Below are 144,179 nucleotides of genomic sequence, written 5' to 3'. Positions count from 1 at the left end.
TTAAGCCCTGCTTGTCCAGTGGTGAGTCAGGGCAAGAGCAATCCTCCTATGCTCCTGCCCCAATCCTAAAGTTACCAAATTTTGCCTTATAAAACCAGCACCCGTGGCCTAGCCCTCTTCCACCCAAAACCCTGTCTCGTTCCATCCATCCAATCAGCCCCACATAAACTGCATCTCTGGAGGGCATCTGCACATGCGTGGAATGTAATGCGGTGACATCACACACATGTGCACATGCATGTGACATTGCCACATTGCATCCATGTATGCGCAGATGCCCTCCAGATGCAGCCCTGATCTCAATGCTTTTCAAAACTTGGACAACGTGCCGGGTTTTGAAAAGATATCAAGACGCCTGGACAGTCCAGACATCTGGTAACCCTATCCAATCCCATGCAGTCTCACTAGTCAAAATGGCTGACACGAGTTCCCACAGTAATCTTCTGAGACTGCTGTGTGTTCAGTTTATATTTGAGTCAACCTTTCTCCCCCCCCCTTTTTTTTTCTGGGGGGGGGAAAGGTTGTCTCTGTGTATATTTGGATATATTTGAGTATATACAATAATACATTTGTATCAGCTTTGTAAGACAGGATGCTATTTTTTAAGAGTCTCTTCTGACAGGGTTGGACTACTTTAAATATAGGGCTCCTTTTACTAAGGTGCGATAGCGTTTTTAGCGCATGTAGAATTTTAGCGCGTGCTCAACCCGCGCTACGCAGCTAGAACTACCGCCAGATCAATGTTTGCATTTGGGTCTAGCGAACATGGCAATTCAGCGCGCGCTAAGCATGTGCTATAACCGCCATCGCAGTTTAGCAAAAAGGAGCCCTTAGTTTACTTCAACATTCAGGATATTATACAGGCTAAAACAAAGTTGGAAAGGATGATTGTACATTCATGGACACCGCTGAGGCTGAGCAGTCCATATCACTCTGATACTATAGAGGTATGCTTTTTTTTTCATTTTGTATTATTTTATTGTTTCTTTTTCATGTCATTTATATCTTGTTTTGGTTCATTAAAAATGAAATAAGCAGAGTAAATAAAGCAGGCTAAAAAGTGAGTTCTCTAAACACGCATGGGTAGGGTTGCCAGATTTTCCAAACAGAAAATCCAGACCCCCCTAGACCCGCCCCCAGGCTCGCCCATCCCTGCCCTGTAACACCATAATCCCGCCCCCAGTCCTGCCCTAGCCCCACCCACCTTTGCCTGTCTCATGCACGGACTTCCTCCCTGCCCGATGCGATTTGAGGAGGTTTTTTCAAACCCAGTTAAAATGCCAGGTTTTGAAAAGCCATCCGGACCCCTGGACATGTCTTCAAAAGGAAGGAAATCCGGATATCTGATAACCCTACGCATGGGGAACAATGAGAAAAAGCTCATGGCAGAGCCATGTGTAGATGTCTGAGTTTGTGGATTCGACTCTGAGTGTAAAACCGGGGAATGCAAAGTTAATTAAATGAAAATTTTATGCACAGACATCCTGCTGTAAATGTGGAGAGTATACCAGATGTACGTACACGAGGTTTCACAGTAAACGTAAGTTTCAGCCTACATATGAGCCCTGCAAAAATAGTTTGCACTTGAAATTTTGGAGGAGCTTATATTAAGCTGCAGAAGAAAAAGTGCTGACGTGCGCTTTCATGTTGGGATTTGTTTGAACATGCGGACATATTTGTTACATACAATCTCTCTTTAAAACTTGCACGGGCTTCCTTCTGCAAGTACCTGTATGAAATATGTAAACTGCTTTGATTTGGAACCACACACAGAAAAAGCGGTTCACAAGTCCCATCCAATTTACCCTTTACCCCTTTTAAATTTACTACTTAGTAGCTTCAATGCATGACCCTAATCCTAGTATTTTTGGAAAGGGTAAACAAGTGATTCACGTGTATCCATTCCATTTTATAAACCTCTATCAAATCTCCGTTCAGCCCAGAGGCATAGCTAAGAGGTGTAAGTGGAGTGGCTGCTTCCCCTAACAGACTTTAAATGAAACAGTGCCGATGCAGATCAGCCCTTCTGCCTTGCACTGGTGCCTGTTTTACAAAAGGTTTGCTTCCGCCAGTGTCAAAACCTGACTACGCTCCTGCCTCAGCTGTCTCTTCTCCAAGCTGGAGAGCCCTAGCCGCTTTTGCCTTTCCTCATAGGGAAGTTGTCCCTTCCCCTTTGTCATTTTCACCCTTATTAAATTCTGCTCTATCTTTTTTGAGATGTTGTGACCAGAATTGCGCACAGTATTGAGGTACATTCGCACCATGGAGCAATACAAAGGCATTATAACATTCTCATTTTTGTTTTCCATTCCTTTTCTAATAACAGAAGTAAAAACCTGGATGTCTCAATCTGTTTTTCTTTTTCTGGAGTCCTATGGTAACTCTACACGGGACCCATAAGCCTACAAATAAAAAAGGTTGAAGGAGGCTGTCGTACACTCTTCCAGGTTCAATCACAAATAAATGCTCTTAGTGAAAAATGGAAATAATGTAAAATATTACTTGAAATCTATTAACTTTCCAATGGTGCCCCATGCATTTTTAAAGATAGTGAATAACGTATATACTGTAACTGACACATTGAAATTTGTCCTGGACTTTGCAGGCCAATTATGTTCCTGTTATAAAGACAAAAGCTGGGAGTAGGGAAGTGGCTAGAGTTTCATTGATTTTTGTCTAATAGTTTGGAAGTACCCTTATTGGGTCAACGTGCTCTTATTAGTACAGAATCTTTTTCTGATACCATGATGATTACATTTGCCTGTGAATCTGAACACGACTTAGTTCTGAACTTGTGCATGTTCTATTTTGTAATATCAAATTGATGACTTTTGCTGATATGGTTATAAAAGGAGGAGGTAATTCCGTGTTTTGATGCCAAAAATTCAACTAGCTGGTGCATTTCTTTTAAAGTTCATTTCTAAGTGCATTGTGAAGTATAGAAAAATGGTTTTATCCATCATACCTGTTATGTTTTATTATGTATACCCTGTTAAAAGTTTTATGTATGTAAACTTGTAACCCGTTCTGAGCTCTTCTGGGAGGACGGGATATAAATCCCAATAAATACATAACGATATATCACTGTATAACAAAAGGGTGCTGGCCACGGGTCCTGCCAGCATCATTTTCAAATACTGACCATTTGCACTCATGGACTCCACAGATTGGGCAAGATAGGAGTAGTAAGGTCTGGGGTAGAGTGGGGGAAAGGCCAAGACCCTTCAATTTTAAAGCTATTCTTATTTAAGAGGGAGATGGCTGGGGCTTGGGCAAACTTGGATCAGAAGCTGGTGGCTGCTTTATTGGAAAAAAGCAACAAAAATCAACAACAAAAATTTTTTGCTTCATTATCAGCATGAACAAAAGAGGACATTATGTTGAAAGTCACATTTCACTTCAATCAAAAGTGTATCCCTAATGATTCCTTGACGTGTCCTAATAAATGGAGTAGTACAAAGGTACCCAAGCTTTTTGGTTGCATGGCCTCCTTATTAACCTCCAAACAATTCAGAGACCCCCAGTTCTTCCTCACTATTCATCCTCGAATCCCTCCCATCAACACAAAGAATATTCCCACCCAGAGGCGTACCTAGCATATGTGACACCAGGGGCCCATCATTTTTTGACACCCCCCTATCTATATCACAAAATGATATAGATTTTTAGTAACAATCCACATATCGCACAAGAGTGTACCTAGGAAAAGGCAGCATCTTAAACACCAACATATACATTGTAAAACTAAACAAGCTAGACCCCGCACAATCAATTGATCCTGTAGTCAAGGCCAACTGAAAACTATGTCCTTTTCATACACACAGAACAGAGATACACCCTCACCCAATATGGAATAATCACAAACTAAAAATAGAAATATGTAGACAAAAGTTAAACTGAATCGCCAAGAAACCAGACTCTGCATACAATTCAACACTACAACACCACAAAAACAGTGACACATGTCCCCTAATACTGTGCAAAATATAAAGACAGTAGATGTAAATTTGAAAAAACTGATACATAACAATCACCACTTTACAAATTAACAAATAAAAATAAAACAAACAATGAGAAATAAGAAAATACCATTTTATTGGACTAATCCATTTTTCAATTAGCTTTCAGAGGCCAAATCTTTCTTCAGAACAGTACAGTATACTGCTTTTATGGTATCCTGTCCAAAGGTAAGGGGTTTAGTCCAAAAAATTGCCTTATTTCCATTTCCTATTTATAAACTTTTATCAATACAGCTACAATATTACTTGATTCTAAGTAAAGCAAAAAAATATTTCTATCTTTTGTCGTTTCTGCTTTAATCATCTTCTCTTTGCTCTCTTCTTTCTATACAGCGTTTGTCCTCTCTCCCTTCCATACAACATCTGCCCTCTCTTTGCCCCTTCCACCCAGCTTCTGCCCTCTCTCTCTACCCCTTCAATTTACTGTCCACCCTCTCTCTCTTCCATATGGCATTTTCCCTCTTTCTATATCCCTTCAATAAACTGTATATCTGGGGTCCCTTCTCTCCTTTCCACATGATTCATTTCAGCTTCACCCCCTCTCCATTTTTCTGTCTCCACCCTCTCCCCTATGCTTTGGCATCTCTCTCTTTCTCTTCTCCTTTCCTTCCTTCCTTCCTTCTCACTCCACACCATGGTGTGGTATCTCTATCTCCTTCCCTTCCCTCATGCCATGGCATCTCTTCCTCCCCCTCCATGGTCTGGTATCTCTGTTCCTTTCCCTCCCTCCCATGGACGTGGCATCTCTGGTTCCTCTCCCTTGTCTTTCTTCTCCCTCCTTCCCTCTCCCTCCCCAATTGGGTGCTGCAGCAGCATTTCACTCCTCCCTTCTCTGTGCAGCAGCAGCAGCATTTCTCCCCCCCTTCCCTGTGCAGCAGTAGCATTTCTCTCCCCCTTGCCTGTGCAGCATTTGTCCTCTTCCCTGTGCAGCAGCAGTAGCGTGTCTCCCCCTTGCCTTTGCAGCATTTCTACCCTCCCCTTCCCTGTGCAGTATTTCTACCCTCCCCCTTGCCTATGCAACAGCAGCAGCATGTCCCCCCCCCCTTCCCTTTGCAGCTTTTCTCCCCCCTTGCCTTTGCAGCATTTCTTCCACCCCCCTTTCCTGTGCAGTATTTATACCCTCCCCCTTCCCTGTGCAGCATTTCTACCCTCCCCCTTCCCTGCCCAGCATTTCTACCCTCCCCCCTTCCCTGCCCAGCATGTCTGGCTGGTTCCCCTGCTGAAAGCCACGGGCGTCTACATCTCAACGATCCGAGGCTGCGTCAGAAGTCTTCTCTCTGACGTCGTGATATCAGAGAGAAGGCTTCCGACGCAGCCGCGGATCGCGTGAGGAGCGGATGCCTGTGGCTTTCAGCAGGGGAGCCGGCCAGAAGCTGAGCAACTCTGTTTACTGTCGCTGCTGCTGGTTAAGGAAAGGCAGTAGCGGCAGAATAGGGAGGGTGGCTGGCTGTGCACTCCCTTGGGGCATGCACCCGGGGCGGATCGCCCACCCCCCTCTGCCCCCCCCCTTGGTACACCACTGTTCCCACCTGACCGTCCCTTACAGTTACTAACGCTGCTAACCAGATCCAGATTTACAAAACAGGATTGATGCCATCTGGGGTTTACCCCAGTGCTTGCTGGGACTTGTAGTCTAGCCTTTTTTAGGGAATGCAATGTGGTAGAGCCAGAACTGGATCAACCCTGTTATGCAAATCTGGATCCAGTTGGCAGCCTTATGCTACCACTAGGGTTACCATATGGCTTCAGAAAAAGGAGGACGGATCGAGACATCTGGGTTTTACTTCCATTGAAAGCAATGGAAGTGAGGAGGACAGATTGAGACATCTAGATTTCATTTTCATTGAAAGCAATGGAAGTAAAACCCAGATGTCTCAATCCATCCTCCTTTTTCTGGAGCCATCTGGTAACCCTACCACCACCTCTGCAGCCACTGCCGATTCCACGTCCACAACAGCCTTTATATTCTGCAAGCATAGATTATAGCAACATGAAAGGACGCTTTCCTTCTGTGTCCTACAGACCCTCTGTAATGGTCTCTTGACTCTCATGTAGGGTTACCATATGGCTCAAGAAAAAGGAGAACGGATTGAGATGTCCAGGTTTTGCTTTCACTAAACACTATTGAAGTAAAACTTGGATGTCTCAATCCATCCTCCTTTTTCTAGATCCATGTGGTAACCCTAGACTCTCATATCTGTGGACCACAGTTTGGGAATATTGGAGTAATGAGTATGGTGTGCTGGAGAGAGACATTTGTATCTGGACAGTGGTGAGATGGCTCAGTGGTGGCCCAGTGGTGAGATGGCTTAATTGTGATTCAGGGCATGATATTGTACCACAGTGATCTTTAAAAGGAAGTCACTGTTCTTCAAATGCCCCTGAAACAAACATGTATGTAATTATTCTAAAGGAAAGTTAACCTGCAGGTTGTTATACAGCTGCACTCAGACAACCCAAATGTCTCAGATTTGCAAATTAACATTTCTCTCCAGAGACTCACCATAAGCTCTGAATCAGCCAATCTGAAGCTTCCGAAATACATTTCTTTTTTGCTTTCTATTTCTGCAAGACATTATGTTATTAGCATGTAATCCTCACAGATGTAGCTTACATGGAGCTTCATCAAGCTTGCATAGCACTAATTAAAATAGATCCAAGGTGAAAACAAGGTACTTAAAAGACTTCCATTTTAAAGATAATGCCTCAGACTTGATTTGATTATTGAGAAGCATAATTGCTTCCTGCCCTCTTGGAAAGGGAGAACCTTGCCTAAAGGAAAAGAACTTAAGGATGAATTGTGTTCACTTTATACCTCTTTTTATCATCTATATGCACAGAATAAATATCGGGGGGGGGAGGGGGAGGAATATTAGCCTTTATTTGAGTTTTGTTCACCTCTTTTCAGTAGTAGCTCAGGGCTTAGTACAGTGTCCCGCAAACTTTCTCGAACCGTGGCACACTAAAGGTAGTGGCCGTGGCTTGAGGCACCTGAAAGTATGCGGATATTGCAGTGATGACATCACGTGCATGTGTGACAACATCATGTCGATGTCCGCATGTGTGTGAAGGCCCTCCAGGCAGGCCCTGAGACGCCAGTGGAGGGTGCCAAAAGGGAAGAGTGCCAGAGAGAAGGATAGATGCTGGCACCCACTGATTGCCTACAAAAGAACATAAGAATTGCCATCTCCGGATCAGACCCTGGGTCCATCAAGTCCGGTGATCTGCACACGCGGAGGCCTTGCCAGGTGTACCCTGGCATAGTTTCAGTCCCCATATCACTGTATGTTTCTCAAGGGAGATGTGCATCTAATTTACCCTTACCTGTATCACTCTATGCCACTCTTAAGGAGATGTGCATCTAGTTTACCCTTAAATCCTAGAATGGTGGATTCTGCAATTACTTCCTCTGGGAGAGCATTCCAGATGTCCACCACTCGCTGCGTGAAAAAGAACTTCCTGATATTCGTCCTGGACCTGTCCCACCTCAGCTTCAGTCTATGTCCTCTTGTCCGTGTCACATTGGACATTGTAAATAACTGCTTTCCATGCTCCATTTTGTCGAATCCTTTCAGTATTTTGAAAGTCTCGATCAGATCCCCTCGCAGTCTCCTCTTCTCAAGGGAGAACAACACCAGTCTCCTAAGTCGTTCCTCGTAGTCCAGGTTCTCCATGCCTTTCACCATGAGAGGCACGTCCTGTAGGCAGTCAGCTAACGCTAGTGCCTTTCCTCCTCCCCAATGTACCGCGGAACAACTGAAATCTCAGGAGGCACACTAGTGTGCCTTGGCACACAGTTTGAGAAACACTGGCTTAGTAGGTAATTTTCTGTCCCTGGAGCGCTTACCCTCTAAGGGGGGAAGTTATCAACGTGGGCTACCATTAAGATGGGCTAGTTTACCACGTCATGCTATATTAGTACAAGGTCCTATTTTATGCAATGAGATCCTGTGCCAGCATGGTAAAATAACCCATTTTAACGGTAGCCCACATTGATAACTTCCCTCCTTACAGGTCCTTTCTACCAAAGTGTACTAATGGATTTAGACCACACTAAATGCTATGAAGCCCGAGGGTATAAAATGGGCTTCTTAGAATTTAGCGTGAGTTAATCTGTTAGCGCACCTTGGTAAAAGAACCTCTCAGTGACTTGCACAAAATACATCAGTGGCAGTGGCGTAGTAATGAGGGGCGGGGGGTGGGGGATGTGGTCCACCCCAGGCGTGGTTTTGGTAAGAGCGCTGACACCCATCCACCTCTCCGCCCCCTACTCCTTCCTGACCCCCCCCCCCGGCGTGCATGTTCACCCGTTCCTTTCCCTCCCCTTGTACATTTTAAATTTTTCCTGCACGAGCAGCATTATAAACTTGCTGCCCGCATCAGTGTCACCTCCCTCTGACGTCACTTCCGGGCCCTGTATCTAGGAAGTGACATCAGAAGGATAGCAGACATGATGCAGGCAGCAAGTTTGTGATGTTGCTCACGCCTGGAAAATGAAAAAGGTACATGGAAAGGGGGGCGTGCGCTTGGCGGTGGGGGGGGGGTTCGGAAAGGATCATGAGGTAGAGAAGAGAGCAGGGGAGGGGTGCCATGCACCCTCGCTACGTCATTGATCATCAATCCTAGCTTTTCTGATTCTCAGCCCGCTGCTCTAACCACCAGATTACTCCCCCAATACAAAATCAATGTAAGCATGGGCATCGGAACGGGGGAGGCCACAGGGTCAGAGAAGTAGGTTATGGGCGGCTCTACTCCCCCACCCACCTCCTCTTGGTCGCTGAAATGTTATGTCTTTGGGCAGCCACTGCGCAGCATCAACGAGCGTCACTGCAGAATGAAGACTTCTGAGGAAGGCCTGCTCGTTGATACTTCCTGGAGACTTACAATTACAGTGACCAAGAGGAGATGGATGGGGGAGTTAGGAGTTGGAGAGAGACATGCTGCAGGATCCTGATGGGTGGAGCTTTTGCCCCCTCTCCACAAAAAAACCCCAAAGTGTTCTGCTGCTTTTGAATGTAATAATACTAAATAATCTGTTTTATTTCCTGAAGGGTTAGAAAGCAAATTTAAGGATAAATGCTAAGGGGTTCAGTACTCAGCTGGCAGCAGTCAGTATTTCCTTAAATACTGGTTGCTGTCAGCTAAATTAGAGCTGGTTATTCAGGGCTCGAAATTATCCAGGCACCACATTGAATATCCAAGTCTGTGATATGGCTGCCATTCAGTGCCATGTTGTCCAAAATGCCCAGTTAGCTATATGGGCATTGGCACACAATATTGCTGGTGTATGCATAACTGTTGGCTTCACCTGATTTCACCCTAGAACTTCCCTGGTATTAATCAGTGAGTGCCATGATGGTCAGAGTAGATATTCATCTGTCCTAATGTTAGCCAGACTGTTTTCTGGTTAGTGGACCAGATAACTGCTGCTTAACAGATGTCATTTTTGTTACCCTTCTCTGTGCCTTTTCTAATTCCGCTATATATTTTTTTAGATGCATTGACCAGATTTGTACACAGTATTCGAGGTACGCATGGAGTGATACAAAGGCTTTATAATGATAAAAGGGATGGGATGACGTCCTTATGAGGAAAGGCTAAAGCCTAGATCCTTTTCCTGGGTGGTGAGTCCTAATGTGGAACCCTGCATCACGTGGCTATAGTTTGGGTTCCTTTTTCCCACCTGCATCCCTTTGCTCTTAAAGAACATAAGAGTCGCCATACTGGGACAGACTGAAGGTCCATCAAGCCCAGCATCCTGTTTCCTGAAGAGCCCTAGTCGCTTTAGTGCTTCCTCTCAGTCATTCCTCATAGTTTTTCCCTTTTACTATTTTTGTCACCCTTTTCTGTACCTTTTCTAATTCTGCTATATCTTTTTTGAGATGCAGCAACCAGAAGTGCGCACAGTATTTGAAGTGCTGTTGCATCATTGAGCAATGCAAAGCCATTATAACATTTTCTTGTTTGTAATCCATTAAACCTCATCTGCCTTTTTGATGCCCAGTCTCCCAGTCTTGGAAGGTCCTCTTGCAATTTTTCACAGTCCTCTTGTGATTTAACAACTTTGAACAGCTTTGTGTCATCGGCAAATTTAATGATCTCACTAATTATTTTCATCTCTAGATAGCTGATAAATAGGTTAAAAAGCAGTGGTCCCGGTACAGATCCCTGTGGAACCCCACTATTTATCCTTCTCCATTGAGAATATTGACCATTTAACCCTACTCTCTGTTTTCTTTCTTTTAATCATTTTCTTCGGCAGTCCCATATTATCATCATGATTTCCAGACTGAAGGGGGTGTTGTGGTATCAGAAAAAGCTTGGAAGTGTGTGCTGTACTTCTCTTCCATAACCCTGTAGTGTAACAGTTACGTAAACTTTCCTCTGAGCAGAGAAAGATCTCCGGTTTATTCATTTTAAAGCCTCGGTTGACAATCTAATTCTGATAGTTAAATTTCTGGATGCTGAAAATGATTCAAACCATATCCTAAAATGATTTAAAGACAGGGCATCCAATAATGGAGCTTCATGGGATCTATCAAAATACACAGGATGACAGGGCCAGCTTTCAGTGAAGCAGCTCTAAGTATGAAAAACTGTCCACAAATACTCCAGGGAATAAAGAACAGAAACTTCTGGGAATTTCAGCTCATATAAACAACTGGAAATGTCTTTGCCTTTTGACATTTCTGATCCCTTCTTCTGGTCCCAGTAGAATACTGGAAGAACTGCTTTTATTATGTCTTGACTACCTGCCACCATTTCACTCCTGTTACATTTCTTATGTTGTAATGCCTTATCCCCTACTCTTCTCCCTCTCTTGCTGTGTTTCTCTCTTGTGCTCTCGAGTGCAGAGATCTCTATGACAGTGGTTCTTAATCTAGTCCTTGGGACCCACCCTGCCAGTCAAGTTTTCAGGATATCTAAGCTGAATGTGCATGAAATTTATTTGCATGCACTGCTTCCTTGGTATGCAAACCCATGGCCGTCAGAACGGGGGAAGTCACAGGGGCCACAGTCTGCCCCCAAATCCATGATCACCAGTTGGTTATGGCTCTACTCCTCCATCTCCTCCCGGCACTGTAATTTTAAATCTTCAGGCAGCCACCGTGCAGCATCAACGAGCAGTCCTGCCCCAGAACCCTTAATTCTAGTTCTGGGGGCAGGCCTGCTCATTGATGCTGCATGGCGGCTGCTCAAATATTTAGTACAGTGCTGGGAGGAGATGGGTGAGGGAGTCGGAAGCTGGTGAGAGGTCATGCTGCAGGACTCTGCTGGGGCCTAGAGTAGAGCCCTTTGGCCCTCCCAAACAAAACAGCATTCTGCTGCGTTTGTACAAACCTATCTCATGCATATTGAATGTAGAAATTCTGAAAATCTGACTGGCTGGAGTGAGAACCACTGCCATCGAGGTATCTGCATACATTTGAGAGCAAATTTAATGGTGGGAAGAGAATTGTTGGTCTAATGTTCTGACCTTAGCAATTGGAAAAACCGACTGGTCTATTCCTGTCAGTAACTGATACCATTAAAATACTACAGAATGGAGCCTTTAAAACATCAGGCCTATATCTCAAAACTTTTATAGCAAAAAAATAGGCTACCAAGGTGTTTAATTTAGCTTATTGTGATGACTATCTAATCAAATAGCAATTGTCATGACAACTAATAAACTGTTGACAACATTTCCTAATATCAGCTTCTACTGTTCTTCGCTATCAACATTCTTCCTATTCCCCTCTGAATAATTAAACTTATGGCAGGAATATCATAATTATTCAAATGTCAGTCTTTGGACCTTCTTATGATGTATATATCATTTCAAATCCCCATCTTGTATATCTTTATATACATTTATGCCCGCCACCACCTACCATTCCCTATTTTTAGTAGGGTGAAGAAAGAGGTTGGGTACGAGTATACAATGAAGCCCGCATATAAATCCATATGCAAAGTCCTGGTTCTTACGTCATTAACATGGTATGCATGCTGTTTGGATTCAAATTTCCATGTGGTAATGTCGCCACGTTTGCACGCAGGAGAGTGGGGGGTGCGCGCCATTAGGAGTAAGGCTTTCATGTGACGTTGTTGCCACACCCACGCACAGACTTGGCGGTCCCATGATTTGCAAAGTGCAGAAATAAGCAGTTTGTTGGCGATAGCAGCGTGAAAAGGATATGCTTTTTCTTCACAAAAACTTGGAGTTATTTCACAAGAGTCAATTGTTGGGTAAGTGTTAGGAGTTTCCTGAGTGGTTTGGGGAATTTGAGCAGGGATATAAGTTGGCTTAATGAGCGGTTTATATTCATTTTTTGTGCAGAGGTTATGCCGCTTGGTTGGCTGTTATAACACACAGCAGGATAAACATATACACGTTGAAAAGACTGGAGTAATTCTATATAAGTTTGGGTAAGCAGTAGGATATATATTCACATTGTGAAGAGCGGTATTGATAGATATAAGTCACAGAATGTATGGAAGAAGTTTGCGTAGTGAAAGCGGGGGACAGGTTCTGGTATAGGCCAGTCCCACAGGATGGGTTTTTTTTTTTTTTTTGCTGGGAAATGTTCATGTGAGTTTTGCAGGGTTTGAGATTTTTAATACTAGTAGAGTATGAATTATTGAGTCAGTTTTTGTGTGAGAGGGACTCTAAGAGAGATGTGGGCTTGTGGGTGCTGAAAGGATACAGCGATAAAGTTATTTTTATGGGTTGGGAGGTTGTAACAGTATAATATTATAAATTGATGGATAGGAGTTTGTTGTAAACTGATAATGTTGTATTAATTTGCAGGAAGGCAGCTTATAGTTAACATCCCCCAAGGAAGACCTGTTTGGGGTTGAAAAGCCCACATAAAAAGAGGGTGTCAGGAGTTTCCACTCAATGTCAACATTGATGGTGGCTGGATCCACTAAGATAAGTGTTGCCTTTCATTTAGAGGGAGAAGGTTTTTTGTCACATGATTCATCTGAAAGTCTTTTAGAGATGGTATATATAGGTATAAAACAAAACAAAAAATATTAGTTAAAAAATTCAAAATAAGATAGGTGGTGGTGGGCGTAAATGATCATAAAAATATTCAAGATGGGGACTTGAAATGATATATACATCATAAGAGGTTCAAAAGACTGACGTCTGTATAATTATGATATGCCCGCCATAGGTTTAATTACTTAGAGGGGAATAGGAAGAATGTTGATAGAGAAGAACAGTAGAAGCTGATATTAGGAAAGGTGGTCAACAGTTTATTAGTTGTGATGACAATTACTATTTGATTAGATATTTATCACAAAAAGCTAAATTAAACATCTTGGTAGCCCATTTTTTTTGCTATAAAAGTAATTGTGTTACCGGCAGGTCTGCCTGGGTTTGTTGTTTTTTGTTGGAGTTTTTTTTTTGGGGGGGTGGGGTCATTTTTTTCAATGGCCCTGATTGGTTTGATCATATACTGTCTGCAAACCAGAAAGCTATTAGTAGGTAACTGTCTCCCTCTCAGGCTTTGTGCTATGAATGGATAGAAAAAAAGTTTTTGTTATGAGTTTTCTGATTCTATTCATTCTGATTCTTCTTTTTAACATTTTTTGAAAGACATTCTTTGATTATAAGAGCCTCCTTTATTCTAATACTTGAAATATATCTGGTCTTTATCCTCTCTATCCTTCGCAACAGCCACTAGATGTTTTAAAGCCTGGAAGAAAAGTTTATATGTCAAAGAAGGATGCCAAATGTTCCATGTGAAACATCCCACCCACTGCTCAGTAAAAAAAGGCAATGAAATGCTGACATAGTTCAGTATCTATGCTGAGTTGTTTATGTCTCATATGCAATCTAAGAATGCTGTTCTGTGGCTAATGAGATATTTGATTTAAATTCATGATTAATTTAGACAAAACAATCTTGAACTGTTAGAGCTATGATTTGTACAGGAACCTTGGTAAATTAGCAGAGACCATAAAGCTAATTTTAAAAGCACTCAGGGGCTGGGAGGAGCCTAGATTGTGCCTGCCAGTGCCTAATTTAATTGTTTTAATCGGCTTTAAGCGGTGAGACCAGCATTTGGGATGTTGTATCGCTATGCCACCCTAATGGGACTTGGCTCTCCTTTAGTGAATTGAAAGATAAATATGCCTTATCAGATTCCCAATTTTATCAGTGGTTGCAGTTAAGATCGGTTCTTAAGAAATCTGGACTTAATCCAATTAACATTAATCATCTCTCCACATTGCATTTTCTCTCCCACCAATACCTTGCATTAGGTCACTCAGCATCCAGCATTACTTAAAGATATACCATTTTGTTTGCCACTCTCTGTTAAAAGATCTTGGGAAGAAGATTTTGGTTGCCTTATCCCTTATAATGGTTGGAATACGATTTTGAAATTCAAATTTCACACTTCTAGATCAGCCTCACTTACGCAAAGCTTGTTTTTCCTCCTCCATAGGGCACATTGGACCCCAGTCAAATCTCATAAAATCAATCCTGCCTTTTTACCAAAGAATGTTGGACTTGCAATAAAAAAATTGGGTCATTAAAACATTTGCTTTTCTTTGCCCTTCCATACAACCTTTTTGGAATAATATATGGAACACTATTTGCTCTCTATTTCATATAAATATAGCTCTCTCCTATCAAATGCTATTGTTAAAATCCTCTGCTATCCCATGCAATCTGTCATGCAAGCTTGATAGTGAATCAATCGCTGTTTTAAAAATCAGCCAGAGAATTGGCCAACAGCGATTGAGTCGCTATCTTTAGTGAATCTGGACCAATGTTTGGAAGAGGAACAGAGAGTAGGAGTATAAGGCAAGATTAGGAAAGATAATTATGGGGAATCCCTGAGCGAAGAAACTGGTAAGTTTAAATCAAAATTAAAAGCATTCTTATTCAAAGATGTTTATAATGTCTAAACGTCCTTGTTAGAGTGAAATCAGCAACTTTGTGTTATTCCTTTTTTTTTCTGGAGATCTCTTTTCAAGAGAAAGCTTTTTTTTGTATTCAACCTATCTTTTGTTCTTGCCTTAATTATTTTCTATTCAACATTGCAGTTCTCCCTTCTCACCCTATTGTGCAAGTAAGTTTATTGTCATGTCTATTGTCCTTAAATGTATTGGTTACTGTAAAGTTACCCTAATTTTTAGCTGTAAACCGCCTAGAAACCATGTACGGGCGATTTATCAAATTTTAAGTAAACTTGTAATGGGTAATCAGTGATGCTGAGTCATGAGCAGACCTTAGTGTCGTGTATGAAAAAGGAGTTTAATGGCAATATTCTGAATAGGTTGAAGCCTGGACAGGAATTTCATTTTCTAATCTCACATCTATTTCCTCCTATTTTCTTTTTTTTTTTTTCATTTAAAAATCTGCTTGCAGCCATGTGGGTACCAAGTCCTACAAGCCTACAGTGTAAGTAAGAGGGATGAAAAAACATAACTCTATCGGCCTATTTTACAAAACTGTGCTAGCGGCTGCCCTGTGCTAACGGCCCCGAAGCCCATAGAGATTTAAAGGGCTTCAGGGCTGTTGCCGCGCGGCTTTATGAAAGAGGCAGTATATGAGGATGTGTCCCAAAGTGTGCCAATTAAGGCAGGAAACAAATTGGGAAGCTACAAAACTGTGTAACTCTAATTAAGTGCCTTGCCATGAACCTGCTGAAACTTGGATACTCAAAACTGAAATATCAGATTGGCAGATATATAGGGACATCTGTGGCCTGTGCTGGAGTGCCTGACTGCCCAGGAATTACTGGCTTATATACCATAAACACAGGGGCTCATTGTCCTTATTCAGAGCGACGACCATGTGCATTACTGGTGGCCTGTGTGATTGGTACATTTTAGTCATATTTATTGTTCGTGTTTGTTTGTTTCATTTTGTTCCAGCCACTTTGCCGTTCAATTCATTTATTTCAGGTCCTATTTCATTTGGCCTATTTCAGAAATAACATGCTCTATTTGGAAACAAAACAAATGTCTTTTTTTTTTTCTTGGCATTTCATTATAAAACAAAAGAAGACTGTGTTTGTCTTACACATTTCATTTCAATAAAAAAAAAAATAAATGCATGTCCCTACTCTTTGAGGAGTACCAAGCAGTCTGGTTTCTGGGATATCTGTCACAAATACTCATGATGCATATTCATGTACATTTGGTCTAATAAATTAATTTGTCTATTAAAGTTACCTTTATAGGGACCCTTGGACAGAACCAAGGGTCCCTATAAAGCTTAGCATGTGCTAGCAGAATTAACGTGTGCTATATGCTAAGAAGCCCATTTTATACCTATGGGCTTCTAAGCATTTAGAATACATTAAGGGGGTCCTTTATTAAGGCGCGCCAGCTGATTTAGCGTGTGCTAAATGCTAACACGTTCATAGAATATAATGGGCGCGTTAGCTTTTAGTGCTCGCTAAATCGGCTAGCGCGCCTTAGTAAAAGACCTCCTAAGCTTTAGTAAAAGAGCTCCCAAATTTGCAGATCCTTTTCTAGCAGATTTCCAAAGGACTGCTGCCATCAAACTAGATTATCATAAAGAGACCAGGTCTGCCATTCTTATCCTTTCCTCCATTTTCCTTTAGAAAAATAAAATGCTAACCTCCAAATTCTGTATATTGCGCCTTAAGTTGCGCTTATAAATCAGTACACATAGCCAATTTGTGTGCGCAACTTAATTGTTTAACAAGCCAATTGGAGTTGATAATTGGCAATTACCTTATATATTTGATTCTAAACCGAGATTTTGGGGCCAAAACAATGGCAGCGTACTGAAATCCTCACTGTTCGGATTCAACACCAGGATGGCAATAGGGCTTTCAAGGTCATTAATGTCAAAGCATCCACAACTGTAAGTCTGGCTTCAGCTCATTTCATTGCCTCCTTATGTGGTGTAGCTTGTCTATTTACTTCTGTGTTATTGGTCCAGAAAAAAAAACCAACTAGTAGACAGCATAAATTCTTTTTAACTTATCGTTTTAATGCAGTGTCTCGAGCATGCCCCGACAGGACCCGTTTCGCCCAAAAGGCTTTCTCAAGGGTTCGTGGAGGAGCTCTAAATAATACAAGAATATTGTTTATATAACTAATTAAAACATACACCACAAACATCCAACAGACTGTGTTAAAAACTTCCAATAGTATAATATATAACAATTTGAATACTGTAAATGTATTTCATACATAATATGAAAAAATTAATTAGAAATTTATATTATTAAACTTCAAATAATTAACTTATTAGCTATATGGTCACTATCAATTCACAGATACATAAACCATTAAATGATTTCAATGAAATGTTCAATTTAACAGGCTTTACTAAATTATTTCAATCTTATAAGATATAAATTAATCCTTAACTACCAATCAATTAAAACCTGTTATCTAATAATAATCTATTCTTTAACTTAATACACACCCTAATTACCATAAACTCATACTTCAAATGCAAAAATTAATAAACCATTAAATAAAGCCCAACTTTTTTAAAACATTAAGTAAAGACCACTTTAAAAAAAACAACTTTGAAATGATGGGACTCATAGTGATAAATTATTCATGGATCTAACATTCAACAACTAATGTAACACCCAATCATTGATACCTGTTTAGGCAGGAAGTTCAAAAATATCTGGCCCATGATGCAACAATTGTTTTCGTGATCAAGAGTGCAGGATTGCTTATACACGCAATAGGAATCTGAATGACATTTTGTGCAAGGCTGATGTCTGGACTGTCCAGGAGGAGAGGGGGTGGGCCATTTCCGCTGTGGAAAATGTGCAGCTTGTGATGTCATGCAAGAGGGTAACGCTGCACAGATCCTAGGCAGAAGAGCTGTGAAATTACGCTCCTTGACAACATGTGAAACAAGAGGAGTGGTGTATGGGATGATGTGCCCTTGTGGGTTATCCTATATTGGCCACACTGCCAGATGTTTTAAGACTCAGTTATTTGAACACCGGTCTAACATTGTTCATAGAAAAGAAGTTGACATCCTGACCCGCCATTGTGCCAAAGAACGGCACAATTTTGAAGATTTTGTATGTTTTGTTTTAGAACATATTCCTGTTACCCTACGGAGGGGCAATGTGAAAAGACTTTTGTACCAGCATGAACAATGCTGGATTTTCTTTTTAGATACTTTATGGCCCAATGGGCGCCATCAGCGGGTGGAGTGGGTGACATTTTTTGGATGATTGGCAGTTTTGTGGATGAGTGGCAATTTTTTGGACGAATGGCAGCCCTGTTTTTTCAGCTGTGATGACGTTGCAACCCGGAAGTGTCACTGGAGGTCGGATCCTGTGGTTCTTTTTAGCAACGGGCGATTCTTGAGCCTGTGTGCACGGAAGAGGAGTGGAGTTTTCAGCTGATACATATTCCCTGAGGAAGCCTTTGAGAGGCGAAACAAGGGACTTGGAGGAATTGGGCTTGGTTTCTGGACATTTCATCTGATAGTTGCCGTGTTGTTTCCATCTAAAGTCTGGCCAGACATATTCAATCAATCATGGCATTTCAGACCATGGTTCCCAAGCTAAGTAAAACTATTTGTTTTTGCTTTTCCTGTGCACAGTAATGGGAATATTATTCTTTTGATAATTACATTTCGGTGGAGGTTGAGTTTTTTGTCAATGATATTACATGAAGTAGATTTGAACTTTAAATCATTATTGATAGTTGACTACTGACATTTATGAAAATTGTGAGGCTTTTTCTCCACTTTGTATATGAAATGTTTATCGGGGGTGTATAACCCATCTCTGGTGAGTAATATTTTTGTAGATTGATTTTTGAGTTTGTTCTATTACTCTGTAATTTTTCTTGAGAGTTGTTTAAATATCTACATGGATTAATACTCATGAGGTGAGTCTCTTTCAGTTGAAAGGAAACTCTAGATTGAGAGGGCATGGAATGAAGTTAAGAGGTGATTGGCTCAGGAGTAATCTAAGGGAATACATCTTTACAGAAAGGGTGGTAGATACGTGGAACAGTATCCTGGAAGAGGTGGTGGAGACAGACACTGTTTCTGAATTCAAGAAAGCATGGGATAGGCATGTGGGTTCTCTTAGAGAGAGGAAGAGATAATGGTTACTACAGATGGGGAGACTGGATGGGCCATTTGGCCTTTATCTGCCATCATATTTCTATGTTTCTATGACCTGAGTCAGTTTAAAGTTGATACTGGGAGAGCCTAAGCAGGAGATGTGAGCTTGGCTAGGGTCATGCATGTCTCCTGCTTATGCTAAGTCACATAAGCTAAGTCACTTTGGGGCCTTTTACCAAACTGCGGTAAAAGGTGGCCTCGGTGCATGTTTACATGCGTCATTAGTACACACTAAGGCCATTTTTCCTCATGGACAAAATGGCTGAATTTCCAATTTTTTCATTTAATAACCACATGCTAATTTTCCTATTATTGAGTTGCCATTAACATGTGAGACCCTACCACCACCTATTTTGTAAGTGGTAAGGGTTTACAAGCTAACCACAGCAATACCCAGGAGCTAACTGATTAGCACAGAACACACCTATTCTACACCCCTAGATCTGACCTCAGCAGTAAAAAACAAATTTTAATTTTTAGCATATGAGTAGGAGGTGCACATGGAAATATTACCATGGGACACCTGAGCATGCCCTAGGGCAGTGGTCCCCAACCCTGTCCTAGAGGACCACAAGTCCAATTGGGTTTTCAGACTAGCCCTAATGAATATGAATAAGAGAGATTTGCATTTAATGGAAGTGACAGGCATGCAAATCTGCTCCATGAATATTCATTAGGGCTAGCCTGAAAACCTGATTGGCCTGGTGGTCCTCCAGGACAGGATTGGAGACCACTGCCCTAGGGTACACCTCTTCTGTGAGCAAGCATTAGCGCTTACCACAGCTTAGTAATAGAACCCTTTTATTGTCCATTTCCTCAAGTAGCTCATTAGGATAAATTCTTAAAAGATCACCAAAATGTAGGTGCTGGACTGATGTGCACTAAGCATGAATTCTACATCAACAGTTGTAGAATGCTAACATAAGTCTGTATTTATGTACGAAGTTTAGGTGTGAGCACTTACACCAGCTTAATGGCTGGAGCATAAATGCTAGCCATACTGAGACATCTTGGTTTTACTTCCATTGCTTTCAACGGATGTCTCAATCCATTCTTCTTTTTCTGGAGCAATATGGTAACCGTATGCTAGCTGGCTGGGTCCGTCTATTTGGAATAGACTGCCATGAGATATCTGAAGTGAAATGAATCATAAGAAATCTAAGATGTTTTTAAAGAGTTATTATTTTAAAGAAACCTTTGATATCTAGTTAGTGATGAGCTAAAGATATGTAGTTTGCATCAATTAGTGCTTGCATTTTCTTGAGAACTTGTTGGGAGATAGTAAGAATGATTTTATCTTGACTGAGTGGATAGGCCTTTTCTGTTTAAATCTGGAGTTATTTTCCTTCTTTTAATTATGTTTTATAATAAACCACTTAGATCTGATAAAGTAAGGTGGTATATCAAGTTTTTAATAAACATAAAATAAATATTCTATAGCCCATGCACGTAACTGCCTGATGTGTACACCCCCTGATCTATCCATGCACCTGCCAGGTCCATGACCCCCTTGAGGTTGCACATTCGACTTGAAGAATGTGAGTGCACAACTTATAGAATAGAAACTTAGGCCCAGATTCTCTAAAGATAGCGACTCAATCGCTGTTGGCCGATTCTCTGGCGGATTTTCAAACAACGATTGATTCACTATCAAGTTTGCATGCAAATGATTTGCACAGAGGTGCAAATCATTTGCATATAAACTCACCGACTCAATCGCTCAGTGAGTGATTGAGATATGCGCACAGCCCTGACAGTAGTGACAAGAGAAGCAGCTTTCTGTCACTGCTGTCAGGGCTTCTGCTGGGTTTTTTTTTAAATGGCACAGATATTTTGCATGTATTACACACGCAAAATATCTGCCCAATAAAAAAAAAAGAAAAAATCCCCTCTGTCAAAGCGTCTCCTCCCTCCCTGAACAAAAAAAAAATATGGCAGGAGGGTTGCCTACTCCCTTCTGCCACCAGATGCTCCCCTTGATGCTTCCCCCCCCCCCCCCCGTATAAATATGTCAGGAGGGATGCCCACTCCCGCCTGCCATCAGCCCTCGCACCAAACCGATATGGCATGAGGGATGCCTACTGCTTCCTGCCATTGCCCCCCCCCCCGTGCTAAACTGATATGGTAGGAGGGAGTGGGCAACCCTTCTGCCATATTCGCATGGGAGGAGCGTCTGGTGGCAGGAGGGAGTGTGCATCCCTCCTGCCATTGGTAGGTTTCTGCGTGTCGGGTTGGGGTGGGATCATTGAGGGAGGGCCTGAGGTGGGGGATTTTTAAAATTTTTTATGAGACAGATATTTTGCGTGTGTAATACACACAAAATATCAGTGCCATTAAAGAAAAAAAAAAAAATACAGCAGGCTGTTGGTAATACAGTTGCTGACAGGTCTACAGTGTCAGGTTTTTAGGATCGTAAAACCTGATGGAAAATAGCCAGGCAATGTAAGTGAATCAATCGCATGGCTATTTTGCATGGGGTTTTACTAATTTGCATAGCTGGATCGGAAAAAGGGCCATCGAGGGGAAAAACACGCAAATCCTGTGAGACTTCAATTTCCCGGGGATAGACTGGAACCTGAGAACCTCCAACTGCGGCAAGGAGGCCAAGTTCCTGGAGGCGCTAGGGGATTGCTTCCTGGAACAAATGGTAAGAGAGCCGACAAGAGGCAACACCACCTTGGACTTGGTCCTAAATGGCCTCGTGGGACCGACAAAAGAAGTAGAAGTCACGGTCCTGCTGGTGACGAGCGATCTCAACATGATCAACTTTAAACTTGACATCAGGACAGGAAAACATACCAAAACCTTAACCACGACCTTAAACTTTAAAAAGGGTAAATACGAACGCATGAGAGCTATGGTAAAACAACAGCTCAAGAAAAAGATGGACAAAAATTGAAACGGCAGATCAGGCATGGTCCCTACTGAAAAATACTATCACGGGAGCACAAAATCTCTACATTCCATGGATTTCCAAAGAAAGGAGAACTAAAGGCAAAGGAGAACCGGCATGGCTTACCAGACAGGTGAAAGAAGCCATAAAAGAAAAGAAGGACTCTTTTAAAAAATGGAAACGCACGAAAACAACCGAAGCTTCGAACAAACATAAAGATGATCAGAAGAAATGTCACAAGGCGGTGAGGGATGCCAAAAAAGACTATGAGGAGAAAATAGTGCAAGAGGCCAAAAACTTCAAGCCCTTCTTTGAATACATAAAAGGAAAAAAACCCACAAAAGAGGTTTTCTTCCCTGGACGACCAGGGAAGAAAAGGGTACATCAAGGAAGACAAACAGATTGCAGACAGGCTAAATTCCTTCTTTGCGTCCGTCTTTACAAAGAAGGACACCACAACGATACCAGAAGCAGTGGAAGTGTTTAAAGGAGTAATAGAAGACAGCCTCACCACAGTAGAAGTGGACTTAGATCAGATATACTACCAGATCGACAAACCTAAAAGTGACAAATCCCCTGGATCAGATGGAATTCACCCGAGAGTCCTAAAAGAATTGAAGGTTGAAATCGGAGAGCTATTGCAAAAACTTGCCAACCTAACAATTAAAACTGGGCAGATACCGGACGACTGGAAGATAGCAAATGTCATGCCAATTTTCAAAAAAGGATCGAGAGGAGAACCAGGCAACTACAGACCTGTGAGCCTTACGTCTGTCCCTGGAAAGATGGTTGAAGCACTGATTAAAGATAGTATAGTCTGGCACTTAGATACACACGATCTGATGAAAGCCAGTCAACATGACTTCAGGAAAGGGAAATCATGTTTAACGAATTTACTTCAATTTTTTGAGACCGTGAATGAACAAATTGATAGTGGAGAACCGGTGGACATAATATACTTAGACTTCCAGAAAGGTTTCGACAAAGTTCCACACGTAAGACTTCTCAGGAAACTACAAAGCCATGGAATAGAGGGGGATATATAAAAGATGGATAGGCAAATGGCTGGAGAACAGAAAACAGAGAGTGGGCATAAATGGGAAGTTCTTCGATTGGGAGAAAGTGACTAGTGGTGTACCACAGGGCTCGGTACTTGGGCTGATCTTATTTAATATTTATATCAATGACCTAGAAGAAGGAACATCCAGTGACATCATCAAATTTGCAGACGACGCCAAGCTATGCCGGGCGATCAGATCACAGAAGGATAGCGAGGAACTCCAGAGCGGCTTGTGTCATTTAGAGAAATGGGCAGAGAAATGGCAGATGAAGTTTAATGTGGAGAAATGCAAAGTAATGCATTTAGGCAGAAAAAATAAGGAATACGAGTACAGAATGTCGGGTGCAACTCTGGGTAAGAGCGAACAAGAAAAGTACCTGGGTGTACTGTTAGATAGGACCCTGAAACCGTCGGCACAATGTGCGGCGGCGGCACAGAAAGCAAATAGGATGTTTGGCATGATAAAGAATGGAATCACGAGTAGATCGGAGAGGGTCAGACCCCACTTGGAATACTGCATCCAACATTGGTCTCCCAACCTAAAGAAAGATATAAAACTGCTGGACAGGGTGCAGAGACGAGCAACGAAACTAGTAAATGGTATGGAGAAACTGGAATATGAGGATCGACTTGAGAGACTGGGATTGTTCTCCCTTGAGAAAAGGAAACTGCGAGGTGATATGATCGAGACCTTCAAAATACTGAAAGGAATCGACAAAATAGAGCACAATAAATTATTTACATTGTTCAATTTGACATGGATAAGAAGACATGGAATGAAGCTAAGGGGGGACAAGTTCAGGACAAATATCAGGAAGTTCTGCTTCATGCAGAGAGTGGTTGACACCTGGAATGCTCTCCCAGAGGAGGTTATTGCGGAATCGACCGTCCTAGGATTCAAAAGCAAACTCCTTACGAGAGGCATAGAAGGATATGGGTGACTAAAAACTACCAATATTTATACTCCAAACATTCCCATATATATAAGAAAGGTGTAAACCACCGATATTTAAACTCTATTTAGGGGGGAGACCTCAGTAACGGAGCCCACGTACAGTCGTTTTTCACAGACCGAGAATTCAACGTGGCTCTATGCTCCTTAGCTCCAATCATCGGTCTCCTTCCCACCTATATTTTATCCTATGTTCTAAATATCTTATAAATATTATTTAAAAAGTATTTCTTTATTTGTTTTTTTATTTTTACTATTTAGTATTTTCTATTTCTGATTAATGCACATCTTAATACTTTTTTTATTTTTAAAATTCTAATTATTCTAATATAATGATAAGTGGAAAATAGCCCTGAAGCAGTAGACAAACATTCAAGTCTACGAAACGCTGGCCACGTTGCATGATATACGAGCGCTGTCTAAAAATGAAAGCTAAAAAATGAAAGCTAAGTACTTTTAAAACATACGATTGACAAGTACTAAATGTTTAACAACCAGTTGAAATTAGAAAAGTATAAGTGATGTCAGCTTGATCTTTAATGAAAGAGTGTAGACACCTGACTTATCATTATATTAGAATAATTAGAATTTTAAAAATAAAAAAAGTATTAAGATGTGCATTAATCAGAAATAGAAAATACTAAATAGTAAAAATAAAAAAACAAATAAAGAAATACTTTTTAAATAATATTTATAAGATATTTAGAACATAGGATAAAATATAGGTGGGAAGGAGACCGATGATTGGAGCTAAGGAGCATAGAGCCACGTTGAATTCTCGGTCTGTGAAAAACGACTGTACGTGGGCTCCGTTACTGAGGTCTCCCCCCTAAATAGAGTTTAAATATCGGTGGTTTACACCTTTCTTATATATATGGGAATGTTTGGAGTATAAATATTGGTGATTTTCTTCTCATTAGGGGACTTTACTATAGTGACTAAAAACTACGCCAGTTATACACCTGGCAGGGCCTCCGCATGTGCGGATCGCCGGACTTGATGGACCGAAGGTCTGATCCGGAGATGGCGCTTCTTATGTTCTTATGTTGTGAATCGGGTCAGTTAGCAGCGATCATCGCTAAACCTGTAAAAACAGGTTTAGCGACAATTGCTGACTTTAGTGAATCGGGGTAGTTTATTGAATCTGAATTCCAAAACTGCTGTAAGCTGCCTTGAGCATTATTTGGAAAAGCAAGCCTAAAAATGCAAAATTTTCAGTTATGCATTGGGTTAACAGACGTCCGGATTTCCCCAGACATGTCCTCCTTTTCAATGGCTTGTCCGGGGGTCCGGACAGCGTTTCAAAATCCAACATTGTGTCCGGGTTTTGAAAAGCTTCCAGCTAGCAATGACGTCGGGACGGCATCTGCGCATGCCTTTGACATCATCACATCACACCAGCGCATGCCCTCCCAAGTGACCAGTTGAGGGGGTGAGGCTGGGGCAGGGGCAGAATGGGGCATAACTCATGTGGAATGTGGCGGACCTGGGGGCGGTGCCATGTGTCTGGAATTTCGTTCCCGAAAATCTGGTAACCCTAGTTAGGCAGTGAAGAGTAAATCAATGCTATAGGTCTCTCTCCTTACTGCCACATGAGCTCTCTAATCAGGAAGCATCGTGTGGCCTTTACTGTGTCCAGGTGGTAAACTTGTAAAATGTAATCCACATACAGGGCTCTCATTTAGCTAGAGAACTCTGATCTATGTTTTACAACCTCCTCACCTCCAGTCTCCAATCATTAAATAGTGACCAATAAGCACATTAGCGTGCAACCAGCATTTAATCTGCTGACCTTTGTCATCCCTTCTATCAGCGCTATCTCTACAGCAGCTACTGCAGAGCCTGCTTAGCAAGGAATGAATAATTTTTACAAAGATCAGAAGTGGCAAAAGGGGAAGGTCACAAATAATTAGTCTTATAGAAGGCATGCGCGAGATGCTTTTTGTATATCTCTATTACAGAACTGTATTGGAAAGCTAGGGAATGGGAGATGGAAGAGGGAGGTGCAGGGTGCTGTCAACTTTCTGCTTCTCCTTTTCTTTTCTCCCAATCTGTCACATGCCAGTGAACAGGTTAATAGCCTGAAGAGAAAGCTATCTTATCAGGGTAAACTAAACTTCCATCCCACCATCAGCAAGCTGTGAAAGAAGGAAATAGGTTTTATCTTTTCATTTTATGACCAGAAGCAACTGCACCAAAAAGAGTGATGCCTGGAGGACTGAGGGCAAGCCCTTTCTGTGAGAGAAACCACTCTTCATCACACTGCCTCCTCTCCCTCTGTCTTGTCCTCTCCCTTCCTTTCTAGTCCTCTGTCATTGTCTCTAATCTGTCTCCCTTCCTTCCCCACTATCTCCCTCGTCTTTTGCATGTATCTGTCTTTCTTTCTCCTTGTATGTGTATGTCTCTCTTACTCTCTTTGTAGTCCTAATTTAGGAAAGACTTTAAAATATATATAGTTTGTGCCTATAGAAGAGATCTTTCTCTGTGTGTGTGGTTCTCTGTTGATATGTGCATTTCATCCCTTGGTCCTTTGGTGAAAAAATATAATATATTCTTTCACCTTGCTTTAAGTAGGCTGTTTTTGTTCAGATAATGATCAGAGAAAATCCATAACTTTCTCCTGAGACTTTATATACCTTATGATGGCAGGGCCACAAAGAGACAAAGCCAGGCTCTGGGCAAACATTGTTAAGGGGTCCACCACTGCCCCTGCCTCCATCGCTCCCAGTCCTCTATTTGCCTGGAATCATTGAATGGCAGGCAGCAACAATTGAGAGAGTCTGTTCTGTCAGCCATGGTTCCTTCTTCCTGTCACTCCCACCTATTCAATGACTCCATGCAAGTACAGGATGAAAGGGAGGAGTGGGGGGTGGAAGGCATGGAAGGGAGGGAAAGACTGATCTCATCTGGGCTGCTGGCACTGGCTGCCCCCCCCCACCTTGAGGCCGGGCCCAGAGAATCTTGTTGCCCCTGCCACCCTGTATGTTGGTCTCTCTATATGATGGGCCTTATCACTGCCATAAACATTTGAAATTGGACAGATTTTCTTTCTGGGCTTCCTTAACCATTCATTAAAAAGGAAAAGAACAAGGAAGGTTTAGGGTTTATTTAGTTATATTCCCCCTTAATAAGGTGGGTTACAATACCACATTCACAATAAACATTACTAACAGCCATAAGACACACATGTATAAATTTCATCATTAAACTAAATCTCTAAACTAAAGGTACATTAAACTAAATCCCACCAGTACCTACTATTCTTCTAAAATGTATTTACTCTCTTGCCTGCCTTTCATGCTTGCATTTTGTTCAGTGATTGTTGAATGCACTACCAAAGTAGATTCAGTGTTTCTAAGAAGGTATTTCTACCCTAATATGCAGCCATCTTCCCACTGTCTCTGATTTTGACAGCTTTTGAATGTCTAAAAATGCATTCCCCTTCCTGGAGCTTGGCTATCGGCACAAAAAAAAATAAAATTTGGAATTGAAATTGATTTTTCATGCATTCTGTGTCAAAGCACTGCTCCCTGTCCACTCATCAGGGAAAGGCAGGCAGTAGAGAAGCAATTGGAGACTCTTCTATTGAAGTTCTTTCCATTACCATAAACAAAATTACAGAGTAGGCATCCATCCGTCCATCTACTCTTTCTGTTGGAGATGCCCTGACTGCCCTGCTCTTTCTCACTATGCAACTACAGCAAAGGATTATAGGGTAGGTTTTCTGACTGCATTTCAACTTTATAACAGACCATTCTATAAATGGGTGCCCCCATTTAGGCATCCTGAGGCTACATGATAGATACCTATTCTATAACGAAATCTAGGTGCCTATGATCTGTTATAGATACTAGCGTAACTTGTTATTGGTGTGCCTGTAATTACACCAGCTCTAGATGGGATTTGATATACCACCTTTCTGTGGTTACAATCAAAACAATTTTCATATAATATTGTTGTTGTTAGGTGCTATCGACTCGTGCTTGAGTCCTGGCGACTTCGATGAATTGCGGATCTAAAAAGAAAATCGGTTTTGTGCTAGTCCGGAAAGGTCCTCCAGTGTCATCTCCATGGTTGTTTTCAACGTGTCCAGCCATCTGATTGCAGGTCACCCTCTTCGCCTGGTTCCTTCGATCTTCCCAAACATGATATCCTTCTCCAGTGATCTCTCTCTTCTGATGGTGTGACCTAAATAAGGCAGTGGTAACTTCATCATTTGGGCTTTGAGGTGACCTAGCTGGTTTGATCTCTTCCAGAATCGATTTTTTTAGTTCTTCTGGCAAGTACTGGTTTGTTTGTTTTTTATCTTGGGCAATGGAGGGTTAAGTGATTTGCTCAGAGTCACAAGGAGCTGCAGTAGGAATCAAACCCAGTTCCCCTGTTTTCATGCCACTGCACAAAACATTAGATTACTCTTCCACATTCTGCACCCACAGGAGCCTGAAGGCACAGAAAGGGAGATTTTCGTAGTCATTCATCCCACACCGATGAGGGACAGTGTATTACACAGTAACATAGTAATGACAGCAGATAAAGACCTGAATGGTCCAAATAGTCTGCCCAACAGTTACATTCATTATAAAAACTTATGCTTAAATTTAATCTTTTTTCTTTGATATTACTGGGTGCTAGGCTGTAGAATTACTGTTAAAGCTTGATACCTTGGGTTCCAACTACTGGAGCTGCCGTCGAAGCTCACTCTTGCCTATCCAAACCATCACATCATTTGCAGGATACAGACCGTAAAAGTCCGCTCAGCACCTTCCTCATGTTCTAAGGATGGAGTTTCCATCGAAGCCCTCCCCAGTTCATCATAAACCAAATTGCTATATACAGGACACAGACCTTGCAAGCCTGCCTAGTACAGGCTCTTGTTCTTCAATTAATGCCATTCATTTTCTAATTAGAGATCTCCTGTGCTCATCCCACACTTTTTTAATTCTGTCACCATTTTCTCTTCACTACCTCCCTTGGGAGGGCATTCCAGGTATCAACCACCCTCTCCATGATAAAGAATTTCCTATCATTATTCCTAAATCTACCACCTCACAACCCCAATTTTTGCCCTCTAGTTTTACCATATTCCCTTTTCTGAAAAAGATTTGGTTTTATATTAATTCATGATATAAATTAAATTGTCTTTTTTTCTTAGATATTTCTGAGCCAGAGACCTAGAGGTCTGCCCAGTTCTGGGCTTAGGTTCCAACTACTGAAGTCTCCGTTGAAGCTAAACCATCCCAGCTGTTGAAGCCCTCCACAGCCCATCCTCAACTGAACGGCCATATATGGGACATAGACCGTGCAATTCCACCCAATATCAGCCTTACTTCAATATACCCATTATTTTTTCATTAGAGATCCTCTGTGTTCATCACATGCGTTTTTGAACTCACCATTTTCCTCTCCACTATCTCCTTCGGGAGGGCATTCCAGGCATCAGCTACCCTTTCCGTAAAGAAGAACTTCCTAACATTACTCTTAAGTCTACAGCACCCACTCATTGCCATTGATGCCATCATGATTCCATCCTAGATTATTCAGGGCTCAGAAGAGAACAACTACAGTCCAGTGCTTTGGACCACATCCTCCTCCTTTCCTACCTGAGGGCCAAGTGTTCTGCTTTACAAAATAGGACACTCAGGCCCCAGAAAGGAGAGTAAGAGAATACAACTGCTGCTGTCTTCCTCTAAATCCCTATGGTATAGCAGGGAGAGGATCACAGCTGGGAGGGAAAGAATTGGTCTAACAGCTACTGTCACCACTATAGTTTTGGCTTAGCCTCTGAACATAAGAATAGCCTTACTGGGTCAGACCAATGGTCCATCAAGCCCAATAGCCTGTTCTCACAATGGCCTATCTAGGTCCCTAGTACCTGGCCAAAACCCAAGGAGTAGCAACATTCTATGCTACCAATCCACAGCAAGCAGTGGCTTCCCCCATGTCTGTATCAATAACAGACTATGGACTTTTCCTCCAGGAAATTGTCCAAACCCTTCTTAAAACCAGCTATGCTATCTGCTCTTACCACAACCTCTGGCAACGCGTTCCAGAGCTTAACTATTCTCTGAGTGAAAATATATTTCCTCCTTTTGGTTTTAAAAGTGTTTCCTCAGGTATCTCACATTGATTCTGCAGGAACCAGCCAACTCTAGGGAGAGTGCTGAAGTTTGTGGTCCATATTGTGGCTGCAGAATTGTAGGAGACCAGATGCACTGGCCATAGCGTTCTAGTTCACACACACCTGATGGAAGAGAAGCGATGCACACTCTTGGCTGCAGTAAGTGATTTATTATTGCTCTGCCGCTAACACATTCAATCAATGCTTGAACTTAATGTTTGGGATCAGCTGTGGAAATGCATCACTGGGAAAGTAAATGCAGGTTTCTATGCTGAGTAGACATTTAAAAATCAACAGGAGAAAGGTGGTGCACTTCACGGGAAAGGGACCTGTGAAACAAGTGCTGATACAGCTGATTTTAAAATCTGCCTTTTAAAGGTGAGACGTGCGTAGTGATTAATCCATGACAAACATTTCAGTTTCTAAGGATCCAGAGAATATACCATACTTTGCTTCTCTTGCACTCATTACTAGTAGCTCTGGTGTAGGAACAGTAGTGAGAGCAGTGGATGAGAACAGGTGATTTTGACGGACACATTTAAAAAATAAAAAAAGGACATGCCGGGCTCCTTTTACGAAGCCGCGTTAGGCTTTTTTATCAGCGGTTCCTCCCAAAGCCTTAGCTTGTTCCGTCCCCAATCCTGGCCCCACACAAGCCTTGTCTCTTCGGAGCCATGTCTGGAGGGCATCTGCAAATGAATGGGTGCGATGTGATGACATCACACTCATGCAAGTGACATCATCGCTTTGCATCTGCACATGCACAGATGCTCTCTAGATGCGACCCCAATTTCAACTCTTTTCAAAACCCGGACAAAGTGTCAGGTTTTGAAAAGCGGTATGGATGCCTGGATAGTCCTCTAAAAAAGGACATGTCTGGTAAATCTGGATGTGTGGTAACTCTATGCCTTTTTTCAGTTTATGAAGCTTTTCCTCCTGTTATCTGCACCTCTCATGACATCACTTTTTTAGGAAGTGGTGAACAAGTTTTGTAGTGACGTATTTGTTTTTGATTGATGTATTTAAACTTCACTTCTCTACATGTTGAAGGATGTGTTAGCTATATTCATTTGTGGCACAGTGAGTCCTTTTAGGGTATCCTATATAATAAAACGCTAGCCGCGCATGCGCACTCCTATCTGCGTGTTCCGTGATCAGTAGGTCTGTGGCCGCAGGAGTGCGCATGCGCGCCTAGCTGTGACAGTACCTGGCAGAGAATCTGGACGCAGGCCTCCCTGTTCTTCAACTCCTCCAGGCAGTGGCAGACCAAACAGGACCGTTCCCCTTTCGCAAATGGCGACCGCCGAGGGAGTCCGCACCACCCATCGTGGCCTTCCCCGAGGTGAGGCCGAGCTGGCTACTGACCTCTCCGAACTGCAGCGCGGACACGATGAACAGCAGCATGCCTCCGAAGCACAGGTACAGGCCGTGCCGGTGTGACAGGCACGTGTAGGTCTGTCTCTGAAGCAGCTTCAGCGCCGAGGTCAGCACCATGGCACGCCAGGCATGACCCTGCCTCTCCCGCCGCCGGGCTTGGGCTCCTGGGGGCCGGCGGCGCGAGCCGATCACGGGACCCCGGACGGTGCTGAGGCCCCGCCACCCCGCTTCCATCCGCCATGGCACTGCCAGACCCGGACAGCTTCCCACGAGGAAATAACAAAACGGCCCTACACTCACAGACTCGCGAGCAGGGTTGCCATGGAAACCCAGCTGGCATAACAAAAATGATGCAGTCGCAAGGGTCAGTGAGAGGGGATCAGGAGCGACATGCACAGCAGGGGCTTAGAGGGCAAGAGAGCTGCAGTTGGAGAGACTGAGGAAGGGAATGTTCAGATAAAGAACTGAGACTGAAGAAGAAATAAAAAAAAAAAAAAAGGAAGAGACACCTACAGGGAAACACAGGATCAGGAGCATACAGAGAAACAGAAGTTTGCAGGAATCAGGAACATATAGAGAAAGGAGAGCAGAGACCCCTGCAAGAAGAGAAAAAGAGCAAAGAGACTGGGGATGAGAAAGAGAGCAGAGATGCTTGTAGGGAGAAAAAGCGAGGCAGTAATGTTACATCTTGAGAGTGCAGAGTGAGGAAGAAAGCAGAGACAGCGCTACACAGGGAAATGGAGGGAGGAAAGAGACAGAAAGAAAAAGACAGACAGACATATATTCTAGCACCCGTTAATGTAACGGGCTTAACAACTAGTAATAAATATGGGTCCAATATACAGCTTGTAGCAGTCTGTGATTTTAAAGGTGCTGATCGATGCGGGCAGACTTGGACTCTGATATTGAATGCCAGGCTTACCTGGGTACTGGTACTAGCTGACAGGGGTGAGAGACAGTAGTGGTCAATGGAGATTACTATGAGGAAAAGAATGTTACCAGTGGTGTGCCTCAAGGTTCAGTTCTTGGGCCTGTTCTTTTTAACATTTTTGTAAGCGATATTGCTGAAGGGCTGTCAGGTAAGATTTGCCTTTTTGCGAATGATACCAAAATCTGCTATACAGTAGATTAGACACCCCTGATGGTGTGAATAACACGAGAAAGGATCTAGCAAAGATTGAGGAATGGTCTGAAATTTGGCAGCGAAGAAAATCAATGTTATGCATTTGGGCTGCAGGAACCCAAGAGAACGGTACAGTTTAGGGGATGAAGAACTTTTGTGTACAAATGAGGAGTGGGACTTGGGTGTTATAATATGTGATGATCTTAAGGTGACCAAACAGATTGCAAAGGTGATGGCGAAAGCTAAAAGGATGCTAGGGTGCATAGGGAGAGGTATGGCCAGTAGGAACAAGGAGGTATTGATGCCCCTGTATAAGACTCTGGTGAGACCTCATTTAGAATATTGTGCACAATTCTTTAGACTGCACCTTTAAAAAGATATAATCAGGATGGAGTCGGTTTAGAGGATGGGTACTAAAATGGTCAATGGTCTTCGTCATAAGGCATATTAGAGACAGACTTAAAGATCTCAATATGTATACTTTGGAGGAAAGGCGGGAGAGGAGAGATATGATAGAGACTTTTAAATAACTACGTGGCATAAATACGAATGAGACAAGTCTCATTTGAAAGGAAGCTACAGAATGAGAAGGCATGGGATGAAATTAAGAGGTGATAGGCTCAGGAGTAATCTAAGAAAATACATTTTTACAGAAAGGGCGGTAAAAGTGTGGAATAGTCTCCTGGTAGAGGTGGTGGAGACAAACACTTTGTCTGAATTCAAGAAAGCGTGGAACAGGTATGTAGGATCTCTTAGGGAGAGGAGGAGATAGTGGATGATGCGAATGGGCAGACTGGATAGGTCATTTGGCCTTTATCTGTCATCATGTTTTTATGAAAGTCAGCCTTGTAACTGGATAACATTCTATTGTCCTAACTTTATTCAGGCACTTATCTGATTAGCAGACTGAAAATAACTGCTAAACGGGTAACTTCTGTCTCCATTTCAACTCCCTAGACTGCCATGGCACTAACCAGATAGTACAGTGGCAGCCTCCCCATATTTTCAGTGGCATTACAGAAACTGGTTACAATGATACAACTGAAAATTTGGGGATCATCTGGACAAGAAGAGATAACCAGGTATGAGCCTCAAATACCTGGTTTTCTCCCACTTAATATCTGCCCCATAAGGGTCAACTTATGCTGACATCAGTTTTCCCCAGGACCAAATGATTGCTAAAGAGCCAGCTCTGGAGCATGTTGCCAGAAGATATGGTAACAGCAGTTAACGTAACTGGGTTCAAAAAAGGTTTGGACAAGTTCCTGCATTACTTGCCCTGGGATCAGTAGCATGGAATGTTGCTACTATTTGGGTTTCTGCTAGGTACTTGTGACCTATATTAGCCACTGTTGAAAACAGGATACTGGGCAAGATGGATCTTTGGTCTGACCCAGTATGGCTATTCTTATGTTCTTATGAATATTAATGCTGTTCTTTGTGAGGGAGAATGACAGTGCATAAATAAAATCCAAATGACCCCCTGGGAATGTCATTATTTCTGTTGACATCTGTGACTATATTTTGCAAGATTGCATCAAGACAGATGAGGGCCTTTTGTGCATTTCTGACATTGGTGGCAATCAGTAATGATTTACCAGGGATCATTAAAGTGAGAAACTGCTGTGATTTAGGATAGAACGTCATCCTCCTAAAGAAACGTCTTCATTGCCAAATTAGGTAGGAATAAAGTTGCTGCATTATTCTAATCTTCTAGAAATCTAATGCAAATTCACTAGATTAAAATGTACCATAGCCTTAAACTGATTTTAATGCAGGGGGCCTCTCTCCAGGGTGTTGTCTGAATATTAAGTGCCATTAAATTTCACCTGGATGATGCCAAATACAGTAAAACCATGACAGATGGAAAGAAAAGCACATTTTGCAGGTGGTGCACAGAAGCAATGCAACATTTTGGGATCAAATCATAATAGAACTTTCACATGATAAATGATCTTATTGTTTTCCAGCATCAGTTTTCACACCTCAGATGAGATCTTCTTAAACAAAGAATGGTTGAAGTTTATCAACGTGATTATTATTATTATTGTTGGCAAGGGTTTGGTGAGGGTTTTATTCTTTTTTTATTTTTGACTATGTATATCAAAATCGATATACAACCACAAAAAAAAGTGAGGAATGGAGGGAAGTATAGTACAAAAATATCACTTCAAAACAAAAGCACCACACAAGCCAAGAAAGCTAGCTTATTACTTAAGTGAACGAAAAGCCTCAGACAAATGGAGAGATGCACCCACACTCTTCCACCAAAGCATCATAGGCAAAAGCTTTCACACAAATTTAAAGTTAGCAAGTGGGAGCAAAAAAATAGCCGAGAATGATTAATGGTAAAAACCACTGAACACAAACAGGCCGAGCCGATGATCATTTCGTGGCCGGTAACCACCGCTTCAGGGCCTTAGCACCAAATTCAGGCTATCCTATAACACAAAACACAAACCCAAAAAGGAAATGAAATTGCTCACCTGCTAAAAGTTGTCTGAAGATTTTCTTTCGCTTAAGTAATAAGTTAGCTTTCTTGGCTTGTGTGGTGCTTTTGTTTTGGAGTGATATTTTTGAATTTTTGTATCAAAATCGATAGACACGAAGATCGAAATTGAGACATCCAGGTCCAAATGTACTTAATTCCAGTTGCATTTTAGAAAAATAAATAAATCTGCAGGACCATAGCCTTTGATAAAACACCTGCAGAAGTACATGAGTATATTTGTATGTTAGTATATGCAATTAGAGCAGCCATTTTGCAAACATACACACTGGTAAATTGAACAGCACGGTGAGGCAACTGGACTGCACAATTTCCACTTGTAAATGGCACCACTTTCACATGCAGCAGCCCTAGTTTACAAACCTACAAGTGAAAGCGCTGTCAGTTAACTAGTAAGGATGTAATTTTAACTTGGTTTAATTTTGGAGGAGGAAACTACTTGGGGTTAGGGAGAAGGACCCCTTTAATCTCTCATGTGAAGAGTTGGCCAAAACAAGTACTTTTTAAAAACCTAATTCTGCCTTTGAGCCGGTGGAAAACCCAGTGTGAAAACTTTGTCCCATACATGTTCCCTTTCTAATATTGGAAAGACACACCTAGATTTTTTGGGCTGATATTCAGTCAGTGACAATCAGTGCTTTTTAAAATGCTAATCGTTGCTGGCTAGATTACCCATGATATTCAGTACCAAGTGATGTGTGGGCCCTGGCACTGACTGGGGCTAAATGGTGCAGTACTGGTTGCCAGAGCTTAAGTAATTCCCAGCTGATATTTAGCTGCATAACACCCCAGATTAATTTTAGCCAGGAACCGCATAACTCTTTTTAAAAAATTCCCATAGCCCCCTCCCACCCTGAAGTAGTGCCCTCTTTTCTGTCCCTTCCCCCTGCTCAGGAGTCACAATCCTCCTCCCACCAGAACAGTCTCCCAATCCCCAGGTAAATCTCCTCCCCCCCGACCTTTTACAAACCTGCCCAAGATTTTATGGTTGGTCGGCGTGCTGATCGCTCTGCACTGTTCTGATGGTCATAGAGTTCCTAAGAGCATCGGAGCTGCGCAGAGCATTCAACACGCCGACCGGTACTAAAAACCTCTTGCGTGTTTTTGTAAAAAAGGGAGGGGGTTAAATACTCTGGTAACGTTGGGCCTGATATTTAGCTCAAAGCAAGCATCATTTTGCCAACCACTGCCGACATTAACCCTGGAAACTCAGTGCTGGGTCATGTCCAGGCTCTGGCATTGAATTTCTGGGTATACAGAACCGGCAAAATCATAGCACAGGCCCATGACAGATGATTCTTGAGATCACCAGACTCATTTAGCCTGAGACCTAAAGCACTTTAAGTGAAGGTCACCCAGAGGTAAAAGGCTTATCTAAATTGTTGCAAGAAATGTCTGCTACTTCTGCTCCAGGAGCAATGGCATGCGCTCTTCACTTATTTATTCCACACTGCACTGAAGTGTATCTGCTATAGATAGTATATTGGGAAACCTATTAGCCTTCTGGTGAGACTCAAGGACTTCTTGAGACACTTGGAAGTTAAACAGTTGCTGGGTTTGGTCAGATTGGAAATGGATTAATAAAGTCAAGAAGGTAAAAATATAAATAACTGAAATGTTCAGAGCTCTTGGAAGGGCTTATAACAAACTACAATGCTAATCTGTTTACATTTATAACTCCAGCTCATGTTCTCCCTGCAGCTTCGCTGTTAGTCAGTCTAAAAATTAAAGACGTATGATAAAAGATTTTACCATCCGTGAACCCTATTTTGTAACCCTATTTTGTTTATTAAATTGTGTAACTGCATATTTGTGCAAAAAGTGCACACACCTTAAGTGTGCACCTGATTTTATGTGTGTAGAGGTTCCTAGGGACATAGTTTGGGCCAGACGCAAAGTTGCAATGTGTGCAATGTATGCAAATATTTTAGAAAGTATACATCAGTGGTTCCCAAACCTGTCCTGGGGGACCCCCAGCCAGTCAGGTTTTCAAGATATCCCTAATGAATATGCATGAGAGAGATTTGCATACCTGTCACTTCCATTATATGCAAATCTCTCTCATGCATATTCATTAGGGATATCTTGAAAACCTGACTGGCTGGGGGTCCCCCAGGACAGGTTTGGGAACCTCTGGTATACATGTACTCATGAACCCCCCTCATTCTATAATATGAGTGTCATTAGAATATTGTCATTTGTGCATGTGAATGTTACAGGTTATGGTACAGATTTGCACATAAGTGCTAGTTGGGCTCTAAGGGACAAATTCTGTAATTGGGTGCCTAAAAAGATAGGTCTCTAATATTAGGCACCTATTTCATAACAATCACACTTAGGTACCCATTACAGAATCATGCCTAACTAAAACTTAGACATCCATTAGGTGCCTACAATGTAGGCCAAGGTTTAAAAAGCATACATTGTGCTGACTAAATCTCACTATACAGCTAGAGCTTTACTGTACGGTCTTTACCATGGATTTTATCAGATTTTGTACTGAAAGCAAGGACTCCTCTAAGTTATATTGGCAATTGTAAGAGGCTCCTATTCAGTTAACCTTACTGCTGTAATCTCAGTTTTATCAGCCAGACTCTATAATTCTTGAACAACTTTCTTTAATAACATGAAGTAAAGAATAAACATTCACAATTGATGACTTCAAGGCAGTTCAACTCTGTCACAGAATCTTCTCACTCTACCAGTTTTCCCTATCCAAAAAGGGAGCTGGAAGTATGTCCACACCTTGTAGAAATACCACTGTACTCCAGACTTAGATATAAAACTAAGCTGTGTTAGATTGTTAGAAATAAAGGGTGAAAACCTGGTGGGTGAACAATGCTAAACTCAGGTACTCATACAGCCATACGGTCTACAAATAAGGCAACTGTTCTTTCTCAGATTGAACGAGAAGGGGGGTGGGCATAAGATCTGTGGTTGTAGCTTAGCTGTCATGGAGAAGCAAAGTCCTCTGGGGATTTAAGTCTGCAGAGCACATTTTACTCATACATCTTAACACAGTGTGTCACAAACTTTATAAGGTGCGGCATACTAATTTTGCAGCCGAGGCTGGAGGACACCTGGAAATGCGCAGACCTAGATGCAATGATGTCACACACAAGCATGACATCATCATTTTGACATCTGCAGCTCTGAGCTTCCTATTACCATCGGGGGAAGGGGGGAAGATACTGCAGAAGGAGAGGTGAGGAGAAAGAGCAGAGGCACTGGCGAGGAGGAGAGGTGCAGGTTCTGGCTGACTGACTACAGGTTCTGGCTGACATGCCTCTTGCCCAGTGGTCATGACCTCCCCCTACTACCCAAAGAGCGAAAAAAACAAACAAACCCAAACCCAGAGACTTCCCATCAGCTGATTGTGGCAGAGGCATCCCTATCAGCTGAGCTAGTTTCGGGGATTCCCCCTATCAGCTCAGTTTTTGGGGATTCCCCCTGCCAGGATCAGCTGAGCCATGGAGCTCTACACCCCTCCCCCTGACATCCCCGACATCCCCCTGGCATCCCAGACCTCCCCTGACATCCCCTGACATCTCCACTCCCCCACATCCCCCCAATTTCAATATGGTCCCCTGATAGCTCCATACACATCATCCACTTTTCCTGCAATGACTTTAACCCCTTTCAAAAAAAATTATTCTGTTTGACCTTCAAACCAGGATGCCACAGCTTCCTTGATGTCTTCATCACTTGAAAACCATTGCCCACGGAGAGATTTCTTTAAAACTTGGAACAGGAAATAATCCAAGGGAGCCAGTTTAGAACTGTTGGGTGGATGGTTCAGCTGCTGAAACCCACATTCTCAGATGACAGCCAGTGCATTGTCATGAAGAAGCAGCACACCTGCTGTGATTTTTCCTTGTCTTTTTTCCTTGATTGACTCCCGTAAAGTTATCATCAACTTTCCACGCTTATTGTTGTCTTCTGTAGCATGAACTCCAGAAGCAAAAGTCCTTCATCATCCCAGAAGACAATTTCCATGACTTAGCCTGCAGATTTTTCTGTCTTGAACTTTTTGGGGTTGGGGATAACTTGTGCTTCCACTGCATTGACTCAATTTTGGACTCAGGATCTCTGTGATAGACCAAAGTCTCATCTCCAGTCACCAAACAATGAAAAAAAATGCACTTGGTTTTTATGGAGCATCTCCAAGTTCTCCCAACAGCACTGGAGCCTCGTGGCCTTCTGACATGGGGTCAGCATTCTTGGAACCCTTCTTGCACTAACCTTGGACATGCTCAACCTTTCATGAATTATTTTCCAAACTGTACCTGCCAAGATGCCCATTTCTTCAGCTATTCGAGAAACCTTAATTCATCTGTCTGCCAAAATTAAATCTTCGACTTTCCTGGATATTTTTGTAGAAGTTGCTTCCGTGGTCCGTCCAGTGTGAGGGTCATCTTCAGTGGATGCTCTACTCCACTTAAACTGCTTGCTCCAAAATTTCACTTTGTAGGATGTAGACTAACATAAGCTGCAGTCATGCATTCATGGATCTCCTTTGGCTTTTTCCCTTCTTTTGTGAGAAATTTTATCACTGAATGGTGCTACAAATCTAGCAGTTTATTCCTTGATTCGCACAAGGACTCTCCTGCCATCCTGTCTCTTGGAATATTAGATTCACACTGAACCACAACTTGCCACTTGTTACTTTCTTTCATACTCAGGTAGATAAATTATCGAACACCTCTCGCACATGCAATCACAGTACACTCCTCATCCCATGTCCTTGGCAGAGATTTCTTCTTTTCCCATTGCTGAAAGCTTGCTTGGTAGGTAAATAAATGTTTGACAATTCCTACCCCAAACAGGTTCAGGATGTCATTTTCACAGAAATACTGACTCATGTCTGGCTGTACATATTTCTGTAAAGTTATTGCCCACTTTAATTAGAGTAGAGATATTTATTTTGCAGTGCCCATGAATTATTAGCAGAACCTGTGAATAGTTGTCATGCTCAGTTCAATATCACTTTGTGCTTAGCATCTCTGATTTCTACATGTATTTGCACTTCTGCTTCAGATTTTTTTTTTTAAAGTAATTAATTTATGTTCTGCTGCAGAAGATGGAAGGAATACAGGAAACCTATCTAGTTATGCTCAGTTCTATCTACAAAACCTTTTGCAGCAGGAAAAAGCTGCAAAAAAAGTCTAGTTCTTTAATGTAATAGGGTGAATGGAAAATGAACAGTCCAAAATATTATAGATAAAATATATTTTATTAATCCTATGGTAAGGCTTGTATTTTTGCTTTAGTATTTACTGTAGCAGTTTTGTGATTTCTGTTTTCATACAAGTATTTCACAATTACCAGAACTTATAAAGTCACAAGACAGAACTCCAGAGATTTTATGGAAATGTGCATGCACAAAAAGCCAACAAATCCCACTGATCTCACTAATCCCAGCATAAAACTATTTATCCTGCACAACCCAATGAGCTGGCATGGTGCAACTTCCAAAAGTCCCTTTCTTTCAAGGGGATATGTGCTATTACCAGCACAAAATTCATTACATAAAAACACGAATTAAGCATGAAAATGTTTGGGAGAACTTCTATAAAAAGATGCCTATATTACTTTCTATCATTTTTCAAAAATAAAGACTAAACAACATATATTTCTTTCTTTTATTTATTTATTTATTTATTTATAAGTTTTCACATTATTTAACAAGCATATCATCTTGTACAGAAAGTGTAATTAAGATAACAAAATATTAAAATTACTTTCCATCCAGAAAATAAATCAAATTATAATAGGAAATTATTTATCTACTTAATCACACACTAGTCCTCAAAGTTAGGATCCATGATTAAAGAATAGTTCATATATTTCTTTTTTACTTATCCTTTTAATGCAGTGTCTCTAGCATGCTACGACGAGACCCGTTTCGCCCAAAAGGGCTTTTTTCAAGGGTTGATAAAGGAGCTCTTTCTCAGTGTCCTTTCTCATTTGGGGCTAGAATAACTCACAATGCCCAAGTTGGACATGAATCCACACTATTCTATAACACTGTGCACATTTTAAAGGAATGCCCTTGATCTACCCATGGCCATGCCTCCTTTGCAGAGCCATGCGGAAGCACTTGAGTGCTATTCTATAAATGGGCACATAAGTATGTTTTCACATGGACCTGTTTCTGCCCTACTATAACACTTTTCTGCACCAATAATTCAACATGGAAGCAGTGCCAAACATTCAGCGCCATATGTAGAATTCCCCCATGTGTGTGTAAGTACAAGCCTAACTGTGAAAGTGCCAGCAGGTGCCTAAGCGCTATTCTGTAATGGTGCCCCTGTAATGGTGCCCCTTACATAGTGGGTAAATGCCTGTAATGGTGCCCCTTGCATAGTGGGTAAATGCATGAAGGCATATATGTAGTCAGCGCATGGGTGGGGCTCTCAAGTATGTATGTAATTTAACAGAATACAATAAATTATATGCATCCCTTTGCCATTTAATCTCCTACGTACCTGTAGTTGTGTAAATGTTAGGCATACCAATACCAGGTTGAGCAGGTATTCTATATTGGAATCTGGGCACCATTTCAGATTATTTATTCACTAGAATTTTAGCCCGTTACATTAACGGGTGCTAGAATATATGTTTGTCTGTCTTTCTTTCTGTGTCTCTCTCCCTCCTGCTGTCTTTCTTTCTGTCTGTCTCTCTCCCTGGCCCCCTTTGCTGTCTGTCTTTCTGTGTCTCTCTCTGCCCCTGCGCCTTTCTTCTTTTCTTTCTGTCTGCCTTCCTCTCGCTGTCTGGCTTTCTTTCTATCCATCTGTCTCTCCCCCCCCCACACACTTCCCTGTGCAGCAGCCACAGCAGCATTCCCTCCCCCTCCATGTCTCTGTGCAGTAGCATTCCCTCCCCCGCCACTACTTCCCTGTACAGCAGCATTTAGATCCCCCTTTCCCTGTGCAGCAGCCACAGCAGCACCAGCATTCCCTCCCACCCCACACCACTTCCCTGTACAGCAGCAGCGTTTCCCTTACCCCCCCCCTTTCCCTTCCCTCGGTCTTGACTGCTCCCTTACTCCCTTGCCGCCTCCACCCTTCCGTTCCCGCGGTCCGACCATCCTGCCGATTCCAGCAGCATGTGCAGCACTCTACACACGCTGCTTCGGGGCCTTATACTGCCTTGATTTACTCTGGCACGTCCCTGATGACATCATCAGAGATGCGGCAGAGCAAATCAGGGCAGTAAAAGGCCCCGAAGCAGCGTGTTTAGAGTGCTGCACACGCTGCTGGAATCAGCTAGTTTGGAGTCGGGACCGCGGCATCCCTTCGCGGCTGGAGTGTTTTGGGCTTCCCTTCCCGCCCCCAGAGGTGTCATTGCGGCTCCTCTCGATCCCGCCAGCGTCGGAAGCCTTCTCCGACGCTGGTGCGGCTGGTGAGAGGAGCCGACACGGAGAGCAGGAAGTCCAGCGCTGGCAGCGAGTGGTAGGTGCTGGAAAGTAAGGCTGGGGACTCGCGCATGCGCACTCCTGTGGCCACGGACCTACTAATCATGGAAGCATGCAGATAGGAGTGTGCATGCGCGAGGTAGGGTTTTATTATATATGATTAACTACTATCTATTCCAGGTGGATTCACAATCTGACTATGGTAGCTGGGACAATGGAGGGTTAGGTGACTTTCCTAGAGTCATGGGGTGGGGGGGGGGACGACGACAATGCTGAACTGAACCCACAATCTAGGATGTGAAGGAAATAGCTATGACCACTATGCCACTCCTCCACTCCCTCTAGGACACTCCTCCACGGTGGGGTTAGAATCCGACTATGTATTCTTGGGGGCATTTAATTGGAGACACCCAGTTGTACACTCACCCTCTTAATGGCCTGATTTAAAAATAATTTTTCATCTATGACTTGATATGTTTTCTGTGCATTTGACTTCCTATCAACTCAAGAAGGAGGCTCTTTGGACATAAGAACATAATAGCCTTACTGGGTCAGACCAATGGTCCATCAAGCCCAGTAACCCGTTCTCATAGTGGCCAATCCAGGTCACTAGTACCTGGCCAAAGCCCAAAGAGTAGCAACAATCCAGGACAAGCAGAGGCTTCCCCCATGTCTTAATAACAGACTATGGACTTTTCTTCCAGGAATTTGTCCAAACCTCTCTTAAAACCAGCTACGCTATCCACAAACATTGTTGTGAACATATGAATCTGAGAGACTGAGAATCTTCACTATACACTGGAATAAGAGTGAAATTCATTTCTGTGTGGTATGAACATTTATGTAATAAAAAAAAAATCTCAGTAAAAATAAATCACAGTGATTTATTTATGCACAAAATCCCAACATATTTTCCACATATTAAGCAATATATTAAGTTTTAGCTTAGTGCTTTTTTATGGCTGTAATGCATAAAATGTACCCATTTGGAGATATTATCCCAGGGAAAGCTGTTAGAGCCATGAGGCAGTACCAGGACAGCATTTTGTCAGCAGTTTGACTGCAGCATATTTTGTTACTCTACTAGTCCAGGCTCTGACCTACAGAAAAGCTTTGCTTAGAAATCTAGTATCCATAAGTGAATTATTATTATTATTATTAGTAGTAGTAGTAGTTATTTATGCACTACCTATCAATGGAGGTTGTCTAAGCAGTTGGCATTCAAGTACTCAAGCATTTTTTCCCAACTATCTTTGCAGGCTCACAATCTATGTAATGTACCTGGGCATTGGAGGATTGAGTGACTTGCTCAGGGTCACAAGGAGCAGTGTGGGGCTTGAGCCCAGGGTGCTGAGGTTGTAGCTCTAACCATTATCTTCTTACCACGGCCTCATGTGTTCCTTATTGAACTTATAAAAAAAATGCCACATTTAGGGAAAAATCCTATAGCCCGAGAACAATGACATTGGCAATAAGCCAAATACACAACATAGTCAAACAATTTCTTTTGTCCAATCAGGGCACTCGATTTCTCAGTGCCATGTTATAAAGGGAATGATGGATCAGTGCAGCCCTATTTGTTGACTGCCTTTTTTTTTTTTTTTTTCATTTTTCTTAGACCTGTTGTGATATTGCATGAACATCCATCAAGAATATTGTCCTATGGTGTGCTGTTTCCAGTGGCTGAATTATGTCCTGCTGTTAAAATTTGTTGTTTAGGTACCTGTGAAAAATGCTATCTACATGGTTGGGAGGATGGATGGATAGATGGGCTCAGAAGTCAGTCGTTATCTGTGACAAACGAGCACAGCAAAACCCTAAATACATTATTCATATGGTATTTTTTTTCCCTTTGGACATTGTTAATGCAATTCTTGCGTTTTCTACTGAAAAAAAAGGTTGACGTATAAATGCTGGTAATGAGAGATAGCTAATCATAATCTCTGTTAATAGGGGAGAAAGACCCTGTCTGACTACGCTAACAGTTAAGAGCTCAAGAATTATACATCTTGTATAATGACAGACTTCTACCAGCCCCTTTTCCATATCATTTATCTGCTCACCAGACTGTACCATTCCACAGCAAGATATGCGCAGCTACAGTAGATTTGGAGTTGGCTTTGACTGTTTTATCCATCTGGCTGATTTAGAAGCAACAAATCTTACAGCATATCTGTTTCTTTGACCTATCAAGTTGCATTTTTTTTTTTTTTATTAGCCAAACAAAAAAAATAGAGTTTACAGGCTGGTTCAGATTAGCTTGGGCCAAATGTGTGGTTGACAGACATGCCGGCACTAAGCCAAACTAGTCAAAAATAATTAAAAGAGATGACAGAATATTCCATTTGTGAATTGTCAAATAGAAGTTATTATGTGAGAACAATATCATAAACTATTACTTTAATGTACAGAAGCAATATTGTTCAAAATTGCTACTACAGTTAGAATAATGTACAATACAAATGACCGAATTTATATTCTGGCTTTATGAAGAAGCATAAAAAAATACAGACAAGCATTAGAGTATCACAATAAAAAGCTGGTACTATCCACGGAGCACTCTATATGTACAGGAGGTCCTGATGAGAGCCGAATAGCCCAGTAAACCGGCAGTATGACCGGAGAAATGACTCAAGGTAAGTGTTTCCCCAATCCTAACCTCTCCTGGCTGGTTTCTAGAATATTCATTATGAATATATGAGGTAGATTTGAGTGCAATGGAGACCCAATATATGCAAATCTATCTCATGCATATTTATTGTGGCAGACCTAAAACCCCTACTGACTACCTGGTGTGTTTCTAGGAGAGGATTCACGGGTTAATTATTTTACAAAGCTTTTGGGCGCTATAAGATGTGTGAGGTAAATTAAGTTTATTCCTTAGTGGATGAGTGTCCTGTCCACATTAGAGATGGGCTATCATCTGAAATGAATATCTTTGACATCAGGATGGAAACATTCTACAACGGATTCCCATAAAAAATTAAAAACGCTCTTCTTTCAAAATGGCAGATGACGTTTAATGTGAGCAAGTGCAAAGTGATGCATGTGGGAAAGAGGAACTCCAAATTATAGCTATGTGATGCTGGGTTCTGTGTTAGGAGTCACTCCCCAGGAAAAGGATCTAGCTGTCATTGCTGAGGAAACATTGAAACCCTCAGATCAATGTGCAGAGGTGGCTAAGGCAAATAGAATGTTAGGAATTATCAGAAAGGGAATGGAATACAAAGATGAAAATGTTATAATATCCTTATAGGGCTCTATAGTGGGGCCGCATCTTGAATACAGTGCAGTTCTGGTCGCTGTATCTCAAAAAAGATATAGCGAAATTAGAAAAAGTACAGAGAAGGGCAACAAAAATTATAAAAGGGATGGGTCGACTTCCCTAAGAGGATAAGCTAAAGTGGCTAGGGCTCTTCAGCTTGGAGAAGAGATGGCTCAGGTGTGATATAATAGAGGTCTATTAAATAATGAGTGGATTGGAAAGGTAGATGTGAATCACTTGTTCAATCTTTCCAAAAATACTAGGACTAGGGGACATGTGATGAAGCTACTAGGTAGTAGATTTAAACAAACTGGAGAAAATGCTGGAGAATGTGGTGAAATCAGTTAGCTTATCAGGGTTTAAAAAAAGCTTGGATAATTTCCTAAAAGAGAAGTCCATAGGCATTATTTAGATGGCTTGGGGAAATCCACTGCTTATTCCTAGGATATCACAGTCCACTTAGGCACTCTGATTAATTTGAAAATGCAAAAACGTGTATTTTAATAGCAATGTTCCACTATATCATGAAGAGTATAGATTGTTAGCTTCACACAATTGGGTGAGCCAGTGACGAGTGCTGCCACACTGTATTGTACCACATTTCATTATACAGGTGGCATTCTGAGATTCCCCACGTGTGTTAAGATAAATCACAAAGAAGCATGATATAGTGGAACATTGCTATTGAAATACACATTTTTGCATATTCCTAGGATAAGCAACATGGAATCTGTTGTGCTATTTGAGATCTAGCTAGGTACTTGGAACCTGAGTTGGAAACAGGATACTGGGCTTGATAGACCATTGGTCTGTCCCAGTAAGCAATTCTTATGTTCTTATGTTAGAATTCCTATTAGTGTCAGAGCTAATACCACCGAGGCGGACGATAAAAAAGACTAATGCGGCTTCATAAAAGGGGGCCTATGTGTGCAGTGTTTTAGAATAGTACAAAGACAGATCTGCATGTAAATCCTAACAAGCCAATTAATGTCAATAATAGATTGTTAACAGCTTATTAATTAACTAGTTTTTTAGCCCGTTACATTAACGGGTGCTAGAATAGATGTGTAGACGTAGGCATTTCTTTCTCTCTTTCTGTATGTGTCTTTCTTTCTTTCTCCCTGCCCTCCTTTCTTTCTGTCTCTTCCCCCTGTCCAGCAATAGCCCTTCTCCCTTCCTTTTACCTCACCTCTGTCCAGCAGCACCCCTTTCCTGCTCCCCCTGTCCAGCAGTAGCCCTTTTCTCTTCCGTTTACCTCCCCCTGTCCAGCAGTACCTTAACAGGTGCTAGAATATGTGTGTGTGTCTGTCTTTATTTCTTTCTCTCTCTCTCCTTAGCCGCTTTCTTTCTTTCTTTTTCCTTGGCTGTCCATCATTACCCCTTGCCTGCTCCCCCGTCCATTCTCCCTTCCTTTTACCTCCCCTGTGTCCACCACCACCCCTTCACTGCTCTCCTAATGCTGCAGCAGCCCTTCTCCCTTTGTTTTACTTCCCCCCTGTCCAGCAGCACCTCTTTCCTTCTCCACCTGTCCAACATTAGGCCTCCGTTCCTTTTTCTTCAGCCCCCCTGTCCATCAGCACCTCTTTCCTTCTCCCCCTGTCCAGCAGTAGGCGACCCTTCCTTTTTCTCCCCCCTCCTTCTTATCCCTATGATACACTTACCTTGCTCTGCCCCTGATCAGAGGTTCCCGACAGCCGCCCAGTTTCACCCATTGGAAAAGTTCCCTCTGTCGCATCCCGCACCCCTCCTGACATGACTCCCGCTGTCTTTCTTTCTGTCTGTCTCTGTCCCTGGTCCCCTTTGTCTTTCTGTGTATCTCCCTGCCCCTGTGTCTTTCTTCTTTTCTTTCTAACTCCCTTCCTCCCTCTGTCTGTCCGAAGCAGCATGCCCTCCCCCTCCATTTCCCTCCCCCCACACCAGTTCCCTGTGCACCTGCCCCTGTGTCTTTCTTCTTTTCTTTCTAACTCCCTTCCTCCCTCTGTCTGTCTGTCCAAAGCAGCATTCCCTCCCCCTCTATTTCCCACTCCCCATACCAGTTCCCTGTGCAGCAGCATTAGCGTTTCCTCTACCCCCCCATTTCCCTTCCCGTGGTCCCGACTACAAAGCTGGTGATTCCAGCAGCGTGTGCAGCAGTCTTCATACGCTGCTTCGGGTCTTTCTACTGCCCTGATTTACTCTGGCACGTCCCTGATGATATCATCAGAGACACGGCAGAGCAAATCAGGGCAGTAGAAGGCCCCGAAGCAGCGTGTGAAGAGTGCTGCACACGCTGCTTGAATCGCCGGGTAGGTAGTCGGACCCGCGGGAAGGGAAGGGGGGGGTGGGCGGCAAAGGACTCGGGTGAGTTTAAGAGCTGGTGCGGAAAGTTGCTGGGCTCCTCGGTGGGGGGCTGAGCGGCGGCAGCGATCCCTCTCCTCCGAGACAACCGCCCCCCGCCCGCCTGCCTGCCTGCTCGCTCGCTCGCCCGCCCGCCCGCCCACCCGCTAGAGGAACAGAGATCGGCGGCTGGCTATGGTCCCGGCTTGTTGGAGAGCAGGGAAGGGTGCGCGTGAGGCCAGACCGTAAGCCGCGCATGCGCACTTCCTAGCTGCAGCTCACGGAAAATGGACGCACGCATAGGAAGTGCGCATGCGCGGCTTACCGTTTTATTATATTAGATTAGTTTGTGCATGAATTTGGGATCTGCTCCCAAACTGAGTGGCCTTGATAGAATATGGGGTTATGTGCACCTAGGTGTAAATTCTACGTAGGTCGCTAAAAGGTACTGTAGGTGCTAAGCTAGTATTCTATAATGTCAGAGTTACATGCCAAATCTGTTATGGATACTAGTGTATGTCTGCAGTTAAATGTCAAACTGTAGTTGTGAACATGTAGGCCATTGGCTGACGTAAATGGTAGCCCCTAAATCATGGTTGTCCAACATTGGTCCTCGAGGGCCACAATCCTGTCGGGCTTTCAGGATTTCCCCAGTGAATTTTTATGAGATCTATTTGCATGCACTGCTTCCAATGTAAGCAAATAGATTTCCTGCACATTCATTTGGGAAATCCTGAAAACCCGATCTGGCGAGGGCTGAGGATAGACGCCACTGCCCTAAATGCAACAATTAGGCACATACGACTGTAACTTTTCTTTAAAGTACTCATATGAATAGTCAGAACATCCATGCTGTTGTCATATGACTGGGCCTTCTAGCCACTCAAGCAGCAAAACTAGACTACAAACTCTCCAATTTACTGATAACGACTACAGACTACAAATCGTTTAGAAAAGAAATAAAAACCATCCTATTCAAGACATCCTTAAAGATAAACTCATACCGCAAGATTCATCCCAATTCTCTGTAGCAAATCGCTCTATTATTCAATTCCTCTGGAAATGGCCAGATAACTTCTTTTGTAATTTGCCTTGAACTGCAAGGTATTGGTGGAATAGAAATCACTAATGTAATGTAATGTAATTTAATCCACCCCCAGGCACCTTTGTTCTCTGTCTAAACATAATAACACAGGGTAACACACATACGCCATGCATTCCATTAAAATCCCTGACCAGGTCTTCCCAGCTCCTCCTGGTCATTCTATGGGTCCTCCTTGGACTCTCCCCAGGTCCACACTGAGACCCCTCCAACCCTCCACCGGCCCCAGTGTCACCCACTGGCTGCCACCTCCCTAGCCGGTCCCTCTGCTGGATACTCCCCAGAACCCCAGCCAATTCTTCCATAGTCCACCAGGCTGCATCCTAGGGATCCACTGACTGCCACCGGTGTCAATACTGATCTATCTGCTGGTCACCACCATCCCAGCCGATCCCTCCACTGGTCTACTGTTAGTCCTTCCCCCTCAGCCTTGGACTTTTCCTGCTTCTCCGCCACTCAGTCATCTTATCGCAAACGCACAAACTGAGGACTCTCTTCATGGGGCCACCACCAGTCCCCCCACCACCTGGTCCCCTGGACACCCACCACTCAGATCCCCCTCCACTGGTCCCACCACTGGACGTCAAGCCCAAGCCACTTCCCCGACTCCAGACTCCACTGTGCCCCCGGCCATTCCTCCAGCTCTCCCCTGACAGTGTACAAGTCTCCATGGACCCTCCCACCACCGGGCTTCACTACAGGGCCAGATCCCTCTCCCATATCTCTCTGCCTTGATAAGACACATTGGCTGTCACATCAGAGCAATATTTATATTCAGTATTTCATGTAGTTTCCTGAAAAGTATCAGCAGGTGGCAGCATAACAAACTACTAGAAGTTGAACAAATTACTAGAAGTTGAAGCCTACAGAATAGCCTTGTATGGCAAAATGATCATTAGAACGCAAAAGCCTGGTCTTCTTATCAAGCTCTTCCACTAACCCATGCACTTCACAGGTGAGCAGCTTTACAAGGGGTCGCTGAAGAGCCCAACCAAAAAGAGAATGATGTGGAGCCACGAAACTTACAAGTTATTCCACATTTTTCATTTCAATGATATGAAATGAAACAAAAAGTGTCAAGAAAAGTGTGGAATAATTTGTAAGTTTTGTGGCTCCACATCATTCTCTTCTTGGTTGGGCTGATAATTTTTAAGCACCCCCCTCGTACCTCTGCAATATCAGCTATTTATTCCCCCACCCCCACCCCCACCCCATGTCAGCATTGCAACTATAAGATACCTATATGTCAATTGCTTTCTTCTTTACTTGGAACCCATATTTTCTTTTATTGCGATATTATCTCCCTCAGCAAGAACTCCATTGGAGCCTCATCGCTGAGACATTTCATTTGACTTTTGTATGGGAAGAAGAAATGAACGTACTCTAGAAACAGAACAAATAATGGTTCGAGGTTTTATGACGAGCCAGACAGAGATAACTTTATTGTGCTCCATATAATACTTTACTTTTTTATTTATTTGGATTAAAAAGTTTGATATAGAAAACAGTTTATTTTTTTATTTCAATTTATATCCCGTCCTCCCAGAAAGTTCAGGGTGGGTTACAAAGAAAATACACAGTTGCAATGACCATAGGGAGTTAAGGTACAAAATTGTAGGCTACATGGTAACATATACAGAGGGGAATTTTTGTAAAACACAAGGGACAAAAATAGTTAGGAAGGTGGTACTTGGCCAGCAAAGGGGCATATAGGCTCACACTATAAGGGGCTTATCAGTAGCATATAGAAGAGTACAGGATAGAGCAGGGGTCTCAAAGTCCCTCCTTGAGGGCCGCAATCCAGTCGGGTTTTCAGGATTTCCCCAATCAATATGCATGAGATCTATGTGCATGCACTGCTTTCAATGCATATTCATTGAGGAAATCCTGAAAACCTGACTGGATTGCGGTCCTCAAGGAGGGACTTTGAGATCCCTGGGATAGAGAGACAACATTCTGAGGGTTTAAGGAAATTTCTGGATGTTTGGGAGCCATTGGCTAAATTTTGTAAGGAATAACTAACTTTATTTTACTGACCTTTAAACATACACATCAAGGGTGGGAGGGAAGGGGGAGGGTTTTGTATTGGAATTGATTCAGGGATTTTTTTAGGTAGTTTCTTGTGGGTATTTATTTTCTTGATTACTAGGTGAGATATTAATAATTGCTTATTAATATCTGTAAGTTTACTGTATTTTTCTTGTAATATTATATGTACATGAATTATTTGCATGCATAATTATAGTTTGAAAATTTAATAAATATATTAAAAAAAGAATAATACTTAGGCTAAATAGTCTCATTTATAGGGGGAGCCTACCTGCAACACATGTGAGATACATAGGACATGAAATGCATATAGATTTCCAAACTGAGGGAGCAAATTAAGAGGAACTTGGGACTGCTAGTGTTCTGGCGTTTACTACATCTAATAGGTTAGGTTGTTCCTTATGTTCATTTATAGCTCTTTTCTAGTGCAGGAGCTGAATCTGTAGGCTTCACTGCTCTCCGAAGACCATTGGGGAGTCCAGTGATCGGATTTGCAGAGGCAGCTGGTTCCATAGCTTGGGTTGGAAATGGCTGTAGAAGCTCTTGCTTGTCCTCTCCCTATCCAGCTTTGCTTCCTCTGTCTCCCTATTGCCTCCTTTTCCCCAGTTTCCTCTCTTCCAAATGACACAGCATATTTTCTCTCCTACCTTTCCTCTAGAAAAGCTGCTGGAAATGTCGCAACAGAGTGCCTCCCTGTCTCCCTTTCACCTTCCCTTACCTTTCATCCACTGTTGGGTCCTGTTCCTTTTGATGCATGCTTCCTTTTTGCTGTGTGGGCAAAAACTGGCAGTGCCTTACAGCACGCTGGAGGAGAAGAAGGCTCCATGACACATCGCTTTGGTTTGTGGGCATGGCATGGCCACAGCAGGAAGGCTGGAGAGGAGGGAAGAATTAGAAAGGGGAGATGCTGTACTATGTGTGACAGAGAGGTGGTGGTGGTGGACTACATTAATGTCTGCAAGAAAGATAAAGGAAGAGAAGAGATGCTCTAATTTCCAAATGATTTATATATAAGGATATGTAAAGAAGATGCCCAAGATCAATGACTCTTTTTGATGTGCTACCATCATAGAGTAGAACTTGGAGGAAACACCCAGGTATCTTAATAATTCCATAAGACTATTTCAGGAGTAGGTTAGTAAAAAAAATTGATGAATCCAAACTATAAGGAGTTCAAACTACAAAGTATGTCCCCGTGCATTCCAGTGGTTGACTTTGTCTGATTTTAATTTGCATGTGATATAATTGAATGATTCTAGTATCATACTTAACCCTGAACCTTGGAAAAAAGCATCCTATCTCTTTCATTACGATTCACGTGTAATACCAAATATAACAATATATAAAAAGAAAAAACCCCAACACAAAATTATAGGATGTTGTCGACAGTCCTCTAAGACCCCCAGTAGAAATGAATATTGTTTTATTGAAGCAAACTGTAGCCCCGGTGGAGCGAGAGGCTTTGCTGACAGGATTCTAAGCTTATCGCATTGTCCACCCTTAGGCTTTGGTGTTCCATTTGAATTATTTCAGGGTTCCTCTTAGACAGCTGTGTTCGAAACAGGAATCCAATTACCCACTGCAGTCAGGCAATTGAAAAGCTGCAGGACAAATACGCTAATAAATAGGGAGTTGGGGGGAAAAGGCCTATGATTTGTGTGGTAATCAACAAGAGAAGGTCAATTGTAATAGAACAGACTGGTTTTCAAGACAAAGCTAATACAGAATGCCTTCCCCTTACTGCAGGGATGCTATCAATAGATCTGCTGTTTTTCATTACAAAAAATGCCACTTGCTGACAAGTTGAGTATAGGTAGTGAAAAAAAAGGGACTTGGAGAGGCCTCTGATGGATCAGGTGATTAACATCAAGATTGTAGATGGGCAATTAAGAAATGTCAAACTGATGACCTGCGTGAGGTCTCAACTGCATGGCAGAGGAGGGGAAAAGAAATGGTAACCTCCCCCTCTCCCCCTTCCACTGCTAAGGTACACAGATAGAGACATGCATAAAGGCAACGAGCACCTTTGATTGATGATTTAATATAGGCTTTTGCACTAAATTTTGGTCTGAACTACTGTCCCTGGCTCCAAAGAAATGATAGAAATATGTTCAGCACATCTGAATGAATACATTCTATGTAATTGTTTTCCGCCTAGACTGGGAAGGAAAGTATTCCGTGCTCGGAGGAAGAAAGAGAAGCTTCTCCTGTCATCAGTTACTAGTGGTAAATCATTCTATGGGTACGTTTGACTTGCTAAAACAAAAAACATCTACATATTGCATTCAAATACTTTCATACATCATACTCTGTTCATTCCATCTGTATGAAATATTACCTTGCACACATCGGCCATAATTTTAAGCATGTAAATAGTGGGTTCCCCCATACAATAGTGAATAGGGTAATAGTATACCAAAAATCATCACAATAATAATATCACTACACCATAAATTGCATATATATCTGAAAAAGGAAGAAAAACCTCAAAGCACCCAGATATATAACCTGCTATGGTGCTTAGCAATCATAGGCATAAAAATCTCCAAACAATCTACATTTATTTCCATCACAATAATGCTCAACTAATGGCAATCTAATAGAATAATGCCCATCTAATAGAAGGGTCATAGTCCAGTTCTCTACATAGTAAAAGAGAAAACAATGCCTATTGTTTAGCACATAGTAAGCCATTATTTGAAAGGTGCTGGGTACCTAGTGTACAACAGGTACCGTATTTTCACGCATATAACGCGCGCGTTATACGCGTTTTTACCTACCGCGCATACCCCTCGCGCGTTATATGCGTGAGCGCGGTATACAAAAGTTTTAAAACATAGTTCCCACCCCGCCCGACGCCCGATTCACCCTCCCAGCAGGACCACTCGCACCCCCACCCCGAACGACCACTCGCACGCGCTCCCACCCGCACCCGCATCCACGATCGGAGCAAGAGGGAGCCCAAGCCCTCTTGCCCGGCCGACTCCCCGACGTCCGATACATCCCCCCCCCCGGCAGGACCACTCGCACCCCCACCCCGAACGACCGCTCGCACGCGCTCCCACCCGCACCCGCATCCACGATCGGAGCAAGAGGGAGCCCAAGCCCTCTTGCCCGGCCGACTCCCCGACGTCCGATACATCCCCCCCCCCCGGCAGGACCACTCGCACCCCCACCCCGAAGGACCGCCGACTTCCCGACAATATCGGGCCAGAAGGGAGCCCAAACCCTCCTGGCCACGGCGACCCCCTAACCCCACCCCGCACTACATTACGGGCAGGAGGGATCCCAGGCCCTCCTGCCCTCGACGCAAACCCCCCTCCCCCCAAACGACCGTCCCCCCCCAAGAACCTCCGACCGCCCCCCAGCCGACCCGCGATCCCCCTGGCGACCCCCACGACCCCCCCACCCCCCTTCCCCGTACCTTTGGTAGTTGGCCGGACAGACGGGAGCCAAACCCGCCTGTCCGGCAGGCAGCCAACGAAGGAATGAGGCCGGATTGGCCCATCCATCCTAAAGCTCCGCCTACTGGTGGGGCCTAAGGCGCGTGGGCCAATCAGAATAGGCCCTGGAGCCTTAGGTCCCACCTGGGGGCGCGGCCTGAGGCACATGGGCCCAACCCGACCATGTGCCTCAGGCCGCGCCCCCAGGTGGGACCTAAGGCTCCAGGGCCTATTCTGATTGGCCCACGCGCCTTAGGCCCCACCAGTAGGCGGAGCTTTAGGATGGATGGGCCAATCCGGCCTCATTCCTTTGTTGGCTGCCTGCCGGACAGGCGGGTTTGGCTCCCGTCTGTCCGGCCAACTACCAAAGGTACGGGGAAGGGGGGTGGGGGGGTCGTGGGGGTCGCCAGGGGGGTCGCGGGTCGGCTGGGGGGGCGGTCGGAGGTTCTTGGGGGGGGGCGGTCGTTGGGGGGGAGGGGGGTTTGCGTCGAGGGCAGGAGGGCCTGGGATCCCTCCTGCCCGTAATGTAGTGCGGGGTGGGGTTAGGGGGTCGCCGTGGCCAGGAGGATTTGGGCTCCCTCCTGGCCCGATATTGTTGGGGAATCGGCGGTCCTTCGGGGGGAGGGATGTATCGGACGTCGGGGGGGGGCATCAGGCTTTCAGGATGGGGACAGACCTTCAAGGGGGGGACAGTGCACGGAAGTCAGGGGGGGTGAACGGAGAGTCGGGACAGCGCACGGAAAGTCAGGGCGGGCGAAAGGAGCGTCGGGCAGCATGCGCGGTATACCCATGAGCGCGGTATACCAAAGTTTTTGTACATATCAGCGTGATTTCTGCGCGCTATACCCGTGTGCGCGTTTTATACGGGTGCGCGTTATTTGCGTGAAAATACGGTACTTCTGTTTTAGAAGCATAAAGCTCAAACTGTTTACTGAAATGAGGTATCTATATTTGTATAATTTACATACTTGTATATTGCACAAATTTATAGTTTGACACAAAAACATTTTTTAATCCATAAATATACTCAAAATGCAACAGGAAATAACTGTTTCCTAAAATGTTTTAAGTTTTTTTTTAAATTTTGGAAGTCTTGGCTATGTTGCTTCAGGGCAACAATGTGCAACTATGCCCCAAATATACATTTCTATGCAGCTACATAAGCTAGTTCAGTATTATTGATGGAAGTTCTGGAAACAGACTTTGAACTAAAGCACAAGTAGACATCACATTTCTCACACTTGACTTTTGAGATGCCCTTACAGCCTAGGTACTTGCATCTTCCCTTCTTGTCGACAGAGTCAGGCCAGTGTGCAAAGCTGTCAGTGTGAACTACAGTTGTTGGAATTGCAGTGGTGGCTCCTCTTGCTTTCTTTGCTTGATTTTTTTTGGGGGGGACCACATAACGATTTGACTCCTCGACAAGTGTCTGTCTGATCTGTTCATCAAACAGTTCTCAGAAGTATTCAGTTGGATTTCTGACATCTTTACTTGTATATTGGTGGCTGATAATGGGCTTTTCAATAGCATCAGCATCAGCTGACTTCCAGCTTTTCCATGTAACGTTCTTTAAGGCTGCAGTTTTTTTCCGATAAAGGTTCATCATAGTAACATAGTAAATGACGTCAGATAAAGACCCGAATGGTCTAGCCAGTCTGCCCAACCCTACATGCTCCATAAAAATCAATCATTTGAATTTTCAGCGGCTGGTTCAACAGAACTAGCCGTGGATCTTCATACTCCAATGACAGTTCACTATCTTCCAATAGGGTGCACAGCCACTCTCTTCTGTTTATAAAGGTAATATATATATATATATAAATAAAACATAAACAAAGGAAAGAAATGAATGCCTTTTTTACTGGACTAACTCAATGCATTTTATGATTAGCTTTCGAAGGTAACCCCTTCTTCTTCAGATCAGAAATAAGCAAATGTTGACAAATATCAGTGAATATAAGGGAAACATAAAAGCTTTTCAGTGATAGTTCCAGAGGAAGGGGGAGGGGTGAGTAGGTAAGTAGGAGACAGAGAGGTGACAAAGCAATTTAAATTTTAAAGTGTGGATCCATCTAAAAATATGTAGCCACATTGAAATAATCAGCAACAAACCAGTAAGAGCAATGCAAAAACAAACATATGCACATACGTAAACTTACTAATTATAATGACAATATTTTCATACAAACCTTTTCTGATTGAAACAATTTCATCAAATAATGAGAGAAATATAACTTCAAAGTGGCCAGAAAAATTCTTGCTGATTTCCAGATAGCCAGTGGAAGCACAAGGACTTCTAGGTCACTTCCAGGTCCAGGCCCAGGAACTTCCAGTTACTACTGGTCATTCTAGCTCTTCCAGTACCTTGGTCCTTGTAGACCCTCTGGTCACTGGTCAGTTTGGATATTCTGGTACCCTAGTCCCTCAGACCCTTGTCAATTTGTAGCAAAAGGGTTTGATCTTACTGGGGATTAGGCAGGTGCCAGCAAGGGGAAAATTAGGTATCTGACACTTTTAAAAACTGACCTCCATACAAATAATTCTGAGAAAATGTAGTGTTTCCAAAATATCTTTTGGACTCTGATTATCTAAGCTGAACATTATCCCACTTTGGATTTGAACCATGTCAGAGGAAGTTCACCCATAAGAATAGCCATAATGGGTCAGGCCAGTGGTCCATCTTGTCCAGTATCCATCAGTGGCCAATCCAAGTTACATGCACGCTGGCAGAAAACAAAATAGAAAGCAACATTCCATGCTACTGATCCCAGGTCTATCTTAGTAGCAGACTATGGACTTTTCCTCCAGGAACTTGTCCAAACCTTTTTTAAATCTAGATATGCTAACTACTGTTACCAAATGAGTTCCAGAGCTTAACTATTCATTGAGTGAAAACATATTTCCTTCTATTTGTTTTAAAAGTATTTCCATGAAACTTTATGGAGTGTTCCCTAGTCTGTACTTTTAGAAAGAGTAAAAATATTGATTAACTTTTACCCGTTCTACATCACTTAGGATTTTGTAGATCTCAATCATATCCCCCCTCAGTTGTCTTTTCCAAGCTGAAGATCCCTAACCTCTTTATCCTTTCCTCATATGAGATGAATTCCAACCCCTTTATAACTTTGGTCACACTTTTTTTCTAATTCCAATATACCTTTTTTGAGATACAGCAACCAGAATCAAATGCGCCAATTGAACGAATTAAAAAATGAAGTTAGGCACCTGGTTTCCAAGTTTTATTAAAATTTGTTATCCTGCTTATCAAATTTCTAAGCAGTTTTAAAATAATAAAATTATAAAAATGGGGGATATACAAACATCCGTCATTAACATGACAACATAGATGTTTACATGGACATTACAGACTAACAGCGATTACAAGAGGTAAGAGGTAAGAAATACAATTTTACATAGGATAGGAAGACGCAGAAGGTTAAATTGAGTAGGAAGGCGGATTTACATTTGTGGTGGAAGGTAGTGTCTGGTTGTCAGAAGTTATAAGTCATATGCACCTTTGAATAGAAAGGATTTTAAGTTTGATTTGAATCTTTTGAAGTTGGATTCTTCTCGAAGGGTGATTAGATATTGAATTTCATAGCAGTCATTTTTTAAAGAATCAGTGTCTTTATGTCCAGGTTATTCTTGCAGCACCCTCCCTTGGGTAAACCTCTCCAAAAAGATGGTACATAGATCCTAATAAATAAATAGATGTGGGTTTGGTAAGGACCTTGTTTATTCATGAGTCTCACTAGTTTCAGCAGGAGTTTACAAAGAAGATTTGCACCGGTCACCCATCATTACAACTTTCCCTGGCTTTTGGAAGAGGGTGTCCTTCTCTCTCTCTTTTTCTCTCCCATCTCGGATTTTTATCCTCATGTAGAAAAACATAAAATATAACCAGCTGGCTTGGTCTTGCTCTCATTAAATATCTAATACATTTGCTGAATGCCACTCAGTCAATCAGCTGTAGACTAATTATGTATTTCATTAGAGGTCATCTGTGCCTGAGAGATCTCCATGTAAAGCTTGGGCGGTCATCCCTATTTGTTCAGTTGCTGCATATTAGCTGCTCTGGGACTATGGAGATCTGAGTAAATAGCAGGGTTCATACTGTGTTATACTACCCTTTATTAGTAGGAAATTGAAGCCTGGAGATTATTAATAAAGTCACAGCCTCCAAAGGCTTTGCAAATTGACCTCTGATCAGGCTGCATTAGAAGAAGTTTACCCTTGTTACTAATTGAATTAACAGTCTTGTTGGTATTATTCTACCTTGCAGGCATATCACGACATTAAGCTCCTTCTATTAATGGCAGGGAGTCCTATTTTTAAAGAAATAGTTCACTTGGCATATTGAGGTGCCAACCCTTGGTCACGCAGGGTGCAGCTGCCTGTTGTGATTAACCCTGCCATATCAGATATCAAAAATGTTTTGTTAACGCCAAGGGGACATAACAACAGGCTTTCTATTCAAATCTGAATCCCATAGATTTTATTTTTGCAATGGATATAAGGCGGGTTTGAGTAATATAAGGGCCCCCGGAGCTAGAATAGTGACTCAAAACTTTAGATCATTTCTGTCCTGGTGAGCCAGAAAGGTCTCTGGGAAAATGTTTTTCTATGTTTGAAGGATTTAGAGGCCACACAGGGTAATGTTTCAGTGAACGGATTTTGTGTTTTATGTGCTACTCATCTGCAGCTTTCACCTTCTTTTCATTAACTCTTTGATGCTAGACTAAACATTGTCTCTTAATTTCATAAACATGCATGCACAGTTTTACGCTTAGTGTGGAAACTTGTGGGCAGAAGTTATAGAATAGTACTACTACTACTGATCATTTCTATAGGGCTAGTAGACATATGCAGTGTTGTGCATCAAAACCCAAAAGAGACAGTCCCTGCTCACAAGAGCTTACAGGCTAGTCTACTACTACTATTTATTACTTCCATAGAGCTGAAAGGCATATGCAGCGCTTTACATTTTGGCATTTAATAGACAGTCCCTTCTCAGAAGAGCTTACAATCTAACTTGGACAGACAGACATGACATATAGGGTTGGGGGATGCAGATTCCAAGGTGAGAGGAGTTGAAAGCAATCTCGAAGAGGTGGGCTTTTAACTTGGACTTGAACACTGCCAGAAACGGAGCCTGCTGTAGGGATTCGGGCAGTTTGTTCCATGCATAAGGTGCAGTAAGATAGAAGGGATGGAGTTTGCAGTTGGCGTAGGAGGAAAAGGGCACAGATAGGATGAACTTACCAGCTGAGCAGAGCTCGCGGGGTAGGGGAACATGGGGGATATAAGTGTAGAGATATAATGAGGGGCAGCCAAGCGAATGTATTTGTAGGGCAGTAAGAGGAGTTGAATTGTATTCGGAAATGGATGGGAAGCCAATGAAGTGACTTTAGGAGAGCGGTAACGTGACTTTAGCAGATTTCACGGAATATGAGTCATGCGGCCCAATTCTGGACAAAAGGTGCATCAGTAGTGCAAGTTAATGCATAACCTAATTTAATAATTAGCAGCTAAATGGTGCTAACAACCAATTCTTGGCTATAATTGGTGTTAATTGGCACTAATTAATGCTAGCTAGCAGGCAACACATGTAACTGCCCTAGTTGGGATTCTGCAAATTGTGCATGCAAAATTCATCCTGAGCAACAGCAATGGGACCATGGATCTGGGGAGAGCATGGGTGGGTCAGGGGCATGCCTAGCACTTATACACGCAGATTATACAGCATTATCAGATTATACAATATTATCAATATTATGCCCCTAACTGAAAGTAGTTAAGCACAAGCATTTACACCAACCTTTGAGCTATCATAGGTGTTTGGACCTAAAGTTAGATGTACAACTGCAGACGTATGCTCTATTCTATGAGGGAAATAATGTATATATGAGATTGCCGTAATAAAATTTGCACTTAGTGTTCATCATACCCAGAACCTAATTTTAGATGACCTGTAGAGAGTTACTCCCAGTGTGTCTCGTTACCAGCTATGCACACTTGGTAAATCTCATAGGGCAGCTAGCATGGAACATTAGCAAATGTATGAAACCTGTGAGGGGCAATAGTGTTTCCTACTGAAGATGTCTGTCTGCTTGCATGAAACTTTTGGATGCAGAAGCACACAAAGGGCTTGATTCAGTAAACGGTGGTCATAAATGTTATGGGAAAAATTGCCACTCAACACTAATCCTATAATGGGCACTCAAAGATATAAGACCTAGCACTCAGAGCCCATTTCAGCAGCCTCTCCCCTTCCAATTTAGATGGAACGACTTACTCTTGCTGAAACAAGGTGCAATTTCTGGCATCTTATTTATCTCAAGAAAGATATAGCGGTGCTAGAAAAGGTTCAAAGAAGAGCGACCAAGATGATAAAGGGGATGGAACTCCTCTCGTATGAGGAAAGACTACAAAGGTTAGGGCTCTTCAGGATGGAAAAAAGACGGCTGAGGGGAGATATGATTGAAGTCTACAAAATACGGAGTGAAGTAGAATGGGTACAAGTGGATTGAATTATCACAAAGTCAAAAATTACAAAGACTAGGGGACACTCGATGAAGTTGCAGGGAAATACTTTTAAAATCAATAGGAGGAAATCTTTTTTTCACTCAGAGAATAGTTAAGCACTGGAACGCATTGCCAGAGGTTGTGGTAAGAGCGGATAGCGTAGCTGGTTTTAAGAAAGGTTTGGATAATTTCCTGGAGGAAAAGTCCATAGTCTGTTATTGAGAAAGACATGGGGGAAGCCACTGCTTGTTCTGGATCGGTAGCATAGAATATCGCTACTCCTTGGGTTTTGACCAGATACTATGGACCTGGATTGGCCACTGTGAGAACAGGCTTCTGGGCTTGATGGTCCATTAGTCTGATCCAGTAAGGCTATTCTTATGTTCTTATGGATGCACATCCCCAGCATTCTATAACACTACATGCAAATTTTAAGAATGTTCCTGACCGGCTCATGAACCTCCTTTAGTTTCTATTCCTCCACTACCTTGGCAATTCAGGGCAGATTATACTAACAAGAAACCAGATTAATATATCTGGGAAATACATTAAAAAAAGAAAGAAAGAGAATCAATGCTAACTACACATGCCTGAAAACCATCAATCAGAAGCATAGTCCAATATACCAAATTTGCAAAACAAGAACACTTTCACATTTTTCCGAAACAGCAGATAATGTCTGCAAGATTTCAAAGAGAGAGGCAAGGTATTCCAAATTTCTGCCATATGATATTGTATAGATAGAGAAAAATGCTTCACCGATTTTAAATTGTTTGTACCTAGAAAACTTAATATGAACCAATTGCTTGTGTTATGGCTCACATTTGAATCTTGTAAAGATGTAATTAGAACCTTCCCTGCAAAAATTTTAAAAATCGTAATTCAAAGCATAAAATGAATTCTTGCTATAACAGGTAGCCAGTACAACTTAGCATGAAAACACATAACAGATTCACTGTTATGTAGCTCCAAAATCATCCTGACTGCTATGTTTTGCAGATGCTAAGATTTGGTGACTGTGCAGAGCCCTGCTTTCTGAGCTCCTGACATATTATGGCAGTTTTTCCAGGGGCTGTAAAAAGGAAGCAACACTTTTAAATTTAAAATGAAAGCAACTGACCATGTCTCCACTATGCTCTGCTTTCCTGTCTGTCTGGTACATGAGTTCATTTTTGAAAACATTCCATCTCTTTCCCTTTCACTTTGTCACTTTCATGTTGAGTGCTTTCACATCTACCGGTAATACTTTCTTTCTTATGCTTGATGATTTCCCACCATTGTGCTTCTCTTTCATGTCTACAAGGTAGCAGTGACGATTGCCCTCATGGAAGGTGAGTGAGATGAGATTTCTTGTTTTATTGTGCAGGAGAGTTAATCTGATTTTTTAAAAATAAACCATTTTGTTATTCGCGATTTTACAGTTCGCAAACATTTTCGGGAACCATACTACCGGAATATCAAGAACGGTCACTTTCCACCATAAGACTATCTTAAGCCAATGGTGTGCCCTGGGTAATATATAAATTTAAAAGGACTCATTGATTTAAAGAAAATATTATACATTTTGCAAAAGTACTGTAAACGTTATTAGTAAGCAAAAAAAATTGAAGAAAGAGTAAAAGGAAATGTTTGCCCTAACATTTAAACTTTGCTGTCAGTGTTATTTTAAAATGCCAACTACATAATACTCAAATATTCAGTGTCAGGCTAAACCCAGATACTGGCAGTGAATAACTAGGTATAAAGTGGTCACTGGAAGCCATATGGTTATTGTGGACATTCAACAATGGTGGGCATGGAATATTTGGCTATAACTTTAAATTAGGGGTGTCCAACTTCAGCCCTCGACTGAGGGTCCTCGAAGACCAAGTTTGGACATCTCTGCTTTAAATACTGCTGTCCTCAGTGGCATAGTGAGGGTGAGAGGCGCCTGGAGCAGTGGTACCCCTCCCTGCCCTCATCTCTGTCCCCCCCCGCTCCTTCCTTGCTTCCCCTTACCATGCACATGTGCACCCCTTCCCCCATACCTCGTTAACTTTCCTGGTACGAGCAGCATCACCAACTTGCTGCTTGCGTCGGCTCTCCCTCTGATGTCACTTCCTGGGTGCAGGATCCAGAAGTGACGTCAGATGGAGATTTGACGCAAAACAGGACTATGAGGAAAAAATAGCCCAGGAGGCCAAAAACTTCAAGCCCTTCTTTAGATACGTGAAAGGGAAATAACCTGCAAAAGAGGCAGTGGGACCCCTGGACGACAAGGGAAGAAAAGGGTACATCAAGGAAGATAAACAAATCGCAGACAAACTAAATTCCTTCTTTGCGTCCGTCTTTACGAAGGAGGACACCTCAACAATACCTGAAGCGGAGAAACTGTTTACAGGAGAAATAGAGGACAGCCTCACCACAGTTGAAGTGAACTTAGATCAGATATACTACCAGATCGACAAACTTAAAAGTGACAAATCCCCTGGACCGGATGAAATTCACCCGAGAGTCTTGAAGGAATTGAAGGTTGAAATCAGAGAGTTATTGCAAAAACTTGCAAACCTGTCAATCAGAACTGGTCAGATACCAGACAACTGGAGGAAAGCGAACGTCACGCCAATTTTCAAAAAAGGATCGAGAGGAGAACCGGGCAACTATAGACCTGTGAGTCTTACGTCTGTCCCCGGCAAGATGATTGAATCACTGATCAAGGATAGCATAGTTCAGCACTTGGACACACACGACTTGATGAAACCCAGTCAACATGGATTCAGGAAAGGGAAATCGTGTTTGACGAATTTACTCCCATTCTTTGAGACCGTGAACAAGCAAATTGATAGTGGAAAGCCGGTGGACATAATATACTTGGACTTCCAGAAAGCATTTGACAAAGTTCCACACGAAAGACTTCTCAGGAAACTACAAAGCCATGGCATAGAGGGAGATATACAAAGATGGATAGGCAAATGGCTGGATAACAGGAAGCAGAGAGTGGGCATAAATGGGAAGTTCTCCGACTGGGAGAAAGTGACTAGTGGTGTACCCCAGGGCTCGGTACTTGGGCCGATCCTTTTTAATATTTATATCAATGACCTGGAAAACGGAACATCCAGTGAGATCATCAAGTTTGCAGACGACACAAAACTCTGCCGGGCAATCAGATCGCAGGAGGACAGTGAGGAACTCCAGAGCGATTTGTGTCGGTTAGAAAAATGGGCGGTGAAATGGCAGATGAAGTTCAACGTGGAGAAATGCAAGGTAATGCATTTAGGCAGTAAAAATAAGGAATACGAGTACAGAATGTCAGGTGCAACTCTGGGAAAAAGTGAACAAGAAAGGGATCTGGGTGTACTGATAGATAGAACCCTGAAGCCGTCGGCACAATGCGCGGCAGCGGCAAATAAGGCAAATAGAATGTTGGGCATGATAAAGAAAGGAATCTCGAGTAGATCGGAGAAAGTTATAATGCCGCTTTATAGGGCAATGGTCAGACCCCACTTGGAATACTGCGTCCAACATTGGTCTCCCTATCTAAAGAAGGATATAAAACTGCTGGAGAGGGTGCAGAGACGAGCAACTAAACTAGTGAAGGGTATGGAGAAACTGGAATATGAGGATCGACTTAAAACACTGGGATTGTTCTCCCTTGAGAAAAGGAGACTGCATGGGGATATGATCGAGACCTTCAAAATACTGAAAGGAATCGACAAAATAGAGCAGAGAAGATTATTTACATTGTCCAATTTGACACGGACAAGAGGACATGAAATGAAGCTAAGGGGGGGCAAGTTCAGGACTAATATCAGGAAGTTCTGCTTCACACAGAGAGTGGTTGACATCTGGAATACTCTCCCAGGGGAGATTATTGCGGAATCGACAGTCCTAGGCTTCAAAAGCAAACTAGATGCATATCTCCTTGAGAGAGGCATATAAAGATATGGTTGGCTATAAAATAAGCCAGGTGTATACCTAGCAGGGCCTCCGCGTGTGCGGATCGCCGGACTTGATGGACCGAAGGTCTGATCCGGAGATGGCGCTTCTTATGTTCTTATGTTCTTATGACGCTGGTGTGAGCAGCAGGTTGGAATTGCTGTCCGTGCGGGCAAAGAGCTAGAGGTATGGTGGGAGAGGGGTGGGAAGTGAGGGTGCGTGCACAGTGGGGGGGGGGGGGAGGAGTGGGAAGGAGCAAGAAGGGAGCCAGTGCCCCTAACAAGATGGCCCCCCAGGGCAGACTGTTCCCCTCCCCCCCTTATTACGCCACTGGCTGTCCTAACTTGTCTGGAGAGTTCTGGTACTTGCAATGAATATCGAGGGTACCCGGATAACTTGGCTCCATCCCCCAGTTTCCCCAGCACTATCCAGATAGTTCTAGAGCAGTCAGTAAAGATTTTTCAGGAGTATTATCAGGATAATACTACTGAAGATCAGTGACTGGCTCTAGTTTCTGTTGCTCATGTTGAAAATATGCACTGCCGAAGCACCACCTTATCTATCTAGATTTCTAACCCCTTACTGCCCATCCTGAGAACCTTCGCACCTCACACCAGAATCATGTTATTATTCCTTCCTTCAGGAAAATTATTCTTGATACCACTCACAGTTCTGTCTTTTCAGTTCAAGGTCCTGAACTATGGAATATGTTACCATCCTATCTTAGACTTCAGATTTCCCTGTCCAAATTCAAATCAGATCTCAAAACATATCTTTTCTCAGATGACTAGATCCCATTTCAGGTGCTACCTAGAAATCACAGCAGAGGAGTTCACCCTCTCATGCTATCACCCCCTCTTTCTTATACTATTTTGTAATTCACCCCCTATCCCCCCTTTCATACCCCACACTGCTCCCTGTGACCCTGGGCAAGTCACTTAATCCTCCACTGCCCTAGGTACATTAGATAGATTGTGAGCCCACTGGGATAGATAGGGAAAATGCTTGAAGTACCTGTATGTAAACAGCTTTGAGTGTGGTTGTAAAACTTTAAAAAAGGCGGTATACGTACAAATCTCAATCCCTTTCCCTTACTATCTTGTCATCTCACATTTCTCCCTATAATCTTAGTCTGTAAACTGCTTAGACAATTGTCTTTGATAAGTGGAATATTAAATCTCTAATAAACTTGGAACTTGGAAACTTATCCAGGTAAAAGTCATTCCTACTTGGATAAGTGCCACTAATTATTGACTCAAATACACTCTGTTCTTGTTATTCCAGTAGTATGGTTCCTGAAAATGTTTGTGAACCGTGAAATCGCGAATAACAAATAATAACAAATAATAACAAAAAATAACAAAAATAACAACGTGAAGTGAGCTTCATCCGCTCAGTCCACTTTGAACAACTCTGATCACAGTGAGCCGATATCAGGTAACACTTGCATTTAAGATTTATATATGAAATTGATTATAAGAGCCTTTTAAGAATTTAATAGCGCTTAGATGGTAGAATTATTATTCTATAACCTTGCATATTTTGTCATTATATATTTCTAGTTTGCTGTTCGATTTTTCTTAGTGTCCCTCCCTGACGAAGAGATGAAATCCGGGTCGTGGGGACGGGAGTTTTTCTAAGAAAGAACTAACAAGATTTTAATGAAGCACTAGCACTTTAATTTGCACCAGTCACCAATGAGAGTTAACAGCACCAACATGAACTGCCCCTGAACGCAGATAAGTACCATCATTAGATTGGATTTAGCATTCAATATTCAGGGAGGGTAGGGGACAAGTGAAGGCAATGATGGTCCCCTTGTTAACCTCATTGTAGTGACATCACTACTATATGGGTTATCTGGTCTGAGCACTTCACAATTATTTATAGAATTTATTTTACATAATCACAATAAGTTTGGACTTTAAATGATCTATAACTGTGAAAAAAATTAATATACAGTACCTGCTAGTCACAGATTACTAAGTAATTTATCTCTCTATTAAGTAGTTATTTTTTTAAAAAAAATATGGCATCTGCATCTATGAGACACACATGGTTTTTCTTGTTACCTAGAGCTTTTTGGACCCCTGTTCATTTACAGAAATTGGATAGTTCTAAATCTAATAGATGCTGGCACTGTCATTTACTGTTCTATTGTCCATTGATACTTAAATTTTGGAGATCCATTTAGGATCAAGTGAATAAATTATTGGAAAATCCAGTGGCATTGACGTACGATATCGTGCTATTTGGCACGTTAATGAGGGCCAAAAGCCAAATATCTTCCCATAATAATAAACTTCTCTTTATTATGACAGAGGTTGCCATACAACTTATTTTGAGGAATTGGAAAAACTGGGATTGGTTAAATTATACTTTTTGGTGGGAATCTCTATGCCACATTTTTAAAATGGAGTGTATGATGGCCATACAACAGGGACATTATAAGAAATTTATGGATGTTTGGGAGCCATTGACAGAATTCTGTGATTGCTGATTTTGCCCTTTGATCATACACGTTGTAGCGATGCCGGTACCCGTGGTTCAAGTAGGTCCGGCTTACGCTTACATTAGCGCTGCTCTGGCGTGCTTCCCTTGAAGGAAGGAAGTCCTGCTGTATAACATTCACCTTCTAGGCAGGAAATAAAAAAAACACAAAGAGTCAATTTTACTGATCCTGCAAAATCTGCCTAACTTTCTTTGGGACTTTAATTATTCCCCTCAGCTGGGAGCAACCAGAGGGAGGGAGATTCCTCTGGGGCTGTTGTGGGCTGTTCTGCTCACACTCCTCTCCTCCCTCGAGATCAGTAAAATCTGCATCCAAGGGAAAAACAGCCTTCTCCTTAACTCTGGTCACAATCCTATCCCCGTGGTCAGCTCTCTGGATAACTGGGCAGGGTTTAACTAAAACCTGTCCTGGCAAAGGCTGAGCTACAGGGACAGGATTGTGACAACGTCCAGGTTGGGAGGGTGGGAAGATACTTTTAATTAGATTGTAATTCTTGGATATGTATAAAGGGGGGGATGATATATGTATTTGTCATAAATATAATTTGATAGAAGCTAAGTGTTGTTAAAGGGTAAAATGTCTGTAAAATATGTTGCACTTATTTTTGGCTTTAAAATGAATAATATATATATATATAAAAAATCCTGAGTCTATGGGAAAATGAAGGTTAGGTTCCAGCAGTACACATTGTGCCTCAAAACTTCAGAAACTGAACAGTGGATCCTATTGGGAAAATAGGGTTAGGAGGATCCTGATTGGGACAGAGATTGGAGTACCTAGAGATCAACTGTCTCAAACTCAAACCTTTTGCAAGGCCACATTTTGGATTTGTAGGCACTTGGAGGGTCGCAGAAAAAATAGATAGGGTCCTTTTACTAAGGTGCGCTAGCCGATTTAGCACGCGCTAAACATTAGATTCTATAGATGTGCCAGCATTTAGCGCGCCTTAGTAAAAGGATCCCTAACTATTTTTTCTGTGGCCTTCCAAGTATCTAAAAATCCAAAATGTGGATTATCAGAAGCAATTAAGGAAAGCTTTATAAACCGCTGCTATAGATGCTTGTAATTCACTCTCCGGACGCTTGAGGGCCATATTTGGAAGCAAACACCAGACCACGAAGTGAAAGTAAAAGCAAAGGAAGCTGTTTTTTTAAGAGCAGGTCAGCAAATATGCAAACACAGCATCGCAAGTGGGAAATATCGGTTACAATGGATGCAACCGCAGGTACACAAAATCACGCATCTGGAACGGACTGTATGTTTAAACATTCTCAGGGTAATTTAACTTATGACAGTATGCAGCCTGTAAACAGCTCTCAGCTATAGGTTGAAGAAATCCTGGATATTCAATGCCAGGGCATGTATAGCTCCCCGCATTGAACAACCAGATGTATGCGCTGACCTGGAAGTTAACTGGGCACCGACTGATATTCAGACTAGTGCCTGGTTAACTCGGTGCATAAAGTTAAGACACCCTTTTTGTCCTAATTTGATGCACTTGCTTAGCTGGTTAGCAGACTGAATATTGCTGCTGGATAAGTGCTAGCTCCGCCCAAACTCCACCCCAAATTACCCCTGATCTAGCTGCTAGAGATTGGCCAGTTAGCGGATATATTCAGCAGTACTACCCAGTTAAGTGCTGCTGAATACTGGGTAAGAGCGTCTTCTGCTTAGTTAAACCTTTTTGAATCGTTTCAAGTTTATTAAGAATTTGGAAGATCCATCAAGGCAGTTTACAATAAATAATTGAACCAATTAAGGTCAAATGGAAAGAGAACACTTTGATATTTCTTTATTTTCTCTTTTTATTATCTGTTCATCTATGGTCTTAAGATTATATTTTGTTAACCGGCTCGAGTCCCTCTGGGAATTATCCGGTATATAAAACTAAAGATTAGATTAGAACTACAATTATTACATTACATTAGTGATTTCTATTCCACCATTACCTTGCGGTTCAAGGCGGATTACATCCAAACTAAAACAAAATTACATTCAAAATTTGAAGGAATAGAATAAGCGATGACATAGAATTTTTAATGTAATATATATTGGGTAAAGAGTTAGGGAAGTGGAGGTCTTTAGGAGATAAGAATAGGGTGAAATTATGGGTTTTAGATAACGTTTGGTAGATAAAAGAGTATTAGAGAGATCTAAGGGTAAATAGAGTGCTGGATATTGGGTTGAGATTGATTGTATTGGATAGGTTTTATGTGTTTTTTGAAGAGTATGGTTTTAATGTCTCTCCTGAAGGCTTTGTAGTCTGTAGTCGAAGATAACAGAGTGGTGATTTGTCTGTCCAGTTTAGCTGCTTTGGAGGCTATTAGGTTATCATAAAGTTTTTTTCGTTTGACATCTTTGGATGATGGGTGAGTGAATAGTGAGTGGGATCTTCTGTGTCTGGTTGAGGAGGATTGATTTAGTCAGTTATTCCAGTAGGTTGGGCTTTCTCCGTTGAGAGCCTTGTAAAGTAAGCAGTAGAATTTGAAGTGCACTCTCGTTTCTATTGGAAGCCAGTGCGAGTCATGGTATGCCTCTGTGATATGGTCATATTTTTTTAGGAAATAGACAAGTCTCAGGGCTATATTCTGTATTGTCTGCAATTGCTTCATCATGGTCGCAGGACAAGGTAGGTATAGTATGTTGCAGTAGTCTATCATCCCAAGGATGATATTAATTATTAATAGAAAAGAACAGTGAAGAGAAAGTAAGGGACACAGAGAGAAAAGAAAGAAGGGGAAAAGAGACCAGGGCTGATACTGTCCCCCTTGACAAATATTGTCACCTCTGTTTTTGAACTTCTGGTTATGCCCCAAGGTAAATACAGGACCAGTGTCAGACATGCTGGGGCCTGGGCAGAAATGAAGGAGAGGGCCCTCCAATTCCTATCCCCCCGCTCCCTCCCCTGATTTTCCCACCCTTCCATCCAGTATCTCTCTCTCTCCCTCCCCCATCAACCCCGAGTCTATCATCTCTCCCTTCCGCTTCCCAACTGCCCTCCCATTCAGTATCTCCCCCTTCCTCTTCCTTCCCTCTAGAGGGCCCCCATGAGACAGGATTCTTCCTTTCTCCCACTCCAGTCTGAAGCCCGCACCCCCTCACTTTTTAAAATGTAAAGGAGGTCAACGGCATGGCAGTGATTCTCCAGCACTGCCTGTGACCTCAGCACTGTTCGTCTGCCACACTACTTTCTGTTTTCACTTGGGCGGACCACTAAAGAGGAACAGTGCTGAGGAGGCCACGGGCAACACTGGAGAATTGCTGCCATGCTGTCACCCCCTTTATATTTTTAAAGGTGAAGAGATGTGGGATTCAGACTGGAGTGAGAAGGGAAGGACATCACAGCTAATGGGGGCCATTGAAGCCTGGGGTCCAAGGTAGCTACCCTGTTTCCCCTCTTCCCTAACACCAGCTCTGGATGAACAGTTGCACCTCTGTCTAGGTCTTGCCAGACTGTGCATGAAAGAAGAGGTTTTATTAGCTAAGATTGCATTTTTGGTATTTTGGCTATGCTTAATGTTCATTAGGGCAAAAAGGATTTTTATTAGTTAGTTAGTGCCCTTCGCAATAGTCTTAAAATGGTTTGCTTTTCAAAAAGATGCTTTTAACAGCAATTTACTCATTAAATATTGTGCAGCCATGCAGAGTCTATTCTATTTTAGTTGCTTTTAGTTTATTTTACTAACTGGGGATGACATTTGGGTTATAGGAGGCTAGCAATACATAGCCCATTTAATTTGGATTTACCATCTCTTCTGTTGACAAGAGCAGACCCATATATCAGGCTGATTGCTATATAATGTGTGAATGTAGGCCTGTTATTGTCAGCATCTTTTATTGCTTTTGCTCTTTTTAACTGTTGGAGTGATACTGTGATTGGATGTTTAAAGAGCTAGAGTTTGTGACTGCTTTGTACACATAAGTTATGGCCCATACTGATAGGGTAAAGAAAAAGATTGTTAGGGGTAATATATGCTGGTTCTAGTTTGGACTAATATAATTTTTTGTTTCCTTTTGTTTATCCCTTCAATTTGATTTCCATGTCCTAGGTTTCCTTTTTTTCTCTGTTTCATACATATGCTAATTGTGATGGGCATCCAGCCATTGGGCTCCTGTTTTGTGACACATTTGCTGTCATGGTTTTCTAGTGTAATGGTAAATGGTAAAACCAGAGGACATAATTTGAGGTTGAGGGGTAGTAGATTCAGGGGCAATGTTAGGAAATTCTACTTTACGGAGAGGGTAGTGGATGCCTGGAATGCGCTCCCGAGAGAGGTGGTGGAGAGTAAAACTGTGACTGAGTTCAAAGAAGCGTGGGATGAACACAGAAGATTTAGAATCAGAAAATAATATTAAATATTGAACTAGGCCAGTTACTGGGCAAACTTGCACGGTCTGTGTCTGTGTATGGCCATTTGGTGGAGAATGGGCAGGGGAGGGCTTCAATGGCTGGGAGGGTGTAGATGGGCTGGAATAAGTCTTAACAGAGATTTCGGCAGTTGGAACCCAAGCACAGTACCGGGTAAAGCTTTGGATTCTTGCCCAGAAATATCTAAGAAGAAAAAATAAAAAAAAAATAAATTTAAATTGAATCAGGTTGGGCAGACTGGATGGACCATTCGGGTCTTTATCTGCCGTCATCTATTATGTTACTATGTTGTTTTCTATGCCAGCTCTTGTTTTGATCCTGGTTGTATGTTCTCTTTGCAATTGCTAATAAAGACAATTTAAAAAAAAAAAAAAACATCTGTTGGATCAGGCCTCTAATGCAGGTGGACATAGGGCTACCAGATTTTCCTGAAGGAAAATCCAGACCCATGGCCACGCCCCCCGGCCTGCCCAGTTCTGCCCCGTTCTGCCTCCCAGCCCTGCCCCCAGACAGCATCCATGCATGCGCGGACACGACGCAACACAATGATGTCATGTGCATGCGGGCGTGCACGTAACTTCACCGTGTTGCATCCGTACATGTGCGATGCCCCTTCCCGATGCGATTTGGACGGAAGGTTTTCAAAACCCGGACAAAGTGCCGGGTTTTGAAAAGCCGTCCAGACTCTCCCCCCCCCCCCCCCGGACATTTCCGGGGAAATCCAGACGTCTGGTAACCCTAGGTGGACGCTGAAACAGTCATGTTGAAAGGACATTTTTTTTTTTTTTTTTTTTTATTTATTAATTTTAAACATTATCATTTATACAAATAATAATACAAGGAACATAATATCACAATCTTCAAGAATTAAAGAATTAATCTTACATTACTTTCATTGTCCTCAAGTCCTCATTACGGGGGATTATCCTGATCTTAACTTCAACTATAAACAAAAATATAATCAAGATCTTAAAACTAAGATCAATTTAACAGTGCATTATTCTACTGAACTCATATTGCAGTTAAATCAAGTGGCAATTACTTGTGTTTCATGAAGTTTTAGAAACTGCTCTAATTGTATAGAATCCCAAAATATATAATCATTCTCCTTAAATTTCACTAAACATTTGCATGGAAACTTCAAGTAAAAAGTAGCTCCCAAGGCCAACAATCTTGATTTTAAGTTCAAAAATGACTTTCTTCTAAGTTGTGTAGCCTGGGCTACATCCGGAAATATTAACACATTATATCCACAAAACTTTGCTTGCTTATTCTGAAAATAAGCCTTCATAATTAAAGATTTATCTAATTCCCTAGCACAAGTTATTAATAACGTAGACCTAGTTTGGATTACATCTTGTGAATCTTCCAAAAAACCTGTTAAATCAAATTCTATCTGTTCCAACTGATCTAATCCCATTTCTGCCAAAACTTTCTTTCTCTGTGGAATATAATACATATTTGTTATTGGCAAGGAGTCCGGATCTGCCAATCCCAAAATTTCTTTAAAATATTTACGAATCAAAATCTCTGAAGTCAATAAATGGGTTTTTGGAAAATTGACAAATCTTAGATTCCTTGCCCTAAGCAAATTCTCCATTTTTTCAAATTTTGTATAGGTAATATGTGAATCTTTAAGGACAGAAGATGACAAGGTTTGTAATATTGATACTTGCGATTCCATAGTCAGAGAACGTTTCTCAACAATTTTCAAATTTGAATCAATATTTTCTAATTTAGTAACTACTTCTTTTGAAAATTTAACATTTTGTGTTACCACTGATGTTAACAACTCTTCTACTCTAACATTTATTGACCATAAATCTTTAAGGGAAATTTCCTGTGGCTCATTCCGGGTTTCTAATGGAGCAAAAGCTTCTCTTTGGAAAGAGATAGCTTTAGGCATTTCTTCATAAAATAATGAAGAAGATGCCTCCTGCTCCGTAGGAACCACAGTTTGAGAATTGGAACCACTTTGGGAATCCAAACCCACAGCTATTTTAGGTAGAGGAGGAGGAGTTCTTTCCAGAGGGCTAAGCGATGCCCCTGACAAAGATGCAGCATCCTGATTACCTCCTCTGACATCAGAAGACATAAAGTGTCTATCTATAGGGCCAACTATTACTGGGGTCGATACTTTGGGTTTAGCTTTCCTTTTCCCCATTTGATTAATTATACAACTTACTAACTTACTAGCATACAGCTCCAGCAATCCTTATCCAATGTCTCCCAATGTCTCCAAAGGGGCTCCCAAGGGGCTAAACGTGCCCCTTAGGGCACGCCCCTTTGGCCACGCCCTGCGGCCACGCCCTGCGGCCGCGCCGCAGTAGCGGCGTCCTTTTCACTTGCTAGTGCAGGACCCGGCTGACGTCAGGGCTGTTGTCTCCGCGGGTGCCCGCCGAGATTCGGGACCCGAAGTCAGCCACTCACGATGTAGTCAGAGTGCTGCTGTCGTCCGGGGCTCAGGAACACCTCTGGAAATGCTGCACCTCTCACAGGTAACCCCCACAGGCAAACAGTAGCGGCGTCCTTTTCACTTGCTAGTGCAGGACCCGGCTGACGTCAGGGCTGTTGTCTCCGCGGGTGCCCGCCGAGATTCGGGACCCGAAGTCAGCCACTCACGATGTAGTCAGAGTGCTGCTGTCGTCCGGGGCTCAGGAACACCTCTGGAAATGCTGCACCTCTCACAGGTAACCCCCACAGGCAAACAGTAGCGGCGTCCTTTTCACTTGCTAGTGCAGGACCCGGCTGACGTCAGGGCTGTTGTCTCCGCGGGTGCCCGCCGAGATTCGGGACCCGAAGTCAGCCACTCACGATGTAGTCAGAGTGCTGCTGTCGTCCGGGGCTCAGGAACACCTCTGGAAATGCTGCACCTCTCACAGGTAACCCCCACAGGCAAACAGTAGCGGCGTCCTTTTCACTTGCTAGTGCAGGACCCGGCTGACGTCAGGGCTGTTGTCTCCGCGGGTGCCCGCCGAGATTCGGGACCCGAAGTCAGCCACTCACGATGTAGTCAGAGTGCTGCTGTCGTCCGGGGCTCAGGAACACCTCTGGAAATGCTGCACCTCTCACAGGTAACCCCCACAGGCAAACAGTAGCGGCGTCCTTTTCACTTGCTAGTGCAGAACCCGGCTGACGTCAGGGCTGTTGTCTCCGCGGGTGCCCGCCGAGATTCGGGACCCGAAGTCAGCCACTCACGATGTAGTCAGAGTGCTGCTGTCGTCCGGGGCTCAGGAACACCTCTGGAAATGCTGCACCTCTCACAGGTAACCCCCCCTTGAAAGGACATTTTGTATGAAAACAGATACTGGCTGCTGGTCTGTAGAAGCCATATCTATATCTGCGCTGTATATGTACAGGCTCTTGCATTGTAAATCTGCATTGTATCTTCGCTATTTAAACACCCATGCTGAATATGTACAGTCCCCTGCATTGTAAAGTGCTCTCAACTGCATATTACATTCCCTTGCATTGTATCTTCGCTGTGTATGTACAGTCTCTTGCATTGTAAACCGCTCTGAACTGTTTGTGGTATTGCGGTATACAAAAATAAAGTTATTATTATTATTATTATTATTAATAAAGGGCTTTTTTTCTTGCATTTCTGTTGCTGGTTTTACCCTGTTCTCTCTTGGACTACACATTAGAAACATAGAAGATGACGGCAGAAAAGGGCCACAGCCCATCAAGTCTGCCCACTCCAACAACCCTACCCCCTTGAATTTACCCCCCTAGAGATCCCACATGTGTATCCCATTTCCTTTTAAAATCCTTCACGCTGCTGGCCTGAATCACCTGAGGTGGAAGTTCATTCCAACGATCGACCACCCTTTCGGTGAAGAAGAACTTCCTGGTGTCGCCATGAAATTTCCCACCCCTGATTTTCAGCGGATGGCCTCTTGTGGCAGAGGGGCCTTTAAAAAAGAAGATATCATCTTCCACCTCAATACGGCCGGTGATATATTTAAACGTCTCTATCATGTCTCCTCTCTCTCTACGTTCTTCAAGTGAATATAGCTGCAATTTATTCAGCCTTTCTTCATACGGGAGGTCTTTGAGTCCCGAGACCATTTTGGTGGCCATTCTTTGAACTGACTCAACTCTCAGCACATCCTTTTGATAATGTGGCCTCCAGAATTGTACACAATACTCCAGATGAGGCCTCACCATGGATCTGTACAATGGCATTATAACTTCGGGCTTCCGGCTGATAAAACTTCTTCGGATGCAACCCATCATTTGTCTTGCCTTTGATGAAGCCTTCTCCACTTGATTGGCAGTCTTCATGTCTTCGCTAATGATCACCCCCAAATCACGTTCCGCCTTGGTCCTAACTAAGGTTTCACCATTTAGTGTGTAAGTTTTGCATGGATTCCTGCTGCCGAGGTGCATGACCTTACATTTTCTAGCATTGAAGTTTAGCTGCCAAGTCGAGGACCAATGTTCCAATAGAAGTAGGTCCTGCGTCATACTGTCTGGTAAAGTGTTCTCACTTACTATGTTGCATAGTTTGGCGTCATCGGCGAATAATGTGATTTTACCCTGAAGCCCCTGAGTCAGATCTCCCACAAATATGTTGAAGAGGATCGGGCCCAAGACCAAGCCCTGAGGCACTCCACTGATCACCTCCGACGTTTTTGAAGGGGCACCATTTACCACCACTCTCTGAAGTCTACTGTTTAGCCAATCACTGACCCATGTAGTTAACGTCTCTCCCAGTCCCATTGATTTCATCTTGTTCAATAGTCTGCGGTGCGGAACGCTATCAAAAGCTTTACTAAAATCCAAGTAAACGACATCCAGGGACTCACCCACATCCAGTTCCCTTGTTATCCAGTCAAAGAAACTAATCAGATTGGATTGGCAGGACCTGCCTCTGGTAAATCCATGTTGGCGGGGATCCCGTAGATTCTTCTCGTCTAGGATTGTATCTAATTTATGCTTAATTAGTGTTTCCATGAGTTTACTCACTATGGATGTGAGACTCACCGGTCTGTAATTCTCAGCCTCTGTCCTGCAGCCCTTTTTGTGGAGTGGGATTACATTGGCTGTTTTCCAGTCCAAGGGGACTTTTCCCGCCTTCAAGGAAAGATTGAAGAGCACAGACAATGGCTCTGCCAGGACATCACACAGCTCTCTAAGCACCCTGGGGTGTAGATTGTCCGGTCCCATGGCTTTGTTCACTTTGAGTCTTGATAGCTCACAGTAGACGCTGCTGGGTGTAAACTCGAAATTCCAGAACGGGTCATCTGAGCTATGCCTTGCTTGCAACTGTGGACCGGACCCTGGCGCCTCGCAGGTAAAGACTGAGCAGAAGTATTCGTTTAGTAGTTCGGCTTTATCGGAATCTGATTCTGCATAAGTCCCGTCTGCTTTCCTAAGGCGTACTATCCCATTTGTGTTTCTTTTCCTATCACTGATGTACCTGAAGAAGGATTTATCCCTTTTCTTAATGTCCTTTGCTAGATTCTCTTCTATCTGAAGCTTGGCCTCTCTGACTGCCGTTTTGACAGCTTTGGACTTGGCCAGATAGTCTTCTTTTACTGCTCCTCTTCCTGAATGTTTGTAGGAAACAAATGCTTTTTTCTTTTTCTTAACGAGGTCCGAGATTTCTGTAGTGAACCACTGGGGTCTGTTATTCCTCCGTCGTTTGCTTGTTGTTTTTATATAGCGATTTATTGCTTCATGTAGGGTAGATTTCAGGTTTGCCCACATAGCCTCTACATTACTGGTTTCGGCATGGTCTTGCAGTGCCCGATGGACGAAGTCTCCCATGCGTTTGAAGTCAGTGCCACGAAAATTTAGGACCTTTGTTGTTGTGGTCGATCTGGAGAAACCCTTCCGAAGGTTGAACCAAATCATGTTATGGTCGCTGGAGGCCAGCGTATCACCTACCGAAACTTCTGATACGCTGTCTCCGTTGGTGAGTACCAGGTCTAGTAACGCCTGGTCCCTGGTGGGCTCCAATACCAATTGTTTGAGCTGTGCACCCTTTATGGAGGTTAACAACCTTCTACTGCCGCTAGTTTGTGCGGTAAGTGCATTCCAATCTGTATCGGGCATATTAAAATCCCCTAACAGTACTGTGTCCCCACGCAAGGTGATGTTTTCAATGTCTTCGATCAGTTCTATGTCCTTGTCTTCCTGTTGTCTAGGAGGTCTATATACCACACCAAGGTATAAGCATTTTTCGTTCCCTCTGGCCAGGTTCACCCAGAGGGATTCCCCGGAATATCTAACATCTGTGATTCTGGTAGTCTTGATGTTTTCTTTAATGTATAGTGCTACCCCTCCTCCCTGCTTTTCTCTGATTTTGATACCATACCATACCATATCAACTCTTGTATCCTGCAAATGTCAGCTGGGATTCATTGTGGTTTACACAATATTAGAATTGCTAGAGAGACATAGATATTACAAAGAAATTGCAAGGAAGATATCATGCAGGGGACTGCATGGGAAAGGGTCAATGCACGGAGGAAAAAAAGGTGAGTTTTCAGTGTTTTCCTGAATTGGAAGTATGTGGGTGTTTGTCGAATGCTGCCTGGGAGGTTGATATACATTTAAACCATACCCTGGGAGTGCCCTCCAATGCTGCCTCTATTTAATATGTGTAGAGTAGAGGTCTGCACAGGAACAGGGATCGCGGGGATCTTGCGGGTCCCGCGGGAATCCCCCCTAACCTATGGGACTCCCACGGGGACCCCCCTCTAGCCCACAGGGATGGAAGGCTTTGGAAGCAGGGTTCATCCATATAATATAATGGACACATCAGCCTTAGTAAAAGAGGGGGTTTATAAGTTAATTACCTGAACAGAAAACAAAAAAAGGGTACCACCAAAGAGATTCCACAAGGAAAACAGCAGCGCAGACACAAAAGAATGTGGAATTGATGATCCTGTCAGAAGTAATTGCTGCTTTTTTATGGGAACGGGCGGGGATGGAGGTAATTCCTTGTGGGGATGGGTGGGGATAGAGAGGATCCTGACTGGGACGGGTGGAGATGGAGATGATCCTGGTGGGGATGGGCGGGGATGGGTGGGATTTCTTTCCCCGCGCAACTCTCTAGTGTAGAGGTCTTTTTACTAAAGAGCTGGTGTTACTGCTTAATGCGGATGTGGTGATTCACAGGCATTATCACAAGTCCTTATAATAAATCTTCAAAAGGAAAATCCAACTCATATAGCAATCTTTCCCTATTACACCACGTAGCAAGGCTTCAACGTTCAAGGATCCTCAGACTACCACCAAGTAGCATCACTTCAAGTGGTTTACATCCTCATTGATCCCGTTAAAGCTGCAACAGAGAAGGTGGTAGCCTGGCGAGTGCTGATAATCTTTAATGAGGGTACATGGTGGACCTTAGGGCACTAGGTGGATCATGTGGAATGAGAAGTCTATTGATAAAGGCAGGTTCATTGGTTTTTTGGGTTTTGAATGTTAAGACGGCGAGTTTATGTTATTCTGGGTGACATAATTGTATTTTTTAGAATTTGTTATGATCTTAATGGCAGTATTTTGAATTAATTGAAGGCGTCTAGTGTCTTTCTGGCATATACCATTGTATAATGAGTTGCAGTAGTCAATTTTAGAAATGAGAGAGTGAATCAAAATATTTAAAGATTGAAGGTCCAGAATGCCAGCTAGAGACCTTATCATTCTAAGTTTATAGAAGCAATTTTTGACTACTGAACTGATTTGAGGGTGATAAGTTAACTTACTATCGATGATAACACCCGAGATTTTGATTGTGCTGCCTGATTCAATTGAAGTATTTTCAATGGATAAAGGAGCTGCGAGTTGAATATTATCTTTAGAAACATAGAAACATAGAAAGGTGACGGCAGAAAAGGGCCACAGCCCATCAAGTCTGCCCACTCCACTGACCCACCCCATTAAGTCTGAGTGCTGATGACTTAGTTCCTTAGCTCGACCCTCGTAGGGATCCCACGTGGATATCCCATCTATTCTTAAAGTCGAGCACGCTGGCGGCCTTGACCACCTGCATCGGAAGTTTGTTCCAATGATCCACCACCCTTTCCGTGAAGAAGTACTTCCTGGCGTCACCACTAAATTTCCCTCCTCTGAGTTTAAGCGGGTGCCCCCTTGTAACCGAGGGTCCCATGGGAAAGAATATGTCGTTTTCCATCTCGACACGACCTGTAACGTATTTAAATGTCTCAATCATGTCACCCCTTTCCCTGCGCTCCTCTAGAGTATAGAGCTTCAACTTGCCCAGTCTTTCTTCGTATGAGAGACCCTTGAGTCCGGAGACCATTCTAGTGGCCATCCGCTGGACCGACTCGGCTCGAAGCACATCTTTACGGTAATGCGGCCTCCAGAATTGCACACAGTATTCCAGATGAGGTCTCACCAATGATCTGTAAAGTGGCATGATGACTTCAGGTTTGCGGCTGATGAAGCTTCTCTTGATACATCCCATCATTTGCCTTGCCTTGGATGAGGCCTTCTCCACTTGTTTGGCAGCCTTCATGTCTGCACTGATGATAACTCCCAAGTCCCGTTCTTCTGAAGTCCTAGCTAGTGCTTCTCCATTCAAGGTGTATGTTCTGCAAGGATTTCTATTGCCAAGATGCATGACCTTACACTTCTTAGCGTTGAAGCCCAGCTGCCATGTCGAGGACCAGTTTTCTAACGTGATCAGATCTTGCGTCATACTATCCATGAGATTGCTTTCACTTACTATATTACACAGTTTGGCGTCGTCAGCAAACAGTGTTACTTTACCCTGAAGCCCCCGGGTCAAGTCCCCTATGAATATGTTGAAAAGGGATGGTCCCAGGACTGATCCCTGCGGCACTCCACTAGTCACCTCCGATGTCTCAGAGAGGGTGCCGTTGACCACCACTCTCTGAAGTCTTCCACTCATCCAATCAGTGACCCATGCAGTTAGTTTCTCACCCAACCCCATCGATTTCATCTTGTTTAATAATCTGCGGTGCGGGACACTGTCAAAAGCTTTACTGAAATCCAAGTATACTATGTCTAGAGACTCTCCCGAGTCTAGCTTTCCTGTCACCCAGTTAAAGAAGCTGATAAGATTGGATTGGCATGACCTGCCCCTAGTGAATCCATGTTGACAGGGATCCCTCAGATTTCCCTCATCCAATATTGTGTCTAATTTACCTTTAAACAGGGTTTCCATGAGTTTACACACTATTGATGTGAGACTCACCGGCCTGTAATTCGCAGCCTCTGCTTTGCAGCCCTTTTTGTGCAGAGGAACAACGTTGGCTGTTTTCCAGTCTAGGGGGACTCTCCCCGTACCTAGGGAGAGATTGAAGAGCGTGGCTAACGGTTTTGCCAGAACATCGCATAGCTCTCTGAGCACTCTTGGGTGCAAATTATCCGGTCCCATAGCTTTGTTCACCTTAAGTCTTGACAGTTCTCTGTAAACATCAGTTGGTGTGAACTCAAAATTCTGAAATGGGTCTTCCATGCTTTGCTTTGCTTCCAGCCGTGGCCCGTGCCCTGATGCCTCGCAGGTGAAGACTGAACAGAAGTAATCATTCAGTAGTTTGGCCTTATCAGAATCTGTATCCACATAGTTTCCTTCTGGCGTTCTAAGGCGTACTATCCCGTCTGTGTTCTTTTTCCTGTCGCTAATGTACCTGAAGAAGGATTTGTCCCCTTTCTTAATGTTCTTCGCTAGAGTTTCTTCCATTCGAAGTTTGGCCTCTCTGACTGGGGGAAGAGAAGACAATTTGTTTTAGGAATACTGAGAGAGAGAATGTTTTCACTTAACCATAATCTGATACAATCTAGTTTTGAGTTGATGATGCAAATTTAAGAGGGGTTGGTAGGATCTATAGGGTGAATGATCTGTATATCATTCACCCTATAGGCAGTAAAGCCGATAGATTGACAGTCAATAAGGGAGCCAGGCAGATATTGAAAAGTAAAGGGAAAAGTATAGAACTTTGGGTAATGTGTGGCGGCAGCCAAAAGAGCAAACAAGATGCTAGGAATTATTAAAAAAAAGAATGGTTAACAAGCCTAAGAATGTTATAATGCGACCCCACCTGCAGTATCGCATTCAATTCTGGTCTCCTTATCTCAATAAAGTTATATAGGCACTAGAAAAGGTTCAAAGAAGAGTGACCAAGATGATTAAGAGGATGGAACTCCTCTCGTATGAGGAAAGACTAAAAAGGTTAGGGCTCTTCAGTTTGGAAAAGAGACGGCTGAGGGGAGATATAATTGAAGTCTAAATAATCCTGAGTGGAGCAGAATGGGTACAAGTGGATTGATTGTTCACTCCATCAAAAAGTACAAAGACTAGGGGGACACTCGATGAAGTTACGGGGAAATACTTTTAAAATCAATAGGAGGAAATATTTTTTCACTCAGAGAATAGTTAAGCTCTGGATTGGAACGCATTGCCAGAGGTTGTGGAAAGAGTGGACAGTGTAGCTAGTTTTAAGAAAGGTTTGAACAATTTCCTAGAGGAAAAGTCCATAGTCTTTTATTGAGAAAGATATGGGGGAAGCCACTGCTTGCCCTGGATCTGTAACATGGAATATTGCTACTCTTTGAGTTTTTGCCAGATGCTAGTGACCTGGATTGGCCAGCATGAGAATGGGCTACTGGGCTTGATGATCCATTGGTTTGACCAAGTAAGGCTAGTCTTATATTCTATATAAGTTGCCTAGTTGGAAGCTGGAATTTGTGTTCAACTCAATTGATTAATGGGCAATTAAAAGCACTAATTAGGCCCTTAATGTAAGATTAGATTCTTGGATAATCTTCTTTCTGTTAATCTTCTCCGGAGTCCATACATATGGTGATCAATCTGTTCCCGAGAACTGGACTTGCAGAAGTGAGAATGTTTAAAGCTTTGAGCACCTCCCACATAGTGGTGGAGCACAGTGTCTCCTCCAGTTACATTCCAAAGCAATCTAGCTCCACTGGAACAAAATACAAAAAAGGAGGGGCACTGGGAAATTCCCAGCATACAATACACAATTCTGTTCTGCTCTGTAATTTATAAAATAAGAATTAGAACAAGAATGCATAGCAATTTAAAATAACCATAAAGAAATAACTTACTGTGTGCAACTGGCACTAACATGAAGGGAGCCAGAGGCTAAGGATACACTTTGCGCTGAGGATCTCTTTGTGCTTAGCAGTCTGGCTGACAGGAGAAGAATGCCAAACCTGGAATCTAGAAATATCTGAGGCAGAAAAACAGGTGAAACAGAATATATTGAGGGAAGGCCATAAGGTCTCCAGGGTACACAGACTAAACCACATGAGACAATTGCGCACGGACATTGCTGGGCAGACAATCACGCGCAGAATGTCAGTGCGCTGGATTAAAACACAATTTTAAAGCGCTCCAAGGAGGTGTTGGGGTGGACCCCCCCCCACTTTAATTAGAATAGTTGGTGGTCCTGTTGTGGGGGTTTGGGGGGGACCCCTCCATTATAGAGGAAACAGCTTTTCTCCCTCTTTTTTAGGGAAAAATTATAGTTTCCTCTGTAACGGGAGTGCAAACAGTTCTAAGTAAAGTGGGGGTTCCCACACACACACACACACCCTCGGAGCACTTTAAAATTGTGTTTTAATTTAGTGTACTGATGTCCTGCATGCGATTGTCTGCCCACCATTGTCTGTGCATGATTGTCGCTGTAGGAGTGGATCGGCCAGGCCAGTCAGATCGAAAATTTTGTGTTGTAAATCGCTGCCTTCCCTACTTTTGAATGTCCCTCCCCTCATTTGCATGCACGGATCGGAGGATAGTCGGCAGAGAGGTAAGTGAATTGGGCCAGAGGGGAATTTGGTCACTAAGGGGTCGCAAACCGATCGGTACACAATCGGTTTGCTTTGTGAATCTAGCCCATAGCCTTTTCAGGTAGCATCCATCAAGCCCATGTACAGGCATGCCCAGGCATGTCTAGACTGCCTCATTTCCATAGACGTTATGCAACCTGCCCAGAATGTACGCTTGGACATGCCCATACTATATCCAGCAAGGTATAATGTGAGCAATAGGCCTTTATTAAGAATTTGACATAGTATGGAAAGTGTTGTTTGTTGAATTTGATAAGAGAAGTGTTGCACTTTGTATAAGTTGTCTCTATAAAACTAATAAAATTAAATAATAATAAAAAATAATTAGGCTAAGAATTAATTGCATTCGCCTGAAAGTATAACAAGAAATTATAAAAATGCACTTTTTTGTTAACACGGTATGTGATAAGTAATTTTAAATGTGATTTTCATGCCAAAAATCCGTAAGATACACCTGAAAGTGTTGAAGAAGCAAAAACTTTGGGCTCCTTTTACTAAGCTGCGATAGCGTTTTTAGCGCGCGCGCTACACCGGCGCTATGCGGCTAGAACTAACGCCTGCTCAATGCTGGCGTTAGCGTTTAGCGCGCGGGGCAATTCTGCACGCACTATGCGCGCGTTAAAATCGCTATCGCAGCATAGTAAAAGGAGCCCTTTGTTGTGCCGTGAATAAAGAGGCAAGAAATTTTTAAGACTGTTAAGCCAATGGTCAACAGATATTCAAGGGATGAAGCCCATTTAAGTTGAACAGATTTGCATGAAAATACAGTTATACATTGGTTCCAGACTACACAGAAGACCTACATACCCCGTGCTATGAGGAAGAGGCTCAGCTGCAACCAGACAGCAGAATCTAAGAGGGACATCACAGGCCAGTGTCATGAAACAATGAGTTTCTCTGGCAGCCTAATCTTCTCACACATTCTATAAGTGGCTCATGCCCAGGTCAAGTATATCAGTAAATGAGCACAACAAACCGCATTGTACCACTCCAGGAAGCTGGACCTCCCACCACTTTCTCTCCCTCTCTCTCTCCCTGTCTCTATCTTTCTGTTGATTTGAACTCTCACCGTTCACTCACACTTAACTCATCTCCTTTCTCCAGAGGTTTATTCAACTACTAGTTTTGATTTATCATGCAGTTCACACATTTGCTTAGTTCTCTTTTTCCCACAGGTTTTATTTTTTTTTTTTTTTACAATATTCAGTTTCAACAGACTATACTGTCTTACACTTCTACACGGTGTCAGGTCAAAAGCGCGCCGAGACAAAGGCGCGCGCAGACAATTGAGCGCAACGCGGAGGTGCGCGCCGAAGAAAATGACTGTTTTAAAGGGCTCCGACAGGGGGCGTGGGGGGAAATCCCTCCACTTTACTTTATACAGATTGCACCGCATTGTGGGGGCATTGTGGGAGGTTTGGGGGGTTATAACCCCCCCCACACACACATTTTACTGAAAACTTAACTTTTTCCCTAAAAAACAGGGAAACAGTTAAGTTTCCAGTATAATGAGGGTGGTTACAACCCCCCAAACCCCCCACAACGCCGCTGCAATCTGTATTAAGTAAAGTGGGGGGGGGGGGTTCCCCAACAAACCCCCAGTCGGAGCCCCTAAAAACACTCTTTTTCTTCGGCGCATGCTTCCATCTTGCGCTCAGTTGTCGGCGTGCGCCTTTGTCTTCGGCGGTTTTGTCTATGAACCCTTCTACACACCATCCGACTATACCAGTTTAACGGCCTCTTTTACAAAGCCGCTCTAGCGGCAACAGCCTCAAAGCCCTTTAAATCTCTATGGGCTTCGGGGCCATTAGCGCAGCGCAGATGCTAGCGTAGCATTGTAAAAGAGGCCGTAAATGTCAGCACAGCATCTGACACATTTACGGACTTAAACAAGAACCAGGGTATATAATTCAAAACAATGAGAGAGAAAAAAATCAAGCTACAAAAATAATAATCTCACTCATATAGTGTATGACAAATTCAATTAACTTCTCCGTATAGATATGCTTCACATTCATATATGCTTAGAGACATGAAGCTCTGTGAGGACTAACCCCGCTGCGGAGCTCACCCTCCAATCATTGCATATGACTTATATCTTTTATATTCTTATAGAAATTACCACTTCAAATGTGTAACATGATGAAGAGATATATGAAAGATGTATAGATGTTTGCCAAAAGCAGTTCAGGGGGGTAACCAAGCCATCACAAAGTGAATGGGCCTCTTTTCTATATAGCTTACTTCAAAGGTTAAACATTTTCCACGGAAACTTTAATTTTCAGAAAATTTCACAGCAAAAATATAATTCCTTCATCATGCTAACTGATGACACAAAATCTCAAGTTATTGTGAATCACATGCTTCAGCATTCTCCAGCTTTGGAAAAACTGATTGACTACTCCAAGAACATGAAAGAAAAGTGATTTTGTAGCTGAGATTGACAAAACAAATGTACACTTTGTTTCAAACTAATGGGGCCTCTGTTATTTTTCTCTGTATCAAATAGGTGGCCACATCTACAATTATAAAACTTGAATTAGAAATTGGCCTATGATAGAGTTATAAAATGATCACACATCAGTTATGAAAAGTAATAAATATTTGGAAACTTCACTTGAAAACATCAGGTTAACAAATTAAAATGCCAAATGTGAACTCTAAGAAAATTCCCCCAAATTCTATAAATGTTGCCCAAATTTAGGCACACAGTTATTGAATACGGTCAGCTACAAGCATAAACTAATTAGCTTTAATTGATAATTGCAATCAATAATTATCCTTAACAAGTGCTAATTTGCACTAATTACTGGTTACACCACATCTACTCGGTGCCCTGATACCATGTGCCCTTCTGGCGCTTAGAGCCAGATTCACCAACATGCCCAATCAGGCCCAATCCGGGCAGGTCTGACGAATTCAGGAAACAAAAATATGCAGATGGGGGCGATCGGAGGAATTCCCCCATCTGCCAGCACGGATAGCAGGTCTGTGATCCCAAAGCATGCGCAGACCATCTGTAGATGGTCTGCGCCTGCGTCTAGACCCAACCTTTTTTTTTTTTAACTTTCACGTGAGCCGACTCTGCTGCTTTCCCCTTCCAAGCCCTGCTCTTGTCACCTTCCTTGCTGTGCGAGCATGCATGTTTAAAGCGGGGTTGTACTGTGGCGTGCAGCCCCACTTTAAACCCGCGGGCTCGCACTGCAGGGAAGGCGGCAGAGCCAGGGGGGAGCAGAGAGGACATGTCAGGCAGGCGCTCGGGGCAGGCAAGCCCAGGGGTGTGGGTGCGCGAGAGCCAGAGAGAGAGACACATCACTGAGCCTGCCTGCAGCCGCATGACTTCCCCAGTAATCGTCCCTACTTGCATGGACCCAGCTGACACATTGAGGCCTCTGGCTCCACGGAGATGGGTTAAGAATTGGCCTCGACTCGGCCACAGCTGCCTCTTTCTCTAGCTTTGGGCAGGCAGATCAGGGCAGCGGGAAGCGTTCATTGTTCGGGGCAGGCAGATCAGGGCTGCAGGAGAACGGGGCTGACAGGGCAGAGAGCAGGGCTTCAATAGAACAGGAGAGTCGGAAAGACATTTTTGACTGCTCCCCAGCAGTTGCTTCTTCAATTGATTGGCCAGCCCAGTCGGTTGTGAAATTTAGCGTTGTGAATCGCGTCTCTGCCTACTTTGCATGTGTTTCCCCTCATTTGCATGCATGGATTGGAAGCGGATCGCAGGAGAGGTAAGTGAATCAGGCCGGAGGGAAATTTGATCAAAAAGGGGTCACAAACCAATCAGTACACGATCGGTTTGCTTTGTGAGATGCTCAGTTATAGAATTGCTCCATATACCTTTCCAATAAATTATGCTCTGCTCCATGGAAGTCCTGATGTATGCTCACCAGTGAAGTCCTCGCCTTCCGTCGTCATCATGGGCAGACTTTGATTGATCAGTCTTCATTCATTGAAGATAGTCACTTGACTTGATAGTGAGTGCAATCTCTCTCATCACCCTAGTCCATTCCTTGAGATACAGAAACAGAAAACAGAGAAAAGGCCATAGGAACTATCCAGTCTGTGCCTCTGTGCCACTTACCAATCTCTACTATCCCTTCTTCTCCATTAGAGATCCTATGTGCTTGTCCCAGGCTTTCTTGAATCCAAATGCAGTCTTTGCCTACACCACCTTTGCTGGGATGCCATTCAACATATCCACCACCCTTTCTGTAGAGAAAAATTTCCTTAAATCACTCGAGTCACCTTTATCCTATGCCTCCTTGTTCCAGGGCTTGCTTTCTTTATTTTTAAATAATTTATATTCCGCATATCCTACAATTTATTACAAATTATTCAGGTACTCAAGCATTTTTCCCTGCCTGTCCTGGTGGGCTCCCACTCTATCTAATGTAGCTGGGGCAATGGGGATTAAGTGAATTGCCCAGGATCGCAAGGAGAAGTGCGGGATTTGAACCCACAACCTCAGGGTGCCAAGGCTGTAGTTGTAACCACAGTGAAATAGGCCCACTTCTTATGCATTTGTTCCATGTAGTGTATTTAAAAGGTTCTATCATATCTTCCCTCTCCCACCTTTCTTCCAAAGCATACTGTATAAATTGAGATCTTTAAATTGTCCCCATAAACGTTTTGATGAAGACAACTGTCCATTTTATTAGCCGCTTTCTGGACCAGTTCTATCCTTTTTTCTGTATATCCTGTTGAAGGTGTGATCTTCAGAACTATATACAGTATTCCAAATGAGGTCTTACCAGAAATTTATCGAAAGGTGCTAACACCTCGATATTTCTGCTGGCCATTCCAATCCTTATACACCTAAGCATCGTTATGGCTTTTGATATCACTATTTTTTTTTTTTTAACTTGTTTGGCCACTTCAATGTTACTCCCAGATTCTGCTTTTCTTTCGAGAACTATTTCACCCCCTATATTGTACTGCTCACTTGGGTTTTTGCAGCCCAAATGCATGGATCTACACCTTTTAGCTGCCAAATTTTAGGCCATTCTTCCGGTCGTGCTTGATTCTTCCTCATATTATTCACACTATCTGGAGCACCTACCAAGGTGCAGATTTTGAGGTAAACCTTACCCAACAACCCTTTTCCAATGTCACAAAAATGTTAAAGAACAAGGACAAGTTAACAGTCTCATGGTACAGCAATGGCAATGCCTTTATCCTCAGAGCAAACTCTGTTTACCAGTACCCTTTGTTACCTCCCATTCAACCAGTTTCTTACCCAGTCAGTTACTTTGGGGCCCATACCAAGGGCACTCAGTTTATTCATAAATCACCTAGTTGGAGCCATGTCAAACGCTTGGCTGACATCTAACAATACCACATCTAGTGCTCTCCCTTAATTCAGCTATTTGTATTTGTTTGACAAGACCTACCTTTACTAAAAACCACAATGGCTCAGATCCTGCAGTCCACTTAATTCCAGATCTACAATTATAAAACTTGAATTAGAAATTGGCCTATGATACAGTTATAAAATGATCATACATCAGATATGAAAAATAATAAATATTCTTTGGAAACTTCACTTGAAAACATCAGGTTAACAAATTAAAATGCCAAATGTGAACTCTAAGAAAATTCCCCCAAATTCTCTAAATGTTGCCCAAAATTAGGCACACAGTTATAGAATACGGTCAGCTACAAGTATAAACTAATTAGCTTTAATTGGTAATTACAATCAATAATTCGCCTTTACAAGTGCTAATTTGCACTAATTACTGGTTACACCACATCTACTCGGTGCCCTGATACTGTGTGCCCTTCTGGTGCTTAGGGCCAGATTCACCAACCTGCCCAATCGGGGCCGATCCAGGCAGCTCCGACGAATTCAGGAAACAAAAATATGCAGATGGGGGCGATCGGAGGAATGCGCTGTGTTAGCAGTGTTTCCATTCATTAATTCATAATAGAAGTCAGACCAATCACCTTTTCTTCTGCTGTCGTGGAGAGGGACTTCCATTCGCCCTTCTCCACATCTCTGGAACAGTGGCATAGCCACGGGTGGGCCCAGGTCCTCTCTCTTTGGGCTCAGTCCCACCCAGTAGCAGTTAAAACTCCACAAACCTCTCCTCACGCATGCTTTCATATCAGGCTGCTACATCTCCCTGTGACTCTGGGCAAGTCACTTAACCCTCCGTTGCCCCTCCTCCTTGCCCTGGAGGATTCTAGGTGTGCCCTGAGATACCAGCGAGGAGGCGAGGTACCGGCTGACTGCTTACAGGACATGCCTCTCGCAGCGAGAGGTATATCCTGTAGTCAGCCAGCCGGAGCCTCTGCTCCTTCTCCTCAGCTCTCCTACTGCAACCCCCCTCCCCCCGGCGGTAATAGGAGGATCAGGGCCGCGGCTGGAGGACATCCGCGCAAGCGTGGATGTTGACGTAATGATGCCACCCATGCACATGATGTCATCGCATTGACATCTGCCCATTTCTATGTGCCTTCCAACCCCAACCCCGAGATTAGTGTGCCAGCAACTTAAAAAGTTTGTGACACACTGCTGTATAATATACAAACCATTTTGATTTTAAGTTTAGAGAATGACACGGTGGCAAAATTCATCACCGTTCCTGTCCCCGCAGATAACTGCGGGAAATAATCCCAAGTCATTTTTTAGTGTCTATTTCAGCCTCAGTCCTTCTACACCAGCATTCTTCAAAGCAAAGCTTGCGGGTCAGTGGCTGTGCTTATGTGAGCCAAGGATAATGAAGCCATTGTGACATCATTGATGTGATTGGCTCTTAGGCACTGGTGGAATGAGGCATTATGACATCACAATATCTGCTCTGGATACCAGAGACTGTCATTCTTTAGTGTCTATCTCAACTTCAGTCCTTCTACACCAGCATTCTTCAAAGCAAAGCTTGCGGGTCAGTGGTTGTGCCCAATTATACTCTGATTCTTCCCTCTCTCCTTAAAGAATGACATGAAGATTGTTTACCGTGGTTATCCGTGGAGACGGTAACGGTGATGAATTTTGTCACCGTATCATTCTCTAATTTTAACCACAGAAAGGCAGTTTACCAAATCCCATTCTCTCCTAATCCGGCACATCATAAATACCTTTGCTGGCAGGGATGTCAAGATCCTACCAGCCAAAAAATTCAGGAAACAGGAAGCCAGAAGCATGACTCCAGGACTCCCCAGGCATGCTCAGTTCTTGTGCAAAGTGAGCATGCACAAGGAACCCCAGCTGCAGTGGTGGAGTAACTTAGTAGTAAATGCAACAGCTGGAGGAACCAGTTTGGATTCCCACTGTAGGTCCTTGTGGCTCTGGGCACTGCCCTCTATTGCCCTAGGTACAGAATAAGTAAAGGGTAAAAGGGGAGGTAGGGTTACCAGACATCCAGGAAAACCTGGATATGTCCTCTTTTTAGCGGACTGTCTGGGTTTCCAGATGGACTTTCCAAAATCTGGCAGTTAGCCCGGAAAGCCTCGACGAACTCCTGCCGCATCTGGAGGGAACTCTGAACATGTGTGGATGATGTCACACCCATCCACGCATGCTCCAGGCCCTCCAGATGCAGCCAGAGCTCATCAGGTAAGAGGAGAGAGGAGGCTTGGTGGGAGTGGGGCTTGGGACTGAATGGGGCGGGGCTGGGGGAGGAATGGGGTGGGCTGGAGGCGGAACAGGACAGGCCCATGTGTCTGGGGTTTTACCGCTGAAAATATGGTAACCCTAAGAGGATGGAACTTGATATACCACTTCTGTCTACAATCAAAACAGTTTGCATATTTTAGACAGATACATGTATTTATTTTGTACCCGGGGCAATGAATTGTTAAATAACTTGCCCAGAGTAACAAGGAGCTGCAGTAGTACCTGTACATACTATGGGCTAGATTCACTAAACTCACCAGTCCGGCTCATTGTTGGGCGATTGGTGGCCGAGTTCTGCCGGGCGACTGATTCACTAAAGAGTCCTCATTTATATGTGCAGATCGGATTGGATCGGACGCACGCCCCACGGATCGCTTCAGAGCAATCGCTGACGCATGCGCAGACCATCCTGGTTGGCTGCCGATGCGATCCGCACATGCGCTTACTCTCTGCACAAGCGAGGTCAAAACAAAGGGGGAGGGGTGGCTTAGGAGCAGCTCCCGAAAGGAATCATTTAAATTTGTGCAGGCAGAACGGAACAGAACCCGCTTTAAACCCACGGACTCGCATTTTTGTACAATCTATAAAAAGGGGGCAGTATGCATATATACAGTTTTTTTTCTGTTGATGGTTGTTTTCAGGGCTATCAGCAGCAAATTTCTTTGGCTGGCAAGGCTTCTACATCTCTGTGAGCCGTTTATTAACTACTGCAGGCTTGGTGGGGGCCTGATCCCAAGGCTCCCCCTTGGCTTTGCTATTGTTTCTAAATGCATTCTTCAACAGGAGAAAAGATTGGAAATTGTATATTAAAAGGGTCTCTTGTCCTATGATAGACTTCTCTCTTTTCCATGTAAGAGAGGAACGCCCCCCTCCCCCATGGTCACAGACCTGCTGTCTAACATCTCTTGATGCAGTGTGCCAAATTAAGCGAGCTGATAAGCTGGAGTGTTGTGGTCATAATTTTAGATGATTTTGCTAATGCTAGTAGAGTCACTTACATTTTACTCCCCAAGTTCAGGTCTCCTCTGGTGAAGCAAGCTTCACTGTATGTCTTAAATAATTGCTTACTTAATAAATAATGTCTTAAGGATGGTGCTCAGAGGTAAGTTAGCAACTCATCCAGTGCCATATATCACAAGGTCCATGGTTTTTGCCTCGTCTGGAGGCCAGCCAGGGTACATAATGATGAATGGAGTTGCCAGCATTGTAAGCTGCTGCAGCTCATTTTAGCTTCTAAGCCACTGAATAGAAAGAAAAAAGAAAATCTACAGACACGGGAAAAAGGAAAGATGAACTAGCCACAGCAGAAAAACATAGGCGAGGAACAGGGAGACAAAAAATGTTGGCTTTATAAGCCCAGCCTGTGCTTGATGTTTCAGCAAATCAGTCAGATAGGGCCATGTATTTCTGTGGTATCAGCGATGATAATACACTTTACACTGGCACCTATTTGAGAAAAACACATTTGGTAAGCGCTAGAGGAGAAATTGTGCCGAAGAAGACCCCATAAGTTAATCAGAGCTTCAACCTTTATGCCTTACCTTGGTAGGTGAGTGCAAAGCATAAACATAAGAATTGACGCTGCTGGGTCAGACCAGTGGTCCATCTTGCCCAGCAGTCCGCTCAGATGACCACTGAAGGGATTAAGACATGACCCCCCCCCCACACTCTTCCAGTGGTCACTAACCCCCTTCCACCCCGTAAAATATGAATAAAACTGTAAATTTGTAAGCCGCTTTGACCTCTTGCATTAAGCCAGATGTTCTCAACCCTGTCCTGGGGATCCTCCAGCCAGTCGGGTTTTCAAGATATTCCTAATGAATATGCATGAGAGAAATTTGCATACCTGTTACTTCCATTATATGCAAATCCCTCTCATGTATATTCATTAGGGATATCTTGAAAACCCAATTGGCTGGGGGGTCCCCAGGACAGGGTTGAGAAACACTGCATTAAGCAGCATATCAAGTGTACAATAAACATACATACCTGCCTCTAGAACAACAGTGTCTGATATGGGAAAAGTTAATAGAGCATCACATAGGTGTCTTAAGTAGCCTGGTAGCCATAGAAAGGAGGACCCAGACCCATGTCACTCTACCCACTACATTTATGGTAGAAAGTGTGAGGCCACAGAAACATCCAAGTTTAAAACGTCCAAAATCTAGACCATTTGGATATGGAAGTGGCCAGCATTGTAATGGACTGGTCACATAATCCCAACAGAGTGGTGGGGCACCATAGAGGGCACTGCTGTGAACTTCACATAAAGGGTGATAGATATACATCTTACAATAACCCCCTTATAATTTATGGTGAGCCCCCCAAAACCTACTATATCCACCTGTGTACCACCCCAATAGCCCTTATGGCTGCAAGAGGCACTTTAATGACAGTAGGATTTTGGTAGGTTTTGGTGGATTCACACTTACCACCATAAATATAGTCGTTAGTGTCTTAATGGCCTGGGTCCTCCTTTCTATGGCTCATTAACTGAAAACTGTTGACAGAATATAACAGCAATAGCTTCTAATACCCTAACTTTGGCCCTGAAGCAGCGGACAAGAATAAAACTCCGCGAAACGCTGGCCGCGTCGGCATTTTTTAAAGAACAAGCACTGCCTTAAGATAAGTAACTTAGATGTCACTTTTTTTCAATATAATGGATAAGTGCACATTAAAAAATTGGTGAAAAAATGGTGAATAATGAAGGAATTCAGTGACAGAAGAGAAAGAAAGTTTATAAATAAGAAGGAAAATTTATAATGAGTAAACTGAATTCCGGATCAGTAAATCAGTTATAAATAGTTTAAAAAATTATAAAAGAAGTGTACAAGTGATCAGGTTTTTGGCCAAGGACTGGAGCAAGGAGCATTAAAACTACGCTGACCACCTCAGTCTATGACAACATGACTATGTATAGGCTCCAATTCTGAGGCCTTTTCCTGAAGAGTAAAGCGAGTATATAACACTGAATATGATTGATAAACATTAGATGCACTTCTCTAAGTGAGTGGAGTAAAAATATATATTGTTATCTTCATTAGACCATCCACCAGGCTACTTAAGACACTCAGGGCAGGATTAATTCATTGAGGGCCCCTAGGCACACAAGTACACTGGGCCCCCTGCCCAGCCCCGCCCCACCCCACCATGCACCCAGGCAGAAACAGGAAGCTAAGTCAGAGGAAAGCTTTGAGCAAGCAGCACCACTTGCACAATTACAGTTCCCGTTGCCTTTCTTACCCGCGTTGCTTGCTTGTCTTACTTTCCATCGATGGGGGGGGGCCCGCATTGCCGATCGGAGGGAGCCCGCATTGCCGATCGATGCTGGAGGGGCCCATCGCCGTTTGGAAAAAAACAATGTTGATGCCCTCCTTCATAGGATCCCCCTGACCATTTCGGGCCCTAGGCACATGCCTACTTGGCCTATTGGTTAATCCTGGCCTGAAGACACTATATGGTGCTCTCCTAACCTATCTCATATCAGATGCTGCTGTCCTAGACAGGTATGCACTGTTTGATTCATAATTTTTTTTGGGGGGGGAATGAGTCCACCAAAACCCATGATAATCTTATTATTCTGCCATTTAAGTGCTATCTGCAGCCATAAGGGCTACTGGGGTGAGAGACAGGTAGGTATAGTAGGCTTTGAGGAGTTTTAAGGGATCACCAACAATTATAAGGGGGTTATGGTGAGATGTATTTCTGGTATCCTTTATGTGAAGTTCACGGCAGCACTCCCTAAGGTGCTCCCACTGCTCTATGGGGATGTCTATGTGGCCAGTCCATTATAATGCTGGCACCTTCCACATCCAAATGGTGCTGATGTGGATGTTTCTAACTTGGATGTTTTTGTAGCTAAAAGTGGTGAATGAAGTTAAGAACATAAGAAAAGCCTTCACCGGATCAGACCGAGGTCCATCCAGTCCGGTGATCCGCACACGCGGCGGCCCCTTTAGGTCCTGCCGAATGGAGACCCAGATATACCATAGCCCTCAATATGATTTGCAAGAAGGTGTGCATCCAACTTGCGCTTGAATCCCAGAACAGTAATCTCTGTCACAACATCCTCCGGGAGAGCATTCCAAATTCCCACCACGCGCTGTGTAAAAAAGTACTTCCTGATATCCGTCCTGAACCTGCTGCCACTCAGTTTCAGTCTAAGACCTCTTGTCCGTGACCGTCTTGGAGGTCTGGCTGTTTTGGCAGCCAAGAAGTCCAAGTAGGTGATTTTAATTTTTTTTTTAAATTTAAATTTTTTCATGTTTAGCAGTTCAGCTTTCGAAAATGGACATTTTTCTGCTTACAACTTTGGATGTTTAGTTGGAAACATCTAAATCAGACTTAGACTTTTTTTTTTTTTCAAAAATGGACTTCTGAAAGAACTCAAACATGAAATTGCTAATTTGCTGTTTCTAAAATTATCCATAGTACCTGAAGATTGAAGAATGGCCAATGTAATGCTGATTTTTATAAAGGGTTCCAGGAGTGATCCTAGAAAATTATAGACCGGCAAGCCTGACTTCAGTGCCAGAAAAAATAGTGGAAACTATTATAATAAAATTACCAAACACATAGACAAACAGGTTTGATAAGACAGAGGCAGTATGGGTTCAGCCCAGGGAATTCTCACCAATTTGTTTAATTTCTTTGAAGGTGTGACTAAACATGTGGATAAAGATCAGCTGATTGATGTAATTTTGACAAAGTTCCTCATGAGAGACTCCTGAGAAAGAGCCATGGGATAGGAGGCAATGTTCTGTTGTGGATTAACAATTGGTTATTGGACAGAAATAGAGGGTAGGGTTAAATGGCCATTTTTTTTCTCAAAAAAGGAGGGTAAATAGTGGAGTGCCATAGGATTCTGTACTGGGACTGGTGCTCTTTAACATACAGTATTTTTAAATGATCTGGAAATTGGAATGACAAGTGAAGTGATTAAATTTGCAGATGACACAAAACTATTCAAATCTGTCAAAACACATGCACACACTTAGGTTCTTTTCTTGGGTCTGTTCTTCTTAACATATTGCTGAAGGGCTGTCAGGTAATATTCGCCTCTTTATGGATGATACCAAAATCTGCAATAAAGTAGACACCCCAGATGGTGTGAATAACATGAAAAAAGACCTAGCAAAGCTTGAAGAATGGTCTGAAATTTCGCAGCTAAAATGTAATGCTAAAAAATGCAAGGTCATGCATTTGGGCTGCAAAATTTTGAAGGAACTGTACAGTTTAGGGCAGGGGTGGGCAACTCCAGTCCTCGAGGGCCGGAATCCGGTCTTGTCTTCAGGATTTCCCCACTGAATATGCATGAGATCTATTTGCATGCACTGCTTTCAATGCATATTCAGTGGGAAAATCCTGAAAACCAGACTGGATTCTGGCCCTCGAGGACCAGAGTTGCCCACCCTTGGTTTAGGGGGTGAAGAACTTATATTCATGACAGAAGAGCAGGACTTGGGTGTGATTGTATATGATGATCTTAAAGTGGCCAAATAGGTTGAAAAGGTGATGTCAAAAGCTAGAAGAATGCTAGGGTGCATAGGAAGAGGTATGGCCAGTAGGAAAAAGGAGATATTGATGGCCCTATATAAGACTCTGGTGAAACCTCATTTAGAATATTGTATACCAGTGTTTCCCAACCCTGTCCTGGAGGATCACCAGCCGGTTGGGTTTTTGGAATAACCCTAATGAATATGCATGAGAGATTTGTATATATATAGGAGGTGACAGGAATGCAAATCTGTTCCATGCATATTCATTAGGGCTATCCTGAAAACCTGACTGGCTGGTGGTCCTCCAGGACAGGGTTGGGAAGCACTGTTGTATACAATTCTGGAGGCCACACCTTTAAAAATATATAAAAAGGATGGAGTCATTTCAGAGGAAGGCTACCAAAATGGTGTGTAGTCTTCATCATAAGGCGTATGGGGATAGACTTAAAAATCTCAATATGTATACTTTGGAGGAAAGGCTGGAAAGAGGAAATATGATAGAGATGTTTAAATAGCTACATGACATACATGCACATGAGTCGAGTCTTTTTCATTTGAAAGGAAGCTCTGGAATGTGAGGGCATAAGATGAAGTTAATAGGCTCAGGAGTAATCTAAGAAAATATTTTTTTTTTGCATGAAACAGTCTCCCGGAAGAGGTGGTGGAGACAGAGACCATGTCTGAATTCAAGAAAGTGTGGAATAGGAACATGGGATCTCTTATTACCCAGGGGGAAAAATTGTTATATATAAGGGGACGTTGAAAGTTCTCAGCCCAGCTAATGTGAGAATGATGTGGAGCCAAGAAACCTATGATATGAAAGGAAAAGTGTCAAGAAAAGGGGGAATAACTTATAAGTTTCATGGCTCTACATCATTCTCTTCTTGGTTGGGCTGAGAACTTTTCAGCGGCCCCTCGTAGTGTTAGATACAGTAATCAAAGAATGAGGGTCCATTTACTAGGAAGCTTGTGACATTATGTCAGATTTGCCAAAAAGCATATGTGACATCCTTTGACCAGCTTTGTTTGTTCATGGATAACCTCATAAAATTTTCTAGAATTCTATTAGATTTAAGGTTCTTCTAAAAGTCCAGCTTATGCTTTTTGTCATATTTTGCAACAAATTTTTGAATGGCACTAGGGGGCAGCAAAGGAAAAAAATGTCAGCAGGCAATAGAATGTGTGCCTACCATGGCTAGGGACAAATACTTAAGGCTCCTGTAGATGACTATGAATATTCATTAATTAGCTATTAAATTTACACTATAGGGACAATTTACATTAACTATCTACTTGATTGGGATTTCCTTCAATTGTCAGAACACAGCCTTTGCATTTCAACTAAGGCTTCTGGATTTAACTGGCCCTAGTCACACATTAGTAGTGCATGCAAACTTACACGAGGACTAGTGATGCAAGCATATGTTTGTGGAAGCATGCATGTCTCATGGGATATGTGGAGTGCTTTGGAAGCTAAATGTGGATTTTAGACAGTGCACAGAGGTTTTCTATGACAGAGAGATTTAAACAGTCAAAATTGTATTTTAATAGCATGGAATTTGGTACAAATACTTTTCTCTCATCAAGAATCTGTAAAGCAGCTGGATTATAAGGGAAAAAAATGCATTTTTTTTCAGAAGACATTCTACAGAAGAACTGACATGTCTAAGGGGCTGAACAGGATAAGGAGTGATCTCAAAAAATTTGAAAATTGGATAGCTGAGATTCAAGGTAAAAATGTGTAGAATCATGCATTTGAAGTGCAGAAATCCAAGCTTTTAACTTTCCTCACATGGGCCCCCTTTTATCAAGCTGTGTAAGGGTTTTTTATTGCAGACCGCTGTGGTAAAAGCTTCGACGTTCATAGGAATTCTATAAGCGTTGGAGCTTTTACCACAGCAGTCTGCGATTAAAAAAAACCCTTATGTAACTTGATTAAAGGGAGTGCGGGGTGGGGGTGGAATGGACTCAGGGTCCTAAAATACCTTTTTTTTCTTTAGAATCTCAAATCCACCTGTATGTTATCAGTACATGCAGCTTCTGATCCTTTGTCCTTCAGTGTCTTTTTATTTTCCTATGCCCTTGGCTAGCTCTTGGGCTGCAGTGGGTCATAGGTTTTCCTGTAGCCTGTGGGGTTATGGGTATGTTCTGGCTTTTCTCGAGCTTTTATCTCCTATCCTGTCTAAAAGGAATATGTATCTTTAATTTTTCTCCCTTTTATTTTGATTGTAAATCACTTTGGGTAATTTCCCCCCTCCTCCCACCCCCCAAAAAAGAAGCATGTTAAGTTTCTTAAACATTATATATTACTATCGTGCCATCCAAAATAAAAGCTATCTCACTGAGGCAGAATTATAGCTTTATGAAAAATGGTCTGTAAACATGTTTTCATGCGCTGTTTTTAAAAATTAATAAATAAATTGCTTTGCATATTTGTATTGCAGTAGTTAATTATTTATGCAGTTAAACTTCTGTAGGCAACATACTATGCATTAATGTTTACATCTGACTCAAAATTTTGCAATTTTGAGCATTTTAAGGCATTTGGGGAGAAATAATCAAGTTGTGTTAGAGCACTAACTTGCATTATTTGTCCCTTAACATGTTAAAGGGCTCTAATGCTGGGTGCAGATTCTTAACATAGCGATAAATAAATCACCTTGTATTATATAGTAATGAGATGCAAAACATGCAAAGGCAAATAAAGCAGCTCATTATTAAGTAAATACCATATCGTGGCTTGTAGTGTGCACCAGGTACCCACGGCAAACTGCAGTATAGCTTGTAAAATTACAACAGCTAATAGGGCAGCATTACCCCTAGAGGTAGTACCATGGTACTACCACTAGGGACACTATTTTGGATCCTGGTGCCAGCAAGGACAGGATGGATGGGAATCACTCTTGCCTGCCAATTAGACTCCTGCCAATTAGACTACTTAAGGTACAGCTTGGGCCATTAGAATTCAGAAGGATGAGGAAACACTGGGGGATGAAACCTCCAGATGGGAGGCCATACCTTGGGGGGCTCTTTGAGTTTTGGGGGGCTAGTTGGAGTATACTATTGAAGGGGACAGTGAAACAGGCTGTTGGGGAGGGTGCATGGGAGTTTAATATTTTTGTTTCTGGTCTCTTTTACAAATGAAACAACAAGGAAAGACAAGGGGGATGTCTTTACAACCAAAACAAGTCTTTATTAGAAACAGTAGGCCCCAACAAGGATCCCAGTTTCAGCGTATAGAAGACGCCTTTTTCAGGAAACACTTTGCTGAAACGATGCAGATTTAAAATAACTGCCACTTTTACTTTCACTTTTACAGTGTAAAGCTCAGCACAGATTTCACTGCTCAAGCAGTTATTTTGAATCTGCATCGTTTCAACAAAGTGTCCGAGGTGGTGGCCAGAATCAGAGGAATACTGGTGTACATATCATCACCTAAAAGCAAAAGTATCATATATGCAATGATATAAGATAGACATATATTTCAGTCTTCTTTAGCATCTTCTTAAATGTCAAACTGTTGTTCCGATACTTTTCTGTTAAAAAAATAAAAATTGGATATATTATTGGTGATTTATGATAAACACATATCAAAACTTTACTTTTCATTTTCTCTGTTTCTCATCAAGCACTTATATAACACTTTTGTTCTCAGTTGATGATATGGAAAGTCACAACTAGCAAAACAACAAACCAACCAACCAACAAAATAAAGCAAACAAACAACCAAGGAGAAGGTTAATGCTTTAGTTCATTGGTGAGTCCTCATTTTGGCCCGTTTTTGTTAAAGTGCAGTAACGTTTTGAAGTTAGTAGTCAGTAATTTCCAAAATTAAAGGTAGTAACCGCATAACCTATTCATTAACTATTAGGGTATTTCCAGTGGTTCTGAAAATGTTGCCATACTGTAGAAACACAAAAACAGAAACAGAGAAAATGATAGCAAATAAAGATTGTATGGCTTAGTCTGTGTATTCATTCAGTCCAGTATTTTTTCCTCTCCCTAAGACAGCCCATGTGCTCATTTTCAAAAGAGAAAAATGTCTTAAAAGTGGCGCAAAGCAGCAGGTGTTTCTCACAAAAACGTCTAAATTGTGATTTTCGAAACTCAGAATCGGGAAGTTTTGCTCTGTAGTTCACCTAAATTGTGTTGTAGATGCGTTTGGGGCAGAACTTGGGCGGGCTTAAAATTTGGCCTTTTTTCAGTAATAATGGAACAGAAAAAAAGGTATAGGACACAAAAAAGGTGTGTTTTTGTCTAGACTTGTTTCAGTCATGATTAAGTCAGAAAAAGGTGCTCTAACTGACCAGCTGACCACTGGAGGGATTAAAGAATGACAACCTTTTAATCCCCTAGTTGTCATTGACTCTCTGCCACCCCCTCAAAGATGCAACAGTGACAATAGATGAGGGTCTATGACAGCTCCAGATATCAAGGCCATTCCTAAAAAAACAGCATGTGGATAGAGCATGCTAGTGGTCAATTCAGTGGACAGTGAACAATGTGACCCAGATTCAATTCCCTCTATCCAGCTCACCTGGGCAAGTCACTTAATCCCCCCATTGCCCCAGATACATTAGATAGATTGTGAGCCCACCCGGACAGACAGGGAAAAATGCTTGAGTACCTGAATAAATTAATGTAAACTGTTCTGAGCTCCCTTGGAGAATGGTATAGAAAATAAAATAAATAAATAATCAAAACATCCAGAAGTCCAAAACCCTGCCTAAGTCAGAACTTGGACGTAGCCGGGATGTTCAAGTGCTGATTTTTGAAACCAACTTTCTGGACACACAGCAGGACTTCTAAGCTGTTGTTGGGAGGCATGTTATGGATGGGAATTGGGTAGGCTTAGACCTGGATAACCTGCAGTGATAATTGAGCTTTCCCAGTATGTCCTAGTTAGAACTTAGATGCCCAGAGTTAGATCAGGTTTAGATGTGTCTAAGTGCCCCATAGGTGCCCAAACTAACCAGATGACCACTACATACATTAAGATATGACCCTACCCCATACACATTCCCCTAAAGCTCACAGATCACCTCCCTCCACCATAATGTTCTATTTAAAGAGTACAAACCTGTCTGTAGAACACAGGTGTCTTAAGTATCCTGGTGGATGGGTTAGTGAACCATAGAGAGGAGGACCAAGGTCCATAACACATTCTAGCTACTTCATTTAGGGTGAAAAGTGTGAGGCCATCAAAACCTACCAAAATCCTACTCTACTTATATATAGATGCCACCTGCAGCCTTAAGAGCTATTGTGGTAGGAGACAGATTTGGGTTCACAGCAAAGCCTTCTAAGGTGCTCCACTGCTCTGTTGGTATGTCTGTGTGGCCAGTCCATTGCAACGCTGGTCCCTCCCACTGGCCTGCATTTGGATGCTTAGAACTTGGATGATTTGAGCTTGGAGCATCTGTGGTTGAAAATGCCACATAAAGTTAGACTCAAAGGAAAAACAGCGAAGGTGACCTCTGTGTTCAATAAATTTATTGATTTAAAGACTCAACACGTTTGTGTTTTGGCCTAACATGCCTGCATCAGGAGTCTGCAGATAAATACACATATAAAAGAATTGAACAGGGCCCCTAACTGTCGTCTTCAGTAAAATATTATTTTATTCATCTTAACCTAGGGTTGCCAGATTTTCCTTTTGGAAAATCTGCACCTCTAGCTCCGCCTCCAGGCCTGCCTAGTTCCACCCATCCCCATCCTAATCCTGCTATAGTCCCGTCCCCACTGCCTGCTCTTGTCGGGAAGGGAGGATGCTACGTGATGATGTCACGCGCATGTGTGTATGACGTCATCATGTGATGGCTGCGCATGTGTGGACTTCCTGCCCGACACAGCTTTTCAAAACCCGGACAAAGTGCCGAGTTTTGAAAAGCCGTCCGTACCCCCGGACATGTCCTCGTGGAAATCCGGACATCTGGTAACCCTACTAACCTGCTGTGTGCCCCCTATCTGTTCAGCAGAGAACATGTGATAAGTAAGGGCTAGATTCACTAAGCAAACCGATCGTGTACCGATCGGTTTGCGAGCCCTTAGCGACCAGATTTCCCTCCTGCAGTATTCACTAACCTGTGTAGCGATCCACTTCTGGTGCGCGCATGCAAATGAGGGGAACTGCATGCAAAGTAGGCATGGACGCGATTCACTAAACTTTTTTTCAATCCCACTGGCCTCGTAAAAAGCAACTGCTCAGGACCAGTCGCTGAAGCCCTTGGCAACTGCCCTGCCTTCTGCCGCCCTGCATTCTTACCTGTCAGACCCATCTCCTGCAGCCCCGAACGAGCCTGCCTGCCCGAACCCGAACCCCCTGCCTGCCTGCCCCGATCTCTCCTGCTCTCTGCCACCCTTCCCCGCGTGCAAGCCTGTTTTTTCCATCTATGGTTCTTTTTTCTACTTTAAAGCATTGAATTATAGTTCTATCCCTCCATTCCTTATGTATCGATTAGTCTGAAAGTCTTGAAGACCCTAAGCCTTCACAGACAGACCACGCAACTCTCTTTATGCTGATACAAATAATATGAGTTTTAATAATCAAATAGCAATAGCTTACAGGAACAAATCACACAGCATATAGAGTGATAGAGCATACACCAGGCTGGCCAGACTGATGGAGAACTTCTGATGAGTTTTGAAACTATGGTCTAGGGAGCTTTCTTTTATATAATTCTGGCAGCTAAGGCCCACGTTGGTGCATGTTACATTTCACATTTTCATTGATTAATCATATATATTATCTCATACATTAAGCTATGGATTGGTTAATATAATTGAGTGATTCTATGTCACGCCTTTTTCCATCTAATTCTACCCTCCTTTCCCCATAAGTGTTCTCTTAATATATCAAGAACCTCCCTCAAGCACCTGGGCCTAACGGTTTTCCAGCTCTGTGGTTAGCCTTCTTGTATACTTCTGTCCGTGGTTCGTCTTTTCTCTGGTGAAACTTTCATAAAATTATCATGCTGCTTATATTTTTCATTAGAATTGTTTTCCTCTCTCTAACTATGCTCTCTGGTTGCCATTGCTTCTAAGAAAAAGCAGAAGTGTCTTTCAGAGTTCACAGCTTCTCTCAGAGTTGACAATTTCTAGTCAGAGAGCCCATTTGCTTTTTCAGCAACTATTTTAGGTCTTAGCTGTACTGACCTTGCTTTGGCCTGCTACTGCTGTGACAGGGAAATTCTCGGGGGTCTTCACCTGAGCTTACAGGACTTTCCCTCCCCCTCCTCAGTCTATAGGTCTAACCCATTATTTTTAAATTTTAAACGATATATCTAAATATATGTTTATCTTTTTTTACTGTAATTCGCTTAGTAAATTTGAATAAGCGATTCATCAAATTAAAATAAACTTGAAACTTGGTTTTAAAGCGGGGCTGCATGCCGCAGTGCAGTGCAAGCTTTAAACACGCAGGCTCACACTGAAGGGAAGGAGGGAAGGGGCTGCTGCCGCCGCCGCCGCCTAGGAGCAGGAGAGTCGGGCCCCGAACATGCCTGCCCCGACTGCCTGTGCAAGCCTATGGTTTTGAAAGTTTAAAGTTAAAAAAAAAAAGTTGTGACTAGGACGGGTCTGCACATACGTGTGGATTGCGCATGCGCGATCAGTGCAAGCGGATGGGGGCGTTCCTCCGATCGCCCCCATCTGCATATTTTAGGTTAGTGAATTCGTCGGACCTGCCTGAATTGGAAACAGATTGTTCCGATTCGGGCAGATTAGTGAATCTAGCCCTTAGTTTCCTGAGCTAGTGTTAACTCCTATGTGTTATCTGCCACATTAAAAGTTAACACATTATCACAGAGCTTGATAGCAGCGGAGGGCCAGAATCCCAGACCTAGGGATGCGTTGAAGCTCATACCGCCCCACCTCAGCCAAACGAGCCAGCCAGTGCGGAAAAGAGGCCGTCTGGAGGTCTGATTGTGGAGTGTTTGCTGTCTGATTATTGTGGTCTGAGGCCGAGTGCTTGGGGCTTGTGTGTGTTGATTGGGGGGTTTGGTATTTCAAAATGTCAATTGTGATGGGCATCCACCCATTGGGTTCTTGTCATGTGCAACATTTGCTGTCATAGTTTTCAAGTGCTGTTTTTCTGCTTGCTATGTTTTTCTGCTTACTTTGATCCTGGTTGTATGTCCCTTTGCAGTTGCTAATAAAGACAATTTAAAATAAAAATAAAAAAGTTAACACATTTTAATGATCTCCATGTTAACCGTAAGGTGTAGTCCTTGACTATTATCTTCCCATTCCAAGCCCTGAAATAGTGTTTTTGCCATAAGGTCTGAGGGAAGAGGCTTTATAAAGCCTCAGAATTTTTATATTTAAGCATCTGTAACCTTCTAAAAGAGTTATTTCTACCTCACCCTATTGTCTTAATTTTTAGTGTCCTACACTAATCTCCCATGTGTGAGTCAAGTTGCGTTATCACATGCTGCGAACGGCACCTGCTTTGCGAATACTTCCTTTGCCTCCAGAAAGGTGTAGGATCAGTATCGTTAATCACTGATATCTGCCCACGACAGCCTCATATCCCTGGTAACAAATAAGCAGCCTGTCTTTCCTACAGGATGGAAAGTTCTATGTCTCGGTGCAATTAATCACTTTCACCTCTCTTTTCCCCCCCCCCCCTCTTTTGCTTGCACCCTGTCACGTATAAGTCTTTGTGCTATAGGTGTGACAAATAAGTAATACATTCCCATACTCGTCTAACACCTCTGCTTAATGGCGCCAGATTTCCTCGTGCACAACTGTGCTGGGAAGTGTGGGTATATTCTCTTCTGGGATCGCTGGCAGAGGTGTGGGCTGAAGTGTAAATAACATTCATCACACCAACTGAATCAAGCTGCGGTTACTGTTTAAACGGAGAGGTTTTGAGATCAATGGATGTAAGCCCTGTCTGAGGATTAATACAATTTCTCTTTGGGTAGTTAGTGTTTGATTTAGAAAACGCCTACTGATGTACTAAATAGTACCTGTCACGCTCCTTTCCTGGGAGCCCTCTTCCTTCCCAATCGTCTGAGCTTTGAAAGCCATCATTCCTAAGGCCTGGGCTGTGAACTGCTGACTGACATTCCTGGCAGTCATCGGACTGATTTGCTTTCTCTTTGTTTCTCTTCTTTTGGTCTCTTTTCTTTGTGTTTTTCCTACAAGTTTGTTTCATGTTAGTTATATAAAACACATGCTTTTGCCCCCCCCCCAAAAAAAAAATCTCGTCTCCTTATACTAGGTTATGCTTGTAGCCAGTTTTCCCTGTTCATTTGAACTTACGGTTTGTGTAGGAAGCAAAGCAAGGGCAAAACACATGTAGTCAAATCCATATTCGGTGTTTCCCTCTCCCACCCCAGTCTCTCCTCATACCTGGGATACCTCCTTTTTAATCTGGTTACAAGTCTGAACATGTTTCAGTCACAGCATCTGAGCCAATCAGAGCCTTAGGCACCTCCCCGGTGCATCCCAGAATGCACCAAGAAGGGGAAGGCCTGCCATTTTGGCGTGGTGGGCCTGCTGGCCAGAGGGTGCAAGCATCCCTCTGGCTGAACTTTCTACAAAGAGGAACAGGGAGTGGGGGGTTTAGAAGTTTGGGAGGAATTTAGGGAGGTGTCGCTGATTATGTGTGTGTGGGGGGGGGGTGTCTGGAAGGGGGTGTCATTAGCTGAGTGGGGTTTTCTTAAGTCCTGGGGGTTCTGGTGGGAGGGAATGGGAACCCCTTCAGCTAGGGGAATTCTCATGGGGATGTTCCTGTGGGAGGAAGAGGGCATCCCTCCTGCTGGGGGAACTCTCAGGAGGGGTTAGAGGTTCTGGCAGGAGGGAGTGGGCGTCCTTCCTGCTGGGGGACTTTGCAAGGGGGGGGTGTCCCTGTAACATGGGCGCCAGTTAGAGAATTGGGGCAGTTAGGCGGGGTTAGGCATCTGTCCATTAGGTCAGTTGCAATTCTTTATAGGATGCCGGTGTGCAATTCTCAGATGCTTCTTAGGTGTCTGCTGAGACCAACATCCGGTACAGAATCTGCCCATAAGGGGCTGACTGGGTTAGGAACTGGTTGAGTGGAAGATGACAGAGAGCAGTAGTAAATGGAGCTCTCTCTGAGGAAAGAAATGTTACCAGTAGTTTACTGCAAAGTTTGGTTTTTGGGCCAGTTCTTTTTGGTCTGGCATCCATCATCTTCCCTCTGTTCCCCTCATGGTCTGGCATCTCTCTCCTTCCCTCCCCACTGTGGTTTTTAGCATCTCTCTCTTTTCATTTCCTCCACTCAGATCTGATATCTCTGTCTCCTTCCCCATTCTCTGGCATCTCTCTCTCCTCTGGCATCTCTCTCTCCTCTCTCTTCCCTTTCCTTTTCTTCTCTGGTCTTCTTTCTCTATTTTCTGCCTCCGTCTAAATTAAATTCTTTCTTACTATTCAGTCCTCAAGTTTCCCTCTTTTCACTATGTCTACTCACAGCTTGCCACTCCTTTCCTTCACCCCTCCACTATCTCACTATCTCTTATTCCCATCATCCAGCATAAGCCTCCTATCCTGCATGTGGGAAAGCATCAGCAGAAGTGAAGAGGTGAGGGCCCCTCACCTCCTCATCACTGCTGCTGCTTTCCCATATGCGCCCGACGCTGATGGCACAAGTTCTCCCCACTTCCATCATCTGCCCCCTTCTGCAGTCCCATCATCTGCCCCTTCAGTTCTCCCCACTTTCATCATCTCTCTCTTTTATCCGGGTTCTCCCCTTCCATTATCTGCCCCCTTCTGCAGTCCCCACTTCCATCATCTCCCCGACTGACTGCCAGTGCCACCATCTCTCTCTCTCCCGGCTCCGGCCCAGGCCCATCTTCCTCCCCTTCGCGCGGGTCAGTCAAACGGCGACGGGCCCCCTTCCCCGGGAAGGATCGGCATCGCCCCCCCAATCAGCGGCAACCATCCGTTCTCTTGCAAGCGGTGCTGCTACTCGGCCAAAGCTGCCCTCTGATGCGAACCACCCAGGCAGAAACAGGAAGCTGCATCAGAGGGGAAGCTGTGAGATGAGCATCGTTTGCAACAGAATGGTTGTCGCTGATGCCGGGAGGGGGAGGGGCGATGCCGATCTTTCCCAGGGGGGGGGGCCCGATGCCGATATTTCCTGGGGGCCCATCGCCATTTGTAAAAAAAAAAACTGAGTTGTCTTGTTTCTTCAGCGGGCCCCCCCTGGCAAGTTCGGGCCCTAGGCACGTGCCTACTGGGCCTACCCCTTAATTCGGCCCTGAAAATGGTCCAAAATTTGCCAGCCTTCCTCTCCTTAAGCCTTCCCTCCACTAGTGCTCAATGCATTCTGGGGCCTGTAGTTCTTCCATTCTTGAATCAACACCCCTATTGCCCTGTAAAATGGTAACACTAGTGATGGAAACCTCTTACTCTCTCCTGTTGTATTGGATAATTGAGATTCTATTCCTTGCTTTCAGTTTGCTTTATGCTTTTCTTTGTAGACATTAATTTTGGATGTTTCTGGGATTCTCCCCTAGAGTATACTAACTTTGAGGACGCAATGTATTATCTTTCTTTTTCTTTTTTTTGTTTTGATGTTTTGATAAATTGTAATCTTTTCTTTATTAATATTTAAGTACTAATGTTGCATAATTAGAAATTTAAAAAACAAACAAACCAGAAGACAATTTATTACTTTTCTGTGTGTCATTTGATAAATTAAATTGGAACAAACAGCAATATTAAAATGCCCCACATTGTTTCAAATGACAGCACATCCCTAATCTGGGTATTCCTAAAGAAGGGAACTGTTCAAGAGTTGTGTTCCTTGTTTCTCCTCAAAAGTCCTATGGGCTGTGCTTATTTGCCGCACCGACACTTGATACTGTGGCTTTGTAAAATGGGGCTCTTAAACAAGAAAAGGACTTAAATGACTTAGAAAGCATAAAGTATTTTAAGTACTGCAATGTTATCATTAAGAGCTCCTTTTACTAAGCTGCACTATTGGTTTTAGCACGCGCCGCAGATTAGCGTGCGCTAACCCATGCGCTACGCGGAAAAACTAACGCCAGCTCAATGGAGGCATTAGCGGCTAACGCACTAAGTGTGTGCTCAAACCCCTAAAAGTAGGAATGAAAGCCTAAAAGTAGGAATGAAAGCCTTTGTTATCCTTTACTCCACATTCCACTGAAGAAAGCACTGATGAGAGATATTAGGGCTGCTGTCCCTTATGGATATTTCAGTGCTTCCGAAACCTTGCTATCTCTTCTACTCTAGTGGTCATGTGAGAAGTCTGTAACAGACACATCATTTTACATCCTTACCAAGTGTCCTGGCTTATATGCCAATTCTATTTCTATTTTTATCAATCAACATCTGAAGGGACATGGTAGCAGGAATGATGGCACAAGTTAAATTATTTTTAGAGTACAGTGAACACAAACTTTTAAAGGACAAAAGTGTCCCTTTAGGTTACATAAGTTGCCACGCACCCACTTCTCAAAAATACTATATGTAGGCTACTGCAGAGTTACCAATCCAAATGTATATAGGATTTAACTTATCTGTAACAATCTTAATGGATCTCAAATGTTCACAGTCATAACGCCACTAGAACATGTCCCGGCGTAAGACTAAATCGTGAACTATCATCGGTCCATAGAATTGTTTAAGATTTTATTTACTCGAACTGTGTTCTTAAAATCTCATTTATTAAACACTTTTTAATATTTCTTTTATATTTTTTTGTACATATATCTCTTTATGTATAAAGCTATGTTGCACTGCGCATTCACTAGTTTCATTCAAAACTTTTCATCTATTAGTGATTTAAAGGTACTTAGCTCAGGTCTTAGTAAGCCCGGCCAACCCGACGGAAGATCTCCGTTTCGCTCTGTTAGAATCAATAGAGCTTCCTCAGGAACAGTGTAACAAATTCTGCTACATAAGGTTACATAAGTTGGACCGTTCTAAATCTAATAGATGCTGGCACCGTCATTTAGACATTGGGACACTGGATCATCTGTTGTTCTATTGTCCTTTGATACTCAGCTTCTGGAAGTCAATACGGGGACAGATTAACCTCATACTGGAATCAACAAATCCCTTTGACGTATGAGGCGATTGTATGTGGAACATTGCTGCATATCAAGCCTCCCATGGATCGTTACAAAGGCAGGCTTTTCCTTATTACGACAGGGATAGCGATGCAAATGATAACCCGCAATTGGAAAAATTGTGACCACCTCAACTTTTCGTTTTGGTGGGCCAGTTTATGTTTAGGTCACAAATACGAAAAGATGAATGCGGATATGTTGAGTCATAGCAAAGTATTTAAATTGGTGTGGGGGCCGTTGACATCCTTTGTTCATTCAACATAATTGTCTTTATTTAGGGCTCCTTTTATCAAGCCGCGCCAGCGGTTTGACGCGCGTAATACCGCGCGCCAAACCGCCGGCCGCACTAGCCGCTAACGCCTCCCTTGAGCAGGTGTTAGTTTTTAGGTCAGCGCGGGGGTTAACGCATGATGAAACGTCACGTGCGTTTACCCCGCTAGCACGGCTTGATAAAAGGAGCCCTCAATTTACTGTTTATTTTTATATATATCCAGGAAGGGGTGGGTGGGTGGGGGATATCTTTTTTGGTTTATTTCTTGATTGAATGGCTGGAAGGAAGGGGAGGGATATTTTTCTTCTGTAATGATATTGATGGAATTTGAGTGCTTATGTTGATGATTAATGTTTGTATACTTCATGGCACGTTGTATTAGTTTTGAAAATGAATAAAGATTATATAAAAATAAAATAAAGGACAAAAGTGCAAAATGGCTCGTATTTTGTCGTAACAGAGGAGCAGTCCTGTTTAGAACATGATTGTTTTGTTTTAGTCTGCCTTGGAGACAAAACCATTTTCTTGGTTCCCTCCCAAGCCAGTCTGCCATCATTAAGAGGATCCCAGATTACCTTCTGTACTTATGTGACCTTTATTCCAGTTTAGATTTACATTTCTTGTTTTGTGTCAGACTGTGTAAACAGGAGGGATTAATCTCCAAGAAAATACATTGCACCGAGAAAGAGAAAATGGAGGGAGGGAGGATGCAAAAGGCCAAACATGCAGACAGAATAACCCTCCTTTTAAACCAGTCTAATTAATATGCTCATTATTTTCCAGTCTAGACTAGTTTTCCAAATGGAGGGAGGGAGAAGAGGGAAAAGGAGAGAGAGAGAGAGCGAGCAAAAAAAGATGTAATGGGATTGTTCCTCAGATATTACATGAAAAAAATAAGAAGATGGGAGAAGAAAAAGATTGTCGATTATGGTATTAGCATACTTGTAATCTAAATCCAGGCTGAAGGCTAATGCCAAAGGTGGCACATGCATAATGAGGAGGCATGAAGAGGCTCATTAGCTTCACAAATAGGGAGGAGCTGCCTGTCCACCACCTTCTTGTCATGCTTTTTTCATTCCAATTATGTTGGGAGGGGAGGGCAAGTCGTGTGGAGAATGAGAATTGATCTTCGTGAAGTCTATGGGGAAATTAGAAACATTTTGATAAGTAATTTTGTCAAGAGGAGCTTATTTTGTACATAAATAACATTTACATCTTGGAAAGGTCATTTAAACCATTCTTTTACTCTTATTTAATAACTAAGAATAAATAAAAGAACAGAGGTTTAAAATTGCCCAGTGCATTTCTAGAGAAGCTAGTTGTGATTCTCTGTCTGTGCTCCTCAGTGTCTGTTAGTTTGGCTCAGAACAATTCAGGCACTGCTCATCATAATGTCAATGGAAAGGAGTTGATTGGCATTAAGCTGAGTAGAATCCAAATAGTATGAAGTACTTCTTCCCCGCTGAACTTTCCTCTTGCCTCTGTTCGTAAATGCTGTTACTCTTTTGGGCTTTGGAACACTTTGATCTGTTCCTCAGCCCAACCCACTAAACATGTTTTTCAACTGGTTTCAAAATTCGCTTCTCAGAATGCTGATTCTTCCTCTGCTTCTCTTCCTTCAGCTGATTCTCTGGCATAGCGTTTTGTGACAAAGATTGAGCTTCTCTATAATTCTCAATCATCCTCTGCTGAGGAAGTTTTACCCTTTCCCTGTCCCCTTTCGGTCCCTGTGATTCCCAGCTCTTCCCTTATTCCTTCTCTTTTCTCATCCCTGAATTCTTTCCCATTACTCTACTCTTTCTACCACTCAGAACATAAGAACATAAGCATTGCCTCTGCCGGGTCAGAACAGGGGTCCATCGTGCCCGGCAGTCCGCTCCCACGGCGGCCCCCCAGGTTCATGTCCTGAAAGTGTTCCCTACCTAACCTAAAATATCCATACCCTATTCGCTCAATGTCCTGTAAGGTAAACCTCTATCTGTACCCTTTTATCCCCTTCGCTTCCAGGAAGTCATCCAGTCCCTTTTTGAACCCCAGAATTGTACTCTGTCTTATCACCTCTCCGGGAAGCGTGTCTACCACCCGCTGAGTGAAGAAGAACTTCCTTGCATTCGTTATGAATCTGTCACCTCTCAGTTTTTCTGAATGACCTCTTGTTTTAGTTGTCCCTGCTAGTCTAAAGAATCTGTCCCTCTCCACCTTCTCTATGCCTTTCATGATTTTATAAGTCTCTATCATGTCCCCTCTCAGTCTCCGCTTCTCCAAGGTAAAGAGCCCCAGCTTGTCTAACCGTTCGGCATATGAAAGGTTCTCCATACCCTTTATCATCCTCGTTGCCCTCCTCTGGACCCTCTCGAGTATTGCCATGTCCTTCTTGAGGTATGGCGACCAGTATTGGACGCAGTATTCCAGATGTGGGCGCACCATTGCTCGATACAGTGGCAGGATAAATTCCTTCGTTCTGGTAGTGATACCTTTTTTGATAATGCCCAACATTCTGTTTGCTTTTTTTGAGGCCGCTGCATATTGCGCCGCCGGCTTCATTGTGTTATCCACCAATACCCCCAGATCTTTTTCTTGGCTGCCTTCCCCGAGTACCCTCCCTCCCATCATATAGCTGTACATGGAGTTCCCCTTCCCTATGTGCAAGACCTTACATTTCTCCACATTGAAGCTCATCTGCCATTTTTTTGCCCACTCACTCAGTTTGTTCAGGTCGCTCTGCAGTTCTTTGCATTCCTCAACAGTTCTGACCCTGCTGGAGAGTTTTGTGTCATCCGCGAACTTGATAACTTCGCATTTTGTCCCCGTTTCTAGATCATTAATAAATATATTGAACAGCAGTGGTCCCAGCACTGACCCTTGCGGAACACCACTTGTGACCCCTATCCAGTCAGAGTAGTGCCCCTTTACTCCTACCCTCTGTTTCCTGTCCACCAGCCAATTTTTGATCCATCTGTGCATGTCCCCTTCCACCCCGTGACTCCACAGTTTCTTCAGTAAGCGTTCATGGGGCACCTTGTCAAAGGCTTTTTGGAAATCTAGATATATAATGTCTACTGGGTCACCTTGGTCCAATTGCTTACTTATCCCCTCAAAGAAATGCAGTAGATTTGTCTGGCATGATCGGCCTTTACAGAAACCATGCTGGCTCGATCTCATCAGATTATTTTTTTCTATATGCTCATTGATACCTTCCATGATCAGTGATTCGGCCATCTTCCCCGGAACAGAGGTTAAGCTCACCGGTCTGTAGTTTCCCGGGTCGCCTCTCGATCCTTTTTTGAAGATCGGTGTAACATTCGCTATCTTCCAGTCCTCCGGGATTACCCCTGTTCTCAAGGACAAGTTGCAAATATGCTGCAGTAACTCTGCTGTTTCATCTCTGAGCTCTTTCAGTATTCTCGGGTGGATCCTGTCTGGGCCCGGAGCTTTGTCCGTTCTTAATCTATCTATCTGCCTGAGAACGTCTTCGAGGCTTACCTCCATGCATGATAATTTCCCCTCTTGATCTCCCCTGAAGATTTTTTCCGGTTCTGGCACACTGGATGTGTCCTCTATTGTAAAGACCGACGAGAAGAACTTCTATGAGGCTCATAACCTGCTCCCTTGATCTCCTGTTTTCCTGGTATCTCATACCTGGTTTGCTATCCCTGGTATTAATTCTAATCAATCATAATCTTTCCTCGATTCTGTTCTGCCCCCCACTCCCCCACCTCCCTACCTTGGAAGATTGCTCAGGTTCACCCTATCTTGAAGAAGGCATCATTTGATCACACCCTTCCACCCAATTACTGTCTAATCTCAAATCTTTGTTTTCTTTCTAAATTTGCTGAAAAGGTTATCTACTCACAACTTTGTGCGTTTGTAGTATGTTTATTGATTTTCCACCCTCACCAGGCAGGGCTCCAACAGTTTCACAGCAAAGAGTCTGTAATTATTTCACCCCTTAGTGAATTTCATTCCATTCCCAATAAGGGTAATATGCTCTGGCTCTAGTCATTTCAATCCGACCTATCAGCTGCTTTCGACCTTGTAGACATTGGGATCTCTGGATCAGCACTTGACTGGTTTAGCTCTTTTCTGTCAGGTTGTTCATTTTCTGTTCACTTTTCTTCTACTGTTTCCTGTAGTCACTCTCTCTCTCTGTCTTATGAGATGCTTGAGATTGTTAGATTCTCAATGCTTATTTATAGCTTGATATACCGACCATCATGTGTATCTGGATGGTTTACAATAATAAAAGTTAGAAAAATTTAAATAAAATAAAATAAAATTTGGGGAGGGGGGGTAAAGACAAAGACCAGGACAAAATTGAGAATGAGTACAGATGGAAGGAACTGGGGGAGGAAGGAAATTTTAATTGCATTGTGTAAATAAAAATAAAAGGGAGGAAAGAGGGAAGGGATGAAAGTTTTTATTTCCCATTGTTAGGTTCTTAATTGCATTTTTGATAGGCGTCTTTGAAAAGGAATGTTTTAAATTTATTTACTGAATTTTCACTGCGGAGGTAGGGTGGCATTGCATTCCAGAGTGAAGGCGCGACTACCAAAAAGATGGAGTTTCTAATATAGTATAGGTCCTTGATTGAGGGGACTGTCAGTAAATTCCGATTAGTAGATCTAAGGGCCCTAGCAGCAGGGCAGGATTAACCAATAGGCCAAGTAGGCACGTGCCTAGGGCCCGAAATGGTCAGGGGGGGCCCGATGAAAGAGGGCATCAACATTGTTTTTTCCAAACGGCGATGGGCCCCCTAGCATCGATTGGCAATGTGGTCTCCCCCACCCTGATCGGCAACACAGGCCCCACTCCGATCGGCAACGCGGCCCCCCCCCCATCGACGGAAAGTAAGACAAGCAAGCAACGCAGGTAAGAAAGGCAACGGGAACTGAACCATGGAGACTCAAGATGTTCAAGGGAAATGGAGTTCCTGGAGGCAGTACAGGACTGTTTCTTGGAGCAGCTTGTCAAGGAACCAACAAGAGGTAGTGCTATACTAGATTTAATCCTCAGCGGGTTGAAAGGACCCACCCAAGAAGTGAAAGTAGTAGGATCATTAGGAAACAGTGATCACAACATGATCCAATTCAAAGTGGAAATAGAAATGCCAAAGGGGAAGAGAACCATTGCAATAGCGTTTAACTTCAAGAAAGGGAACTATGATGCTACGAGGCAAATGGTAAGGAGAAAACTCAAGAACAGCTCTAGGAAAACACAGACGGTGGAACAAGCCTGGACCTTATTCAAGGACACGGTAAACGAGGCGCAAAGCCTGTATATACCCAGATTTAGAAAAGGGAGCAAAAAGAATCAAACAAAAGACCCAGCATGGATAACCAATGAAGTTAAGAAGGTGATAGGGAACAAGAAAAAATCATTCAAGAAGTGGAAAAAGGATAAAACTGAGGAAAACTGGAAAGAGCACAGGAAACATCAAAAAGAATGTCACCGTGTGGTTAGAACAGTGAAAAGAGAGTACGAGGAGAGACTTGCCAAGGAGGCACGAAATTTTAAACCATTCTTTCGATCTGTGAAAGGAAAACAACCGGCAAGGGAGGAAGTGAGACCCCTGGATGAGGGAGGCAGAAAAGGAGTAGTAAAGGAGGAAAAGGAGGTAACAGACAGACTAAACACGTTCTTCTCGTCAGTCTTCACAAAAGAGGACAGAACCAACGTGCCAGAACCGGAAAAAACCTTCAGGGGGGATCAAGAGGAAAAATTATTATCAATAGAGGTGAGCCTCAAGGACGTACTCAAACAGATAGATAGACTAAAAACTGGCAAATCGCCAGGACCTGATGGAATCCACCCGAGAATATTGAAGGAGCTCAGAGACGAAATAGCGGAGTTACTACAGAAGATCTGCAACCTATCCTTGAAAACAGGGGTAGTCCCGGAGGACTGGAGGAAAGCGAATGTTACACCTATCTTCAAAAAGGGATCCAGAGGTGACCCGGGGAACTACAGACCGGTGAGCTTGACCTCAGTCCCGGGAAAGATGGCCGAATCATTAATCAAAGACAGCATAAATGAACATATAGAAAGAAATAATCTGATGAGAACCAGCCAGCATGGTTTCTGTAAAGGGAGATTCTGCCAAACGAACCTACTGCACTTCTTCGAGGGGATTAACGAACAATTGGACAAAGGTGACCCCATAGACATCATATATCTGGACTTTCAAAAAGCCTTCGACAAGGTACCCCATGAACGCCTGCTAAGGAAACTGTGGAACCATGGGGTGGAGGGGGAAGTGCACAGATGGATCTGTAATTGGTTGGTGGACAGGAAGCAGAGGGTAGGAGTAAAAGGACACTACTCTGACTGGGAAGCAGTCACGAGCGGTGTCCCGCAGGGGTTAGTGCTGGGACCACTGCTGTTCAATATATTCATTAATGACCTGGAAGTGGGGACGAAGTGCGAAGTCATAAAATTTGCGGATGACACAAAACTCTCCAGTAGAGTTAGAACTGTTGAAGAATGTGAAGAACTACAAAGGGACTTGAACAAACTGAGTGAATGGGCAAATAAATGGCAAATGTGTTTCAATGTAGAGAAATGCAAAGTCTTGCACATAGGGAAAGGAAATCCGATGTTCAGCTACATGATGGGGGGAGGGTATTGGGGAAGAGCAACCTAGAAAGGGACTTGGGGGGTTTTAGTGGACCAATCAATGAAGTCGGGAGCACAATGCGCAGCGGCCTCCAAGAAGGCGAACAGAATGTTGGAAATTATTAAAAAAGGAATCACTACCAGAACCAAAGAAGTTATCCTGCCGCTATATCGGGCGATGGTACGCCCGCATCTGGAATACTGCGTTCAATACTGGTCGCCGTACCTTAAGAAGGATATAGCGACACTCGAGAGGGTCCAGAGAAGAGCAACAAAAATGATAAGGGGCATGGAAGGCCTCTCATATGCTGAGAGGCTGGAGAAACTGGGGCTCTTTTCTCTGTAAAAACGGAGACTTAGAGGGGACATGATAGAAACTTACAAGATCATGAAGGGTATAGAGAGGGTGGAGAGGGGCAGATTCTTCAGAATGGCGGGGGAAGTAAAAACAAGAGGGCACGCAAGAAAACTGAAGGGAGACAGATTCAGAACAAATGCTAGGAAGTTCTTCTTCAGCCAGCGGGTGGTGGATACCTGGAATGCGCTTCCGGGGGAGGTAGTAGAGCAGAGTACGATTTTGGGTTTCAAAAAGGGGTTGGACATGTTCCTAAAGGAAATTGAGGGGTATAGCTAGAGGGGTACTATAAAGGATAAAATGTCTTAAGTGAAAGAACACTACAGGGCATGGACCTGGGGGGCCGCCGCGGGTGCGGACTGCTGGGCACGATGGATCTATGGTCTGACTCGGCAGAGGCGATGCTTATGTTCTTAACTGTAATTGTGCAAGCGATGCTGCTTGCCCAAAGCTTCCCTCTAAAGCAGCTTCCTGTTTGCGGCCGGACGCATGGTGGGGTGGGGTGGGGTGGGGCAGGGGGCCCAGTGTACTTGTGTGCCTAGGGGCCCTCGACGAATTAATCCTGCCCTGCCTAGCAAGGGTGTGTGGAATGAGATATTTGTCTAAGAAAGCCAGCAGGTGGGAGGTCTTAATTTTGAAGGTTAGAAGAAGGATTTTGCACCCTAACTCTGAAATGACCTATCATATGTTCATAGTGCGTTATTATTCAAAAAGTGTAACGTTTTGCTTAAGATTTATTTTTTCACCCAGGTTTTCTGTTAACAGACCTTGGATTGATTAAGCAGTCAGCTGATGGGAACCGGGATCACAGTCTTGTCTGTTTGATTTCTCTGCCTTGTCACGTGTTGGAATGGTGCCTTGTGCAATGCCCTCCTAAGTGCTCCCAGTGTGTTGCTCCCTCTCTACCCACTTGCACTGAGCTGGCAAGGGAAGCCAGTGGATGAGGTACATGCTTGATACACCAGCTTCCCTTGCATCTGTGCAGCTGCAATGGCTGCAGATAGCCAAAACCTGAAACTTTCCTTTCCCTCTCTAAAAGGCGTTTCACTTGTAGGAAAACTAGGTTCTTCCCTCCCTTTCAGACTCACTCAGCTCTGGAACAACCTTACCTCCCCTCTTAGGAATCTGAGCTCCCTCCAACTCTTCCGTAAACATCTGAAAACCTGGTTATTCTCAAAAATGTAACTCCTCCTCCCTCTCTGGTTATTCTAGTCCTCTAAATTTTCTCTTCATTTTGCCTCTTCCCTCCACTGGAGTTCCTTTCTACCCTAACTCTTGTTAACCGTGTCGAGCTTTATGAATGTAGAGATGATGCGGTATACAAACCTAAGGTTTAGATTAGATTAGATTAGCTAAAGCCCTGGGGAAATGTCATTGACATTTTCCATGTCACCTCAAATGAATGGGCATCCCAAGAGGCCAGCTTGCCCTTTGCTAATGAAAGAAGAAAAGCTAATGTAAACTGGCAGATGTGTCAAGCACTGGCAAATGCATACACATGCCTTAACATTGGTTGCATAACTAGGGATGAGAATTAATTTTAAAACTAATAGCAAAGTGCTACAAATGAGGCCACTTTTGGTTTGGTTTCATCAAACAAACCAAATGCCTACATGATCCAAAAATCATTCAGTTTTAGATCTAATATAGTCTATGGGCCCTGGAAAATAGCTTAACTTTCTACCTGGCTAGATATAGGAGAGTCACATTAGGGAATGATAATGGAGAAGAAAGGGTGATCAGGGGGTGTGCTGTCCAAAACTGTTGTTCAGTTTCCTAGATCATGTATGGGAATTTTCATTTTGTTAATTTTTTTTTTGTTTTTTTCAGAAGCCATATTTTTGGTAGTAAGCATCGTCTAAAACAGTGGTTCCCAACCCTGTCCTGGAGGACCACCAGGCCAATCAGGTTTTCAGGCTAGCCCTAATGAATATGCATGAAGCAGATTTGCATGCCTATCACTTCCATTATATGCAAATCTCTCACATGCATATTCATTAGGGCTAGCCTGAAAACCCGAATGGCCTGGTGGTCCTCCAGGACAGGGTTGGGAACCACTGGTCTAAAAGAGTGTTCATTGTTGGGAAATAATGTGCAATTTATCCCAATAGTACATGATCTTCATGAATAATGTGCACTAGTTCAGAGAGTGTGCACTCTTTTGGTAGTGTGTGTACTATTTATGACAGGAAAAAACTGAAATTTGTTTTTTTCCAGTCAGACGATGAGAGTAGAACATGTATGATGCAAGTGCAAAAACTGAGCAATCTGGCAAGCTTTCCTTTAAATTTTTTTGTGGAAGCTATGAAAATGTAATAGTATATTATGATCAGATGGCTTACAAAACAGAGTAGTCTCTATACATGTGGGAGTTTTATAAATCTGCACATCTAAAAAATAAATCTGGGGGATTTATTTGTCACTTTGAACGTAGTCCCCTTGTACAGTATACGTTGATTCTATATGATGATGCATTAAGAACATAAGAATAGCCTTACTGTGTCAGACCAATGGTCCATCAAGCCCAGTAGCCCATTCTCACGGTGGCCAATCCAGGTCACTAGACCTGACCAAAACCCAAGGAGTAGAAATTTTTCATGCTACCGATCCAGGGCAAGCAGTGGCTTCCCCCATGTCTTTCTTAATAACAGACTATGGACTTTTCCTCCAGGAACTTGTCCAAACCTTTCTTAAAACCAGCTATGCTATCTGCTCTTACAACAACCTCTGGCTATGCATTCCAGAGCTTAACTGAATGAAAAATATTTCCTCCTATTGGTTTTAAAAGTATTTCCCTATAACTTCATTGAGTGTCCCCTAGTCTTTGTAATTTTTGACGGAGTGAAAAATCGATTCACTTGTACCCATTCTACTCCACTCAATATTTTGTAGACTTCAATCATATCTCCCCTCAGCCATCTCTTTTCCAAGCTGAAGAGCTCTAACCATTTTAGTCTTTCCTTATATGAGAGGAGTTCCATCCCCTTTACCATCGTGGTTGCTCTTTTTTGAACCTTTTCTAGTGCCACTATATCTTTCTTGAGATAAGGAGATCAGAATTGAACGCAATACTCCAGATGAAGTCACACCATGGAGCAATAACAGGGGCATTATAACATTCTTAGTCTTGTTAACCATCCCTTTTCTAATAATTCCTAGCATTGGCAGTGATAGATCAGACACTACAAGAGAGATTCTCTTGCCAGAGGATCCTGACATCTTTTCTATTGGATCTGGCTGAGATGGTATTGAATCGGAGCTCTTTTTATTTTGAAGTCACCTATTACCAGCAAGATCATGGAGTGGCTCATTCACCCCCTCAGTTGCCACTTTATATGTATTTTTTTTTTTAAGAACGTGAATTATATTCTTCGGTATTGAGTAGATACCTCCTGTACAGGATATGCCAATTGCTGCAGTGGAGAATACTGATTGTAGATCTAGATATGTTATTTATGTAATTTTGTGCCCATGTGAGAAAATATATATTGGGCGCACTTCTAAACCAATTAAAGTGCGATTAAATGAACATATATTTACACATTAATACAATGAGTTTATCTGCTCCACTAGTCCAGCATTGGACTTAATTCCACCATTCTGTTTTGGATATAAAATGGCATATTATTGATATTGTTAAAATTGAGTGGGATGGAGGAAATTTGGATACAAGATTAAATTTAAAGGAACAACACTCCTGTTACTCCTTTGAGGCTGAACGAAGAATTGGATTGATGTCTCTACTATGACTTGATTAGGAGTTGGGACTTTCAGCTGATTACCTCTGTCCTTTTAAATAGCTGACGTCAGACACTTTGCCATGTTTGAATGCAGCCACTTTTTGGATATGTATTGTATTTTGAGTATGCTGATATAAGCTTTTTGTGAACTTGGACTGGGTGGATGGTGTTTAATTTTGTGTTTGTTTGATTATTCATAGAACTAGCTCTAGAACGAGAGGGCAAAGGATGAAGTTAAGAGGTGATAGGCTCCAGAGTAATCAAAGGAAATACTTTTTTACTGAAAGGGTGGTAGATGCGTGGAATAGTCTCCCGGAAGAAGTGGTGGAGACAGAGACTGTGTCTGAATTCAAGAAGGCATGGGATAGGCACATGGGATCTTTTAGAGAGAGGAAGAGATAATGATTACTGCGGATGGCAGACTAGATGGGCCATTTAGCCTTCATCTGCCAGCATGTTTCTATGTTTCTATTACTTCAAGAAAAGGGACGAGAGTATGCACCCCATGATCTTGCTGGTAATAGGTGACTTCAAAATAAAAATAGCTGAGATTCAATACCAGCTCAGCCAGATCCAATAGAAAAGATGTCAGAATCCTGTGGCAAGAGGATCTCTCCTGTAGTGTCTGATCTATCACTGCCAATGCTAGGAATCAGCATATAATGCTAGTAAAAGGGGACCTGAGTAAACATACATTTCAGTTTTTTTATTTTTATTTAAGGATTAAAGTTATCCAATACACATATCACCCATGTGAAAAAATAATTGTCCCCTTAATTAATTAATTGACCAAATTTAATTGACAATCGATTCAGCTGATTGAACAAAGCCAGGCATGATTGCAGTCAGCCCTATTGAATCTAATGTATTAAAATTTACAATGATAGTAAAGTAGACACCACAAAATTTCTGCAAGAATGCTAAAACAATGAAAGGAAACTCCAGAAGAGATGAGAAAATTATGTTGAAATATATCAGTATGAAAAGGTGTACAAAACCATGTCTTAAAGCTTTGGGACCCCACCAAACCACAGTGAGAACCATTATCTCCAAATGGAGAAGACTTGGAATATTGATGAATCTTCCCAGGAGTAGCTGGCACTTCAAGGGTGCAGTGCCAACTCAACACAAAATATCCCAGAGGAACATCCAAAGAATCATAGGCCTCTCTAGCCTCAGCTAAGGTCAGGATTCATGACTTTGCAATCAGAAAGTATCTGGGCAAAAAATGGGATTTATGGGAGATTAACAAGTGCTTATCTCACATATGCAAAATACACCTGGATAATCCCCAGACCTTTTTGGGATAATGCTCTATCAACAGACAAGTCAAAGTGAAACTTGTTGGACAGCACAGGTCTCATCATTCTTAAGCAGTTTGACATCTTTGAGATTAATATTCAAAGTAATTTAACTAGCCAGGAGAGGCTTCTGACTGGTTAAAATCACTTTTGCGGGGCCTTCTGCCTATATTCAGTGGAACTTAACTGGTTAGAGCTGATGAATATCAATATTAAATGCAAAAGCCATTGCCAGCCATTTTGTTGGTAGCCTGGGGCAGACTTGACACTTATTCAGCATTGAATCGTCTAAGATAACTGGACAAATCAGACTACATCAAACTCAGCACTATCATTGGACTTCTTTTACAAAGCCACATGGCAAACACTTTGACATCCATTAATGCCCTATGGATGTTGGAGCGATTACCATAGCAGCAGCCTTGTGCGACTTTGTAAAAGGGAAGTTTGGCTCTTTTAAATTAGACCTCTAAATGCTGAATATTGAACTTAGGATGATCACACATAGCTGGATATTCGATGCCAGTACCTAGACATGACCCGGCATTAGATATTTGGGCATCACATTAGTGATGGCCCCCCCAAAAAATAAATGCTGACCACTGTTGGTTGAATATTTACCCATTTATCTTCAAGAAGGCATTAAAATGGCAGTTTATAAAATTACTCTCTTATCCCCTAATTCTATAAAAAGTGCTGAAATTTACACACACAAAGGCCCCCTTTTACTAAGCAGTGATAAAGGCTTCTACCGTGGCCCAGGACACTAAATGCTCAAACCCTGCTCCGACACACATATAATTCCTATGAGCGTCAGAGCAGCGTTAGAGCATTTAGCACCCTGGGCCACGGTAGAAACCTCTATCGCTGCTCAGTAAAAGAGGGCCAAAGTTATCTACCCAATTTGCATGGCAAATTTAATTGAATAAGCTAATTAGTGTCAATAATTGGTGTTTTAACAAGCAATTATTAGTGCTAAATAGAACTAATTACAAGTTACATGTCTAAATTTAGACACAGGATCTGTGCCTAAATTTTACGCATGAGTCACAAAAGGGGTGTGGAAATGGACAACTCTGGCTCATCAGAGGCATTGCTTTGAACTGTGCACAAAATTATAGACTAAGGGCATCTGTGTCTAAATTTTGGCATGGACATTTGCACCACGTCTTTGTTGGTGGAAATGGCTACACCTAAACTTAGGAACAGTTTCCAGGCTTAAGAGCTATTCTATAAACCATGCCCAACTTTAAGCGTGATTTATAGAAAATTGCCTTTTTGGAGCTGATTTTGTAAGCACCATATATAGAATTCAGTCCTTTAATGCAGTGGTCCGCTACCGTGTCCTGGAGGACCACCAGCCAGTCAGGTTTTCAGGATAGCTCTAATGAATATGCATGGGGCAGATTTGCATGCCTGTCACCTCCATTATATGCAAATCTCTCTCATGCATATTCATTAGGGCAATCCCGCAAGACTGATTGGCTGGTGGTCCTACAGGACAGGGTTGGGGACCACTACTTTAATGCACAGTTTGAAAATTGCATGCATTTTTTCCTATATCCATCTTTGTTCTAAATAGCTCTTCATATTCCATGTCATGCTTTAATAATGACAGCTCCAGTTCTTTAAGCACCTTGTAGTGATTTTTAGATCTGTAATTCATCAAGTTGCTAGGACTCGAACACAAGTCGATGGCACCTAACTACCGCCCCTCCTCTTTTCTAAAATTGCATAACAGATTTTTAGCGCTGGCCATAGAACTCTATGATCATAGAACTCTATGATCGCTGGAGCCGCGCAGAGCATTCAGCGCGCTGGTGCTAAAAACGTGTGTGGTTTTGTAAAGACAGGGGATGGGGTGGGGTTAAGTGAATGCCACTCTACTCAAAAAAACGGTGTCAGGTCAAAAGCGCGCCGGGACAAAGGCGCGTCCAGACAATTGAGCGCAGCGCGGAGGCGCGCGCCGCTCAAAATTAATGTTTTTAGGGCTCCAATGGGGGGCGTGGGGGGGGAACCCCCCACTTTACTTAATAGACATTGCGCCGTGTTGGGGGGGCGTTTTGGGGGGTGTGGGGGGTTGTAACCAGTGTTCCCGCTAAGCTGCGTTGGCCTGCGCTCGCGCACAAAATATTACATCGCAGCGCAAAGTTTCTCTTCACAGCGCACACACGCGTCGGTAAGGTAAGGGGACGCATTGGGGGGATTGCACTTCCCCACAATTGCCATGCTTCGGTTCCTCTTCTTCCTTCCTTCCTCCCCCCCCCCCGCGGGACCCTGCGGCACCATCAACTCTTACTCCCTCTAATGTCGGCCCTGCAGCTCCAGACTTCCTCGCACCTTCTCCCCTCCCCCTTTGGATCGCTATTATTTTAAATGTTATAGCCGCGGAGCTGTATCCATCAGTGGAGATGTCTAACCTCGGCCTGCCCCGGAACTCTTACTGCAACAGTGACTTCCTGTTCCTGCCTAGACGGGCGTCTGCTGCAGTAAGAGTTCCGGGGCAGGCCGAGGTTAGACATCTCCACTGATGGATACAGCTCCGCGGCTATAACATTTAAAATAATAGCGATCCAAAGGGGGAGGGGAGAAGGTGCGAGGAAGTCTGGAGCTGCAGGGCCGACATTAGAGGGAGTAAGAGTTGATGGTGCCGCAGGGTCCCGCGGGGGGGGGGGAGGAAGGAAGGAAGAAGAGGAACCGAAGCATGGCAATTGTGGGGAAGTGCAGAGCTGCAGGGAAGAGTGTTGCGGTACCCAGCTGGGGGGAGAAGGAAGATGAGGGAGGGAATTAAAGGAGATGCCAGGGCTTGGAGCGTAGGAGGAAGGTATGCCAGTCTAAGGGAAAAGGAAGGGGGAGATGTGAGAGCATGGAGGGGGAGCGAAAGATGGAAGAAAAGGAAAGGAGAGAGATGCCAGAGAATCAGGGAAGGGGAGATACCAGACTATGAGGAGAGGTGTGGGAGAGGGAAGGCGAGGAGAGAGATGCCAGACCAATGGGGTGAAAGGAGAGATGGAAGGGGGAGGCATACAGTTTCTGGAAGGGGCATAGAAGGAGAGAAGATGCCATATAGGGGAAGAGAGACGGCAGACAGTGGATGGAAGGAAGAGAGTTACAAGAAGATGAGGAAAGGAGAAACCACAGAAGACAAAGGTAGAAAAAAATTTCTATTTATTTATTGCTTTAGGAGACATGTGTCACTGTTTCTGTGAAGCATTGTATGCAGAGTCCAGCTTCTTGCTGGTTCAATTTAACCTTTGTCTATGTATTTTTATTTTATCCCCCCTTTTACAAAACTGTGAAGCGTTTTTAGCACCAGCCTTGGTGGTAGCAGCTCTGATGCTCAGAATTTTATGAGCATCAGAGCTGTTACCTCCGTAGCTAAAATCCACACTACAGTTTTGTAAAAGAGGGAGGGGTTAGTTTGTGATTACATATTCCTTACTAGGCGAAGGTGTTTTCTGTGTTCTGTGTGTTCGAAAGACATGGTTTTCTGTTAGGATTGACGGTGTAGGATTGATCTGTGCTGGTCTGGCTTGTTTAGTTTTACAATGGGTGTATTGATGTACTGCTCACTGCAATATGTAAGATGCTGCCTTTTCCTAGGTACTCATGTGTGACGTGTGGTTTGTTACTAAAAATCATGTTTTTCTTACAGATGGGGGGGGGTGCCAAAAAATGATGGGCCCCGGATGTTACATATGCTAGGTACGCCACTGTATGTAAAGATACCAGAAAGCTGGCGTAGCAAAAACTTCTAAGTTTTGAGTATTTAACCCTCCCACAATCTCACGGGCACTCGTTTCAAGTTTATTGAGATTTTGATTTAAACGCAATATCAAATATTTTCAATGCGTATAACAAAAATAAATTTGGGGAAATAAATAAAACCATTTGAACCAGTGTTCCCGCTAAGCTGCGCTGGCGTGCGCTGGCGCACAAAATATTACATCGCAGCGCACACGTTTCTCGTCACAGCGCACGATCGGAAGAGGCGTACGGCAGATGGCAGGGCGGCGAGAGGAGAATCGGGCGAGTTGGCTCATAACTTGCTGGCGCCCGATATTTTTGGCTCACGGTGAAAAAAGTTTGCTCACAACACCCGCCCGCTTAGAGGGAACACTGGTTGTAACCCCCCACATTTTACTGAAAACTTCACTTTTTCCCTGTTTTTAGGGAAAAAGTTAAGTTTACAGTAAAATGTGGAGGGTTACAACCCCCAAAACCCCCCATAACGCCGGCGCGATGTCTATTAAGTAAAGTGGGGGGGGGGTTCCCCAACAAAACCCCCCGTCGGAGCCCCTAAAAACAGTAATTTTGAGCGGGGCGCGCCTCCGCGCTGCACTCAATTGTTTGGGCGCGCCTTTGTCTTTCGCGCCGTTGTCTATGAACCAAAAAAACACATAGGGTTAGTATAGTGAATAACGTTATGTATGGGCATTATGAATTCCAGTGTATCTCTGTCTTCTACTTAACCACAGCATTTCATTTTGTACGAAGCAAACCTACTGTAATTAAATCATTGCTAATTATATTGAAGGTTCTCCTAGCCCTCAAATCTGCATTTCCTGCATATGTGTAAGAGGAATTCAGTGAAACTAGAACTTAGTATTAAACTAAACCAAAGGCAGCATAAAGCAGGAAATGATGGTATTTTTGGGGATGCCAAACTTACTTAATCTGGAGCTTGTGCTGCAATATGTAGACATAATCTGTCATGTGATAAGCACTGAGAAACACAAGATATCAGCAAAAAAGAACAATGTATCCCATCTACTCTACCTCCTTTGCGTCTGCCTCCTGTGCAGTCAAAAGCCTTATTCAATCTCTGATTTTCTCCTTCGCTCTGCCATGATGTTTCTTTGTCTATTTCACATGATGCATGAATTGTGAGACTGGATAGAACACAGAAGAATGGGATGGGAGCAGTTATCGTGAACCATGTGACTGAATCCGAGGAGTAATCCAGACCAGATGCTATACTAATTCAATTAGAGGACAGCAAAGCTGGTTTGGTAGAAAAGTAGCAAGATTTGTCATTGGTAAAAGCTAACTGAATTTACTTGTCAATTTCCAGATTGAAACGGAGTGGAATAAGAAATAATAAAGGAATCAGCAGAAGTGGACCTAAATTTAGCCTCTTAAGGAGCCCCCTCCTCCTTTTTTTTTTTAAATTGGCTTAGCGTATTTTAATGTGGGAATATCCCCCACACTAAGACTACCCTCCCCTTCTTTTACAAAGCCACGGAATCAGCTGCCACTTGGCAAACACTCTGATGCCCATTAAATCCCTATAGACATCAGAGTGATTACTGCAGCACCAGCCGCTACTACAGCTTTGTAAAAGGAGTCCTATATTTTTTGTGGCAGTATATTAAATTTTCCTCTTTATTGTTGTTTTGCTAGGTCCCGTGCTATTTAGGAGGTGGCAACTGCTCCCACATTGTCCATATTATCCACTTATCGTTTGCTAATCAGAAAGTACTAGATAGAGCTTCACATCTCCCTCCATTCTGATTACCTGTGCTAAGGAACAGGGCTGAGAACATAAGAACATAAGAATTGCCACTGCTGGGTCAGACCAGTGGTCCATCATGCCCAGCAGTCTGCTCATAAGGTGGCCCTTAGGTCAAAGTGCTCTATTTTTGTCTAGCCTTACCTGCGTAGATTCTGGTTCATCAGGAACTTGTCTTGAATCCCTGGAGGGTGCTTTCCCCTATAACAGCCTCTGGAAGAGTGTTCCAGATTTCTACCACTCTCTGGGTGAAGAAAAACTTTCTTACGTTTGTACAGAATCTATCCCCTTTTAACTTTAGTGAGTGCCCTCTCGTTCCCTCCACCTTGGAGATGGTGAACAATCTCTCTTTCTCTACTAAGTCTATTCCCTTCATTATCTTGAATGTTTCGATCATGTCCCCTCTCAGTCTCCTCTTTTCAAGGGAGAAGAGGCCCAGTTTTTCCAATCTTTCACTGTACGGCAACTCCTCCAGCCCCTTAACCATTTTAATCGCTCTTCTCTGGATCCTTTCGAGTAGTACTATGTCATTTTTCATGTACGGCAACCAGTGTTGGATGCAGTATTCCAGTGGGGGCACACCATGGCCCGGTAAAGCGGCACGATAACCTTCTCCGATCTGTTTGTGATCCCCTTCTTAATCATTCCTAGCATTCTGCTCGCCCTTTTCGCTGCCGCCGCACATTGACTTTTCTACAAGTACTCCCAAGTCTCTTTCCTGAGGGTCTTTCCGAGTACCGCACCAGACATCCTGTATTCCTGTATAAGATTTTTGTTACCGACATGCATCACCTTGCACTAATCCACGTTGAACCTCATTTGCCATTTCGCAGGCCATTCCTCGAGCGTGTTTATGTCTTTTTGTAGGTCTTCGCAATTCTGTGTCCTCACTACTCTGAATAACTTTGTGTCATCCGCAAATTTAATCACCTCGCTCATCTTACCAATTTCCAGGTTGTTTATAAATATGTTGAAGACCACAGGCCTGAGCACTGAACCCTTCGGCACTCCATTCGTGATGCTTTTCTAGTCCGAGTATTGTCCATTTACCGCCCACTCTCTGCTTCCTATCCACCAACCAGCTTGTAATCCATGTGAGTATATCACCTCGATTCCATGGCTCGCAATTTTTCAAAGTAGTTGTGACCTTGTCGAATGCGTGACCTTGTCGAATGCCTTCTGAAAATCCAGATATACAATATCGACCGGGTAACCCTTGTATATTTGCCTGTTTACTCCCTCAAAGAAGTGCAGTAAGTTTGTCCAGCTGAAGCTGTGCTGGCTGGTCCTCATCAGATTATGTCCGTCAAGGTGATCAATGATGCGGTCCTTTATCAGTGTCTCTACCATCTTTCCCAGTACCAAAATCAGACTCATTGGTCTGTAGTTTCCCGGATCTCACCTTGAACCTTTCTTGAAGATTGGTGTAACATTCACCACTTTCCAGTCTTCCGGAATCCTTCCTGATTTGATCGACAGATTAACTATTAGTTGAAGCAGTTCAGCTATAACCCAAGATGTCGTGGTGGTGAGATGATGCACAAGCAGGGGCTCTGTAATTTTTGAGTTAAAGACTGCTGAATTGAATTCCCTACCTTTGTTAAGATGGGTAAAAGGAATGGGAAGGTTTATGAGCCTAATTAAAAATATATATGTAGGAACCAGAGAGATCAATCTACATACCTTACACACTATCTCTCTGTTGCACACTTTTCATATTTTAAAGTATGGACCAGTCATCAGTGCTCTCACATTAGACTTATCTCTAATTCTTTAAATCTTAAATCATCAAAAATTACTTAGAGGAGGGGCCTCAGATCCCCGTGCGCTGCCAGCAGTTAACTCAACAGCCGTACTAGAAAGGGAAACAACCTCATCAGCCTTCCTCCCCCTCCTGCCTAGCGTTCTGACCCTCAGTAGTTGTTGATCAAAATAAAATGAAACTTAGCTTAGGCAGGATTTGTTCAAATAGTTGTTCAAAAGATAAAGTATTGCTGTCTTCATTGGTCCGCTTCCCCCAACATAAAGCTAGATGATGTTTCGCTGTTTGGCTGCGTCAGGACGGTGGACTCTCAGCTGTGTTATCACGCTTTGCCTATTTGAATGTGATAACACAGCCGAGAGTCCACCGCCCTGATGCAGCCATATAGCGAAACGTCAGCTAGCTTTACGTTGGCGGAAGCAATACTTTACCTTTTGAACAACTATTTGAACAAGGCCTGCCTAAGCTAAGTTTCATTTTATTTTGAGCAACAATTATTGAGAGTCAGAACGCTAAGCAGGAGGGAGAGGAAGACTGATGAGGTTGTTTCCCTTTCTAGTGCGGCTGTTGAGTTAACTGCTGGCAGTGCACGGGGATCAAAGGCCCCTCCTCTAAGTAATTTTTGATGATTTAAGATTTAAAGAATTAGAGATAAGTCTAATGTGAGAGCACTGATGACTGGTCCATACTTTAAAATATGAAAAGTGTGCATGGTATGTATGGTAAGGTTTATAAGCCTCCCAGGGCATCTTCCATTCTGACATTGAGCAGTCAACACTCAATTCTTATTAAGCCTCAGCAGGACAGATTGTTTTCTTCTCTTCAGGTTTGCCCAGAACGGAAGCTTCAGGCGGCAGTGTGGATAGGGCATCTGTGAGTTCCATGGAACGTGCGGCTTCCTTGTAGCCAGGAAGTGGCTCTACCACTGTACAGCACAATGTTGGGGAATCCATGTTTCAGGTTAGCCCCAGTGTGCAAAGGGGGCAGACGATGGCAATTACGGGTTTAATTTCAGAGGAAGAACAAATCGCACAGATGGCCTCTAAAACTCTGGGTCAACAAACTATGAGTACTTTATTAAGAGTTAAACACCAGACCCTTCCTGAATTAGAGCAGTGGGAATTGATAAATCCAACCGTAGTGACATTGGAGTCTCTTTGGGACGCCATTAATGGCGTGCACCTTTCTTTGCTGAGAACAGTTAAACAAAATACTAATAATTTGAAAATTGTTTCAGAGGTGGCTCTTCTTCAAGCACAGGTTGATGTTCTTTAGAAGTGGGATCCTTGAAATATAGAATCTTTGGAAGCTGTTACAGTAAAGATAAGAGCTAACACCTTTAGATGCCTGGAATATTTAGAAAATCATCTTAGGAGCATAATATGAGGCTTCTAAACTTTCCTACTTCTCCACTGGTGTCTGCTTTGAATATGTTAAAAAATATTTGATGGAGGTCCTAAGGATGCCAGCTGACTCATTGCCTATCATAACAAGAGCTATATATCTTCAGGGTATGAGAAGATTTGTGGACCCTGAGGTTCTAGCTGCAAGTGGGAAGACTTTGGGTCTGACAACATTTTTGGAGTCTTCCTCGGAAGTTGTTACGCAAAGAACTATGTTATCGGATTCCTATATTTTTGAATTGGACCGCAATTCATTTAGACATTTGGAATCACAGTTTGTAAGATCTAAAATAAGAATATTTCCTGATTTGGCAAGAGATACACAAAGCTGTGATGTAAAGCCTTTCTGGCTTTGAGAGCTAGGGTTCAGCCTAAATCTGCCAGTTTTGTGCTATGTTTTCTTTGTTTGTGTTGTATAATTTTTGAAGGTAAACAATTTCATTTCTAAGACTCTAAACAGAAAGATTTTCTGAGAACCAGAGAGATGCTTATGTCATAGTATAATCTCATATGTTTACTGTTTAACTGACTGGGAAGGGATTTGAGATTGCTTAGGTTTTATTTTTCTTTAAAATCTTGGATCTTATTATCCTTATATTGTGGGCAAAAAGTGATATTATATTTTTCTTTATTATGTCATTTCTGTTTTCCTGGATTATCCCAATAACATGGTAATGTATATATTTGAAATGCAATAAAAATAAAATTTTTAAAAATGTACTAAATGGACAATCTTCCATGCCTGTTCCCTACCCATACTACAACCAAAAAGTTCCAATAGTGCCACTGTTGTGCCGGCTGTGGGGCACAGCAAGGAGAGAGCTAATAGATAAATAAATAATATTTAATGTGTGAGAAGACTTCAGTGTGGATTAAGAAATCAGATGAGCAAATTAATGTTCAATACTATAATCCGTGCATAGGCACTAGCCCAACACACCACACCATCATCGAGTCTTCACTTGTGTGAGGTGAAACAGTGAAAATTAGTGTAACCACACTTAGGGCTCCTTTTATCAGGGGTTAGCGCGTCATCACACGCTAACCCCCACGGCAGCCTAAAATCCTAACGCCTCATCAATGGAGGCGTTAGGTACTAGTGCGGCAGGCGGTTTAATATGCGGTATTCCGCGCGTTAAAATGCTACCGCGCCTTTGTAAAAGGACCCCTTAGTAATTAACAAAAATATATATATATAAATGTATGTGCTCAACAAAGCTGTGCCAACACAAATTTGGGTTTTGCTAACCTTGATAGTGTTCCCTACCCATGGCTTGCCCCTCTCTTTAATATTTTAGTGAGCTGTCTCTTTTTTTTTTTGGGTAAAAAGTCTCCAAAGCTAGGTGTCTATTTTCAGATATAATTGTGTTTTGCTGGAAATAAGGCACTCATTTTTGAAGCATAGGGACATCTCAAAAAGCTAAAATGAATATCCATGTGCTTGAAATATCCCAGTATAGCAAAGGCAGAATAGGGCCATCCAACATTGCAGTACATCCAAATAGCAGAGGGACATGATTTCTGATGGAGAAGAAACATCTAAGTTTCACAAGAAGGACATCCTATTTTTTAGTCCTGGTTCAGAAATGTCCATATTACTCTGATTGACTCCCCCATGTATGGATGTCCATCTCATGTATTTTCAAACAGGCTGAAATAGACATTCATTTGGGATGCTCTGACTTGGACATCCCTATTCTATATAAATTTCATTTGTAAATTTTCAAAATATAAATAAACACGGCTGCAATATTATTATAATTCTCAAACAACTATGGGCTCCTTTCACTAAGGTGCACTAGGGCTTTAATCCACGAAATAGTGCACGCTACATTGCCGCACGCGCTAGACCTTAACGCCAGCATTGAGCTGGCATTAGTTCTAGAAGCATAGCGTGCGGTGTAGCGTGTGGTAATTTCCTGCGTGCGCTAAAATGCTAGCGCACCTTAGTAAAAGGAACCCTATAAGATAGAGAGTTCATAATGCTAATACAGTACTCATATGTATTACAAGGTTAGGAATGAGCACAGGATGCATCCAAGATTTCCCAGGTTTTGATAAAGGATGGCAAATGATTATGTTTTAAGGCTGTAACTTCTTCATATTTTCTAAAAGCACATAGGGTATTCCACCATTTGTGAAAAGTGACATATCGATAATTTTTCCAATGAATAGAAATGATGTGTAAAGCCAAGGCTATCATAAGGTCAAACAATCTTGAATTAGTGGAATTAATGACAATATTAGAGTTGGATGATCGAAGAAGTATAGTTTCATAAGTTATAGAATCCGATATAGAAAATATATTGGAAATAGTGTTCCAAATTTGTGTCCAGTATTGTATCAAATTGGTACAATTAAAAAATCATATGTGATAATGATCCTACTGAATTGTTGCAGGACCAACAAACATCAGGACGTTTACGTGAAAGCTTTGCAAGTTTTACAGGGGTCCAATAAGCATTATACAAAATAAAGTATGAAGATTGTAATAAAGACGCAGATAAAGATGGTCTAGTTGATTCAGACCAACAATGTTTCCATTGAAAAGAGGTCGGCCCCCTTCCATACATCTATCATAGGTGCCTAGAACCAAGGATTCTTAATTAGGCCAGCTGATTTATTCACCTACTTTTAAACTTGATTTTGTATGGGGCATCTAGATGGGATATGGGACATCCAAGTTGGGATATACATACTTTCCCATGATTTGTTCATAAGGCTTTGCTGAGAATTGGATCTTTTTAAAATACATTAAAGGATGTTCAATAATATGCATTGACTTGCCAGCATGTCTAGTGGGAACTGCCATCTCTAGGAAGAAACATGCCCAAAAAAGAGCAATATCATTCAGGGTTTTGACAATTGAATCGCTGACATTTCCCCTTGTAAGTGCTGATTACATGCATAAGTGACAGATTTAAACAGTCAATTAACAAGCCAAATAATATAACTCTCTATTTATTTATTTTTTTTTAGACTCTTTGAGCTGGTTTTAAACATCAGGGAGATAAGTGCAATTGCTTCCTCAATCACTGGTGCAAATCTAGAGCTGCCAATTCCTGGACTTTCTAACGACCCTATTCTGGTGCATTATGGAACCTGTAGAATCAGGGAATTTTATAAGTGAGTCTGGCTAGAAAGTCTCCCTCCTGGACCTGGGTGGATAATGTGGCAGCTCTGTCAATACCTGGTGAAAATGCACAGCTACCTAACACAACAATTTCCTTGGAGCAGGCGTAAATGCTGACGTCTAGATTTCTAAAAGTATTGGTTTATGTACTTTGTAAAATAAAACAACAAAAAAAACCATGCATAATATAGTAACACTAGCTGATGCCCCGGCGATGCACGGGTATTTAATTATAGCAAGAACACTGTAAATGGATTCAAATAAAGATACTTTATAGTGGTGAATGAAATTATTTTTTTACAGCTTTATAAAAAGTACAATATTCAAATTATAATGTGAAATATTTGACAAAATGAATACAATACAACTAACACAAAACTTGATTATAAACAACATTTTTAGTTTCACCTCCAGGAGCAAGAACATATAAATTATTGGTGAACCCACCCTTGAGCAAGCAACATAGAGTTGTCCCATGGGAAAAACAGGGGGATCTTAAATCCACTCCACAGTATGTAATAGTCTCTCCCTGTGATTTGTTGATTGTGATAGAGAATGCAAGTCTCACTGGAATTTGCAATCTCTTAAACTGAAAAGGAAGATGTGTTGCAAGTTTCGTTCAAATCGGGCAAGCCGTTTTTGCGTTGGCAGCTTTTTACATTTTTTCCATTGACATGAATGGGTGAAATCAGATTTTCAGTTTGTAGCTCCGCCCACGTGTGCAGGTGGGCCGTGAGACCCCCAGAACATATCACCCCAGGTAGGGAGGGATCTGCATACCAAGTTTCATTCAAATCGAGCAAGCCGTTTTTGCGTTGGCAGCTTTTTACATTTTTTCCATTGACATGAATGGGTGAAATCTGATTTTCTGTTGGTAGCTCCGCCCATGTGTGCAGGTGGGCCGCGAGACCCCCAGAACATATCACCACAGGTAGTGAGGGATCTGCATACCAAGTTTCGTTCAAATCGGGCAAGCCGTTTTTGGTGTTGGCAGCTTTTTACATTTTTTCCATTGACATGAATGGATGAAATCTGATTTTCAGTTTGTAGCTCCGCCCATGTGTGTAGGTGGGCCGCGAGACCCCCAGAACATATCACCCCAGGTAGTGAGGGATCTGCATACCAAGTTTCATTCAAATCGGGCAAGCCATTTTTGCGTTGGCAGCTTTTTACATTTTTTCCATTGACATGAATGGGTGAAATCTGATTTTCTGTTTGTAGCTCCGCCCAGTTGTGCAGGTGGGCCGCGAGACCCCCAGAACATATCACCCCAGGTAGTGAGGGATCTGCATACCAAGTTTCATTCAAATCGGGCAAGCCGTTTTTGCGTTGGCAGCTTTTTACATTATTTCCATTGACATGAATGGGTAAAATCTGATTTTCTGTTTGTAGCTCCGCCCACGTGTGGAGGTGGGCCGCGAGACCCCCAGAACATATCACCCCAGGTAGTGAGGGATCTGCATACCAAGTTTCGTTCAAATCGGGCAAGCCGTTTTTGCGTGATCGCGGCACATACACACACACACACATACATACATACATACACACATACATACCTCCGATTTTATATATATAGATTTATTTATATACCTTATATACCTCACCATTTCCAATGATTAATGAGAACCAATTTTAAGAAGCGACTTCCCTTCCCTACTGTTTTTTTCCCCTTCCCCTTCTTACCTCCCTTTAATTTTTATTTTAACTTCGATGTAATTTTGAATCTTCACCTTCCCCAGCACCTCTTGCATCAATTATGTCTATGGCCTTGTCTTCGTAATGTCCACATATTGACCCTTTTTATTTTTAACTTAAATTTTAGCATTGTAAACCGACCAGATACTTGTCGATGATCAGTATACCAAATTGTGAATAAACTTGGAAACTCACAGTTCAAAGTGGACAACCTCGGTGAGTTACAAAACATACAGTTAACAACAGAAAATTAAAAATCAAGAAACAAGAACTTCATGAAACAAAGAAGTTTTCAGCCTGCATCTAAAATGCATATAAGAAGAGGAACCTGCAATCATCGGTAAAAGATCTGGCCCAAGACAGGTGGCATGAAAAGCAAACGCTCCAGAACAGCCAGTCGTTTCCTACCCTTAATAACAGGGTATGTAAAAGGATTTACTGATCATACTAGTCTGCTCTATCCCCAACACAATCCCTTGAAAACAGTGAGGCCGATGCAGAAAACCATGCAACAGAGCTGCTTGCTGATGTCTGAGTACATGGATTCTACAATGAACAGAAGTGGCAGATTACTGGGTCAGACCGCTGGTTCATCTATCCCAGTATCTCGCCTTCAAGGAGCCCAATCCAAGTCACAAGTACCTGACAAAAACCCAAATAGTTGCAGCATTCCACGAGAATATTCTGTACCAATGCAGTAAACTAATCATATAAATTCAAAGCATGCAGAATCTGTGTACTAATCAGGGTGAGCGTGCCAGACACATGCGCACAAGATTCTGTAGGGAGGGCATCTAGCACGGTGCACGTCTCAACAAAATAAAAGTGTCAACAAACATCTGCACGTTGCTAGAATATAATTCTACACAAACGGTAAATATCAGCCTTGAAAAAATTTTAGGCACATAAAACTTTTGATATACTGTATATGTGCAGAACAACATTTCAGTTCATGTAAATTTTTTCTGCTGAGACCCACTGTTCCCTCTAAGCTGAGCAAGGGCCCCCAACCTATCATCCTGCCAACGGGGGAAGCTATTTCACGATCACATTTCCAATCGTGAAGTACAGGCAAACTCTGCAGGACTCCAGGGAACATGCCTGTCCCTTTGGGTAACCAGGTTACCCATTTCAGAATGAAAACTTTTTGGCCAGTCCTAGATTTCTGCCAACCTTATCCTGGAATTCAAGAAGGTGTGGGACAAGCACATAGGATCTCTAGGGAGAGAAAAAGATAGTGGATGCTGCAGATGGGCAGACTGGATGGGTCATTTGACCTTTATCGTCTGTCATGTTTCTATGGTGCATTATGGGACCTGCAGCACTGATTTCAATGGATAGAATCATGGCCTACAAATACTACACTGCTTTGGGATGTAATTTTGAAACCAGAACTAGCCAAAAAGTCTCCCTTCTGGAATGGGTAGCCTGGTCACCCTACTCTCCCTAGTGAATGAAAACACAATACTGAAGTAATCCCCCCCCCCCCTCCACACTTGGCAGCAATGAGTTGGACTCCCACTCAACTTAGAGTAGTTTTCTGATGGAATGAAAAAAGTGGAAAATCGCTGGACTAAGTGTATAGCCCTCGATGGAGACTGCCCCAACTTTATTGGTTGAGCTGATGAGAACTTTTCAGCAGCCCCTCATAAAGTGTACAGATTATTTATTGATAAAAAATGTTATTCACCTCTGTCACAAGCTCTAGTTAGTGTACAACTTTACATATATACAGTGTTCCCCCGGTTGTTCGCTGTTAAACCGAAAATTACCCACCCAACAATCCTTTCCCAAGTAGCCTAGAGAGCAATTTAGAACATCCTCCATTCCAACCCACTCTCAAGAACACAACTGAAAGAAGACCTCACAGTTTCTTCTATTTATCCAGATACTCCACACTCATCCATTTATACCAGACACTGCTGTACTTCACTCTCATCTTTTCCATCTGACAAAGGTATTTCAGTCTTGAAAGCTAGAGAGTGATGCGAGGACAAAGATTCATCCCCGTCCCTGTATTTTTCATCCTCTTCCTGTCCCCGCAGTCTTAATTTTTCGTTTCCTGCAACTCCCTGCTAAGAGAAGAAAGATGATTTTATGCAATTTTATGGGCCTAAGGCATTGTAAATAAACATTTTGGGCCTGATTCTCAAACCGTGCATCCCAATTTTAGGCAGCAGTAGGTGTCCTACCACCATCTGGCAGCCAATCGGGATGCACATTTTTAGAAAAAATTCTATGAGGAAGGCCGCCTGCGAGGAAGATATCTGTAGTGTGTCTATGGAGATGCATAGGGATGCTTAAGCACACCCAATGTGGGGCTTGGGCGTGGTTTCACCTACAAGTGACTTTGGGTGTGCTTAAGCATCCCTATGCATCTCTATAGACTTGAGACAGATGCCTTAAACGTAGGCCTGCAAAATGCTGGCCTACATTTAAGGCGTCTGTCAGGAAAACTAACTGCAATTCTGTAAAGGATGCCGATGTGTAATTGGCATACGATTGGCGGCCACTTCTTAGGCCACAAAATCTCACGAGGCTGCCACATGAAGTCTCACCAGCCATCTTGAAAATATTTGGAGTGGTGGCAGCTATAGCGTCTGCAGGGGCAGAAAGAGTTGGGTTCTTTCCTGTCCCTGAAGAGTCCACTAGACCACCAGGGATGGAGGGTGCCCTGTGTCCCCATTGCCATGGTATTACCACAGCAATAGTTCTGTTTCCATCGTACTACAGTGGAATGGTCTTGGGCAAAGTGTTTTTGTATCCCCTGTCACCACAGTAATTACTGCGGTAACAATTACCCTAAAATTTTTCTCCCTCTTGTTGATTCCTGGACCAGTTGCTCCAAGAAGCAGTCATTTATGACATCTAGGAATTTTATCTCCCTAGCATGAATATGAGAACTTAAGCAACCTTATTAACCTCAGCCAGTTATTACCAAGATAATCATACCATTCATATTTATAATAAAACAAAATAAAAATACTACAGAAACGAATACAATTACATTTCGGTGGAAAAAAAAAAAAAGTCCCCCACCGCTGATGATGGCCCTCCCCAACTGAACGCGGTACTGGGAATCCTCCCTCCAAGAGAGAAAATTGGCAGGAAGGAGGCCCACTCCCTCCTACCAAAGGAGGCCCCCCTGCGAACTATCCCTTACCCCCCAAACTATCCCTTCCCCTCTTCCTCCCCCAAAAAAGGCAGGACAGATGCACATTCCCTCCTACCACTGGATGTTCCCATGACCTCCCCCCCATACCTTGGTAGACATTGGGAGCTGGAGGGAAGCACGGTCCCTCCAGCTCCGAGGGCCCACCCTTGGAAAAGACAGACCTTCTCCTCTCCAGTGCACAGAGAAAAGCCTAAGGCCCTGATTGGCTCAGATGTCTAAGGCTCAGATGCCTAAGGCCCTTATTTGCTCAGACATCAGACCTTAGGCCCCTCCCTGTGTATCACATGGTATACACAGGGAGGAGTCTAAGGCCCTGTTTGACTCAGACACCTAAGGCCCCTCCACTTTCCTTCCAACTTTTAGTTCTTAGTTCACAAAATTGAGAGGGGAAGGCCTGTCATTTTCCATGGGCAGACCCTTGAAGCAGGAGGGACTGTGCTTCCAACCAGTTCCCAATGTCTACCAAGGTAAAGGGGGGGGGGGGTGGAGGTGGGCAGAGAGTTTGGGGGAACATCCGGTGGCAGGAAGGAGTGCTCATCCCTCCTGCCTTTTTTTTTGGGGGGGTGGGGTGGGAGGAAGGGGGAGCATAGGAGATGGATGGAGGGTTGTTGGTGGAACAGGGGTTCGAGGACCGGGTGGGGGCATGGCACAGTGGTATTCATCCAGGTAGGAGGGAGTAGGCATCCCTCCTCCCATTTTCGCTTTCATGAGGGGGTTGTGGTGCCGATTTGTGGGGTAAATTGTACGTGTATAACAAACCGCCCATCATCTGTGCCATTAAAAAAAAAGAAGCCCTAATAGCAGTGACAATAGCAGTTGTTAGGGCTCTGCGCATGTGTCAATCGCTCACTGAGCGATTGATCTGTTGGGTTTGCATGCAAATGATTTGCACCTCCATACAAATTATTTGCATGCAAATTTGTTAGCACATCAATCGTTCTTCTGCAATCGGCCAGAGAATCGTCCAAAAGCAATCCAGTTGGTATTACCGACTGTCTTTAGTACATCTAGCCCAAAGTGTTCACTTCGGCATTTGGTGTAATGCATCACTCTAAATATTTCTGATGATGTAACAGGGGGGTGGGGTTTGCAATCTTCCGGCTGGCCCTCTGGAGCAGGTAGCAGCAGTGCAGATATCACAACTTGAGGCAGATGGAGAAAGCCCTGTTAACCATGTAAGTGCTACATATTCTGTACATTTGCAGACTCAAATGGCACATAATTGTGGGTGCCTTGTTACAAATTGTTCTACTTATTTATACCATCCAATCCATGCCCAGTACATGCCTTCTTCAATTTTGTGTGTGCCACTGGCATATGTATATAAATTGCAGACTTTTAAAAATTGTTACTGTACCTTTTACTGATTTCAATGTGTAAATAGCATTTTTACACATGTAAATGAGGACTATCCTTTCTAAAATAACCTCCTAGGAGTGGCATTTGTTTGTGGGTCTTTGCTGGTATTGAATATTGTCCTTCCTCAGTGTAGACCAGAGAATGGAGTTCACGGATAAATGTAACAAGAAAAGCAACACTTACTCTGTTTAAACTTGTCATCCTTGCATTTCACAAATTAGGAGAAGCATAGCATGCTAATATATTTGCAGGCCTGCCAGAGAGATCATCTTTCTTTAATAAGTCATGCCCCTTGAGTTATTCACAGCAATGCAGAAAAGAAAAACTGTAATTCATCATCTAACACCCTGAAAAAAATCTCCATAACACATTTAATATGCTGCATTATGGTAATTTCCTCTGTTTTCCCTGGTGATTGAAATACTGAATTAAAGAAAAAAAGTTAAGGGGTTTTTCTAATAAGATAATACAATTTCTGTGTTTACTCAAAGGTCAGACATAGTGCAGGAAGGCGATTGGATTTCTTAGCTTAACAGCAGTCAGAGCTCAAGAATTAAAATGGAATTAGGGTTGAAATTAAACCAATAAAAATTTTTTGGAAAAGGCAAAGATAAGGCAATGGTCCATTGGAATAAGACATCTTTCTAATTACATATCAGGAGTCTAATAAATATATGTGTGTGTGTGTGTATGTGGGAGGGAGGCTGTTTCTTTTTTTCTTGGCAAAAAAAAAAAAAAAACCATTGAAATTTTGAGAAATGTGACATTTGAGAACTTAAATTATGTCAGATAATGACCAAGAGAAAACACAATTTTTGGCAAAATAAATACAACTCAAAAGAAATCTGTTAAATTTAGGTGTTGCTATTCAGTGGCACATAACCAGAAAAGAGTGAATCCTACCAGATAAGTGTCGCTTACAGAGCCCAGCCATTGATTTTCAGCAACCTTATCCAGATAATTAATGCTGCTGAAAATCTTCAATGATTGCCCTGAGACTAGCCAGAAAGTGTGGGGACAGAGATAACATGGAGCTGCAAGCTGTCTGGTTACCACCAATATCCAGCACAAGTACCCAGATAACTATTCAGATTAGACAGCAAAATTAACTGCATTAATGTATCCAAATATTCTTCTGGGTATGAGGGCTGAAAACTGAATTTATCCAGATCACCTCTGGCAGCCACTGAATACTCAGTGGTTCAACCTAAGTATCAGGGTAGAGTTCAGCACTAAATGTCATGGTATAAACTCGAGACTACTTCTACTTCAGGAAGCAGGTAAAAGCCTGGCTCTTCTCCCAAGCCTGTAATACATATACCACCCAATATTCAGCGCTCATTGGTAGTCCAGAGGTCTGTGGGTTCCAGGGGAGGCATCTGATTGGGTCTGGGAGGGTACATCTGGTGCGGGCCTGAGGCATCAGCCAGGAGTGATGCCCAATCACTCCTGGCCACTTTGATGCCGGCCTCAAAATGGTGCCCCTTGGGTGACTACCACTAGGGGTCATATTTCCGTATAAGGAAAAAAAATATCCTCCCAGAGCACTCTTCTATAATCAGCACTCTGAGTTGCATGCACTTAGCGTCTAATTCTATACATTGTGCCTAAACCGTAGGCACCTAGGAACGTGACACTTAGGGCTCCTTTTACAAAGCCGCACCAGCGGTTTTATTGCACGTACCGGATTAGCGCGTGCTCAAAAGGAGGCGGTAGCAGCTAGCATATGCGGCAATTTAGCACGCGCTATTCCACGCATTAAGGCCCTAGCACGGCTTTGTAAAAGGAACCCTTAGTGTAAGTCAATCTTAAGTTAGGCACCATTTATAGAAACATGAGTGGACTCAGGCACCAATAGGCATCTGAACCATAGGGGCACCCTATTTTTGAAAGGATTTTCTTAGCTTAAATACCAGCACCTAAGTTAGATGCCTACCAATGCCTAAATCCAAAACAGGTGCCTACACACAAAAGGAGAAAAGAGACTGTGGAATCCAGTGATCTTGACAAGGCGTTTATTGAGACAAGTCAATTAAAAAGAAATAAAATGATCTCCACTTATCAATGACTGACGTATGATGTAATGCAGACCCAACACGGTCTGTGTTTTGGCTAAAAGCCTTCCTCAGGGGTCCAGGTCAGTATTCACATAATAGTATGGAGGTTATATAACAAATGTGGATAAAAACCTTATCCAATAGTAGCAAAGGAAAACACTCCTGTGAAGCAGGAGCAATCACACAAAACATACCCATGATCCACCCACAATCCATACCTAGCCACACCTACCATCCAGTTCATTTTAATTTAAGCCAATTATAAGGTGCTAATTGCTTGCTATCAGCACTGATTAAGCTTTTTAAATAAATAAGGGCTAGATTCACTAAGCAAACCGATCGTGTACCGCTCGGCTTGCGCTCACTTTCCTACTACCGTTCGATTCACTAACCTTCCTCCAGACCCCATCCGCACCCTATCCGATCTGCACATGCAAATGAGTAAAAAGGCATGTAAATTTCTTAAGGCAACGATTCATGAAACCATTTCATCCAAACCGACTGGCCTTTCCGTTCCAAAAAGTTTCGACTGCTGAGGACCAGTCGCTTTACATCCTCGCCGACTATTCCTGCCTAGCAACTGCTGCGTGCATGTTAAGAACCTCATTAAAAATATATATCTATCCCGCAAAAAGTCCAAAATATATCTAAACTTTAAATATGTATAAACTTTCATGTACATAAGCGTTACAAATATATTTTTTTAATTTTTTGGGAATGCGCATAGCGAGCGCGGGAGTGAATCTTGGATTTGTAATGCGCATGGTGAGAAAATTGCGGATTAACCCCATGCTATCCTTGCGTATTGTACAATTCATATATCAATGCCAAATTTTTTAAAAAATCAAAAATAACTTTTAAGGGCCAGCTATCCCTCCCCCCTTCCTTCCAGCTAGATTGTCGCGTGCATCTGACGTCACGGGGTCGCCTTTGGTTGCTTCATGCTTCATGGCAGAAAAAGCCACACAGCCTCCTGGGATTTGTAGGCTGTATATAACAGCGCGTGATCCCAGCGCATTCAACTGCTGTTAACTGTTGTGCCTTCTAGCAACTTAACAGTTCTTTTCCTGAGAGAAATGTTAAGCTGTTTGGAAGCGCGCAATAAACTTTGAGATCGATCTGTAAAAAAAGGATGAACTCAAAGAATTCCACAGCTCGCTCACAAACCTCCAATGCTATTTCTCCTTAAACCTCTCCAACAAATTTTTCAAAAAGCTACGGTCACAGCTTAAACAGCTTGCAACAGCACTTAAGAAAAAAACAGAGAGGTTGGTAAAAACTACAGTTCTTATATTGCATTTTTTATGAAAACAATGCTTTGAGGTAGGCGCATTCCGAGCCCACCAATGATGTCCGCGATTAAACCCCACCCCATTTCTACGCAGTGAAGTCCTAAAGAGCTAGCGCATGCGTTATGTGCTTCAAAACCAACAAGGAGACAGTGCGCACGCACGTCAATCTATGTTACAGCAAGATGTGGGGGCATGTTTACGATTTGATTATTTGCATGGATAAGCTTTACTGAATCGATCAGCCAGAATGACTCGGAAATGGATAGGACACGAATAGGATAGATTTGTGCACTGAAGTGAATCTAGCAGTAAGTTAGGCATCGTTTATAGAATCTGCCAGTTAGTGCCAAGATCCACCCCCAAATTTAGACGCAAAGATTAAAGCAACTGAAACCCGGTGTAAATCCTGGCAAGCACTCAGACTCAGATCCCCCCAATTCTATAATACTGCGTGCATCTT

The 144,179-nt window shown here is 42.8% G+C and overlaps 1 long non-coding RNA gene across 1 annotated transcript; it reads right to left on the bottom strand.

The window, feature by feature from the left end:
- Positions 1 to 55,917: 55,917 nt before the first annotated feature.
- LOC117358820 lies at positions 55,918 to 127,218 on the bottom strand. The gene is made up of 6 exons (XR_004539098.1): positions 127,111 to 127,218; positions 89,263 to 89,314; positions 87,954 to 88,081; positions 83,126 to 83,250; positions 72,941 to 72,998; positions 55,918 to 56,522 (listed from the first exon to the last, which is right to left on the bottom strand). It is a non-coding gene; the product is annotated as an uncharacterized LOC117358820 (long non-coding RNA).
- Positions 127,219 to 144,179: the final 16,961 nt, after the last annotated feature.

This window comes from Geotrypetes seraphini, chromosome 4, assembly GCF_902459505.1.
Source record: "Geotrypetes seraphini chromosome 4, aGeoSer1.1, whole genome shotgun sequence".
Lineage (NCBI taxonomy): Eukaryota > Metazoa > Chordata > Amphibia > Gymnophiona > Dermophiidae > Geotrypetes > Geotrypetes seraphini.
The sequence above is the reverse complement of the archived record's forward strand: the minus strand, read 5'-3'. Positions and strand labels throughout refer to the sequence as shown.